The following is a 141606-nucleotide window of genomic DNA, read 5'->3' as shown; positions in this document are numbered from 1 at the left end:
TTATATCGCCGAAAAAAAATGATAGAATCAAAATAAAAAGAAAATTACAGAAAAAATATTGCCTATTTTCTGCCCTTTGCTCTCCTTTGTTGTTGTTTTGTGTTTGTTTTGTTTTGTCTGCTTGTGCAGGTACGGCCGTACGGGGCAGTGGACGTGGCGTGGAGCGCGTGGGAGGAGTGGACGTGTGTTGGCTTCGGCAGTTGAAGGGGGAGTTAGAAACCCTAGGGTTTCTGTTTTCTGAAATGTAATGGGCTACTGGGTGTTGGGCTTGTGCAACCGGGTTGGGTTTAGGTTGGTATTTCAGGTTAGGGTAGAGTTGGGTCATTTGGGTTTTAAATGGATTAATAGTTTTGTAAATGGACTGTACTATTTTTGGACTTTTAATTTTTTTATTTAGCTTAATTTTGTTTGTGATTTTGGGCCGGGCAGAATTAGGGTATTACAAGTAAGCCACACGGGCATGTGGGTGAGTGGGTCCATAACTCTGAAATTTTCCCTATGATTGTACGGGTCGTTCTGATCGACTGTGGGCCTATCGTAGGGTCAGTAAGGGTTAACCAAACCCTAAAATTATGTGATCTGATAGTCTGATATTCTGCTCTAAGTATGACACTGTTATGCATGTCTGATTAGTCTGATATATATATTTGATATCTGTATATGAGCATGTAAGCGTGATAATTTTGATTATATATATTTGATTAGGGTGGGATTTGTATATGTGGAGGAACTATTTTGAAGGGCGATCATCGCCTTTATTCTGGCAGCTTGGCTGCATATTACCTGATATGTGTCATAACGGCAGAATGTGGTGTATAGGGTTGGGTGAGTGTTTTTAACCCCACATGGTGTGATGGGATGATCGGAGTTGGTGTGTAGAGGATCGGGGTAGGATTCTATATATCTGTTCTGCATATCTGTTTCTGTTATCTAAATCTGTAAAGGACTTAAGCCCGAATCTGAATCTGAATTTGAATCTGACTGTGTATGTGAATTCTGTATGTATAACATGTCTATTTCTTATGGGTTACACACTGAGTTTACGAAAGCTGATGTGATCCGGCCCGGATTAATTGAGTCGTTTCACGTAATTGCCCGATCGTCGACGAGGAATAGTTGAGTTATCGAAAATAGGATGAAATAAGGCTAAAGATGCGGAAGCTTTCAAATGGTTTTAAAAGGTTGGCTAAGGTGATGGTAAATTTATAAGGGTATTAGGCTCGATTTAAGGATAAAAATAAGAAAAATGGAAGTTGATAAATGAAGGCTCGGTTTTGTAAAAAGATATTATAGTTGGGTAAAATCTAGGATAGTTGGTGGAATGGATAAATGAGCTTAAACACCAGAAACGATTCAACACTAAAAAGTGTCACCCCGATTTCTATTCGGTTCAAGGTGGGATTACGGAATTGTAGAAGGGTTGAACGCCACACCAAAGCAAGGTGATAAGTTCAAAAGAGAACGATAGACGCCACTAGCACGCTAGATAAGTCAAATCGAAACTCGTACGAATTTAGAGAGGAGAAAACTCACTCTTTGAACAAAGTTCGTTCAAATGATCAAAAGTCAAAAGTCCTTTACAAATGAAATCAACAAACTATTTATACTAGTTTCTTATGCTAACCGAATAGTCCATTCATGAACTTATGATTAAGTAATGAACCTAAATTAAGACATGAACCTTCTAGAAAAATGACCAATGGTGTCCTTGTCCATGTTCGACCGAATGGGAGATGAATGGGCAGCTTCATGTATGAGCAAACTTTGGAAGCCAATGGGATTGTCTAGGTTCGGCCATGGGATGCATGAAACTCCCAAAGGGTGTCTCTTGGCCGAATAGGTGCTTAGGAAATTCCAAGGGTCCTCCCACATGCATCGATTGTACATGGAACTTGGAAGGGGCCTTGAACCTAGCCATACATGCACTTGCATTGATTACCCCCCATTCATGCATGTGTGCCGTCCAAGGGAGATGCACCTTTCAATATGCATTAACCTTCCATGTACATGAATGTATGTCCTCCAAACATTGAACCGGTCCATGCATGTATCCTCCCGTTCAATTAACTTTCCCATGGACCTTGCATTAAATGCCATGAATGTATCTTCCAAATTCGGCTAACCTACAAAAGTAAATAACATAATTAAATAACACACAACTATTCATATAATTATAATTTAAAATAATAACTAAATAACTTAATATCACTAACTAAATTTGAACACAATAATTATAAGTCAACTTATAATAAATTCAGCTAGCTCAAAAATAGTCAAAACACTTAATGAGTTGAAATTGAGCTAGGGGTTTCGGCATGAGTTGTAGCAAACTTAATTATAAACTAAATTAAGACTTAGTTTATTGAAAGAAAGAAAGAAGGAGCTGAAAGTAAGCTCGGTTGAGCTCAAACGAGCTGAAACAAGCTCAAATGAGCTGAGTTGAGCTGGACGGTGCTCGAGGAGCTAGAAATGAGCTAGGATCAGCTTGCCAACAATGCACGGGTCCTTTGGATAGTTGCTTCAAGCTGATTTTGTGAGCTTTGGCCCTTGTTTCGAACCAAGGTTTTGCATTAGAAGCTAAAATAGCTTCTAGGAAATGTTTAGCATAAGCTTGAGTTATAGGTCCTTTAGGTAGGTCGTTTAAATCTTGGTTTGCACTCGAGGATTCCCCGGGTGTGCTCACATCATTCCCTCCCTCTTTAAAGCGATTTGTCCCCAAATCGGGCCATTTTCTCGAAAAAAATTTTACATCGTCACCAGCCCTTTTGTCGATGGAATTGGCATAGTTGCTCCCAAAAACCTGCAAATCAGACATGCCTTGAGTAGGACACAATTTATGTTTATACCCTCCCTCTTTAGGAGGGAACCACTTCAAAGTGTCACCTACACAAAAATTAAATAGATTAGTGACACCTTGGTTTATAAGTTCAAAAGGTCTTCTTAAGATCTTATGCAAAAATTGAACAAATGAACTAATGCCGGGATCAAAAGTGAAAGTTGATTTTACCTTTCCGCAATGAGTTAAGAATTTCTTCGTTGGAGATATACCAAAAACAAGAAGCATTCGGGAATTATAATTTTGGACAACAAAAATCCATGACTTAAAAACTTTGAACAATGATGTAGAGCCAAAGCTTCGATTTAGCGTTTGCAACTTGTCATAGTTCAACAACTTTGTTTTCAAATTTAAAGTCATAACATCAAGCAAGCACAAATGGTTCACACATCTATTCACACATAGCGATAAGATTCGGAAAAGATGAGAAGATTCAACATATTTATTCCAAACAAAATTAGAGTACTCACCTTTATTTATCAACAACTTAAGATAACTTGCTCCGGGCTTAAACACACGGTTTTGGTCATTCTTTGTTAAAAACAGCAAAGGCTTTTTCAAACATGCAAAATTTATACAACAAGGCAGATTTGAGACACCATCTTCAACTTTAAGTGCACTAACCATTTTACATGTCATCCTCGTATCAAACAAACAAATCAAAGACATGCATGTTTTCAAGCATTCATGCATCTCAAATCTCATACGTACATTCTTGTTTAGACAAAGTAGTTTCTCATAAAAGATCAATGAGTGCACATTTTTACTCAAATCAAGCAGATGGAAAGGCTTATATGTTTTCTTATCTTGCAAATGCCGAATATTTATTATTTCAATAACAAACTCATTAGCATCACAATTTCCAAAAACATTATTATTCTTGCCATCATTCCACGCAAATATGATATTATCAATCAAAGAATGGCAAGTAACCACATCAAAATTCAGATCATTTTTAAAGGACAAATCATCAACAAGGTTTCCATCAACAATCGAATAAGGCAGAGGTGCTTTAAAATTTTCAACATTCATACCTTGCTCATCTTTTGGCTTAGGCGAACTACGATCATTGAGAATGTTACCTTTTTCAACCAAGGTGAACCCTCTCTCTTTCGAAAGGTATTGAAGTCGAAACTTGTCAATCGATTCCTTGGAAACCTGGAAAGAAGAAAATTTACACGGCAAACTTGCAAATGGGTTAGTTAGAACATTCCTCACTTTTGCTCGATTACTTTCTCCTTTTTCACTCTTCTCTTTTTCAAACTCTTTTTCAAATTCTTTTTTCGCTTTTTCTTTTTCTTTTTCAATTTTCTTTTCTTCATTTTCTTTTTCTCTCACTTTTTTGATTTCTTTTTCTTTTGCAATTTCTTTTTCTTTTTCGTTTTCTTTTTGTTTTCTTTCAATTTCTCTTTCTCGCTTGCACTCTTGTTCAATCTCAATTTCTTTTTTGAATTCTTTCTCTTCATTTTCTTTTTCTCTCACTTTTTTGATTTCTTGTTCCTTTTCTTTCATTTCTTTTTTTCGTCTCTCGATTTCATTCCATATATGCTCATTTTCTCTCATCAACATTTCTTGTCTTTCTTTTCTTCTTATTTCTTTTTCTTTTTGCCTCGCTCTTTCATTATAGGATGGAGATGTTGCAAAAGAATCAGCACAAAATGACTCTCATTGGGTATAATTAGAATGACTTTCATACAAAAAATGATCACCTCTTCGAGATTGATTCTTGGCGGACGAATACCTTGGTGCATATGAAGGACTACTTGTGATTCCTCGTTTGTCACCTTGAAAAGCTTCAAACTCAAAACTTGCTTTGCTTCGTCTTGAGTTCCTCATTGAATAGAAATCCCGATAAGAATCTCTTAGCGAGTAGTCTTTGGACGCGTATTGCCGTGATGATCTCGACGCCGTTTCTCGACTTGGTGGATTTTGTTTCCGTTGGGACTTTTCCTCCACTCGGTTCAAACGTCTTTTTAATGGGCTTAGTTTTTCCTCCAAAATTCGGCCCATCTCGTTCACCAAGTATTGAAATTCATCAGTAGAGAATTCTTCTTGAGACATGATTTAATTACTAAAAAAAATGATTAAAACAAAACAAAAATTAAAGACCTCACCACAAAATCTCAGGTTTCACTCACAAAGAAAATTGGATAACACTCCACTCGTGTTTACACTTGTTTAATGGCTTTTGCTCGCTCTAATGTACTCACCACTCGTGCCTTTTTCCGCTCGTCTCACTCTCGTGAATTCGTATTTTGTTTCAAGAAGACTTATTGCGGCTTAGAGGGTCGGCTTCAAATGGGTTACAAGGGATAACGTCGGGTGTAGGGTAGGCTAAACAAAGAAAATAAAAATCAAAGTATGTGTGGCGTTTTGGGGGGGTAGAGGGAATGGTAGAATGAATGGATGCTTGGAAGCAACAAGAAACAAAATAAAACTCACAAGTCTTTTCACTTTTTTTTTATACTTCAAAATTTTTTTTTTGAATTTTTTTTTGAATTTTTTTTTCAAATTTCCTCTTCTCTTTTTTTTTGATTTTTTTTCAATTACAATATGCTGAAATACAAAGGAAGAAGAGAAAAAAAAATTACAACCTAAATTTTTTTTTTCACGTTACGAACCTACTCCGAGCTTGGTACGAACGTTGGCATTCCTCGTTTTAGTAGCTCTGATACCAAATGATGTGATCCGGCCCGGATTAATTGAGTCGTTTCACGTAATTGCCCGATCGTCGACGAGGAATAGTTGAATTATCGAAAATAGGATGAAATAAGGCTAAAGATGCGGAAGCTTTCAAATGGTTTTAAAAGGTTGGCTAAGGTGATGGTAAATTTATAAGGGTATTAGGCTCGATTTAAGGATAAAAATAAGAAAAATGGAAGTTGATAAATGAAGGCTCGGTTTTGTAAAAAGATATTATAGTTGGGTAAAATCTAGGATAGTCGGTGGAATGGATAAATGAGCTTAAACACCAGAAACGATTCAACACTAAAAAGTGTCACCCCGATTTCTATTCGGTTCAAGGTGGGATTACGGAATTGTAGAAGGGTTGAACGCCACACCAAAGCAAGGTGATAAGTTCAAAAGAGAACGATAGACGCCACTAGCACGCTAGATAAGTCAAATCGAAACTCGTACGAATTTAGAGAGGAGAAAACTCACTCTTTGAACAAAGTTCATTCAAATGATCAAAAGTCAAAAGTCCTTTACAAATGAAATCAACAAACTATTTATACTAGTTTCTTATGCTAACCGAATAGTCCATTCATGAACTTATGATTAAGTAATGAACCTAAATTAAGACATGAACCTTCTAGAAAAATGACCAATGGTGTCCTTGTCCATGTTCGGCCGAATGGGAGATGAATGGGCAGCTTCATGTATGAGCAAACTTTGGAAGCCAATGGGATTGTCTAGGTTCGGCCATGGGATGCATGAAACTCCCAAAGGGTGTCTCTTGGCCGAATAGGTGCTTAGGAAACTCCAAGGGTCCTCCCACATGCATCGATTGTACATGGAACTTGGAAGGGGCCTTGAACCTAGCCATACATGCACTTGCATTGATTACCCCCCATTCATGCATGTGTGCCGTCCAAGGGAGATACACCTTTCAATATGCATTAACCTTCCATGTACATGAATGTATGTCCTCCAAACATTGAACCGGTCCATGCATGTATCCTCCCGTTCAATTAACTTTCCCATGGACCTTGCATTAAATGCCATGAATGTATCTTCCAAATTCGGCTAACCTACAAAAGTAAATAACATAATTAAATAACACACAACTATTCATATAATTATAATTTAAAATAATAACTAAATAACTTAATATCACTAACTAAATTTGAACACAATAATTATAAGTCAACTTATAATAAATTCAGCTAGCTCAAAAATAGTCAAAACACTTAATGAGTTGAAATTGAGCTAGGGGTTTCGGCATGAGCTGTAGCAAACTTAATTATAAACTAAATTAAGACTTAGTTTATTGAAAGAAAGAAAGAAGGAGCTGAAAGTAAGCTCGGTTGAGCTCAAACGAGCTGAAACAAGCTCAAATGAGCTGAGTTGAGCTAGACGGTGCTCGAGGAGCTAGAAATGAGCTAGGATCAGCTTGCCAACAATGCACGGGTCCTTTGGATAGTTGCTTCAAGCTGATTTTGTGAGCTTTGGCCCTTGTTTCGAACCAAGGTTTTGCATTAGAAGCTAAAATAGCTTCTAGGAAATGTTTAGCATAAGCTTGAGTTATAGGTCCTTTAGGCAGCTCGTTTAGATCTTGGTTTGCACTCGAGGATGCCCCGGGCGTGCTCACATCAAAAGCTCACCTTTGTTTGTCTGATCTGTTCAGGTAATCCACAGATTTAGGCGGATCGGCGCAGCGGAGTCTTGCGGTGACCACTATTCTATGAACTAACTTAAAATAAAGGTTTTATTTATTTAAAGATTATTTCTGGGAGTTTTGTATTAATTGGACTTTCTAGACTGTTGGACTTTCTAGACTGTTGGTTTAATTTTTGGGATTTAGATTTTTTGTTTAAGACTTTATCAGTAAATAACGCTTACTGTAATTTCCGCTGTAAACTTACAAATGGGATTTTAAGAAAATAACGCTTACTATAATTTCCGCTTACATTTTGGCAAATAAACCAATTAATTAACGTTTTTGACAATGGATATAAACGAATATGAGTTATTAAGCTGAAATGATTTTAACGTAACGACTCCTTTTTCAAAACTCATTCTTTGTGGTATCTCCGGATTCGACCATAATGTCTAGGCCGGGTTTGAGATGTTACATATCCGATATATTAGTTATAGTGGTAGAAGTACTATAAAGGCTTTTGTATTAGGAATTAAATTATATTTTATTCTTTATATTTATAAAATAGATAAATTAGTTTTTATACATTAGATCAAATAATAAATTGATCATTTCTGTTAAAAATTTCATCTTTTGTATTGTTTAAAACTAGTGTGACTGACAGAAAAACTAGACAGTGACCTTATACTAATGTACATGGATCAATCTTTAACAATAATAATGAATAAAATTTTTAACAAAAAGATCAATTTACTTTTTAATCTAACGAGTAAAAATTAATTTGCTAAAATTTTTAAACAAATGAATCAAAAAGCAATCAAACTTTTAATAAAAAAACCTTTATAATATTTAAACAGTTACACTTAAATCAATTTAAGAGGTATAAACCAGACAGGTTAAAGAAAAACAATCATAATCTAGAACCCCAAGTGTATTATAAGTTCAACCATTTCTTGGTATTTATGGTCAAAGCAAAGAGAAAAAGAAAAGTTAGAACCAACAACTGTAGATTATGTATAATGTGTTGGTTCTTTAGTCAAATATAAACAGTGGCTCCATGTAAATAGCACAAGGCAGTGGTCACTCATAAATTGGTAAAAGATTATTAATAACCATTGTCTCCCAAACAGTACCTTTTTTTGCTCACCACGTCATTGCATACGCTTCAATAAACAACGACCAAAGTCTATTCCATCAATTTTATTGGTTTTCTTTTTTTAACATTTTCAATATATATATATAATGCTTTAACAGTTGTAAATGAAGATTGCAAGTAACCTAATTATATCTCTTTAATATCAAAAGTTATATTACTTAGTCATGAACAAAGAGTTTTCACTATTCATAGTGATAAGCTATGTCTCTTATAAATATCTATTGAGTAATTATGTTTATTGCTAAAAGATATGCCTATCAATTATGATAGTTAGCTCTCCGTGAAGGGACATGAATACCCCTCAAAATTCATTTATTTGGTACACTAGAAACATATCAAAAGTTTCTTTCTATTCTTCTCCATCTTCTAATATTCTTAGATTGTTCTTTGAGGAATTACTATAGAAGTTTTTTTTATAGAAATTGATATTCTTTCTATGCTCCGCTCAATACTCAGTGGACTATTCTTGTTAGTGTAAAACATAGACAATCATTGGGTTTCATTGTATCCCTGAGATTTATTTGCCAGTAACTCATTTGCACACCAAAATATAAATAGAGGCGAATAAAATCTTAAAAAAAGTAACATTAATGATACTTGCCTTAAAACCTTCATTATTTATCATAAATTCATTTTATCTCCACATTCCGTCATTTTTCTTTAAGAAACTTTAGCTTCACAATACATTATTACAAACTTTCACCAACAACACACAAATGGAGAAGGTGTAATTTGTTCCCCCATACAACAAATGCACGTATATTTTCTTTCGAGAAAACATAAAGAAAGAATATTTGTCACCATTGTCCTTAAATACTTGGATATTTCAAATTTCTTTTCGACTTTTAATTGAAAGAATGTTTTGATGTTACATTCGTGATAAAGGTTTTCTTCATAAACTCTTATATGTAACCCTCTCGCCAAGCTGATCACCCTTGATCATGGAATAAAAGGAGAAGCTCGCCCCACTCATGGCAAAGAAGCTATCTTATAACATATAGGAAGATCTTCTTGATATTGCACAACAAGCTCTAATCACATCCAAATACAAATGTAAGAAATTCACCATAAAACTATAACAGAGAACCTTATATTACTTTCATGGATCATTGAAATATCTAAAATAACTCTTTGTACTTGTATGAATTATATTAAACTTCTATCTCCAAATTTTATATCAACATAAACATAATCAAGATTTATGGTTGAAGGAAAAATGGTAAAAATCAAGAAGGAAGTTCATTTTTAAAATTGCACAAGTCTAGTTGCAATTGTACTTATATGAAATTACAATTGATATTTTAACAATATGTTATAACAGTTGAATAGAATCTTCAAAAATAATAAACAGTATAAAACAAAAAAAGAAGGCACCATATTGTTTACATAGTTTAGTTTAATAACTTACCTTCGCGAATCATATTTAGAAAATAAATTTACCATGCAAACAACCACGATACAATCTTTAATTCAATAATTACAGCTTTTAAAATTGCATAATTTCTATGAACTCATTCTCCACTCAATCAACTCTACCTAAGGATAAAACAATTATCCCACAAAAATAAACTCTTAATATGTTCCAAATGTCTTCAAGGAAGATGTCATCTTCTTTATATAGGCTAATCAGTAAAATCTTGATATATTCAAACTCTTCAAAATAATTTCCCAAATTAATTACTTTTCAAAATAATCAAATATTTTCCCACAAGTCATTGATAGAAGGAGGAAATTGCAGGGTAATTTCTCGAATTGAAACAAACAGCTGCCATTATTATCCCACAAAATGAAATTCTTACATGAGAATTTTAAACAAAGCTCTCAGAACGGAGAACGGAACCACCCCATGGTTTTGGATTTGGGCCTACCGTTGTATTGTTTAAGCCCCAACATTATCCACATCTCACTATTCTCAGCTAGGATTTTTTTTTGTTCAATGCACTATTCTCAGATAGGATTAGTGGTTATAGTCTTAGTTCGATTGGTATGGATATTGTTGTTAATGTAGGAGGACGTAAGTTTGAGTGCGTTGAAACACATTATCTTCCTATGTGTAGTTCTAGGAGCTATGAGTAGTTTTAGGTATCGTGTAAAAAAAACATATATAATCAGAACTTATAATAAAATTGATAAAAAAACAAAAAAAACAATAAAATAATTTAAATGTTTAGTAATTTTTTTCAAATTTATGAAAAATTTTAATATGCCAAAATTTTTATCAAATATAATATATATTGAAGATAACTATGATTATGAAAAAAAAAACTAAAAGATGCATGATACGAAAAAATGAGATATTGTAATAATGTAGATTTTGCTATGTTGTATTTATGTTATCTTTATGTTATTTTTCATACCATATTTATATTCAGATTAATTTTATGACCTAGAATATTATAAATATATTTTACATGTTAATAATTTATTTTATATAAATTTTAATTTTTTTAATGCATGTCATCTTCATGTTATTTTTGTGTCATATGGTGTTTTGCATAAACTTTTGTATAGCTACTCCTTTTGGAGAATATTTTGTACTTTTTTTATATTGTCTAAATTTATAAGCATATTTTGTATAATTTTTTAGAATGATTAAATTAATATATATATTCATATTGTGATTGTGCGTTTTTCATGTTAATAGTTGTTATATGTAAAATTTAATACGTTTATGTATTTGAACCGTTTTTATGTTATGTTGTGTTTTAATTTATTCCACATTGTTTTCATATAATTTATTAATCTTGTATTTCCATAATCTGTTATATTCATTTTATTTTAATTCCAAATTCATTTGTTTTGAGAATTTAATATACTTAGATATTAAAAATTATACATAAACTTTGATACATATTCTTTGATTTGATACAATTGTACGCATTAAACTTTGATTGTGATTCAAATATATACATGAAACTTTTATTTTGATTTAAGTACATGCATTTAAAGAAATAAATATATCAAATTATTATTATATTGGATAAATATAATTATTTATATATACAATACAAATATAAAATGATGTTATATCAATAATAGTGTTAATAATTTGTAAGAATCGGATCAAATCAAAATTTTCTATATAAAATTGAACAGAATCAAAATTTATGTAAAAAATTACACATTAAACTAAAGTTCATATATAGTTTTAAAATTTATGTCTAAAAATAACCCCTAAACTATAATAGCTTATTTGAATAAGTTCTCGTAGTTTTCTTTTGCCCAAATAAGCTGCACTCTTTATTACATAATCATAAAAGACCTTAGTTTTAATTACACAAAATTTAAATTGACAAAATTATATGAAAATTATTTGTTCACTCGAACAAATACCCAAGTGAAAGAATTTTTAATATGATACATTTGATGGTAGATATTCATGTTGAATTTCTTACAACCAATAAATTTGTGATAAAATAAAAGATAATTTTTTTTACTTATATCCGAATTGATCCCACAAGCCTAGACGTTTCATATTGGGTTCGAGTTTTAAGCTTAATTTTTATTATATATGAGCCTAATATTGTATTTACCAGCTCTTATTATTTTAATATTTTAAGTTATTTAAGAGTTTTATGTTAACAAGAAAATTTAGTTTAAAACTACTTCTTGTTCAGATTAAATTAGAGTTCTAGTATACTTAAGAGTTTTATTTAGATTTATTTAGCTAACCTATATATGAGCCTTTGCATTGTACACAATTCATTCAATTCATTATTATTCAACTTCTCTTTTGAGTTTATAAATTCTTTTGAGAATTTCTCTTGAGTTTCTTTTAGAAGAGTTTTAACAATTTTTTTAAATTGTAGGGATCGTTTTCAAATTTTTTCTTGCCAAGTTTTCTTTCTTGGAGGGGAAATTACAGCCGCTTAAAGGGGGTTGTGAATTTTTTGTGTTTCCAAGGTTTCTTAAAACTTTTACATACCACGTTTTACCTTTCCATCTATCTTATTTATTTTCTTCCTTATATTGTTCTAATTGTAGATTTATTATTATATTTTAATTATCTTATTTATTTATTTTAATTGTTTCATCTAACTTAGATTTGGTTGTGTTTCGGGTTGTGTCAAATATCCAAGTTTCTTTCCAAACGTCTAGAGCCTTAAGTTAAATTCGCGACTTTAACAAACTTTACGATCCGCTTCCGCATTTATTTGTCTCATTCTTTATCAAAAGCTTAGTGGGAGAGTGATCTAGTCTTTGTACAATGGTGAGATCGCTAAATTGGTGAAAGTTAAACCTACGTTAGGACTTAAATTATTGGTTGTACTATAAGAAAGCTAGTGGATTATTGCTCTGGGCAAGGCTTCGCAGATGTAGACTAAGGTCAAACTGCATAAATTATCTTGGTGTTCATGTTTACATTTTCGCACTTTTAATTTCGTGGTAGAAACTATGACCATAGTTTCAAGCACTATTTAGCCACAATTTTTGTTTGCAAAACAAGTAACCCTTTGTTTCTACATTTTATTTTTCAAAATTAAAATTTTAGTCTTGACCAAAATAGTAGCAGTTAAATCCGTTTGGTTAAGTTCTTACTAGTCATGTACTGTGCGCATAATTGCAAATTTTGTGCATATTCTATTGGATCATTCCAAATTCCTATAGTTTTCAAAATTTGAAATTTTAGTCTCGATGCAAATGGCAACCATTAATCTAGTAACTAGATTTTTTTTGGTTAAGTATGACTCCTATTTCAGTCAAATTTGAGAAATAATCTTCTAGTTAAACTCTGTTTATTTGTTTCAATCAAATTCTGATTAGTCTAGATTATTTTATTATTATTTGACCTAAGAATTTAGCTTATAAATAGACTATTTTACATCCTTAGAAAATACACCCATTAGAGATTAGAACTCATAACATATTTAGAGAATTTTGTGTTTACGTTTTAAGGGTTCTTTGTTTTTGAGGTTTAGTTTTTATCTCCATCTTTTGTACTCTTCGTTCTTTTTCCATTATAGTAAAATTATCTTTACCCGTGGTTTTTTTATTCTCTTTGGAGGGGTTTTTCCACGTTAAATTTGCGTGTTCAATTTCTCAATTTATTTCGCTATTTTTTTACTTGTTGCTTAATCGGGTCAATCCCCAACAAGTCGTATCAGAGTTAGTTCAATTTTCATAGATAAACCCGTTTAGAGATGGCAAAAATAAGGTTTGAAATTGAGAAGTTTGATAGCGAGACAAATTTCAATTTGTGGTAAGTTCGGATGATGGCAATTCTAGTTCAAACCGGCTAGAAAAAGGTTGTTGCTGGGAAAAAGCCTGAGAATCTAAATCAAACAGAATGAGAACAGCTTGATGAAAATGCCTTGTTTGCAATCTAGTTGTGCTTCGCGAATACGGTATTGTAGGAGGTATTGATGGAGAAGACCTCATCCACCTTATGGAAAAGGTTAGAAACTCTTTATGCGACTAAGTCCCTAGCTAACCGTTTAATGTTGAAACAACGTCTATTTAAGTTTCGTATGAACGAAGGTGAGCTTTTTAGAGATGACATTAGTCAATTCATTACTCTTTTAAATAATTTAAAGAACGTTGAGGTTCAGATTGACGATGAAGATCAGGCTATGCTATTATTTTGCTATTTATCCCCTTCATACAAGTCATTCAGGGAGACCCTAATTTACGGTAGAGATAAACTCTCGTTCAAAGATGTGAAGGGTCATTTGTTGAGTAGAAATAAACTTAACAATAAGTTTGGTTTGGATAGGAAGGTAGATAGGCAAACTTCCGTTTTGGTAGCATCAAAGAAACGAGACAAAATGTGCCACTATTGTAAAAAAGTTAGGTCACGTCAAAGCAGATTATTATAAACTGTGAAATAAAAGAGTTGCTGAGAGTCACGAGGAAGATGTAGCTAGTGCTACTTTAGCCGATGAAAGCGGTGATGATTTCTTGTTAGTGTCAACAAGCGATAACTTCAAGCTGACGTCCGAGTGGATCCTAGATTCGGGATGTTCTTTCCACATGTGTCCCAATAGATAATGATTCTCTACATATAGTTCAGTTGAAGGTGGAGTTGGGCGCCTGAGAAACGATTCATCTAGTAAGGTAATTGATATTGGTACTGTTAAAATTAGGATACACGATGGGACAATTAGGACACTCTCAGATGTCTGGTATGTACCTGATTTACAAAAGTATCTCATCTCATTGAATATTTTAGACTTAAAAGGATGCAAAATCAACATCGAGTCGAGCGGCATTAAAGTTTCTCGTGGAGATCTCGTTTTGTTAAAAGGTAAAAGAACTAGTAGTCTTTATATTTTGGAAGGTTCTACAGTGACTAGTGAAATCGGACGTCCCTTGTCTGTTACGGAGTCGAAGTCAACTCGTTTGGAGCGGAACTTGGTCATAGGAGGGAAAAATGTATGACTGTTTCGTTAAAGAGAGGTTCTCTTTTGGATGCAGGTTTTGAAAAGTTAGGGCACTGTATTCGTGAAAATTAAACCCGGGTTAGTTTTGATTTGGTAGCGTACAAGTCGAAGGCTAGAAGCCTTCCAGTTTCTAAGCACATATTCGACTCAGTTAATTCCCTGCATAGTTCAAGATAGGCCCGTGGCGGGCTTTGGCAAAGATGGCGTTGTGAAAATATGAGTCAAGGTGGAGATTTGTTAAATATGACTCTTATTTCAGTCATATTTGAGAAATAATCTTCTAGTTAAACTATGTTTATTTGTTTTAATCAAACTTTGATTAGTGTAGATATTTTATTATTATTTGACCTATGAATTTAACTTATAAATAGGCTCTTTTATATCCTTAGAAAATACATTCATTAGAGATTAGAACTCACAACACATTTAGAGAATTTTGTGTTTACGTTTTGAGGATTCTTTGTTTTCGGGGTTTAGTTTTTATCTCCATCTTTTGTATTTTTCGTTCTTTGGCCATTATAGTAAAATTATCTTTGCTTGTGATTTTTTATCCTCTTTGGAGGAGTTTTTTCACGTTAAATTTGTGTGTTCAATTTTTCAATTTATTTCGCTATTTTTTACTTGTTGCTTAATTAGGTCGATCCCCAAAATTTTTAGTGAGCAAAATATGCGAAAATAGCAAGCTAATATGGAGTTTGGCACATATACAATAAAAAGTTTGACACATAATATTTTGGAAATAATAGAATTTGACTTAATGAATTTAAGTTATAGTTTGGTGATGACTAAAATTTTAAAAATTTAAAAGTACCAGAATTAAAATTGACGAAATTAAAGTAGAGGAATAAAATCCATATATCTTGCAAAGTACAGTACCAATAATAGAATTTAACCTAAATATTACAGGATACAACAACTCTAATAATTTTATTACCGCAAAAGAAAATCCGAAAAGAATCAACATGCAAACATAGAAAATTGCCAAAAAGGAGACTTTGAAAGCTCGATTTTCCGATTCCATGATTGGATTCTCTGATTCATAACGACAGATTCTTGCAAACTTTGAAGCCCCACAGTTTCAAAATCTTACCAGCTTCTCCCATCGCCAACCACAAGTACTGTCAAGCATTAGCCGAGAAAGATTCATCTGTTAACGATTGATCCGCAGATAATTCATCCGAATCGTCTGAATCAACGGCTTTGATACTATCTATTTCCCTCACAATTTCCGTCATTTCCGGCCGTTTCTCCGGTATCTTATCGCAACAACGTATCGCAATCTGCAGCAGCTTCAGCATTCCGAGAGCCGCACTTCGTTGCACCGATATCTCAATATCGAATATTTCAGCTGTCCATTCTTCTCTAGCAGCTCGATGAACCCAACTGCAAAGATCCACCCCATTGATCCCTGGTGGTGCTGAGTGAGCTGATAGTCTTCCTGTTAGTAGTTCCAGAAGAAAGCAACCGTAACTCCACACGTCGGATTTCATTGAAATGTGTTTCGAGTGCTGGTATTCCGGTGACTTGAATGCCACCAGTCGTTGTGCTACGATGGGAACGGCTACGAGTGAAGCCAGACCGTAATCGGAGATGAGAACGTCGTCGTTTCCGTCGAGGAGAATGTTGGACGGTTTCAGGTTCCCGTGAGGAACAATACATTTGGAGTTGGGATTGAGGTGAAGATATTCCATTGCTCGAGCCACCCCTCGAGCAATGGCTAATCTCGAGTTCCATCTCAATGGAATCCGGTCTCTTGTTCCTCTCCCTCCTGCAATTTTTCATAAAAAAACTATAAAAAACAACAAAAATAAGTTGCAACTTACAACAGTATTTAATTATCTCACCATGAAGGCGGTTGAAGAGGTTTCCATTCATGGCATATCTGTAAAGGAACAGCTTCTCATCATTGGAATAAAAGTAAGCGAGCAAAGGAAGCAAATTGGGATGCTTTTGGTTTGTAATTATCCGTACCACCTCCGTGAACTCATCGTAGCTCAATGGTTTTAAATCCCTCAAGCGTTTCACCACAACAGACGGTCTGCCATCCAATGTGGCTTTATAACTATGCCCTTTACCCAATCCTTCAGCAGAAGCTCTCAACAGGTCGTTCAAATCAAAACCTGCTTGGTCTTCGTCCCCCATGAATATAAGTTTCCCCTTCTCTTCATTTGTAACAGATATATTATTCACTTCTGCAGAAATAATAACGCTTTCATCTTTGCTTTCATTGTAATGAAAATTACTCATCCTTTCCATCTCTAAATCATCTTCATCTTTTTCTTCAAGCTGGTATTTTTGAATCAGCTTCTTTAGCTGCCTGGACTTTTTACAGTAAAGAAATAGAAGCAAAATCCCAGCGAGTAAGCCAAGCACATCGAAAACTATAAATATAGTGGAAACAGGTTCCTTTTTGGAGTCTCCTCCTCCCGCTGTTTCGTTTTCACTAAAATAACAACCGCTACTGGAATTCGATGAATCATCACACATATAGGGGCCGTTGCTGGAGTACGAAGCAGAGCTGAACGATCTCAGTGTGTCAGTTCCCGGAATCGGACCGGTTATACTGTTGTTGGAGACATTGAATGATGTTAAACTGGTTTGGTCGAATCCTAGGATTGGACCTGTTAAATGATTATCTTGAAGCTGCAACGATTCCAACAAGTTAAGACTAAGAAGTGAACGTGAAATTGGCCCATCAAACATGTTTTTCGACAGGTCGATATCCTTCAACTTGGGATTGGATGAGAAATCCATTATGTTCCCTGACAAAGAATTGTTCTTGAAGCTAAGGGTAACCAATTCAGAAAGCAAAACAAATGCATCGGCATTTATTTTGCCCGATAATCCCTTACTTTCCAATAATATTGCAGTGACACGGCCATTTGTGCACTGAATACCATACCAAAAAGAGGTGTTTTCATAGCATTGAAGGCCATTCCAGTTATCATTTAAGAATGGATCATTGAAAGTGTGCTTGAGAGCATATAGAGTATCCCTTTCCTCTTCATATTGAGCGATGGAAGTATTGTAGAGTGAAAAAAGGATGACGAAAAGAAGATATTTGGGAAACTGCGGCGACTCCATGACTCAGTAACTGAGTCAAAATTGAGTTTGCTTCTCCTCTGTTGAGGTGGAAAAATTAATGTATGCGGTTGCATCATAAACATCAAAATATTCTAGGGAAAATTCCATTACAGCTATCGGTAATCTTTGTTGAAGAAGGCAAAAACGAGGACAATGTCTCAACTTGTCTCCTTTTTGGAATTTATTGCTGAGAACCCTACAAGGAGACGACGTTATCTCATATGATTATATATAGAGTTAATTGCACTAGAAGTTTTTAAATTATAACCCAAATTTTAAATTAATCTCTCAACCTCAAAATTTTTTATTGAATTTTCAAATTCTTAATTAGACATATTACTTAAATTGAGTGCAACATCCTTCTGCTCCCAAATGGGGTCCAATTGCCTTATTTCCAACACCAGCTTTGGGATTTTCCAAGACAATTAAGCACATTTTCTTGCGGATATTCTATTTATAATTTCTTACAAGCCTTTCTCAAGCTAAGTACAATGCTATATATGTCCTTGTTCTTCCAGCTCATTACCAGATATATTTAAAAAAACATCCTCCCTTGTAGATATCCAAAGATCGGACTATCCGTTCTTTTTTGGGAAAAGTAAAAGAAATCATTTTATTATTGAATCAAAAGCATAATAAAAATATAAAATATTAATATATAAAATTATAAAAATATATTTTATAATGGTTAAATAGATTGTTGTATTGGTTTGGTCGGGACTTAAATAAGATATATAAAACTCATAAACAGTTCTAATCACTTCTATAATGATGTATTATTATATTAAAAAAGATCACTGTTTTTTTTAAAAAAAAAACAAGGCTGAAAGCATTATGAAAAAGCCTATAAACATTGCTAATATCATTGTAAGAAAACAAATATGAAGGTTACACTTGGCTTCAACAATGGTGACGGACAAAATACAAAGAGAAACCCCAGCTTCCTAACAGGAAAACCAATCTTGCTTGTTGATGTTGGCTGTGGATGGAGGTGAGTCAATGAGAAAGGGTGTGAATGAAGGAGGAAGTGAAGAGGTAAATTGAAGGAAGAAGATGAAGCTTGCCGAGTGGTACGAGGTTCACACCGGGTAGTGCTGAGAGTCTAATAGTTTAAAGAGTTATTAGAGTTTTTTCTGATGTGTGGGAACTCATATATACATATTCCTGCTAAGGTATTTTTATAGCATCTATCAATTATGTGTCGCTATCAATTAGAGGTTAACTGACAAGTTTCGAACCGAATTAACTGACAAGTTTCGAATCGAATTAACCGTTAATCGAAAAATCAAAAAATAATTAACCGACCCTCAACCGAAAGAATTCGGTTAACCTATCGATTAACCGAATTCGGTCGGTTAACCGAATTTTTTCGGTTTTACCCGAATTTTGCACACCCCTAGTGCACGAGGCCCGGCCCATTTTCTAAACGGGCCTCATTTTTTTTCCAAACTCATATTTCGGGCCTATATTTTTAGCCGAACCCTCCCATATTTTGGGCGAGCCCCGGCCCGGCCCATGAACACCTCTACTATCAACACATTTACTGATGCGTGTCATGCTTACAAGTGGCAAATGAGATATAATTATCTTTACCATTAATAAATTAATGAATTTTTATAAGATGGACACTTAACGGGATTCCAACAAAATAAGGTGTAGGGGATACGGCGAATAGATTTCCTCTACCCCTTTTTCCTACTATATGTGCTCCTTAAATTTCATTACTCCACCTTTAACTTAATTTTATTTTTTTTTGAAATATATTTTGTTTATTTAATAGAACTTTTATTTATTTTACACCGTTTTTTCTCAAATAGATAAATAAAAAATGTTTTATTGAATCAAAACAATCAACACAATTTTTAAGGGTGAGTAAAACTCTATTCAAATAAAAAATTTAAATTTCGGGTTAATTGAATCGAATTATTTAATTTTTTTCGAGTCAACTTGAATAAGTAATTCGAGTTTCGAGTTTAAGTCGAGTTGAATTTTTCAATTCAAATAACTCGAATAATTTGAATAACAGAATAGTATAAATACCCATTTGGTCCTTGTCAATTTTAAAAATGAGCAAATTGGTCTCTCTCTACAAAAATTATAAAATAATTTTTAAAATTCAAAATATTTATAAAATTTTCAAATTATATATATATTTTTAAAAATTCTAAAGAATATATAAAGAAGTTTAAATTTTTTTTAAAATAAGTTAATTCGAGGACCTAAAAAATTATTAATTTAGAAAATTTTTAAAATTTTAACTTTCTCTTATATTATTTAGATTTTTTTAAAAATATAAATTTTGGAATTTTTATAAATATTTTGAATTTTTTTGTGATTTTTGTTGAGAGAGGCCAATTTTCTCATTTTCAAAATTTACAGTGACCAAAGAGATATTTACACCAATATGTTATTCAAAGTATTAAAAATTTATAGATATTTACACCAAAGAGATATTTTCAAAATTCAATTCGACTCGAACCCGAAATTCAAATTACTTATTCGAGTTAACTAGAATAACTCGATTTGATTAACTTGAAATTCGATTTTTTTCAAATCAAATCGAATTTTAATCACCCCTAATCATAATAAGAAAGTAGAGGAAATCTGTTCGGGAGTAAGGCATATATATCATTACAATATTACAAGGTAATTATCTTAAATAATTTGTTTTTTGGTAATAAAATATTTATTTTATTTTTCTTTATTCGTATTTAATATTAATCTAATTTAGATAAAGAGATGAAACCTTAGAATTAATCATATTCCTTATGTAAAATATAACATGTAAAATAAAGCAAGGAAATTCGAGTTTGTCAATTTTATTGTTTCCCTTTGCATGCAAGCATTATAGACAGCTTAGGCTAAAAGATCATAATATAAGAAATGATACAGTTGTATTCTCAACTCCAGTGAGAAAGGTTATACTTCATTTATTGCAGAACAAATTTTGCGTATTTCACCATTGGTCCCTTTTTTCACTTCAATGTTGCTCATCTTCACCATTGACTTACCAAATTGCACGTTGAATTTCAATGATGGCAAGCCTCTAACACCCAAGTAGCTTTCAACTATGGATCTCGTACAACCATCCGTCCATAACATTTGATCAGACGCTAGTATGCCTCGGCCTTTCCTCAAATTATGAAAGAAAGATGCATCGAATGAATCCACACTATCCGTGTCTAAAGCAACTCGTCTCGTGCCGTCCCCATTCGACGGACAAAGTGTTCGGAGTTGAGAGACAAAGTCAGGGTTGATCGATGGGTCTGCGCCGTTGCTGGTTGCACTGAAGTTGAATAATCTATAGCTGAAAAATTCGCAAGCCGTGGTTCCAATGGTGTGCGCATTTCAAATAGGTACAAAGACTTCTTTGGTTCTTCACAATTTGATATTGAGCAAATTGATTCCTTTAAAAAAATCAGAGCAATTTAATCCATGTTAATTTTGAAAGTAACTAAGGACAATTAATCACTTTGTTAATGTTTTTCGTCAATTGTACATATGTTTTATTGGTATAATAACAAATTTAGCCATTAAAGTTTACACATTCTATTCATTTGATCTTGATTTAACAAATTTATCCCGCAATATTTATATATTCCGTCAACATTTACCCAAAATGTATAAACATCAAGGGCTAAATTTGTTATTATAAATCACACTTATGTACAATTAATGGAAAACATTAATGCCATAATTATTTGTCCTTAGTTGCTAACTTTCAAATTTGACAAAGATTAAATTGTTTCATTTTTTTAATTTGTTCAATATCAAAATTGAGAAGAACTAGAGAAGTGTTTTTACCTTTTATATATTAGCTGCACCTTAATTAATATATATATGCATATATGCGTATATACCTAGGACGGAGCCAAGAAATTTATTTTAGGAGGGTGAAAATTAAATTATATATATTTAAGGGAATTAAATTATAATTTTATTATTGTATTAAAGAATTTTTAATGGGATTAAACTGAATATTTACCATCTGGAGAGGGCTAAAGTGTAATTTTATTATTGCATTAACATGATTTTAAATTTGAAGGGACTATAAAGAAAATTTACCATTTGAAGGGTAAAGTCCCTGCGGAGTGCGGACCCTTAGCGCAGCCCCTGGTCCCTGGTATATACGGAAATCGAAATAATGGTTACCACTTATCAACAAGGGTGACAAGATCACGAGCGTTTAGACCAAATGCAGAGAACTTTCGCTTGAGTTCTTCGATGGAATCCGTGAAGGCAGGCAAATTGTCAGCATCAGAAGCCAGGGAAACCTTTCCATCTCTTCGTCCCGTGGGCACATCCCACTTCTGTCCTTTTGCCTGCATGAATATATATATATGTGTGTCTGCAAAAATATTTAGAGGCTTATTGAATGATGGGTTAATTGGTTACCAGAAAAACAGCATCACGGGCAGCAAGGGCGAGGATATCAGCGCACGAGACAACTCCTGGACAAGTGGCTTCAACTTGTGCTTTGGCATCATCAATAACTTCATATCCTCTCACTCCAAGGTTCGGGGGAGCAGTTTTCTCTGTGTCGGGGCCATTGATGAGGATCGAAGCATCGCCAGCCATGGACGAACCAGTCATGGAAGTGCATCCTTAGTATGGCTGGACCAAGTGAAGGATCAGACTGTAAATGGGACTGAACCGTGGAACTAACAATGGATTCAACTAAAGGACATGAGGTTGAATAGAACCCAACACGGGTGCCTTGACCTTTTACCAATGTGGCAGCCATGTTCAACAAAGCAAGCACTAGAAAGAACTTGTTTTTGGAGTGATTTCCCTCCATCACTGTGAAGAAACAAAAGCAGAAAAGAGAAAGCACTTATATGTATAGATTTGTTTATAGCTTTCTAAAATTTTGTGTTCATGGCAAGTTAATATGGTAAAAGTGTAATGGAGTTTTTATATTAATATCCAGATTATATTTTGGTCTTTATTAAAAATGAATAAATTAAATTTTATAGGTTAGATTAAATAGTAAACTAGTTTTTTTATTAAGATTCATCCAATTATTCTATTAAAAATTAATTTATATATCAATATAAAATACACTTAGCACATCATATGTCCCTTATCTGATTATTTTATCAACTACATCAATTTTTAATAATATAAAGAGATAAAACTTAACAAAAAAGATTAATTTATTTTTATTTAATATACTTAAATTAATTTATCTATTATTTTAATAAAAAATAAAATACAATTTAACCCTTATTATATAAAATGTACAATACTTTTACACTAACTTGTGATATTAAGGTTGTATAATAAATAAGCACACGTCATCTCTGCATCTTTTATTGTTCTGACAGAGGTTGATTGAGATAAAAAGAAGTGGGATGGTTCATGATTGCAAATTTTAAATTGAATTAAATCGACACTTTTCCAAGTTTCCGTGGGAAGCTAATTTCTTCGGTGTTTTGCATATTAGCTAAATCTGAGCAAAAATTTGCTTTTAATTTTCACCTGGAATTTTATATATAAAGTATAGCGCAAGATTTATCATTACTGTAAGAGCCCATTTTTACTTGGCCCAAACCCAATTATTAAAGTCCAGATATAAAAAAATATCACATAAATAAAGATCCAATTAGTATAGTCCAGACTACAAAATTTGGTCTAAAATTTACCTGAAACCTAATGACAAATAGAAATAAAATACCCTAACCCGAATTACCCATTAAACCTTAGCCCAATTACCATGCAGCCCAAAACAAAAATCAGAGGCAAGGAACCCTAGAAGCCCCTAGCGCTGTTTCCCTACAAGCGCGCCTCTAGCCTTCCCACGTAGCCTCAGCATCGCAGCAGCTCCTCTCACCTGCATGTGCCAAGCCTCTGCACTCATGCGAGCCTCCGTTCGCGCGCGCCCGCGTCTCCGTACGGCCGTACACCTGCAACATACAAAGAGCACAAGCAAACAACCACGCACAAAAAACAGCAACAGAGACAATGAAAAAAAAGGGGGATTTTGTATTTTTTTTCATTTTTCATTTTTCTCGGCCTATAAAAAAAGGTCGAAACTTTTGTAAAAGGGGGGGGAGAACACACACACAATGCATACTGTATCAACAAAAATCAATACAAAAGAAAAAGTTTCCCTTTTTCCTTTTTTGTGGATTCGGTTCCATTTTCTTTTCCGATTGCTTTTTTTTGCTGCTTTGCCATTAGCCATATACATAGAAGCATATACAAAATAAGAAAAGAAAAAGGGGGGAAATCAGAGAGAAGAGGAGCGTACCTGGAAACAAGATTCCTGCTCTCTCCGCAGTTATCAGAGTGGAAGTGGGAATCGGAGGTTCCTGGAGAGGGGCGATTCGCCGAAGCGGCGCAGGACCCTTAGAGCTTTTTAGGTTTTTTTAAAAATTAGATTTAGGGTTTTGGCCTTTAAGTACGGAAATGAAATGCGACCGTTTGGAGTCAATGAGATGGCTCCGAAACGACGACGTTTTGGTGACCCGATTTGAGCGGTGACCCGACTTGGGGAGGATCCGTGCATTCTGACTTATTGGTCTATTTGCGCAATAGGCCCCTCTGTATTCGGTGCCGTTTCGATTCAATTTTCTTCTGTTTTTTTTAATTTATACTGTGCATTTAAGCCCTCTGTTGAACGACGTCGTTTCCATTGTTTGGACTTGAATGCTCGAACCTTTGCGTTTAATTGCTGTGTTGGTCCCTCAGTTTTGAATCAATTATCAATCTAGCTCGTTTTTTTATTTTACTAGAAATTTAGTTTTTTTAATTTAATTCTAATTCTATTTAATTCTTAGTTTTGACATATTTATTTCTAAAAACTTATATTATTTCAATGTTTAAATTTGATATTATTTTTTAATTTTATTATTAGTGTGTTTTTAAGATATGACATATTATTATTTTAAATCATTATTAGCATTATTTAAATTCATCATACACTAATGTTTTTAGCCTACTATACTTTTTTTTGTTTTTTTATAATACTATTATTTATAAATAGATATAACTCACGAAATTATTCTTTTCTTAAGTATATATTAATATTTTGATTTTATTATGATTATTAGCTTTAAATTTTTATTTATATATGTCTTTTAAATCGGTTTTATTTATATATAATTATGTTTTAAAAAAATGCAATTTCCCTATTCTATTTTTTTACTAGTATATATATATTTATCATTATTATTATATTATTATATGCATTATTTATATATCAAACTAATAAATGTATATTGTCTATTTTAAATTTATGTTCAATTTATTTCAAATACCAATTATCTAATGTTTTATTATATTTTGTGTCTATTTTGAAGATCATATATGTAATTTATTTGGAAGCTTTCGTACATAGGATATATTGTTTTTTTTTAATTATCTTAATGTATCTTTTGAATTTATGATAAATTTATTTAGTTTTTGAGCATTGACATCAATGTTTGTATAGTATAATTAAAATTATTATGGTTATTGGCATTTACCTACTATTTGTTTGCCACTTGTTAGTGTATATTTGGGTTGCTTAATTTTTAATGTGGATGTTTGTATAATATGATTAAAGTCAATGTTTGTATTTGCCTATTATTTGTTAAATTACTTTTAGTTTAAGTTTAAATTGTTATTTATCTTTTACATTATATGTATCGTTATTCAATCATGTTCCACTCGTAAGAGTTGAATTTTATTAAAACATAAAAATCATTTTATTTTGAGGATTTTCAAATTACTTGGTGTTTGCGATTCTCGAGAAAATTGTGCCTTAACATACCGGGCTTCGATTTTCTCATTGAATTCAAATAGCTAAGTATTTATTTTTAAAACCATACAATTTCTAAACAAAGCTCTTCGGGATTTCAAAATGTTGGACCCTAACTTACTGGATCTGACATTTTTCTACCTCGAATCAAGGAATTTTTAAAATAAAGGCAATATTGGATATTTAGGAATTTTGTGAAATCGAGCACTAACTTACTGGGTTTAGATTTTCTCATTTGACCTAAATAATCAGATATCCTTCTCAAAATGCATTAACTTTTAAAATTTTAAAAAGGACAAACCTAATTTCGAAGATGGAACTGTCGCACTCTAACTTACTGAGTGTGGCAATTTATCTCATCGAAATAAGTGAGTCTTATCATCCAATTCATTCTATTCGAATTTTCTTTTTAAATGATCGTATTTTAAAATCTTTTCAAAATTTCAACATTAAGACATTAAACAATCAATTCGGTACCAATTTTGGGTGTTACGAGGGTGCTAACCCTTCCTCGTGCGTAATCGACTCCCGAACCTATTTTCTCAAAATTCGTAGACCTAAAACCATTTTTAAGGTGATCCGATCACATCTCCTTAAAAGATCGGTGGCGACCCCCAATTTTCATTTTTTTTGTCGACAACAAACTTTTTTGTTTTTCAAAAAAGTGGTTTCGACAATCACAAATCACAAACGCCATGAAGAGAATTTGCATCTTGTTATACAATCATAATAAAACATATAATAATTCTATCCGAAATTTAATTTGGTTGTTGGATCCAAAATATTTATGATTTAGATAATTTCAAATCCTTCATTTATCATTTCTCTCTTCATCTTGACTTTGGTTGATGCTAGGTATCAACGAAGTAGGGGACAAATTTAAGTACAATCATAATAAAATATATACTAATCTAACTTGAAATTCGACCCAAAATTCGACCCGATTATCCAACCCAAAATACTCATGATTTAAGTAATCCCAAACACTCCATTTGGACGTTTTCGACTCTATTTTCTAAACCAAACACTATTTTCCTTTTCATCTTAACCTCCGTTAATACTAAGTATCAACACATCTCAATATGAATATTTGGTGGACAAAATTTTCTCTCTTTAAAGTTTCACTCTTCCTTAAAAAATTTACGCATCCTTTTAAAACTAATCCTAAAATTCATGCACAACAATAGAAATGTGGTAATTTAGGTAGTTATTCAGAAAATATATATACACATACATGAATACAACATATCAAAAGATAGTAAATATATAGTGGTCAATAACCATTTTATATGTAAATATGTTACGTTTCCTTTATAATAATAATAATAATAAGTTTACAAGTAAAAACTAATTAAATGATAAAAAAAAAATCTTTAGCCCTCCTTTTCTTCGTAGGAAAAAAAATTAACCTGCCGGCTTAACTTTTTCAAATCGAATATTTATTTTGTTGGTCGAGAGGCAATTTTCGGGTTAATTGACGGTAGTAGTTTCTTCAATCATATTATTTGATTTTTGTTTTATTTTTAATTTTAGTCTATATTATTATAGCTTTGTCCACACTTTCGTGAATTTTATTTGATCCACATTGTTTTTTTTTTTGAAAGCAATGGTTGTTTTAGTTTTCAAGTTTTAGTCAACTTTTGATATATATATATATATATATATGAGATTTATCAAGGTAAGAATGTTGTCAGATCTATTGTGGACCATTCTCGAAAAATTTTCTCATGATAGAGCAGTGATGATGTTTGTAAAATTAGAATCCGAGATAAGGAAGATGATAGGCCATTTGAGACTTGACCTTTTGTGTGTCATTAATACAATGGGTCTCTTTAATCTCTTAGCAATATTTTCTTGGTTGACTGGAGTTCATTGTCTAGTTGATCTAATGATGGCAGGGCTAAGATGTAATTTTCAGCGGTTTAATCAATGTGATGCATCTCTAGTTTATTTCTAAATTATCCTAGTGTTGTGATTACTGTTGATTTATCTTTCTCTTTTGAGATTATCCTATAGATATGATATTTGTGCGTCAATTTGTAATATCTTATTTATCGGTTCTATTATGTATAATGTATTTTAATTTTTATTATTCATAATTGCTATTAAATATAGTATTTAAAAAATTAAATGATTAATCAATTTTCATTGGTGAGATCTTGGTAGGAAGCGTTAGTGGCCTAAGGAATTATTGAGTCAACATTTGACGAATGGGTTACTGGGGTCACAAGGGAAGGCCATTAGTGATCATTAGAATTATACGTACACTTCACCCATGTATAGATTAGAGTAGAATAGTCAAATTTTGACGAGTCTGATCTATTAAACTTCATAGCTATATTCATTTTATCTATTTTTTGATATTTTCCTTAAAGCCTTCAATTTATATTTATGAACACTTTTTGTAAGATTTTTCATTTAAACAAACAATATTTATGAATTTCAAGTCTACAAGCTACACAAAAGTTCAACTTTTTATTGCTAGAAAAAGACTCATTACAATCTCTTAAAATATATGACAAAGCTTCAAGAGAAGAATGACCCATTTTTCGGTGCCATGTTATAAGGGAATCTTGTTAAGATGATAGGTAACAAAGATTTTCATTGTCTTGAGTCTTAATGAGTATACTAGTAAATATAGTTGATGAACCACACGAACTTAGATATTGATAACAAGTTGTTTGCAATGTTAGGGAAATGAAATGAATGCTTTAGAGATAAAAGTCTAGTTCTTATAAGTAAATATGATTGACCAACATTAGAAATAGGCAAACTACATCCATTCCCTAACAAAATTTTACTTGAACCATGATATAGAGAGGAGTTGGTCAAATAAAAATTATTGGTGAAATGATTTGTGGCTCTAGAATCGGGATACTAGGCGCTATCATGGATCATTTTTGGAGTTGCAACAATAGAGTGAATTTGAGGAGTAGGCTCGGGTTGTGAGTGTGAGACCATTGGAACTAGAGAACCCAAAGTTACAAAAGGAAATTCAGTTGTATGAAAGGGATCTGATGCAACTCTACTGTAGCTATAGTTGTGCGAGAACCCAGACTCAAAGGTACAATGATTGGCGGTTCTTGGAACTAAAGGAGTACTTGAAATTCCAACATTTGATTGGTCAAATCGATGATAACAATATGATCGCACATTTGACCTTTTTGTCTCCAACCCCCGGAAGGTGCTGGACCTCTGCCCTAGAAAATTTGATAAGGAGGCCTAAATGGTGGTTTTGAAGCATAGCCTAATTGTTGGTATGAAGAAGTTGCATTAGTTTGTTGTACAACAATGTTAGTAGTCATAGATAATTGAGAAAATAAGTCCTTTTGGCGTGCCTAAGGGTTAAGTAAAACACAGTGTTTACATAATCCATAAGGATGTTGACTTGAAATTATCATCGTATAACAAACTCATATTATGACACCCTTAACTCAAGTTTACGACAGTCTGATAGATGTCGTCACATTCGATGCCTAAAGGAACCTTTAGTGATACAGTTGATTATTGGTGTCTTTCTAGTGGTGACGCTATTATAGTGTCTCCATATGGATAATCTATGTTATTAAATGGTGACTCTGACCTATTATACGATCTAGCTATGCTTTAAGAAAGGTCTATGAAATATCGATACCTCTAAGTGAGGTACCGAGACTTGGCTGCTATAAGGTATCGATACTTGGCTGTTGGGTACCGATACCCATAATATAATTCTCTATCCTCTATGATTTAGTCCATAAGTCACTTCTATTATTCCTTTTACAGTTCAATTCTGATGCTTTCTTTAGTGTCACATTTAATTAAAAATTAAAAGATAATAAATACAATACTCATTCTTGGAAGTTCAACTAGTTGAGTCTTAGTACAACATGATTTATGACATAAAAAAATTTGGGTGTTATACATATTCATTTGAAGGCCAAACAATATAGTAGAAATAGGTATGATCTTTGATACGGTATGCCTGCAATTCACCAAATTATCACAAAATCAACTGCACCTTAACTAAGTATTCTCGCATTGATTGATCTCTCTTTTTCACAGCTTTCATTATACAATTGAGTTGTATGACTTGTGCAGGTTATTGGGACCTAAAGTTGTTAATGGCTTGAACTGCCTAAGTTGAATAAAAATGCTTGACGGTAATGGCTAGTATAATTTGGCACTGTGAAAATTGTATAAACAAAATAACAAAAAAAACACTAAAATTTGTTACGTAGTTCGATTTTCCTACATCTGTTGAGTCTAGCTCAATGAGTAATTCCACTATTTTTAGTTCAAAATACAACAAGTGAATCATACTCTATCACTCTCTAAGTATAGGGATTTCAACTTTGTACTTAAAAACTAGAACACTCATCTTTAAATCCTCTCCTGAGAATTTAGACTATAAACACTAAAGGTTTACACTTCAATTACACTCACACAACTAGTTCCTTAATGAACAAATAAAATGCTCTCAATATATTCTCATCCAACATCTATACAAGTCTCGTAATATATAGAAGTTTATATACTTAAAAAAATGAGATAACATAAATTTATTATAAGAAATAATATTTAATGCACCCTCATCGCATGAGGTTCATGTACCATAAATAAATAATAATTGACACATATAATTGGGTGAGACAAGTGTCACCTATATTTATATTTTAAATTTTTAAATTTTTTTACTAAACTCTGTAAGACACTTGCCACACCCTAAACCTACTTGTAGAATAAAAATATGTGTTTGGTTGTAGAGGCGAAGCTAGGGGGCTGGCAGGGGACCCAGCCCCTCTAAAATGTAAAATTACTATTAGGCACTTAAAATTTCTTAAATTTTAAATTAGTAAAGATAAAATTGCACTTTGGCCCTCTCTAAAATTATAAAAAATTGATTTAATCATTTACAAATTATAAAGATATACACTATAAAAAATTAAAATTTCATCCGGCCCCTTTAAAAAATTATTCTGGCTTCGCCCTTGTTTTGGTTGGGTGGAAAAGTGGAAGGATGGGTATTAATGCTTATATAATTGAGACAAAGACACAAAATATATAATAAATTTACTGGTATAATTTTGTGTTAATTTTTCCTAATAAACCAATGTTTATAGAAGTATGTTAAGAGGACCCTATTATAGTAAAGGAAGATTATAAGACAAAATCCAAATATTAATTCCATTGAAAAATATAATATACAATTATACAAAATATTAACATCACATAAACAGATATAAAAAATTATCATGTGTAATATTTTCTAATTTTTTTACATAAAGCAATTTTTAGATTTTTTCCATCAGCTTATGCTAATTAAGAAAAGAACTATCACCCTGATTAACTTCATAAAGTTGCAGTTAAATTAGTTAATGGCAGAGCAAATTCTTCTAATATCACTATTTGTGCTTGTCTTCACACCAATGTTACTCATCTTAACCATGTACTGATAAGTCATAAAAGTAACATATTTTTAATCTTATTGTTGATGCATTTTTAGATGATTTATTATCTAAATTAGTGAATTTGATGCTCCTAATCCTTTAAATTCATGTTTCTATACTTAGGTGAGCATTGGGGAGTGAAAGGAGCGAAAAATAAGCCAAAATCGAACAAAAATAGCTATTTTCAGGATCTACATGGTCTGGGATTTTCACATGGGCTAGGCACATGCCAGTGTGAGCCACACGAGCTGGCCACACGCCCATGTGCCAGCCTGTGTCGATTTTGCAACCTGCTTCCTAGATACGTGGAAAAACTCAATTTTTAGACTTTTTGAGCATTCTAAAGTCTATAAATACCAATTAGAAGAAGACCTAAGGGAACTATCAGAGAAGATTGAAGAAAACACTCAAAGAACGCCATCGGAATCAACTCGGAAGTGGATCTCCATCAAGATCAAAGATCTCTTTTTAATTTCTTTTAAAGTTTTATTGAGTTTCTTTATGTCTTGTGGTTATCCTAACTTTGAGATGTTTCTATTCCGAATTATGAACTAAATTCCCTAGATACCTAGGGAAGATGAAACCTATGATGAATCTTATTATTTGATTTCTGATTTACGCGATAAATACTTGATTCTTATTCTCAATTATTTATTTTAATATTTCTGGAATACTAATTCAAGTTTAATGTGCTTATTTCAATGGACCAAAAGTCTATGTTTAATAGTAGATCTAGCATAATTGATTGGAGTTGCATGCAATCCTAGAAATAGGATGATATAAATCTATCGAATTAGAGTCAAATCAAATAGAGGAATCCATAGATTGAGTTAATGCGACGATAGGGGTTTTAACTAGAAAGAGATTTCAATTAATCAACCTAAAGTCAATTGTTCTTACTCTCGAAAGAGATATTAGCATAATTTAGGGCTTTCTATGGATCAAGAAACAAGTGGATAAATTGTTTAATTTAGATTCAGAATAATTGGTGAAGTTTAGATGAATTCTTTCCTAGGTATTGTCTTTCTCATTGGTTATCTTCGATTATTATCCTATTTCATTCTCTGTTGCGTTCTTAGTTAAATTAGATTAGTAAATTTAGATTAAAAACAATAACTCCAATTTATCGGCTAAATAATAGAAAAACGGTAATTACTAGTACTTTTAGTTCTCGTGGATACGATATTCCCTACTCACCATAACTATACTATTGTTCGATAGGTGCGCTTGCTTTTATCTTAATTATAGTTAGTTTAGTAACCATCATGGACCTTGTGAATTTCACGTTACAATTCAATGACAGTGAGCCTCTATCACCCAAGAAACGCTGCATAAAGGTCCTGGTGGAGGAATTGGTCCATTGTAACAGCTCGATTTTGGGTCTAGTCAAAACAGTGGTTTCGGGACCACAAATCCGACGAGGAAAAAATTTATTTTAAAATTATGACATGGGTTGCATTATGATAGGAAGGTTGCATGAAAATACTGATATGAAAATTTTATCGATTTAGTGATTAATTAAGGAAAGAACCTATTTGTATAAAATGTAGAAATTGAATTCTAGAAGCTAGAAAGGTTAAATAGATATGAAATTCAAAACTAGAGGTCTTTATATGGTAAATAGACTATCAATCAAAAGATGGTAGATTTTTATGGATGAATCATCCATGGAATTTGAGAAAAAGAAAAGGACTAAATTGGAATTTGGGGAAATTAAAAGATGATAATTAATTACATGAACATATCATCTTTTTCTATCATCTTCTTCCCCAAAATTTACATGGAAACCCTAGGAGAGAGAAAAGAGACTTTCTTGGCATAAATTGGTAAGTAATCATGTCCTGTTTTTAATAATTTTTATATTTTTGAGATCGAGATAACATGTTCTCTTTAATTTGAGGATTTATTTGAAAAGTTATCAATGTATGGAAATTGTGCCATGGATGAACATGCTGAAAATTGAAAATTTTTGGTACAAAATGAAAGGTTTTTAGTAAATAAACAACCTTTACAAAGTGATTTTGGGTGAAATTGCGATTTAGGGACTAAATGGTAAACTTGTGAAATTCAAAGGAAAAATTCTGATTTTTGTGAAATCTATGAACTGTTATAGATACATATGAATTTCGTTTAGGCTTGAAAAGGGGATTGAATTGCATGAATTTCATTTTTCGAGCCTAGGGATGAAATAGGAATAAATGAAAAGTGTAGGGGCGAAAATGTAATTTTTCCAGAGAGTGATTTTTGAATTAAATTGAATAATGTGGGTGTTAAATAAGTTAAATGTGTTGTTATAAATCAAGAAAGATGAGAAATTGACCTTGATCGGTAAAAAGAAAAGTGAGAAAAAGTGAAAAATTATGAAAGAGTACATTCAGTAATAAAACGGTTTAGACAACAACAGTTGTGTGACTTTAAAAAATCACCAAAAATGGTGGAAATTGAATTAAAGGCTGAATGATAAATGAAATTAAATCTGAATGAGTCTATTTTCACATAAAAGAAATGGTGTACACAAAAAAATTTTATATTATGAGATATTTGAACTTGGGTGAGACAGGGTTAGAATGATTTTGGAATCCCCTATTCTGACTTGAAAAAATCATTAAAAATTGTACAAAAATAATTATGGGTTATAATTTATATGTTTAAAATCCTCAATGAGTCTATTTTCAATAGAAATAAACGAGGACATCATTAGAATTCTGTACAATGAGATAATTAATTTTTAGTGAAAAGAGGTCAGAACTGTCGAATAGTGAAACAAGGGAAACTTTAAAGAATAAACTATACTTATTGGCTAGACCAAAAATTATGAAAATTTTATTGTAAGAAGATATGTGAGTCTAGTTTTAGAGAAAATAAATTAGTGACTCTGACTCAGACAGACAGCTTGAATTTACATACAGGAAAATAGTGATAGTATGGATAATGTTGTTTAAATGTGTTATACACATTAAGGATGTGGAATGGAGAGGAGGAGGAAGAAAAATTGGGAAATATATGAATGATTTGTGTATAATTGGTCATATGCTTGATTATAATTGATAAACGATGAAATATAAATGATGCTTATATTTGTGTATTATTGGTCATGGTTTAAGCTCATGTGTGAAAAATAAAGTTTCATAGTATGTGTGTATGGTATATTCGGTATATGATTTGGCATGAAGTAATGTCATGAATGGTTTATGAATTAACACATGTTGGTAAGCATGATACGTGAATAAATGTTGTGCTCATCCATGCTTATAATGCTTATGCTATATGTGTATTTGGCTAACATATTTGGTGTACATGCTTAGGCTTTGGCCAAGTAGTGGCTGGATTATGTCACGTTAAATTTATAAGTTATGCATTGAAATGGTAAGTGTCTAATTGGAAATATGCTTGTGATCATAAAAAGGGTGGTAAGGTTTAAATTATGTAATATCTAGTGAAATGGTTTATCATGCGGTTAGTTCCAAAAATAGTTATGTTTAAATACACTAGCTTGCGACTATGGTTGAATGATATGTTTATATCTTGAGTGATGTGCATAGGAAACGAGTGTGGAAAGGTAATGAAATAGTAAGTTTATATGGCTGAAATTTAATGATTACATGTTAATTTCATGAATTATATAATGTATGATGAGATATATTTGTTGATGAATTGAGAATAAAATAACAATGCGAAAATCGAATAAATGATCAAATTGAGTGGAATATCGGATTTGAGTACTTCTTATCAGTGACAAGTGATAAGTGGTAGCTTAACTACACTTATCTGATCGGTGACAAGTGACAAGTGATAAGTGGTAGTTTTAGCTACACTTATCTGATCAGTGACATGTGCCAAGTGATAAATGTGATCCGTGAAAGACCATGGCAGGGCTATGGCTTCGGAAAGTGCTAAGTGATCATACACAATATCATAGTTATACTATGGCAAAGTGGAAGTGAAGTACTCAATTTTCCGTAACCATTCCCTAATTTGATTAAGGATGGTAAGTGACAAATGAGACCAAAAGAATTATAGTAAATGGATAAGTGGTAGTGAATTTATACCATGATGATGAGTTGAATTGATGTTGTTATTTAAGCTAAAGTGATATTTTCATTGCAAAATTGAGAATTTCATAAATGTGTTAATGAATGGTATAATCGATAAACGTTGTGTTAAATGGTAAATATGTGTTAGTATTGAACTTAATGATTTGAATTGTGAACATGAGAAATTTGTGTATTGAATGAAATGGAAATGAAGCATTGAATTATTAAGACTTGTGAATTGCATGAATATGTATCGGGTCTCGTAGGTCCTATTTATTATGAATATAATATTTTGAGAATATATTATAAAGAATTATAAAAGCATGTTAATAATTTGAAAGCTTTAATTTAGATGAAGTTTTATAATTCGGTTAAATACGTTTACAAGTTTATGTGTTCTAGTAATGCCTCGTACCCTATTCCGATGTTGAATACGGGTAACGGGTGTTACATCTATAATTTTTTATTGTACTCTATTTCCCTACCATTCCTCAAGTTAACGAAGAAGGAGGTGTCAAACCTGTTTCCACTACCGGTGTCCAAATCAATGCGCCTTGTGTCGTCACCGTTTTGTGGGCAAAGTGCTTGCAGTTGAGGCACGAATGCTGGGTTGATTGCGGGATCTGGACCACCGTTGGTGAAGTTGTATAATCTGTAGTTAGAAAGCAGGCGAGCTGAAGTCCTTATGGCGTGTCCCCCTGCAACAACAGCAAACATATGTTAAGCCAACCACAACCAGAAGCAATATTAATCAGATAAAAGATTTGGAACATTATTAAAGTAAAATTACTTACCAACGAGGGCAACAAGGTCTTGAGTGTTGAGACCAAAGGCGGCGAACTTTTGCTTTTGAGAATCAATTGACTCTTTAAATCCAGGCAAATTGGCCCAGTTTATTCCTCTCTTCTGCATTTCATATACGTATGAAAGACATAATTAGCCGTTGCATTAATTGACAGGGCTTTTAGTAGTATATGATTAAGAAAATACAGTAATATGTTTACCAGAAAGACGGAGCTGCAAGCGTTAGAATATCAGCGCATGAGACGACACCAGGACCTGCAGCTTCGAGCTGAGTTTTGGCATCGCAATAACTTCATGCCCTCTCAACATGATGTTGGGAGGGGGGTTTTCTCCGTATTAGGGCCGCCAATGAGGATGGAGGCGTCACATCCCTGAACAAAGTAGTCATGGAAGTGCATCCTCAGCAAGCCGGGTGCAATAATAGGATTAGAACGGAAATGGGACTAAATTGTTAACCTAACAATGGATACAGCTCGAGGGCATGTTTTTGCATAGAACCCAACTCGAGTTAAAAAGAACAAGAAAAATAGGAGAAGAATGAGAATGATGTATTTTATTAATTAATTAAGGATATTTATAATGTTTTTCAAAGTATATATTTATATAACATCATCATATATGAAAATGATAATTTTCCATCCTTATGTATGAAAAAGACAGGGGAGATGATTATTTTACAACATTTATATAATTATTCTTCTGAAATATCCACTTGTTGTATAAACGGGTCAATATTTCCTTTAGAAATGTAAGAGATTTAATCTCAACTTTTATTAGTAAGGTCTTGACAAGTTGTCTTCTTTTGCTAACCAATCCAATTATGTTCTAAAAACACTAATCATATCATCAAATCTTGAAAAAATCTAAGTTTAGAGAACAAAATAAATCTAATTGTCAAGTTCAAGTACCAAAGTGAATATAAAAAAGTACAAATACTAAAATGGACCTCATTCCCAAATTCAAGAACCACAATTTATATTATCCAATTTTTAATAATGATGTATCATATTATTATTTATTAATGGTACATAAAACTTACACTAACTATACATTAAATATTCTCGATGTAATATCCCTTTTATCTGTCGTCTTGGATTTTGTTTAATTTGATTGGATCATAGTACTCGTATAGTTGAGCTTTTCATCCTCTAAAAAAGAAGTTTGGTGGCGCATCAGGAGACAAATAGACAATAAAATAAAATAAAATAAAATTAGTGAAATGATATTATTACTTTGAAATGTTTTCTTCAACAACGTTTATGTTAAATAATTTGTGTTAATTTCTCCTAATAATCAACGTTTGTAGAAATATGTTAACAGGACCCTATCAATAAATAATGGAGAGAAACAATTATTGAGCAATTGTTGTGAAATAAGTCAAACTTCAAAATGGATATAATGGAGCAACTATTATAACTAAAAGCTGAAATCTTAAAGTGTAAGGAAGATATAAAACAAAATTCAAATATAATTCCATTGAAAAATATAATGATACAATTAAACAAAATTATTAACATAGGGAAAAAATCATGTGTAATATTTAAAAAAAAAACATTTTTTAGATTTTTTCATCAGCTTACGCTAATTTATAAAAGAACCATCACCCTCCCTGATTAATTGCATAAAACTGCAGTTAAATTAGTTAATGGCAGAGCAAATTCTTCGAATTTCGCCATTAGTGCTCGTCTTCACACCAATGTTGCTCATCTTCACCATGGACCTTGCAAATTCCACGTTAAAGTTCAAAGGCCGCGAGCCTCTCTCACCCAAGAAGCGCTGCACAAAAGTCCTGGTGGAGGGATCAGTCCACAATTTTTGATCGGACTCTAGTATTCCCCGACCATTCCTCAAGTTGGCGAAGAAGGAGGTGTCGAACCTGTTTCCACTACCGGTGTCCAAATCAATGCGCCTTGAACCGTCACCGTTTTGTGGGCAAAGTGCTTGCAGTTGAGGCACGAATGCTGGGTTCATTGTGGGGTCTGGACCACCGTTGGTGAAGTTGTATAATCTGTAGCTAAAAAGCTGGCAAGCTGAAGTCCCTATGGTGTGTCCTCCTGCAACAACAAGGAACAAATGTTAAGTCAACCAGACTCGATGTTAATCAGATAGAAACTTTAGAACGTTATAGAAGTAAAATTACTTACCAACGAGAGCAACAAGGTCTTGAGTGTTGAGACCAAAGGCGGCGAACTTTTGGTTTTGAGAATCAATGGACTCTCTAAATCCAGGCAAAATGGTGGTATCCGATGCCAATGAAACCCTCCCATCTCTGCGTCCAGTAGGCACCGCCCAGTTTATTCCTCTCGTCTGCATTTCATATATGCAAGAAAAACATAATCAGCCATTCATTGACAGAGCTTTTAGTAGTATATGATTAAGAAAACGTAGTAATGTTTACCAGAAAGACGGAGTCACGAGCTGCAAGAGTTAGAATATCAGCGCATGAGACGACACCAGGACATGCAGCTTCGAGCTGAGTTTTTGCATCGTCAATAACTTCATACCCTCTCAACAATCGGTTTGGAGGGGCGGTTTTCTCCGTATTAGGGCCATCAATGAGGATGGAGGCGTCACATCCCTGAACAAAGCAGTCATGGAAGTGCATCCTCAGCAAGCCAGGTGCAATGTTAGGATTAGAACGGAAATGGGACTGAACTGCTGACCTAATAATGGATTCAGCTCGAGGGCATGTTCTCGCATAGAACCCAACTCGAGTTCCCTGAGCTTGCACCAATGCAGCAGCCATGGCAAGCATGACAGTCATTGCAAGGAAGAAACGTGGGTTGGTGTAAGCACCCTTCATTATCGTAGTTAGTAGACTGGGATTATAATCAAGGATAAAGAGCAAAGAGAAAGATCTGTTGTGTGTGTACAGTGGATGTAATTGATTGTGAGTTTGTGGGATGGGAGAGCAGAGCAGAGGTGGGGGTTTATTTATAGGCCAAAAATTTAGTCAACATAGAGAAAAAGTAAAGAAAGCCGGCTATAAGGAACCGCCATTGAAAAGGGGAAAATGGGCTAATTCGAAATAACAATAATGGAGCAATGATGAGTTGGTAGACAATTAGCATGTAGCTGCTTGCCTGCTTCTGGTTAAGCATAGTGGAAGCGAAAAGCAAATTGCAATGGCGAGCTGTCTTTCAGCTTCACGTGAAGACCTAGTATTTTTTTCAAACATCATCTATTTATTTACACTGATATAAAAACATTTATTATCAATTTAACTTGGCCACCGGATAATTTGAAAGTAGCAGCTTACCGCTAGCAATGTATTAAGATTTTAGACCGAATTTAGTTTACTAAACTTAGTCAAATCTTCAAGGCTCTCATCTTCATTCTTTTCTGTATAATAATCATAATTTTGTATCATACATGATAACGTTATAATGAATGGGTGTATACTTTGTAAGATTTTAATTTCATTAATTAAGACTATCGTTAGCTTTATATAATTCAACTTTAAATTCAACCAATAACACAAAACATGATTTTTACCAACTAATTTATATTTGTTTTTCAAGAAATCTTATCAAATATTTAAAATCTCATTTATACCAAATTTGTGGACAAAGAAAACTATATCTCTATTAATTTAAGGGGAATATAATTGGGATGCATTATTTTTTTTAATTTAAACTTGATTTATGTTTGATGCATTGGTAACGCATAAATTATGTATCTATTATCATTGGTATAATAATTTTTTTGTCCATAAATTTTATAAATAAAATTTATTTTAGCACCTCATTTAATTTTTCTTCTTTTTATCGAATCACTTCCAAAATGGATAGAAAAGGTAGCATTTGTTAATTTTTTTAACGTGAGATACACGTGAACGACATGCCAGCCAGTATTTAATTAATTTTTTTTAAATTTTAAAATATTAAAATTACTTTTTATAATTTTATAATAATTTTAATGATTTTAAATTTTTATAATTTTTTTTTAAAATTTTTCATTCACATGACAGTCCATGTGTATTTCACATCAACAAAGTTAAAAGAACAATAACTTTTTCATCCATTTTGGAATTATTTGACAAAAAATACAAGTTTAAAAGCTAAAGAAAATAAAAAAATTTAATTAAAAGATTAAAATATTTTTTAAAATTGAAGGATTAAATAAATCATTATATCATTATCCCATCAAAAATTTTAAAATTAAATTCAAATGGTTTTATGTTTAATAATCTCTCATCATATTCCATTCTTACATCACTACATCAAATATAAATTATATATTTATGTCCATCTCATCTAATTATTGTTTGATTCAACAAAAGTGTAAGTAAAAAAATATTGAGGACCTTGAAAAGCCACTATATCCAAAAGTCTTTGTAATCTATGAAAAAGGGGTGCAAGTGTTTGTTTTAATGGGATAAATAAAGTTATAAGAAATTAGTTTTTGTAGTAAATAATGATTAAAACTGTTCGTGACAGTGTTTTCCGAAGCAAAGCCCTTTGTTAAAGACCTGAAAAAGCGTGGTTTACTTTTTCTATTTCCGAGTCAACAGAAATAAATGTCACTTTATTCTTAATTGTGACGGTGAATATTTTAATCATTCAAACCTAATTAGCATTGACATTAATCATCAAGGAAAAACAGATAATTTGTTAATTGTTCTTCTTTTCTTCAAGGAAAATAAAATATCGTTGAAATTTTGATAACTGTGACAAAGTCATCCGACGACAAAAGTCTCCTTTTGCATGCCTATCTTAATGACTTCATTTTTAATACAGTTGAATATTAATAAATCAAATCATACCATCTTATTAGATTATTGGTTTTATTTTTAAAATCTGATATCATTTTTTTAATATATTCAACCTTTTTTATTTATTTATTTTCTACTTTCCTTTATCCTTCCTGTGTTTTTTAAGGTTGGCTTAATTGTTTGTCTATGGTTTAATCAACTTGCATGAAGCGAGGTCAGCAGACTGAGGAGGTCGATCAAAAATGTAAAGACTAATCGGCTACAGCTTGGCATCCTTAGCCATCATATCCGCCGTCATATTATGATTAGTCCAAATATGCCATGGACGACTCAACTTTAGATTTCACCCAATTATGTATATGATGCGTTGGGTATTAAATATTAAACTTATTCTATTGTATTTAAGAAAAATAAGATAGGGGATTAAAATAGTTTTATTTTTCAATAAGTTTTTTTTTAATTTAACTGCTACAATTTTTTTTAACATGAATCGGGTAAATGTTGTGATAAACGATAAAAGTAACATATTCTAATCTCATTTTTAATGCGTTTTTGGATGATTATTCATGCAAATTGGTGAATTTTATGCTCCTAATCCTTTGAATTTACGTTTTTATACTTAGGTGAGCATATGGGAGCAAAAGAAGCGAGAAACAACCGAAAATCGGACAAAAAGAGCAGATTTTAGGAGCCACACAGGCTGGACACACGACCATGTGCCAAACTGTTTTGATTTCGCAACTTGCTTCCCAAACACCCGGGAAAACGTTTTTTTAGGCTTTCTGAGTATTCTAAAGTCTATAAATACCAAATAGAATAAGAGAGAAGGGAGTCATCAGAGAATATTGAAGAAAACAACTCGAAGAACACCATTAGAGCCAACTCTGAAGCAGATTTCCATCAAGATTGAAGACCTCCTTTTAATTTCTTTTGAAGTTTTTATGAGTTTTTTTATTTCTTGTGGTTATTCTAACTTTAAGATGTTTTTATTCAGAATTATGAACTAATTCCCTAGATACCTAGGGAAGATGAAACCTATGATGAATTCTATTAGTTAATTTTTGTTTTATGCGATAAATACTTGATTTTTGTTCTTAGTTATGTGTGCTTATTTCTTGTTTTAATATTTCCGGGATATTAACTCATGTTTAATGTGCTTAAATCAGAGGAGGAAAAGTCACTGTTTAAGAGTAGATCTAGCATAATTGAGTGGAGTTGCATGCAATCTTAGAAATAGGATACGTAAATCTACCGGATTAGAGTCAAATCTAATAGGGAAATCCATAGATCGAGTTAATGCAACAATAGGGGTTTTAATTAGAAAGATATTTCAATTAATTAACCTAGAGTCAGTTGCTCTTACTCTTGAAAGAGATATTAGCATAATTTAGGGATTTCTACGGATCAAAATACCAAGTGAATAAATTGTTTAATTCAGATTCATAATAGTAGGTGAAGTCTAGATGGGTTCTTTCCTAGGTATTGTCTCTCTCATTGGTTATTATTCGGTTATTTTCATAATTTATTTTCTATTGAGTTCTTAGTTAGATTAATTTAGTAAATTTAGTTTAAAACCAATAACTCCAATTTATCGGCTAAATAATAGGAAAACAGTAATTACAAATACTTTTAGTCCCCGTGGATACGATATCTCTACTCACTATAGCTATACTATTTATCGATAGGTGCACTCGCCTTCGTCGTATTTTTAGTTAGTTTCGTGGCACATCATGTTGTTGTAGCCACAAGGCACGCTTGGTGGTGAAAGGTACGGCTGGTGGTAGATAAGGGCACTTACGTAGCATTAATTTGAAACGTTCCCACGCTTTGTAAAGAGACTCTCCCTCGAACTGACAGAAATTTATGATATCCATTTGAAGCTTCATAGTCTTTCTCGGAGGGAAATATTTGGCGAGGAATCTGCTGGTCAGCTCATCCCATACATTGATCGATTCAACGGGCTACGAATCTAACCGTATAAAAGCATCATCAGTTAAAGAGAAAGGGAATAACTGAAGACATATGGCGTCACCGATTACCCCATTATATTTAAAAGTATCACAAAGGGTTAGAAACCACTTAAGGTGTTGATTCCGGTCTTCGTTCATTGAGCCTCAGCATTGAAGATTCCCTTGTATCCTCTGGATCATCGTCAATTCGATTTTGAAGTTTTTATCATTAATCGCGGGACGATTAATGCTTCCATGGATTGCCTGCAGATCGGGCATGGCATAGTCTCTCAACGTTCGTTCTACCATCGGTCTTTGGTGAAATAGGGGTGGATGTTCTTCGACTCTCTGATCGTCGATCGCCTGCCTGACAATCGGTGGGTCTATCAGTGGGGGTTGGGCTCCTCTCGGAAGTTGGTCTCTTCTAGTGTGTGTCAAGATTTGTTTCGGCTCCGGTTCGAATAGTACAACCCCGTTACTGGTTCGAGTCATACACTACCTCCTGTAAGCAAAGGAAATTCAAACAAATCAACAAATATTTTCCAAACAAAAATAAGAAATAAACACTAAGAAAAGTTGTATCTATCACCCTAGCTTTTGCCATTTATCTCCTTAAACAGTATGCAATAATGCTAAAAACCACTCAATCTAACATCGGCTCCCCGACAATAACACCAACAACTTGATTACATACATAAAAAAAATAATTTTAAAAGTGCAGTTTTGATTGTAAGCGAACAGTGTTAGTTGTAATACTTATAGTGTCCAACGGAACATCGGGGTATTCTAAGGGGTCGACCCAAAGGAGCCGGTGATTAAGTAATTATTAAACTATAAACATGAAATTAAAGGAGTCTAGCTAGCTACTCACTAGGTACTATATGACAACAGGCCATTCACAAGTTTAATTACTCTAATTAATTACCTAAAAACAACAAATGACTAAATTGTAAATGAAACAAAATATGAAACTAGCAAATTCAAACAAATACGATAATAGGCTGCGATTGGTTGATTTCCATGTAGTTGGTTAACCTTTGAATTAGGGATCTAAATCGCTAATTCTCCTAAATTGGTTTAATTTTACCTCTCTTCTCGGTCTCACTTATCTTAATTTTCCCTTAGGGGCATCAATTTTAATTTTTTAAGTCTATTTGATTTAGTCCCTTAACCCAAAAATCACCTTCCCCACATTTCCATCAACCAACCACCTATGATTTAGCTACTCATGTTCATATTCAAACCCAATAATAACAAGAAATTAAATGAAAGTATCATTAACTTAAACCCTAAGTAAATCAATAAAAACCTAAGCTTTCTTGCAAAAACTTGACTAGCACAATAATGAAGGCAAGAACAGTAAGCAAAAACACCAAAGAAATGGTTTTTAACCAAGGAAATTAAAGAAAACTGAATAAAATTAACATGCGATAAAAATGTAAACAAAAGAGGTTGAAGGTTTAACTAAGCAAATAAACTCTAGCTACAATGATAACTAACTTACCTACCAACTATGAAACTAAGAAAAGAAAAGAAAATGTGCAAGAAAAATAAAACCTAATTTATGGATAAGAGAAGATAAAACTAAAACCCTAAAAGATAAAAAGAAAACATAAGAAAACTAAACTAAACTGTAGCTAGCTTATATCTAATATGTGTGTCTCAGCCAATTTTGGCTTCTTTTAGCAGTGTTTTGACCCTACTTCTTATGCCCAAAATGTCACTCAATGTGCGTTTTTGATTGGTATTGGAGTTGGACAAGTTTACCCTTGCAATCATTTTTGTCTATTCTCGTCAGGGGTATTGCGATACCCATGGTCTGGTATCACGATAACCACATCAGTCTTCACTTGGGGGATTCTTTGGGAGTTCAATATCATGATACCCATAGCTAGTATCGCGATACCACTAGGAGTGGCCTCGATCCTCTTCAATTCAGTAGTGTTAGGGGTATCACGACTTTCAAGCTTCAATCTCGTGATACCCCCTTCTAGGTGATGTTTTCACTCACGTTCGGGCCTCCAATGACTACCTACAGCACTCAATCAATTATTAGGTGCTCTATGGCGTATTTGGCTATTTCGGGTCTCAAAAGTAATAAAAAAACATACTAATTCACTTATTAAAGCTAAGAACAAAAATTAAGTAAAAACATCACAAAAACATATAGATTACTCAAAAGCAAGCTCGTTAACTGTACTGGGAGCCTAATTTGACATATTAAATTACGACAAATCAGTGGTGAAAAGTTATTCACAACAACAAGGTTTAGATTATGATGACACATTTCCTCCCGTTGCTCGGTTTGAAACAATGAGAATTTCTAATTGCCTTACCCGCTCAATTAAATTGGCCCATTTACTAATTTCATGTGAAGTCAGCATTTTTAAATGGAGAACTCGAAAAGGAAGTGTATATTTCTCAATTGAAAGTTTTGTTGTTCGTGGGAAAAAAGAACAAGTAAGAACGAACCTACTCATACCTTCTTTTTATGGCCTAAAAAAAGCTCCGCGGGCATAGTACAACAAAATTAACTTATACTTTCTTTTTAATGGCTTCGAGAAAAGTAAGAATGAACCTACTCTTTACACAGGTTTCTCTCATTAATGAGTTTAAATTGTGTATGGAAAGAAAGTTTGAGATGTCAGACTTGGGTCTGTTGCATTATTTTCTTGGGTTAGAAGTGAAGCAAGTTAAAGATGAAACTTTTGTGTAACAAGGGAAATATACAACTGATTTGTTTAAAATATTCAACATGCTAAATTGCAATGACCTCAATGAACTTGAACAACAAGTTGTAGATAGATGATGGGACTAAAAAAGCTAATATAAGTGACTTTAGAACCATGGTTGAAGGCTTGATCTATTTGACTCAAACAAGGCCTTACATAACCTTTCTAGTTAGGGTAATTTCAAGATTTATACACGAGCCTTCAAAGCATCATCTTGGGGGCAGCAAAACGAGTTTTGCTCTATGGGGCTGAAACAATTGATTTTGGGTTATGGTATGAAAAAGTTCCAGATTTCAAGCTAGGTGGGTTCAGAACAGTGATTTGACTAGCTGTTTGGAAAATAGAAGAAACACTTCAGGTTACATATTCAATCTTAGATCGACTACTATTTTCTGGAGTTTAAACAAGCTACAATAGCCTTGTCTTCATTATAAGCTGAGTATGCAGCAGCAACAACATCAACATGTCAAGGAATATGGCTGAGAAGAATTTAGTTGATCTTGGTCAATAACAAAATGAAGCAATTGATATTTATTACGACAACAAAGCGTAAATTATTATGTCCAAAAATCTAGCATATCATGGAAGAACATAGCATATTGACATTCAAGTTCACTTTATTCGTGAACTTGTAGCAAATGGGTGATCAAGTTGCAATATTGTAATACAAATGAGCAAGTAGTTGACATTTTGTAACGACCTGATTTTTAGTGGTGTCGAAAATGACGATTTTGGAACTCTATTTCCGTAAACTGAGTTTGTAAATATTAAATAGAGATATTTATAAAATTACCAAATAGGTGAATTGAAATTTGGGTAGTCAATTTAGCCAAAATTGTGATTAATTATGGTTTAGGGACTAAATTGTAAATTCCAATCACTATAGATTTTTAATTAGAAAATTGCTTGGGGACTTAAATTGCAATTAACCAAAGATTCAAAACAACAATTAAACCATGTTTAAATATAAAGTCATGGACGGTAGTGTTAATAATTGATTAACTAAGTAAATTTGATTTAATTAACATAAAACACAATTTATTTTTTAATTACAACTTAACCTACGTATAAAAGAAAAAATTTGGTGGAAACAAAGCTAACTTCATCTCTTCCAACAGGCCACAAGAACAAAAGAAAGGGCTTTACGCCATTTTTGGGTTTTTTTTTTTACTCTTTTGGTCCTTTATTCAAGTAAGTCCCTAGCCATTTTTATAGATTTTTTTATCTTGAAAATTTGATTAAGACAACCCAATGATTAATTTGAGCAATTATTAAAGTTTTGATGAGATGCCGTTGTTGAAAATTGAAAGTTTTAAATTGATAGAAATTAAGCTTAGTTTTAAAAAGGACTAAATTGTAAAGCCTGGTTTTATGTGGACACTATGACGCAAAATATCATGATTGCATTCCCTTCTAAGTGTATTCATCAAAGATATAAGGAGTTTCCAACAACGATATGGAACTATTAATCAGCCTGCATGTCGAGTCCGGTGTTCCAATTTGCGAATCCATTAAAGGGCTCGCCTAGGAGCCTCAAATATCGACCCCCATATTCTTTTTCAATGTTGTCAAGCTCAACATACAACTCCACTCTTCCAATACCATTAGACTCATGAAGTGCAATATTTATTTCTAGATCATCATCATCTGCTACATGATTAATTGCAAAATATCTCACTAGATTGTCACAAGTAATAAATTTATACCTCAACAAGCCTATCGAAGCTCCAATTTTTTGACCAATTTTGCATCTCATATCCACTAACTTGATGTCCTTTCTAAACATTATGTTAATCGGGCTTTCACGCTCAAATATTACATCAATATTCATATCTCGAATTCGATCATTTTAGTTCACCACATCATAAAAAATGTTGCTCAATTTGTAGATTATAGAAGGTAGATAAATATTGCAAATTATTTAAAAGATAATACCAAGAAGAAGATAACAATGCTCAAGGAAAGAAGCTCAAAAAACTTACTTCTCCCCTTGAACTGCTATGACGGTGTTTATATATAATCTTCAGCCTCCACACCTTTGTCATTATTATTTCAATTAACTTTTTACTAAACTGCAAGCCTTGTTCCATCATCAAGTTTGCATCAACTCATCCAGAAACTTGTTGTATTGTCTCAATCTTCCATCTACTCAACCAAAAGCGTTCAGTACCTTATTCTATCATTAGGCTTCCATCAACTCATCTAGAGACTTGTTTTATCATCTCAGTCTTCCATCTGCTCAATCAGAAGCCTCTAGTTCCATCATGCTAGGCTCCCATCATCCCAACTATGCATGCATGTACAACAAAACTATATTACATGTAAGCCCTAACATTTGATAGTTTGCCATAGTCTAACCCTAACATTGATTGGTTGCCTTACCCTAATATATATGAATACTAAAGTCGGCCCCTCAGGGTGCTGACTTCAACTATATCCCTAAATAATTTCTATACCCAACTAATTTGCAAAATAGATTTTGAAACTAGTATATATGGTTAATAAAGCCTTGTTTTCTTCAGCAATGCTTATGTTAGAAATTGTGTTATTTTCTCGTAATAATCAACGTATGTAGAAATATGTTATCACGACTCTATCAATAATGAAGGGGGAAATGATTATTAAGCACTTATTGTGAAATAAGTCAAACCGCAAATGGATAACTAATGGAGCAACTATTATAACTAAAAGCTAAAATCTTAAAGTGTAAGTAAGATATTACAAAAAATTCAAATATTAAATCCATTGAAAAATATAATGATACAATTAACAAGAATACTAACATTGCATAAATACGTAGGGAAAAAATCATGTGTACTATTTTTTTTTAAAATTGCTTAAAACGTTTTTTAGCTTTTTTCATCAGCTTACGCTAATTGAGAAAATATCCATCACCCCCCCTGATTAACTGCATAAAACTGCAGTTAAATTAGTTAATGGCAGAGCAAATTCTTCGAATTTCGCCATTAGTGCCCGTCTTCACACCAATGTTGCTCATCTTCACCATGGACCTTGCAAATTCCACGTTAAAGTTCAAAGGCCGCGAGCCTTTCTCACCCAAGAAGCGCTGCACAAAAGTCCTGGTGGAGGGATCAGTCCACAATTTTTGATCGGACTCTAGTATTCCCCGACCATTCCTCAAGTTGGCGAAGAAGGAGGTGTCGAACCTATTTGCACTACCGGTGTCCAAATCAATGCGCCTTGAACCGTCACCGTTTTGTGGGCAAAGTGCTTGCAGTTGAGGCACGAATGCTGGGCTGATTGTGGGGTCTGGACCACCGTTGGTGAAGTTGTATAATCTGTAGCTAAAAAGCTGGCAAGCTGAAGTCCCTATGGTGTGTCCTCCTGCAACAACAAGGAACAAATGTTAAGTCAACCAGACTCGATGTAAATCAGATAGAAACTTTAGAACGTTATAGAAGTAAAATTACTTACCAACGAGAGCAACAAGGTCTTGAGTGTTGAGACCAAAGGCGGCGAACTTTTGCTTTTGAGAATCAATGGACTCTCTAAATCCAGGCAAAATGGTGGTATCCGATGCCAATGAAACCCTCCCATCTCTGCGTCCAGTAGGGACCGCCCAGTTTATTCCTCTCGTCTGCATTTCATATATGCAAGAAAAACATAATCAACCATTCATTGACAGAGCTTTTAGTAGTATATGATTAAGAAAACGTAGTAATGTTTACCAGAAAGACGGAGTCACGAGCTGCAAGAGTTAGAATATCAGCGCATGAGACGACACCAGGACATGCAGCTTCGAGCTGAGTTTTTGCATCGTCAATAACTTCATAACCTCTCAACAATCGGTTTGGAGGGCCGGTTTTCTCCGTATTAGGGCCATCAATGAGGATGGAGGCGTCACATCCCTGAACAAAGCAGTCATGGAAGTGCATCCTCAGCAAGCCAGGTGCAATGTTAGGATTAGAACGGAAATGGGACTGAACTGCTGACCTAACAATGGATTCAGCTCGAGGGCATGTTCTCGCATAGAACCCAACTCGAGTTCCCTGAGCTTGCACCAATGCAGCAGCCATGGCAAGCATGACAGTCATTGCAAGGAAGAAACGTGGGTTGGTGTAAGCACCCTTCATTATCGTAGTTAGTAGACTGGGATTATAATCAAGGATAAATAGCAAAGAGAAAGATATGTTGAGTGTGTACAGTGGATGTAATTGATTGTGAGTTTGTGGGATGGGAGAGCAGAGCAGAGGTGGGGGTTTATTTATAGGCCAAAAATTTAGTCAACATAGAGAAAAAGTAAAGAAAGCCGGCTATAAGGAACCGCCATTGAAAAGGGGAAAATGGGCTAATTCGAAATAACAATAATGGAGCAATGATGAGTTGGTAGACAATTAGCATGTAGCTGCTTGCCTGCTTCAGGTTAAGCATAGTGGAAACGAAAAGCAAATTGCCTAGTATTTTTTTCAAACATCATCTATTTATTTACACTGATATAAAATTATTATTTTTATTTTATGTATATTAAAAAATGTATATATAATTAGATATGTACGACTCAATTGAACTTGCCAACTGGCAAATTTGAAGGTGACAGCTAACTGCAGGCTTGCAATGTATTAAGATTTTAGACAGAACTTAGTCAAATCTCCAAAGAGTCTCTCATTTTCATTCTTTTTTGTTATAATCATGATCTTGTATCATACATGTTGAGACTCGTCGTAAGGTTTTTCACTTGATTAGGACTCGTTAGTTTTATATAATTCTTAAATCCAACTAATAAAACAAGACATTATCTTACCAACTAATTTTTATATATTTTCAAGAAATCTTATCAAATAATTAACAACTCATCTACTCCAAGCAAACTATAACTCTATTAATTTAAAGGGAAATATATTGGGATGCCTTAATTTTTTTTTCTTTTACCCTAAATTTGTTTGTTGCGTTGATCAGCATAAATTCTACATCTCATCAGATGTTTTTAAAATTAAATCTAAATGACTTTATGAATAATATAAAAATTTTATACATTATCACTATATCAAATAACATCAAATATTAATTATATATATTCATGTAGATCTCATCTATTTATTGTATGATTCAATAAAAAAAAATGAGGACCCTAAAAAGCCACTATATCTAAAAGTCTTGGTAATCTATGAAAAAGGAATGATTGTAATATTATTAAATTGCAAGTGTTTGTTCTAATGGGATAAATAAAGTAAGTAATTTTTGTAGTAAATAATGATTAAAACTGTTCGTGATTCTCTGTTTAATATATACAGTGTTTTCCGAATTTAGAACATAGTCAAATTTCGTTAACGCGTGCATTGGATTCCATGCAAATCTCTTTGTTGAAAGACATGAAAAAACCTGCTTTACTTTTCTACTCCTTAGCTTCATTTCCTTGTAGCATCAACAGATGTAAATACCACTTTATTCTTATAAAAATATAAATATAAATTCAAAGAATGATTTTAGGTAAAAATATTAAAGCTCATTTAAAAAATAGACCGGATCTCAATTAAAGTTTTTTAGTCTAGATTTGGTTTGATTCGAAGTTGCAAAAAAAAGAAAGAAAAAATATATGTTGTTTAGTTATTGTTTTTGCCCATGTTTTGTCACTGTTTTATTATTTTCTTACTATTTTATTATTATTTGAATATTATATAACTCTTGTTTTATTCTTTTAGTGCTTTTGATGTATTATTATTTTTTTATAAAAAAAATTAATATGAGTGGGCCAAAAAAAATTCACCGAATTATATATGCTGTCTTCGCTGTTAAAAATTAAATTATAGTATTGTATTTTAAAAGATTGAAGAAAGGTTATGAGTAATTTTTTATAATGTATAAAAAAATTAGAATGATTTTATTTTTTTAGCTATATTGTTTCAGTTTTAACAATCGTAATTTTGGTATGTTATGATAGAAGAGGATAAGGATAAGCTCGCCCTACTTATAGTCAAGAGGTTACCTTGTACAAATGAATCACTTCACCATACATTTCGATTAAATTTTGAGTTAATCGAATCGAGTTATTCGAATTATTCGAGTCAACTCGAATAAGAAATTTCGGATTTCGAGTTCGAGTCGAGTTGAATTTTTACAATTCGAATAACTCGAATAATAGATTAGTATAAATACCGTTTTGGTCCTTACCAATTTTGAAAATGAGCAAATTGGTCTCTCTTAATAAAAATTACAAAAATTAAAATAATTTTCAAAAATTAAAATATTTATAAAAATTTAAAAATTTGTATTTTTAAAAAAAATTATATTTTTTTAAAATCTAAAAAATATATAAAAAAGTTGAATTTTTAAAATTTTAAAATTTTAAAAATTTTATAAAATAATAATTTTGGAATCTAAATAAGTGATTAATGATTTAAGTTTATCATACTAAAATATCTTATTATATATTATGCTTTAAAAAAGTTTTCAAATATATATGGTTTCAAATTTATGAATTCTAACATGAAAATAGTTATATTGTAACAAGATTTTAATTTGATATTATTAATTTTTCTAATTTAACTCGAACAATTTCACTCAATTCGACCAAACGCTCACACTTAGTTCGAGTTATTCGAAAATCCAAAAAAGAAAAGACAAAACTACGTCGTTTTGATAAATGTTTACCTTATTTAAAGTTAAAAGTCAAAACTATCAAGTTAAAAGATAAAACTACGTTGTTTTGATAAATGTTTACTCGGTAGTCTTACTTACCTTCCCGAATCGCCCCACTTTCCCTTTCTCTTTACTCAAAATTAATCTAAAAGCTTGTACTTCGTCTATTAATTAAATAATCGGTTCATGTAAATGCAACATTAAGTATCAATAATAAGATTTATTAACTCGACTCGACTCGAAATTTTTTGACTCGATTCGGCTCAATTAAAAAAATTCAAATTGAATTCGGTTGCTAAAATAGAATTCGACTCGACTCGATCGAATACTCACTCCTAGTCTAAGCCACGCTGTTCATCAACACATGTTCCCTGTAAGCTTAGCATGTGTGTACTCACCCAATCATATCATTTTCATTTGATGACCTTTATATAGGAACGAATCTCCCTATCACATCTAAATATATGTTTGGAAGACCACCATGAATAAAGTACCTATTCTTACACCTCCAAATTTACCTTAGACAACTCTCGACACATTGCATGAATTTTCACCGATCCATTATTAAATTTTATATTAGATTTTATGCCTGCAGTTAATAATAAATTAATTAAAAGTGGTCACTAACTCGAGTTAAAATTTCTTGATAGCATTGTTAATATAGATTACATTAGCCTAACTTGTAAAAAAAATCATTTTTTTTCAATGAACCACTTTTTCTCAAGAAACTCACATTTTCAGGTCAAAAGGAAAACACTATATAGAAAAGCATACGTGTTATTTCTTTTGTAAACTTTTTTTTCATATAAAAAAGCTTTTTTTAAATTTTTTATAAAATAGTAAAGATTAATTACAAATATAATTATATTATTTGATAAAAGTAAAATATGATAATTTGAATATTTCATTTAAAAAAAAGATAATTTCTAAAAATAAAATTAATTTAACAATTTCAATATTATAAGTTATATGTATTTAATTAATATGATTGTCCAAGCCTAACTTAACTTAAAATATGGATCTTAGATTTTGATTAAAGTCATCCATATTAATAAATAATTAATCTAAGTCTGTTTTAGGTCTGATATATAAAAATAATTTATATTATTTTTAATTTAATATGTAATATTTTTATATGTTTTTCTTTATTAAAATTTTTATAATCAATAACTTAACATATTTTTTATTCTTACATTATAGTATTTTATGATATTATAGATTTAATTTTATGTGATATATATTACATAATATATAAAAATAAAACAACATATGACAATATTAAAAACGGGTTGGGAAAAGCTCGAGCTATGGATGTTAGAGTCCAAACCCGATCTATATTTGCAACATGCCTAGTTTTCTTGTCGAAGCTCATTTTGTGGGCCAAATATTTTTATCCAAACTTTTTCAAATATTGAACCAAACTCTTTGAGTTTGGACGAGTAAGCAACCCTTAAACAAGTCTATTATGGTAGGACTTATCAAATAGTTTAACCCGCCCCCAATATCTATAACCAGTGGTAGTGCTAGGGGCTGGTAGGGCCCCCTAAAATGATTTTTTTTTCATTTAGGCTTATTTATAATTTATAAAATTTTAAATTAATAATGATAAAATTGCAGTTTGGCCTTGTAAAATGATAAAATTTTGACTCAATCCTTTAAAAATTATAAAGATATAGGCTATTAAAATGGTTAAATTGATTTTTTACTATCGTAAGAATATAAAGTTTAATTCCGGCCCCTCCAAAAATAATTTTCTGGCTTCGACCTAGACTTGATCATGGACTAGACGGGGCCAAGTCGATGCAAAAATTTAGGTTTGTTTTTGGGTTCAAGCCCGACCCAGATAAAAATGTTAAACCCGACTCAGTCGTTTTAAATTTTTTTATATTATTTTTTATATAAAAAATTTAATTAATATAATATATCAAATATACAAAAAAAATATTAAAATAAATGTTTCCCAATAAATTGTAAATACATTAAAAAAGTCTTTATACTTAAATAATAGTTGTAAGTTAGCAAAGCAAATGCCTCTAAAATAATAATAAAATTAATAATAAAATAAGAGTTATACAATATCCAAATAATAACAAAATAGTAGTAACATAATAGCAAAACAGCAACAAAATAATATCAAATAATAGCAAGAAAAAAACTTTAGCCAGATTCAGGTGGGGTAGGACAAAAAAAATCTTACTCGAGACCCGACCAATTTAGAAAATGAGCATTATTTTTAGTCCAAACCTTCCCACTTTCCAGACGAACCTTTGGGCATGAGTGAATGGCCCGACTCATAATCAAGTCTACTTCATCTATATCTATAACGGGTGAATACGCCTCTATCTATAAGTTTAAGTCTCATTTATTTTAAATTTAAAATATTTTTCTATAAATTTTATATAAAGAATGAAAATCACCTCATAATAATATTTATTTATCTCAAACGATTTTAATTATTTTTTAATTAAATTAATATTTGATTCACGTAAATATATTTTAGGTTGAAATCCACCTTCATAGTTTCTTTGATAATAATTAAAAGGGAAAAAAAACACTTAATAGTATGAACATGTTGATTCCATGTAGTGCATGAAACGCGTTCGAGCGAGAGAAACCATTTCAAGATATAAAAAAATAGAAAATAGTCTAAGGAAAAAAGGAAAAAGGTAGCTTTGAGGCAGCCGAAAAGAGGAACGTCAACGTCAACGCCACCCTAATTAGTCAGTAAATCAGAAGGCCAAGACAAATTAAACTTCGTCATCATCATTCGGTCACGCGTTTTGCCGCTTGGATTTTATCATATCTCACCAACTCTACTTAATCCCACTCTAACATATAATTAGCTAAAAGCCGAAGACAACTAAAATTATATATAATTTATTTATATACAAAAAAAAAGTTGGACTATTTTAATTACATTATTGAACGCTATATCTTATAAAACAATTGTATACAAACAAGTGAATTACGTCTGAAGTGTTTCAATGGCATATTTGACAAAATAAAATGTTGATAATGATAATGTATCATAAAAAATAGAATATACAGATTTTATATGAAAATTCTTTTAGAAAAAAATTACGAGCAGAGAAAAATAAAATTTACTATGTTGAATTCGAATAATTAGAAGGAGTATGGAGTACGTCTATTTATAGGTTTAAAAAATCTTATTTTAATCAACATATAATAAAAATAATACAGTAATGTTAAAATACTTTATTCAAATCAATATCAAATAGAGAAAGTAAACTTCTATACGGATTCTTCTTGTACAGCCTGTACCGTACCACATTGACACGAATTCTCAACGAACAAGTTCTCCACCCATCTTGCGCCCTCGTGAATCCTCCATCTTACCACATATATTTTATTTTAATAAGAATTTGGGTCACAACTCTAACCATACTTTTAACTTAATAAGCTAAAATCATAAAAAGAAAAAAAAAGATAAAAAAGATGGAACCCTAATTGATAAAAGGTGCAAGAGAGTAGTTTGTCATTTCATCTCTCTTTCGAGTAGCTCATTTTGGTCCATTATGGCCCTATTCCTTTCTTGGACGAAGAAACTATTCATAAATCAACACCTAAGCACCATATAGTGGAATCCACTTTAAAGTTTTTAAATGATATCATTTAACCATTTAATTAATATAACTTTGGTCACTTACTCTTGCAAAGTATTGTGTTTATTAATTAACCATTTAAATGATTCCTTGCCTATCTGCGAAGCAGTCCAAGTCAGAGGGAAATAAATTAGATAAACACTACTCAAATAATCCCATTCGTGATCGACGACTTTGTCACTATGTAGGAAAAATAATGACATGGGACTCACATGCATGCAAGTTGATAATGCGAGAGAAAGTAAGCTTCTTTTGGCTTTACATTTGGCATGTACCCCAAAACCCAAAGTCTTAGCTGATCCATTTTGAATCTCTCTCTCGTATACACAGTAGCTGTAAAAGTATAGCTGACTTTCTTTTGCCTATATAAGTTTTCAATTGTCAATCCTGAATCAAAAGCCTCATCTCTCAAAACACTATTTTAATCAAGGTTTTTTATAAGCTCTTAGACAAGTATATCGTGTCTTACAACAATGGAGGTCAGTTGTTTCAGCCAAAATGTCCTTTTAGTTACCCTATTGCTTGCCATAGCTGTCAGCTTGGTGGAAAGCCAGGGCACCAGGGTTGGGTTCTACTCAACTTCATGTCCTCGAGTTGAGTCCATCGTGAGGTCGACGGTTCAATCCCATTTCGGGTCTGATCCCACTATTGCTCCTGGTTTGCTCCGTATGCATTTCCATGACTGCTTTGTCCATGGATGCGATGCTTCCATCCTTATTGATGGACCTGGCACTGAGAAAACCGCCCCGCCGAACCTCTTGTTGAGAGGTTACGAAGTCATTGATGATGCCAAGACTCAGCTTGAAGCTGCATGCCCTGGAGTTGTTTCGTGTGCTGATATTCTAGCCCTCGCTGCTCGTGATTCTGTAGTTCTGGTAACTATATGTTCCTTTGATCTTGTTAGAAATCAAACCCACTCCAAGCATAATCTAGAAGCATGAGACGTGGAGCAATTTTGTGCCATGCAAAGTGCTGAAATTTTAGCCATACAAAGTGCTCCATTATTGAGATGTTTTGTGGCTGGAAATTAAGTGGATTAATAGCCACATTTGTTGTCACTTTATCAGCCTATAAATAGAGGCTTGAACTTGTGTTGTAATGAAGAAAAATGAGAAGAAAAAAGAAATAAGAGAAGCAACGTGAGTGAGAGTGAGAAGGTTAGCAAACCTTGAGTGAGTTAAAATCTAGCAGCAGCTAAACTATCTAGTCATTGAGAAAATATTTGTAATCTTCGTATTGTAATATATTGAGTGTGTAATAAAAAGTAAATTTTCGGCCCATCACGTTTCCAACAAGTGGCATCAGAGCTACGGTTCGGAGCTTGGTTCGGAGTTCGGTTCGTGTCCGGTTCGTGTCCAGTTCGGAGTACCTTTGGTGTTCATCTAACAAGTCGATATGGGCGACGTAATTCAGCTACAAGTTCCACAATTGACGAAGACAAATTATGGAAATTGGAGCATTCGAATGAAGGCTTTGCTCGGTTCGCAAGATTGTTGGGAGATCGTTGAAAAAGGATACATCGAGCCCGGAGATGCCGCTACAGAAGCAGCTTTATCAAATGACGCTAAGAAGGCGTTACGAGAAGCACGAAAGAAGGATCAAAAGGCCTTGAATAGTATCTTTCAAGGTATGGATGAATCAACCTTCGAGAAAATATCAGATGTGAAGAACGCGAAGAATGCATGGGAGATTTTGCAAAAATCATTTCAAGGTGTAGAAAAAGCTAAAAAGGTACGCCTTCAGTCACTTAGAGCTGAATTTGAAATGTTAAAAATGAAGAGCTCCGAGAATATCGATGACTATGCCAATCGTGTAAAATCGGTGGTAAATGAAATGAAACGAAATGGAGAAACTCTTGACGAGGTAAGAGTGATGGAGAAAATTCTACGGTCACTCACACGCAAATTCGAGTACGTAGTCGTTGCCATCGAAGAATCAAAAGATTTGTCAAAGATGTCGCTCGAAGAACTTGTGGGTTCTCTGCAAGCCCATGAGCAAAAGATGAAGCTAAATGAAGATAGTGAAAATCTTGATCAAGCCTTGCATAGCAAGTTGTCCGTCGACGACGGAGAAACAAGTAATAACTTTAACCAAGGAAGAGGAAACCGCAGAGGATACCGTGGAGGCTACCGTGGTGGAAACAGAGGAGGAAGAGGATCACGAGGACGTGGAAATCAATCATATGGGAGATATCAAGAAAATAAATATTATCAAACATCCAACCGTGGACGTGGATCTAGAGGTCGTGGCCGAGGCACATTTCAAGAAAATAAATCTCAGGTACAATGCTACAACTGTAACAAGTATGGACATTTCAGTTACGAGTGCAGATCAACACACAAAGTGGATGAAAGAAACCATGTAGCAGTCGCAGCAGAAGGCAACGAAAAAGTGGAATCAAGTGTCTTTCTCACTTACGGAGAAAATGAAGATCGCAAGAGAAGTGTGTGGTATCTCGACAACTGTGCAAGCAACCACATGTGTGGAAGAAAGGAGCTGTTCACAGAATTAGATGAAACAGTTCATGGACAAATAATTTTTGGAGACAACTCACATGCAGAAATCAAAGGAAAGGGCAAGGTTGTTATAACACAAAGGAATGGAGAGAAGAAGTACATCTCAGACGTTTACTACGTACCAGCTTTGAAGAGCAACCTGATCAGTCTTGGTCAACTCCTAGAAAAAGGATATGAAGTTCATATGAAAGACCGCTCACTCGCCATCAGGAACAAAAGTGGAGAATTAGTTGTTCGAGTTGATATGACGCGAAATCGTCTTTTCACCCTCGACATCGAGTCTGGAAAAGTAAAATGCATGAAGACGGATCTGAAGAATGAATCATGGTTGTGGCACTTAAGGTACGGACATCTCGGATTTTCTGGCTTGAAGCTGTTGTCGAAGACAAATATGGTGAATGGATTACCAAGTATTAATCATCCAGATCAACTGTGTGAAGCCTGTGTCAAAGGAAAGCAGCAGGCAGAAATTTGAAGTAGGAAAATCTCGAAGAGCTAGAAGACCATTGGAAATTGTACACACCGACATATCTGGTCCGTACGACATTGAATCACTCGGTGGAAACAGGTACTACCTAACTTTTATTGATGATTATAGCAGAAAATGTTGGGTTTATTTTCTCAAAGCAAAATCGGAAGCCCTAGAAAAATTCAAGGAGTTCAAAGCAATGGTGGAAAAACAGAGTGGTCGATATTTGAAGATACTCAGATCCGATAGAGGAGGCGAGTATACTGCAAAGCTTTATGAAAGTTTCTGCAAGGATCATGGAATCATTCATCAGTTAACAGCCAGACGCACTCCACAACAAAACGGAGTTGCAGAAAGGAAGAATCGGACAATTCTGGATATGGCAAGAAGCATGATAAAAGGTAAACACCTTCCGAGAACTTTCTGGGCTGAAGCCGTTGAATGCGCAGTTTATCTGTTGAATCAATGTCCAACAAAAAGTGTAAGACACAAGACACCAGAAGAAGCATGGAGCGATCACAAACCAAGAGTTGGGCACCTCAAAATTTTTGGATGCATTGCATATGCACACGTTCCTGAGCAACAGAGGAAAAAGCTTGACGATAGAGGAGAGAAGTGTATCTTTATAGGCTATGACAAAAGAAGTAAGGCCTACAGACTTTATAATCCTCTTACTAAGAAATTGATTATCTCAAGAGATGTCGAGTTCGATGAAGCGGATTACTGGAGATGGAGTGAAGAAGAAAAGAAAGTGGAAGGATTATTTTCAACGAAGACGACAATGATGTCATCAACCAAGAAGAACAAGGCGATGATCAAAGTCCTGGTACAACAGCCCCTTCGTCACCAACCAGCAGCAGCGGAAGCAGCAGCTCAGATGAAGCACCTACAAGAACACGGAGTCTCAACGACATCTACAATTCTACGGAACCTGTAGAGACGCAGTTCGATTATTCACTATTCTGTCTAATGATAGAATGTGATCCAGTGACATACGAAGAAGCAATTGAAGACAATAAATGGAAGAAGGCCATGGACGAGGAGATTGCTGCAATAAGAAGGAATGACACGTGGGAGCTAACAAGTCTGCCAGAAGGACATAGCCCGATTGGTGTCAAGTGGGTGTACAAGACGAAGACCAACAAAGAAGGAAAAGTAGAGAAATACAAGGCAAGACTAGTCGCCAAAGGCTACAAGCAAAGACAAGGAGTGGACTATGATGAAATATTTGCTCCAGTCGCAAGAATAGACACAATTAGGCTTCTCATAGCGGTCGCAGCACAATACAAATGGAAAATCTATCAGATGGACGTCAAGTCTACATTCCTGAATGGCTACTTGGAGGAGGAAGTCTACATAGAACAACCACCTGGATATAGCATACAAGGAAAGGAGGACAAAGTCTACCGATTGAAGAAAGCTTTGTATGGATTGAAGCAAGCCCCAAGAGCATGGAACACAAGGATCGACGAGTACTTCCGAAGAAATGGATTCATCAAAAGCCCGCACGAGCACACCCTGTACACAAAGAAGAATGGATATGGAGATATCATGATCGTATGCCTATATGTGGATGACATGATCTTCACCGGAAACAATCCAGGTATGTCTGATGATTTCAAGAAAGCTATGACTAAAGAATTTGAAATGACAGATATCGGTGAGATGTCATACTTTCTTGGAGTCGAGGTGAAACAAATGCAAGATGGAATTTTTGTCTCTCAAAAGAAGTATGCGGAGCAGATTTTGAACAAGTTCAAAATGAAGGATTGCAAGCCAGTAGTCACGCCAGCTGATCCAGGGATGAAGCTAAGTGTTGATTCGACAAGGGAGTCGATAAATCCGACGTTGTTTAAAAGTCTCGTTGGAAGTTTAAGGTATTTGACAATCACACGACCAGATATTACATATGCAGTAGGATTGGTGAGCAGATTCATGGAGAAGCCGAAGCAAGACCACTTAATTGCCGCAAAAAAGAATTTTGAGATATATCAAAGGTACGATGAACCATGGTTTATTCTATACCCACTCACAAGATTCAAAATTAGTTGGCTACTCAGATAGCGATTATGGGGGAGACTTGGATGATCGGAAAAACACTTCCGGATATGCATTCCACATCAGTTCCGCAGTTTTTTCATGGTCGTCAAAGAAGCAACAAACAATTGCTCTCTCAACATGTGAAGCAGAGTATATGGCCGCAGCAACTTGTACATGCCAAGCAATGTGGTTGAAGAATATTTTGGGAGAAATAGGTGTTTCAAATGAAGGTCCAATTACCATCTACGTTGACAACAAATCCGCTATATCACTTGCCAAGAATCCGGTGTCGCACAGCCGAAGCAAGCACATCGATACGAAGTATCATTTTATCCGAGAGCAAGTGAAAAAAAAAACGTGGAGTTGGTCCATTGCAGGACAGAAGATCAACTGGCAGATATTTTCACAAAGCCGTTGAAAGTGGAGACATTCAACAAATTCAAAGAAAAGCTCGGTATGAAAGTTGGGTTTGAGGGGGAGTGTTAGAAATCAAACCCACTCCAAGCATAATCTAGAAGCATGAGACGTGGAGCAATTTTGTGCCATGCAAAGTGCTGAAATTTTAGCCATACAAAGTGCTCCATTATTGAGATGTTTTGTGGCTGGAAATTAAGTGGATTAATAGCCACATTTGTTGTCACTTTATCAGCCTATAAATAGAGGCTTGAACTTGTGTTGTAATGAAGAAAAATGAGAAGAAAAAAGAAATAAGAGAAGCAACGTGAGTGAGAGTGAGAAGGTTAGCAAACCTTGAGTGAGTTAAAATCTAGCAGCAGCTAAACTATCTAGTCATTGAGAAAATATTTGTAATCTTCGTATTGTAATATATTGAGTGTGTAATAAAAAGTAAATTTTCGGCCCATCACGTTTCCAACAGATCTTCGTTCCGGATGAAAGAATTAATAAGGATTATACGTAGTTTAATTATTGGTTAATAATGTATGATGCAGACCCGTGGAGCCAGCTGGGCAGTGCCGACAGGCCGCCGAGATGGAACGGTTTCACAGGCATCTGATGCGGCCAATTTGCCAGGCTTCCGTGACTCAGTCGATGTGCAGAAGCAAAAATTTGCAGCAAAGGGTCTCAATACTCAAGATCTTGTCACCCTTGTTGGTAAGCATTTAGATTTCTATTTCATTCGAATTTAACCCTTAATTAAAAATTTCACACTGTAACTGATGAAATTCAATGCACTTTATGTACTCCAGGAGGCCACACGATCGGTACTACAGCCTGCCAATTCTTCAGATACAGGCTTTACAACTTCACCACGACCGGAAACGGAGCCGACCCTTCTATCACCGCCGCATTCGTTTCCCAGCTTCAAGCGCTGTGTCCGCAGAACGGTGATGGGTCAAGGAGGATTGGATTGGACACAGGCAGCGTTAACAGATTTGATAACTCTTTCTTTGCCAACTTGAGAGATGGGAAGGGAATACTGGAATCTGATCAAAGGTTATGGACTGATGCTTCCACCAAGACCTTTGTCCAACGATTCTTGGGCATTAGAGGCTTACTTGGATTGACCTTTAACATTGAATTTGGAAGGTCCATGGTGAAGATGAGTAACATTGAAGTGAAGACAGGCACTGTGGGTGAAATTCGCAAAGTTTGTTCTAAAGTTAATTAAACCGAACATAATTTGATGTTTTTATCAGCGTAAGCTGATAAAAAGTAAAAGCTCTTCATTCAAAATAATACAATCAGATATGTGTTTATGGATAGCTACGCAAGTGACTGATCGAAGGGAAGCACTTGATTTATACAATCAGATATGTGTGTGTCTATATCAATTTATTAAGTGACATTGCTTAAAAGCAGCCTAATTTGTTTATAGCTGGAATTGCTGACCTTTTGTTTTGAAAAGCTATGGATTTTGTCTATGTTAATTAATTCGATGGGTATCCATAAAACATGCAACGCATGTAATTGTCGAGAAAATTCTCAACATGGCTCCCTGCCTGGTTGCTATCTTCTCCATATTTCTACTCCACCGTAAAGAAACTAATTCTATAAGCACTTTTAACCAATGCAAAATATTTCAGGTTATTTTATTAATCATTAATAATTTCTTGATAAAGCAAAAAAATTTTCTATAAAAAAATACATTATTCTCTTAAAAAAAGACTTTAAGTTCAAATTTTAAAGATAAAAAATGTAATATGAATTTCTAAAAATTTAATTATCCTACATATAAAAAACGAATATGAAAAATATCTCAGGTTAACTAAAATAAAAATTTATGCCGTGAATGTAAGTATGATCGACGATGAAAGACTCACTAACTTCAACAAAAATCTGCTACCCCTTCATTGATTTAATGATTTTTAGCACATAAGTTGTTGTTGATGCCTAGATGCGATAGGTGGGGGTTCTTTATAGTGTAGGAATTCATACTTTAAGTAGATTTTCAATGCTTAAGTTCATATTTTAACAAGGCAATGTGAGATTGTGAAAGTAAGGTTGAAAACAATAATGACGTAAATTAATATAAGTGAAAGATTATATCTGAAATGGGGTTGAGAATTAATATTTTTTTAGGCTGAGTAAAAAAATTGAGAAATTAAAAACCAATTTAAATTTAAAAATACTTAAATCGAATGGAATTCTATTGTTTATTTAATTTATAATTAATTTTAATTTTTTATAATGTAAAAAATATTTTATATTTTAAATAGTGAAAAAAAAACATAAAAGCTTTATATAAAAATTTATTTTTCAAAAAATACTTTAAAGTGAATCCTCCTAGTTTCATAGCATAATATATTTTTACAAATTGGATTGATATTTATAGTCATCTATATTTATATTAAGCCTTGTTGAATTAAAAAAAAATGGCTACAAGTGGAGTTGGTGGTCTCTCTTGGCCAACCAATTAACTAATTAGGCAAATTTGTCCAAAAAGAAAAATCATAACTAAAAATAATGGGGCAAAATGCATGTTGAAGATTGATTTGGATTAAATCAAGTAAACCAACTTCTCTATTTTGAAGAGATTGAGCTGGGTAACTTGGTAACATATTCTAAAGATTTAAAGACTTATTCTAGTCATATTGAAGATATTACTTATGCTGATTATCTTGTTATTTTGACAAGAATTTGATTGTAATTAATCTTTATCTTAACAAGCCTTAAAACCTCATACATTGAAAGGCTTGTGGAGAATTTTAGCACTTACTTTGTTATTTAGAATTTGTTTTTTAAAGTGTAATGTGTAAGTAATCAAGTGAGCCAATTGGTTGATATCCTAAAGTTTCCAGAGAGAAACTTAGAATATTTAGATATTAGGCACAAAAGTGAAGTTGCTAATCTAACGAGTGTTAGTACTTATAATAACTCGTTGTACAAGATATTAAGAAGACTAACACATATGTAAGAAAGCTTAAACAAATCTAGTGTTGATTTTTTTTCTGCTTTATTCTTCATTCGAGCTTGAAGCAGTTGGTCATTACCAAGTTTCCACTTGCAGTTATCAATTTTGGATCTAACAATCAGAAGAACCATTTTATAATTAGACGGATGGCATGTTGGCACACATTTTTATTTTTAAGTTTTTTTTTTTTTGCCAAAATTTTAAGATTTTTATGTTAAATCAATTGGAACTCATAAATTAGTAATTTCCATGAGAAACTAACAAATATGCTTCTTCTTTTTTGCCATGAATATTGTTACCAGATGGTTCCTGAATTGTTCTCTTCAATTTTTAGCAAATTCACCTTTCATTATGTCTGAGAAATTCCATGGAAATGATAGTATACTACATCAGTAGACAGAATCTGTATTTAATCAATGAACATTAGACATTTTACTTTAGAATTTTGAACTATTGAGGGAACTCATCAGCTCAACAAACATCATTTCCAGTTTTTTTTCTGGCTCAACTCTCCTTACGTCCAAGACATAACTCAGTTATCTACATCCAAACAGACCCTTAAAGTTTTCTTTTACAATCCAAGAGCACCAAGGGGTGTCTTTCCTTGGCCAGCCTCAAAGTAGAAAATCAACATGGCTAACATCGCAATTCTAGCATGCTTAATCTCAGCAAGCTTAAGTCTCTCAAGCTTGTCAATATCAGGGACGTAGACCCCATTCTGGATGGTTCCTGCTAGCCCCAATGGGTCAAAGAACTTGCCTCCTGGGTACCCTTGCTCACCTGTAGCGTTGGCGAAGTTCTCAGCGGTCTTAGACCATGGAGTTGCCCATTCCACTGATTGTGATTGGGGGTTGAAGAAATCAACCCACCGCTTGCTTTCAACCCAACCCATAAGGATGAGCTGAGTACCAAGGAGTGAGCCGAAAGAGAATGGAGCTATCGCACCTGGGTCAGCTCCTGCCTCGAACCATGGAATGCCACTCCAAGCTTGGCCGACGAAGATGCCGACGACAGCAGCCATGGCCCAACGTCCATGGATCAGCTCAGCTTCTCGGTACCATTTGAGGAATGCTGGGTCTTTTCCAAGACCTAGTGGGTCAAATCCGTAGTCTCCAGGGAGCCTGAAAAAGAAAACTTTATACTAAGAACTGCAAACCACAAAGACTAAAACAAGGGGAAGGGGAGATTTAAAGGGAAAAAGAACACATACGATCCATCGAGCCACTCTGGGTCAATGAAGTTGCCACCACCTTTAACAGCAGGGATCCAAGACTTTTTAGGTGCGGCGGCTGCCACAACGATCAACTTTCTAGTTCCAGCAGCAGGGGAGGGCGAGCCTTTGGCCCCAATGCTAGCACCCAAAAGGGCTTGGCTCCTCTTTCCCCCACAAAGAAATGAAGAGCCTAATCCATTTAGTACAGCCCCAGATGTAGCAGCCATTGTTGTTTGTTCTCTCTAAAATCTCTGAACCTTCTGGACACGCTTGTGGTGGAAAATGGTGGGAATCAAAGGATTTGTAGAAAGACAAGTAGGATGATGAAATCTAAAGAGGAAATCTAAGGGAGTAAGGAGGATAGATTTCGGACCAATGGGGAGTTAAGGTCAATCTACATCTCTATGTTGCTCCCAACCACGTGGAACTTGTATTGGCCTCTTCTTGTTTTTGATCCTTTGATTCCTGGATATGATTCACCTTGTGGGTCCTGTTTTCCTCCATATGATAATAACCTTCCCCCTACAATAATAGTAATTATAAAAATATATGTTTGTATGTATTTAATATATTGTAATTTATAATTATAATGACTATATTGTAATTTATATATTATATGTTATGAAATATGGTAATAAAGTAATGATAATTTTAAATTTATTAAAAATACATATAATTATTTTTTAATAGGGGACTTTCTTATCATTTATTAATAATTATTTTTACCAGCATATTTAATGCAGTCACAAAAATATCATCATTAAATAAAATTAAATAAAATTGTAAAAAAATTATAAATAAATATTAATAATTTTATTTAAATATAATTTAATATTCATTAATTATAATTATAATAATAATTCTCAAATTTAAGATTTAAGATCTAAGCTATCATGTTTGTACATTATTTTTTATCAAATTTATATAAAAATATAACACGTAAGAGTATCATAAATCAACTTGCCATTGGGTGTCGACTGTTTTCATAATTATTGAATATAAACATAATTTTTTTTTGAGCAAATAATTATTTTTTAATATGTGATATTCATTTTCTATATATTAAATATCGCATATATGGATCATTTTGATTTTTTTTCTTTTATTGGATGCTTCGAATTTATGAAGTCTTTGGTCATTGTCGTCATAAATAAAACTTGCAAGTCAGTTATTTTCAAAAAAAAAAATTGCATGTCAGTTTAATCCCTATTTCTCTAAAATATCTTTCTCAATGACTGGTTTTTTCATGGTAAAACCCCAAAATATAAAAATATAAAATGGGAAATTTCAAATTAATTCTGTGTTTAAAATATGCCGCAAGTTTTTACATTTTTTATAAATTAGGGATTTAGTTTTTATATTTTTACTTTTAAAATTTTAATTTTTATATTTTTTATATTTCAAAATTAAGGTGAAATTGTTAATTCTTCTAAAATTATTTAGTTAAGTCATTTGTTTAATTACATGAGTATCAAGTAAGTATTTTTCTTATTCTAAAATGTTACATCAATAAATTTAACAAAAAAATGACATTATTAACAGTTAAACCTAGATTTTGAGCTCTAAAAAGTAAAGTTTTCTTGAAATAAAAGTACAAAGACTAAATTTCAAATTTGTGAAAAGTACAAGGACCTATGGCATATTTTAACATAGAGTGTGTCTAATAAACTATTAAAATTTTCGCCAATAATTTTTTTTAATTGTGTTTGATAACCATATTAAATTTTTAAGAATATTACTTTTAATTGCGTTTGATAACTACTTATGACTTAATGTGGACAATATTAAGAATATTATTTTTGAAATAAATTAAATCCTCATTTTACTAAAAAATAAAATATTCATTTTTTGTCTTTTTAACTTTATCCAAAAGGATTCAAAATAAAATAAATAATATCATATTAATAAGATTAAAATAATGAAAAAAATGAATTTTCAAAAATCCAAGATTTACTATTATCAAACAAAATAATTATATTCATGCTTAATTTTTACTAAATATATATCGAACAGTTTTATAATATAAATTCATACACTACTTTTAGCAAGGGATAATATAATTTTTGGCCTCTTAACTTGGCAACTAGGTACACTTTGGTACCTATATTTATTAAATTTTCAAATGATGATATAATACAATCTCATAGTGTCACATTCAATTAATAAAGACAGGTTGTTGAACAAATTAAACAACATGTTCCCAATTCAGCTAGTTCAATCGGTTTGACCGCCAGACTAAGAATAATTAAATAAATAATAAAAATTCATAAAAATCTAAAAACATTATTAAATCGAGTCAACTTGTTCAATTGTTTATATTTATTCTGGTTTTCGATTTTAGCAATGTCAAGCAGTTTTCCAATCAATTGGTTCAACATCTTTGTTCAAACCTTATATCAATCAATTTTTAGTTCATCCAATCCAATCTTGTTCTAGTAACACTGGTCACATAATTTGATCTTGACAAACTTCAAATTTAAAGATCAAAATAGATCTAATTATCAAGTTCAAAGACCAAAGTATACAAAAAAATCTACAACAATGTAATACCCCTTACCCGAGACCGTTTCCGGAGTCGAGCACGAGGCATTACTTAGCTTATCTTATTAATTCGGAGTATAAAAACTTGTTTTAAAAATTTATTTCACTATTTACAGCAAATCTGTCCAATCGTGCAGTAGTTACTAAATTAATTATAACTCTAGCTACGGGACTCGGAATTTAATTCTGTAAATTTTCCTTGAAACTAGACTCATATATATTCCTACCATAAAAGTTTTAGAATTTTATGTTCAGCCAATTAGTATATTTTATTAGTTAAAATCTCCCCTATTTCACCACTTGACTGTCCTGACCTCTTGCCACTAAAAATAAATTTTCTCATTATAGGATTTTCATATGATGTTCTCACTTGTTTCTACAGAAAATAGACTCATTAAAGAATCTAAGCATGTAAAATACAGCTCAAAAATATTTTTGTAAAATTTTTAATGATTTTCTAAACTCAGAACAAGGGACTCCAAAAACAGATCTGACCCTGTCTCATTAAAATTCACATATCTCAAAATATAAAATTTCTTTTGTTAAACTATTATTTTTCCATGAAAATAGACTCAATAAGATTTCAATCTACATATCATTCACCTTCTAACTAATTATATACTATCCTATGTGATTTTTCAAAGTCACGTCACTGTAGCTACTTGAAATCTGTTTCTTTGCAAATTTTTACTCTTTCATGATTTCCATGCATGATTTATCACCTAAACATACATAGTACCAAACATATTCATACTTAACCATTTTAAAAGCCAAACTTTATCACATACTCACACATATTCCTTTAGCAATATCATAAATACAAACATTCAAAATGACTAATCTCTATACATCACTTAGGTATATACATTACTTAGGTATATACATTACTTAGGTACATGCCACGTTATCAAAAGAAAAGTACATCACTAAAATTTTTCTGAGATCGGGATTACTCTGGATGCTGGACCGAACACTGGTTTTCTACTAACCTGCGCACGGAAACAACCGTACGCTGAGCATGGGAATACTCAGTGGTATTACCATAATTCAAATTTATAACATTAATTGATAAATTATATACATTTAATTTATGTCTACAATTATTCATTAATTGTCTCATACTTTAAAACAACTTGATCACTAATAACAATAAGCAATATTTCAATTTTATATTTAATTGTATTCATACCTTATTTCACTATCTAAATTTTATTGGATTTTTCAACATCTCATTTTAATAACTCATTCCAAATTCATACAAATTCAATCAATTTATCAACTCATTCATTATCATTTCTATTTATGTCCAATTTATACTTTAAATCTTTTAATAGTCAAATTAAAACATTTAGACCAATATGTTTCAATAATAATAATAATAATCTTTTAATTCGATTCGTTCTTTTATAATCAATTTACACTTATAATCTTTTAACACTCAATTTATTCATTAGATCTATAAATAAATTTCAATAACTTGTATTCAATTAAATTCACATATTATTTCACTATTTCAAATCATTTTATTTTCACTTCTCATTTCTCAACAATAGCTATTTCAATTTGTTTTTCTTTACTTATATGTTTACATCATCTCATACTACCAAAATCAATTCATGAACTATATCGTTATCTATTTCTTGAACCCATGGTTGATACATCTCATTTCCATATCTCGATTTAATATCTTATTTCAATTCATATTTAAGATCATTCAATAAAATTTATATTATCAAAATTATTCATTTACCCCTATTAACTTGACTCGGACTTTGGCGGATACACGGATCCAACCAAACACACCAGAATGGCACCCAGTGTCTCATCGGATAGTTTGAAGCAATAAAGTGACACCCAGTGTCTCATCAGCCAAGCTAAAGTAAGTTGGTACCCAGTACCTCATCGAATCTATCCGAAGTAACAGTATGACACCCAGTGCCTCATCGACTCAAGGTCGAAGTATCCCTGAACATTTCCAATCCTATGGCATGCCAACTATATCCGACTCAGCCCGACTAGTTAATAGGGTATTCAAATCATTTTTCTATTTCAAATTCACTTTCGATTCAATCACAATTCAATCCAAATTTACTTTCCACTTTCTAATCAATATACAATTCAGTACCAATCTAATCAATATACAATTCAGTACCAATACATATTTCAGATATTCACATATAATCATACTTCCACTACACCAAAACAGGTCTTTAGCGGCGTATTTTGTGGCGTTTGGACAACAAACGCCGCTAAAAATTGAACATTAGCGGCGCATTAACGAAAACGCCGCTAATAATAAGCAATAGCGGCGATTCACAAAAAGCGCCGCAAAAAAATAAGGCCAACGACGTCGTTTATTGAGTTTTTGGGCCATTAGCGGCGTTTTTACAAAAGCGCCCTAATGCTCCTGTCTTTAGCGGCGTTTTCTGAGAAGCGCCGCAAAAAACCTAAGGGCAACGACGCCGTTTTCTTTGTTTTTGGGCCTTTAACGGCGTTTTCTTAAAAGCGCCGCTAATGATTTGTTTTTTAGCGGCGTTTTTCTGTAAGCGCCGCTAATAGTAATAAAAAACCATTCCAATTATCTCATGATTTGATATATTTTTTATTATAAGATGAATATTTCGTTGTATTTATTATATATTGGTCAAATTTACATTTAAATGATAACAAATAATATTAATGTTTAATACAAAATGTTTTTATTAATTAAAGAGAAGTCCTAATTAAGTCCTAACTATTTATTATTATTTTTCAATCACAGTTTATTTAAATTACTTTAGTAGAAATATATATATATAAAATTATGAGTAAAATAAAATATAATACAACTTAAATTGTTGTGTTGTAAAGAATAAAAAATAGAAAAAAATTTGATATATAGTTCGACTAAATTAATATATAAATCAAACAAAGTAATATAAAACACCAAATTAATATCGTGATTAATAATATTATATATTATTTAATTAGTCGGGTTAGTACGGATAATGATGAATAATTATGATAATATGCATGGGACATGGCATATAGCTTCCTAAAACGATGTGGAGTGGGCACCAAACTCTAATTAATAATATTTTTGTAGTCCATGCCCCAGTAGAATGGGTTGAAACATCGATCTTTTTCTCTGGATAATGATATGCAAATTAAGTGAGATGCTTAGGGGTTAGGGGTGTAGAGGTTAGACGTTAGGCTTTAAGACTTAGGGTTTAGGGGTTTAGGGTTATAGGGGTCGTGTTAGGGTTTAGGGTCTAGATTATTTTTTTTAATTTATATTTTAAATATATGTTCTTTATGTACGTAATTGTAAATGAGATAATAATAAATTTAATAAACTGAAATTATGAGTATATATATAGTTGAAATTATGGCTTAAGAGATATATATTAATATATGTTATATTTAATTACTGAGATTCATACCATTTGATATTATAAGTATCTAAAATATTTATTTTGTACTACAATAATATTACGATTTGGGATTCTTGGTTTTTGAGTTTGGGGTTTAAGATTCGGATGTAAGGGTTTGTGGTTTGGGGTTTGGGGTTTGGGATTTGGGTTTTTGAGTTTAGAGTTTAATGTTTGGGGTTTGGGGTTTGGAAATTTAAGGGCCAGTTTGGGGTTTAGGGTTTAAAGATAAGTTATGATATAATATTTGATTTTAGGGTTTGTTTATGGTTGTTTCTAGTTTTTGGGTTCAGGTACGGTGTTCCGGCTAACGGGTCACGGGTCATGAGTTTTATGGTTTAAATGTGGATATTTTACAATATAATTCGAATTAAATTAAATTTAAATTATCAATTTAATAAATATATATATGAAAAAGGATTAAATCCCAGAAGCTTACAAAAATTAGATGGTTTTAGGGTTTAAATTGTATTCATTGAAAACGATGCCGTTTCTAGTGGATTTGTATTAGAATTAGCGGCGCTAAACATGAAACGCCGCAATAGATGAAATAATACCGGCGTTTATTATAAAAGCGCCGTAAAATCTTGTAAGTTGTGAAGAAAACGGCGCCGTTTTCTTATTACATTTAGTGGCGTTTTATACAAAACGCCGCAACTATGTTTTCTTTGTTACGGGAACGACGTCGTTTTCCATTGTTATTAGTGGCGTTACACCCAAAACGCCGCAAATATATTTTAAAGATTACACGAGTTTGCGTTAAACGACTGCGTTTGACCTTATATTTAGTGGCATTTATATATAAACGTCGCAAACTCGAAATGGTGTTACGAAAAATGACGCCGTTTTCTTATTACATTTAGTGGCGTTTTAGATAAAACGCCGCAAGTATGTTTTCTTTGTTACAGAAACGGCATCGTTTTCAAGGATATTTGTGGCGTTACACCCAAAACGCCGCAAATATATTTTAAAGATTACAGGAGTTTGCTTTAAACGACTGCGTTTGACCTTATATTTAGTGGCGCTTATATATAAACGCCGCAAAATCGAAATGGTGTTACGGAAAACAACGCCGTTTACTTAGTTGGTTTTAGTGGCGCTTTTATTAAACGCCGCAAATTTGCATTATAACTTAAGGAAACTGCGTCGTTTTCCATTGTTAGTAGTGGCACTTTGCTTAAAACGCCGCAATGTTGTTTTAATTTTAATAGAAACGATGCCGTTTTCTATATATTATTCGTGGCATTTTTTCTAAAACGCCAAGAGGTTTAGTTACTTGATGGGGAAACGACTGCGTTTGGCGATATAGTTAGTGGCATTTGTTTATAAACGCCGCAAAGGGGTTAAATATGTTGACGTAAACGACGTCGTTTGTTTTCCACCATTTTCACCAAAACAAAACTAACATAAGGTCCCCGATTCTCCACCCCCCCAAAACAGACATCTCCCCCAAATCCCTAAAATTTCCCCTAATCCCTAACAGTTCCCCAACGTAGTCCAGAACGGCGCCGATTTCTTTGCTGCATCACAGCCTCCGTGCGTATCCGGTACCGCAACCATCGGTAAGTTCGTCAACTTCCTTTTTCTTTTTCATGCGTGAACATTTTCATGAGTTTCAAGGCATGATTTGTTTTCTGTGTTTTTGTCAATTTGTCAAGGCTAAATGAACTTGATATTTCTTTCAATCACTTGGAAGTTGAAGCAGAGATGATGTTACCAAGTTGTCAAAAACAATGATTTGTTGTCATTTTGATTTTTGATATGCTTGATGTGGGGTTATTTAATTGTTAACTTGTTAGCTTGTTCAGTACTGCTAATTTATTTATTCGTTATTACTTTTTCAATGTTAAAAGTTGACAGCACACATATATGCAGTAAAGGTTTAGTGTTTTAATATTTTCTAAGTCTTTGAATTTTTTTAAAATCGTTTGTGCATAGATGGCATTCTTTTTTTTAACATATTTGGTTCTCATATTGATAAAGTTTTACAAACTGAAAAAATATTTGCTGCTAACTGATCATGGTTCATCTACTGTAGGCAGAATTAATATTTGGTGCAATTATTTTCATATCTGACCATTGACATCTGGTTTGCTGCCTGTGTTTTGGCCAAACTATTGTTTGGGCAGGTACAGGATAATTCATATACATTTTCCCTTATTTATATGCATTTTCCCAAATTACTTAACCAAATTCATGTTTCTGACTGCAGTCTGTCTTTGTTGGTGTGAGTGAAGTAGACAAAGTTGAGTGAAATATTAAGGTATGTTTTAGTTCATAACTTAAATCAGATCTAGTTTTATCATGATGATTTTTGAAAAATGTTTCTTTTGCGGCACTGGTTTTGTATACATGCAATTGGTTTTGGTTGTTTTCCTTTAGCTTATGTTTCATTTTACTTATTTTACAACTGCCATGTACTTTTCTGACTTATGTTTTCTTGTATTATCCATCAACGATTGTTATATATGTTGAGCAAAATAGAAGCAATTGTTTAAATTGTACCGGAATTACATTAAAATATTTTATTTTAAAATTATTCGAAATTTCGGAACTATACGTTACATTCAATAACAAATTAGTCCACTTTCTTTTCACATTTCAGTTTCATTGATATCAAATATGCTTAATTGTTGTATACATATTATTCTATATCGCAAGTAAATTATTTCGAAAATGAAGGTTATTTATTTCTAAATAATATAAACATTTGGTTAAAAGCTTGTATAGTTTTAAAATAATTATATGTTTTCGTCCAATTTTTTTGTTTTTCCTTTAGTTGCTATTTTAATCACGGAAATTTAGTTTGTTTTGTTTTCTTTTATTTAATTTGAATCTTGGAAAAAAAATTTCAAACTTTGACCGATTTTTAAGTTTAATTTTAGATAACTTACAAAAATTTTGTTAAAACTAACATAACATACATAATTTAATTCAAAGTTACTGACTATTTATTTTAAAGTTAAATTTCACATAACATACATAAATTAAAGTTACAATTTCTTAACTTATATAATATTAAGATAACTTATATAATATTACATAACTTATATTATGTTAAGATAAAAAATCGAATTACATAACTTATATAATACATTTGACTGACATAATACATTTAACTTACAACTTACACAATACATAATAACTTACAACTTACACAATACATAATAACTTACAACTTACACAATACATAATAACTTACAACTTACATAATACATAATAACTTACAACTTACATAATACATTTAACTTGCAACTTACACAATACATAATAACTTACAACTTACATAATACATAATAACTTACAACTTACATAATACATTTAACTTACAACTTACACAATACAACTTACTAAATGATAAAAAGGCGGAGTACGAAGCAATTGCTTCTAGTGATAGTTCGGTTCATCTTGAAGATATTGATAATCGGATTATTACTGAAGTTTTGGGTCCTGAAAGGTATGGTCGGGTTCGATTTCAAGGATCTTTTGTTAGCCCAACCCAATATTTTGGATCCAGCTCCCACCAATACATGGCTTCGGGGAGTCAGGCTCAAGCTGAAGTTCAGAGGTTAAAAGACCAAATGGCTCAGATGCAAGCGACTACAATTGAGGTTCAAAGGAAATATGAAGAACTCCAGCTACAACTTAAAGCAGAGGCGGAAGCGAGGGAAGCAGCGACTGCAGCGAGGGAAGCGGAGGCTGCAGCAAGAGAAGCAGAGCAGAGCAAAAAGTACGACGAACTTCAGCAGCAGCTTCAGATTATGATGAAGATGTTTAAGTCGCAACTTCCACCTTCATAGTGTATGACATAAATATTTTTATCATTTTAACATTTAACATTTAACATTTTTTGCAAAAACAATATGAATTCACTTTTATTTATTGATATTAATATTATTTTATTCCCTTATGTTAAAATATTATATAAATTTATTGCTATTGGTTGCTTTTGAAATGTTGCTTTTGAAATTTTGCTACAGGAGGGCAGAAAAAATGAAAAATTTAATAAAAAAAAATCCCAAAAATAGTGGCGTTTTTGTATAAAAGCGCCACTAAAGAACATGTTCTTTTGCGGCGTTTGTAAAAATGCCACTAAAGAACATGTTCTTTAGCGGCGATTAGAAAAAAAACGCCGCTAAAGAACATGATCTTTAGCGGCGTTTTCCCTTAAGCGCCGCTAAAGAACATGTTCTTTAGCGGCGTTTTTTTCTAAGCGCCGCTAAAGAACATGGTCTTTAGTGGCATTTTTTTACAAACGCCGCTAAAGAACATGTTCTTTAGCGGCGTTTTTTTCTAAGCGCCGCTAAAGAACATGATCTTTAGCGGCGTTTTTTTCTAAGCGCCGCTAAAGAACATGATCTTTAGCGGCGTTTTTTTCTAAGCGCCGCTAAAGAACATGATCTTTAGCGGCGTTTTTTTCTAAGCGCCGCTAAAGAACATGGTCTTTAACGGCGTTTTTGTTTGTAAACGCTGCAAACATTTGCGACGTTTTCATTTGCGGCATTTTTTCCGGCGCTTTAAGAAGCGCCGCAAATATCTTTAGTGGCGTTAAAAAGCGCCGCTAAAGGCCTAAAAAAACGCCGCTAAAAACCTGTTTTGGTGTAGTGTTCAATTCAATTCAAACCACTTTTCAATCTATACTCAATTCACATATTCACACATAATCATAATTTAATTCACTTTTATTCAATTCATATTTTTAATTCATTTAATTCAATATCGATATTCACCTTATTTTTATTTACTAAACATATTATTCAAAATTCTACAATTACTATCAATAAATTCAATACCAATACGTATATATATATTTCATTCAATTCAATCGTGATACTCACCTCAATTTGCTTATCATGTATATTAATTTAAATTTCAACAATGAATAAATAAATTCGAATTATGGTAATACTAACCGAAATTTCTCTCAAGTCACTTCTTGTCCACCTTTTTCCTTTTCCTTTCTCAGACAATGACTCTTGCACGACATTAGCTACGTAATTAAATAATTAAAAATCATTAATACACAATTTCATCTAAATATTTCCATTTATACCTAAACTTTACCCAAATTCTAATTTAATCCCTTATCAATACTAATTTTATTTTCCCATTCTAACTCCGTATTCTCTCTTAATTCTTACTATAAACTCAATTTAGCTCTTCAATTTCACCATAAATCCCTAATTTCGGGATTCTTTCAATTTAGTCCCTACTATTCAAAACTTACACTTTATTTTAATCTATAATTAAACTTTCACTTCTATTATAATTTAATCCTTTTTACTAATTACTATTAATTAAGCTAAATTCACCTATCTAAAACCTAATTAAACACACAACTAGTCTAATAAATATTTCTAATAATTATTTTCGAACTCAATTTACTAAGACGGAGGCCCGATAATGTACTTTTTTTTATACTTGTGAATTTTGGGTTATTACAAACAATGCTGTAGTGAAGCTACAAAGGGCTCCAAGTATTTACGATAGTTATAAAAAAAGGACTAGATTGATCAATAAAATCAAAGTTAAATTATGCTTTTTTAAAAAAAATTGATATTTTTATACTAACTAAATGATAAATATTAAATTTCGTTAAGTTTTTTTTTTCAAAATATGATTCGATAAATATATTATCATATGAAATAAAATGTATTTTTCTTATTTCTACATATTACTAAAAAGAAACTTAGTTAATGAAGCTAAAATTCAAAAAAATATATAAACTAAAAATGATGCAATAAAAAAACATGAACTTATTGAACAACTTTATGCTTAGTACATAATTGATAACATAATTTAACCAAACAAATTTAACTACTACTATTTGGGTCAGGATTGAAATTTTTAAATTCTGAAAAGGACACAAACAAAATTTGACCAATTCAAAAAGTACATGAACTAAAATTTACAAAATTAAAGTAAAAGAACTAAATCTATAACTTACGCATTATTTGGTACCTGAGTTTTTTTTTAATTTGATACTTGAATTTAGTTTAATACCTTGGTTTTTTCAATTTGACACTTAAATTATTTTTTGTCTCAATTAAGTACTTAAGTTTGGCTTCAACGTTTAATTTGGTACTTGATTTTTTTGTCCTAATACTTATGTCTTTTTATTAGAGCACGCGTGTCAAATATTCTTTAATCACATTATTCTGTTTGGTTTGGGTACCAGATTGAATGTTGAAGCCAAATTCAAATTTGATTAAAAAAACTCAAGTAAATTCAAGTATCAAAGGGTCCATTAATCAATCCAACGAGTATGCATGGCAGCCGCCGCCAAAGCGTGGAAAAGGATCTTTGTTTTTCAGTTTCTTTAATAGGAAGGGGAAAAAGAGCCCTAGCGTTTTTAGGAGACAGTTAACTACCTTAACCCATCTTTCCTATTTTATCTCAACCTACCACTCTCTTTCTCTCACATTCAGTTTTTTTTTTTCATTTTTTCTTGTGATTTTATCAAGTATCTGTCTTCTAAAAAATAAAAAATCTCTTTGTGTCTCCAGTCTAGACAGGTCAAGAACCTCTGAAACTTTTGACAATTTTCCATCCTTGAAATCCCTTTTCTAAGTTTCCTTGTAATTGTTTTGCCATTTGCATTTCTGGTTTTGCTTGTTTTCCTTTTCAACAACTACCATGGTTTTAAGTTCATATTACTCCAACTGCGAAACCGATGTTCAGAATCTTAACTCGGAGCCAACTCATCAAATTACAAAAGCAGTTCAAGCTGATGATCATCATGAACAACAACAACAGCATCTTCAATATTACTGTGATCCACCATTTGAGCTCCCTTTAACTTTTCTCGATCCTTGCATTGACCTAAACAACAATTTCCTTCACCCTGAAAACTACTACAGTGCCCCTCTACTCCCTTACGACCCTTTAATCACCCCATACGATAACTTCAGCTCTTATCCATGCCCTAAACGCCACAAACTCATCGAAGATCATTGTTTGATGCCTGGTTTCTTTGATGGGGTTGCTCTAAATTCATGCCCTCAAAGCATGAATGGTGTTTATAGCTTGGAAGGAACACACACAGTGGGAAACTGTAAGAAAATTAGCGATGAAAAGTGTGTGTCGGTACAAAGCATTGCGGCGAGAGAGCGGAGGAGGAAGATAACTAAGAAGACTCAAGAACTTGGGAAGCTTGTACCTGGTGGGACTAAAATGAACACTGCTGAAATGCTTCAAGCTGCTTTTAAATATGTCAAGTATTTACAAGCTCAACTTGGAATCCTTCAACTTATGAACTCCTTTCCAGTAATTTTCTCGGCTATTTCTTACATTTTTTTGCTTTTATTTTATTTTATTTTATTTTTTAATTAGATTACTGTCATCTTTTATTAAAAAAAAGGGAAAAAGGAAAAATTCAGTTTCCTCTACCCCAGGTATATAGAAACCTAGATTTTCTTCTTAAGAAACCTTTCCCATATCTATCAATTTCGATCTAAATTAGTTTCTTTAACAAAATTAGAGTAATTTAATTTTTATTAATTTCAAAAGTGAGTAACTAAAAAACATTAATCCAGACATTAATGTTTTCCATCAATTGTACGCAATTTTAATTGCTATAATAATAAATTTAGCTCTCAAAATTTAGACATCTTGTCAATGTAATCCCCACTTGACAAATTTAGCTTACAACATTTGTATATATGTACAAATGTTGAGCCTAAATTTATTGAATCTTTTAGAACCAAGATCAAATTGACAAAACATGTAAACATCAAGGGCTAAATGTACTGTTATACCAATCAGAATTATGTATGATTGACGAAAATTGTCTTTAGTTGTTCATGTTTAAAATTGACAAAGATTAAATTGCTCTATTTTTTTTAAAAGGGACCAATTGAGAGGGATTGGAGAGGTATTTTGCCCATTATATGATTGGTAAAACAAGCAAATTAAGGGGTTTAATTACAAATGCAGGAAAATAAGGAAGGGAATCGCAAGGACAAGGAAAGCATGCAAATTGTAACATCTTCAAAGGTACAAGAAAAGCTTTACATAGAAGAAAAGTGTTTGGTTCCAAAGGATTTTGTTCTGTCTTTGACAACACTTTCAAGGCCTCCACTCTCTGATGAACTCACTCGCCTTTTGTCTTCTTCACCTTAGCTAGTTAGCTCGCCATTGCTGAAATTACTCTCTCATGGTTCTTCTACATTTAACCAATTATGTTCTTTTTTTTTTATTTGATTAACGATCTCTGTACTTAGTGCTTTTTTTTCTAACATATGTAAGTATCATTGATTTCATATGAATTGCCTAGCAAATAGAATTTGAGATTCTATGTTAGAAGTTTCTAAATAACTAGACCTCCATTTATTAGCTCAAATGAGCATAACAGACCAACTGCAGCTAAATTTTTGCCATTGGATAAAGCATTCTATTAAATTATGTTTATGTTCAGGAAAATGCGGATTTAAGTATACTAAAACGTATTAATTTTTATTTAAAGCATCTAAACATTGTTTACTTTTATTTTTTGTATTTTAAACAATAATAGTAAATTTTCAATTTTGGCACCCTTTTACTTTTTAATTATGTAAAAAAAAGTCAAATATCAATTTTGGTCTTCATACTACGTTAAAATTTGAGATCTGATCTTTATTCAAGTCCATTATAACGCCATTTTTTGCAACATGATTATCTAGTAAGTACTTTAACAATTGAATTTAAATTTGAAAAATAGATAGATAATATTCTTAAAAATAAAAAATGGGGATTAAATGTCAAATATAGAGAGAGTACAAAAACTTAGAATATATCGTAACATTTGAATTTTAACTATTTAGCCCAAAAATAATGAACTCAACGTGAAGCGTGGGTTGAAAAACTAGTTTAATAAATTAAACTTTTAACGAATGTTACATTTCATTAATTAAATGTGCAATGATAAATTTATCCCTCAATATTTACGTCTTTTGTCAATTTAGCATTTATTCCTTTTTTTAGCTAAATTTGACTATTAACTTCTAAAAAAAACTCAAATCCCTTTTTTATGGAAACACTGACTAAAAAATTATTTTTTTAACGATGTTAACGTGGCAACCCGTGTGCTAGTCTATGTGTATTTCATGTTGACATGATACTATTTATCTTATATGTCACGTTGACAAATAATTTAAAAATGATAAAAATATCCAACAAAATTCAATATGTATATAAAGTTCATAAAATTTTAAAAAAATATATGAAGTACAAGTGAATTACCATGTGAGCTGTCATGGTTTAAAAATTTAAGGTTTTAGTAAAAAAAAGTAATTCCAACTCTTTTTAAAATATTGATAGTCAAATTTGACTCTTTTTAAAAGATTAATGCCAAATTTTGCTAAAAAATAAAGGCTAAATTGAGAAAAAAAATATAAATATTAGTGCTGCATAGGTTATTGGTGCAACAACACGAGGAAAAAGTTTATTTGACACATATGTTCTAAAATAATTAGACAAGAATATTTAGTAAAAATTTTAACTTAAAATTAAAAGGTTAGTAAAAACTCTTAAAAAATTAAAACCTCTTCAAAATAAACAAAAATATATTTTTTTACCATAAACAAATAGTATAAGTGACTAAAAATTATGATAGTTTATAACTAATTCATGATTAAAGCATATGAACACGAGTAATCTTAAAAATTTTAACCGCCGGTAATTTATTATCTAACTTACTCTTACTGTTATACTCGAAAGGAAATTTTGATCTGCACTGTTGCCATTTCTACTGAGAGAATAAGGGACCTCATCACCAAAATCGCGACAACATCCCCCAACTAGGCACTACTATTTGTGGCGTCAGAAAGAAAATGTGGGGAAAAAAAATATGTGCTCTAATTTTTTTTTCTTTTGTTAATTTTTTTCTACTAATATTTTCTTCTTCTGACACGTGTAAAACTGTAGATTTGAACCCCTGGTCATCAACAGCCGATCCCCGCCTTCAATCATTCTCCTTATCCATAATATCACGCTAAGAACAGTAGAATAAGCTATGAATTCCCCAGCTTTAAAGCTTAAACTCATTCTAAAATAAGCTTTCACCGTTGCGTTTAGTCTTTTGTAAATTGGTAGTATAAATTATGCAATGGCTGCCGATCCTTTCTTCTTCGCCTCTCTTGAAGCTCGCGCCATGAGTTTTCCCAGCTGCAACAACTCACTCTTCTGGCGCTTCCGCTTCCCTCCATTGCATTTTCACACACTTCGCTTCTCTCCTCCCAAACATAAATTCAATCACCAGTTCGTCGTTTCCAAGTGCTCAAGTTCCGATTCCGTTTCTGCTGATGTAGAAATCCTTTCAGCAACCGGTACGCCGTTTAAAATGATCACTTTAATTCCTTTTTTTTTGTTTACTTTCGAATGATCGAATTCGAATCTACTGTTTGTTGAATCAACTATTGTTAAGAACAGCATAATGTTATGATGTTTGAAAGTGTGTTGCATTTTTAATAACTGGTGAATTTCAAGTAAAAGAAGCTTAGATTAAATTTTGTTCGTTAGGATAATTGTGAGCGTTGGTGAAATGTGCAGAGCATTCTGATGGCAGCGTTATCTTCCGGTTTGGAAATGCGAGTGAAACAGCAATAATTGAAGATCAAACGCAAACAACCGATGAAAGTGCTAAGGTTGTTGCCAAAGTTGGTGGCAAAGATTTGGACAAGGTAGATAAGAGCAGTATTAAAGCGGTTGGTGTTTCTGATGGAGATGCTGCAGCTGTAGAACCTATGAAGAAGAAAGTTGGCCGTAATTTTCAGGTTAAATCTCAACCTAAGAGAAAACTAAGACGAAATGCAACCAAAGTAACTGAAGTTGTTAAAGAGAAACCTGCCTCTGTTGTCAGTGATGACAGAATGGTTGAGAAAAAATCAGTTGATTCTTCTAAGAATATAAATATTAAAGATCAACCCGATGAGCTTGGGGATGTTGTAAAAGTAGAAAATAATGTTGTCCCCAAGGAAAATGATGAGTGCATTAGTAAAACTGAGGGTTCTAGTAAATTGAATGTGGCATTAGATCAGGAATTAGTTCATCATGTAGAAATGGTTTCTACTCCATTGACAGCTTCTGTTGTTGAAAGTGAAACTACTACTCTATTAGGTTCTCCAGAGTTGGGTTCCGAAGTTGAAGTGCCCCATGGTGTTAAGTTACAGGAGACAAATAAGGGTGGTTCTGAAGGAAGTGGTGAGAATGATGGTAAAACTGAGGATACTGCTCTGAATATGGTATCAAAGATGGATTTAGCTCCTGATATAGAAAAGGTTTCTCCCCCACTGGGAGCTTCTGATATTGGAAGTGAAATTACAACTGAATTGACTCCTTCAGAGTCTGGTTTGGAAAGTGAAGTTCCCCACAGTGTTAAGTTGGAAGAAGAAGAAAACGCTGGTGCTGAGGAAAATGGTGAGGGATTTGGTAAATTTGAGTGTACTATTTTGAATACAGAGTCTAAGATGGCTTTAGTTCTTGATACAGAAAAGGCTTCGCTTCCACTTGAAGTTTCTGCTATTGAAAGTGAAATTACAACTGAATTAGCTCCTTCAGAGTCCAGTTCCAAAAGTGAAGTTCCCCACAGTGTTAAGTTGGAAGAAGAAGAAAACGCTGGTGCTGAGGAAAATGGTGAGGGATTTGGTAAAATTGAGTGTACTATTTTGAATACAGAGTCTAAGATGGCTTTAGTTCTTGATACAGAAAAGGCTTCGCTTCCACTTGAAGTTTCTGCTATTGAAAGTGAAATTACAACTGAATTAGCTCCTTCAGAGTCCAGTTCCAAAAGTGAAGTTCCCCACGGTGTTAAGTTGGAAGAGGATGAAAATGCGGGTGCTGAGGAAAGAGGTGAGGGAATTGGTAAAATTGAGTGTACTATTTTGAATACAGAGTCTAAGATGGCTTTAGTTCCTGATACAGAAAAGGCTTCTCCTCCACTGGAAGCTTTTGCTATTGAAAGTGAAATTACAACTGAATTAGCTCCTTCAGGGTCCAGTTCCAAAAGTAAAGTTCCCCAGAGTGTTAAGTTGGAAAAGGAAGAAAATACTGGCGCTGAGGAAGAAGGTGAGGGAATTGGTAAAATTGAGTGTACTATTTTCAATACGGAGTCTAAGATAGCTTTAGTTGCTGATACAGAAAAGGCTTCTCCTCCACTGGAAGCTTCTGCCATTGAAAGTGAAATTACAGCTGAATTAGCTCCTTTAGAGTCCGGTTCTAAAAGTGAAGATCCCCAGAGTGTTAAGTTGGAAGAGGAAGAAGACACTAGTGCTGAGGAAAAAGGTGAAAGGATTGGTAAATTTGAGTGTACTACTTCGAATATGGAGTCTAAGATGGCTTTAGTTCCTGATTTAGAAAAGGCTTCTCCTCCATTGGAAGCTCCTGCTAGTGGAAGTGAAACTAGAACTGAATTAGCTTCTTTAGAGCTTAGTTCCAAAAGCGAAGTTCCTCACAGTGTGAAGCTGGAGGAGGAAGAAAATAGTGGTGCCGGGGAAAATGATGAGAGAATTGGTAAAATTGAAGGTATTACTTTGAATATGGAACCTAAGATGGACTTAGCAGTGGAAGAGGTTTGTCCTCAAGTAGCAGATTCTGAAAATAGCATTGAAAGTGAAATTGAAATTCAATCTACTTCTTTAGGAGCCTGCTCCAATATTGAAATGCCTAATAATCTTGAGTTCCAGGAAAGCGGAAAGGATGATGCTGGTGAAGAAGTTGCTCAAAAATCTGTGTCTTCCAAAGAACATAGCAATGAACAAAGAATAAATGCATCAAAAATGTTAGTGATGATAGAGGATGCGACTGAAGGTGAAGTTGGTGAAATTAAGTTGAACTCCACTTTATCTGAGGTTGAGTCAATTCTCAATGAGGCTACAGTCCATACAACAATGAATCAATCTGTTGATAGTGACATAGTCAAGAGCTCAAAAATGGTTAGTTCTCTATTTTTGTTTATATTAGCAGCTACAACTTGTCCCTTCTTGGTGTTTATATTCAATTTGGATATCCCAGTCAAATTATATAAATGCAATACTATAAATAATAACAAAATTGATGATGGGATATTGAATGGTTTTCCCGATTCTCCTAGGTCAAATAATTTTACATAGAAAGTAATCATCAGTAATCCTTATTGCTTTTTTATGCCATCAAAGCTGTTAAGACTAAGGCCTAAAGAATATCACAGTGAGGATCCTGTTTTTGTGTGACTAACCCAAGATTCAAATATAAAATATGTGCTTTATCTAAATATTCTGGCTGTCTAGTTGCTAGAGAAGTTCTGTTATTATCAGCAAAGCAATACAAATGGATTTAGGATTTAACTGTCTAATATAGAGTTACAATACAAGACTTAGGCATGTTTTGGGTTTAATTTTCTGAAAAACGTCTTTAAAATTGTGGAATTCTCATGAGTATGACTAGTAGTTGGTAACATATTTTTATTTTCTTCAGAGTTTTATGCTTTATTAAGTTCCAGAAACCCATAACTACCTTTAAAAAATATTGATTGGGCTTCATAGGGTTTCTCCGCCCTAATTGTCAAAATGCTGCCTGCTTGTGCATGTCACCGGTTTTTGTCTATATAATACTTTATTTTGAAACCTATTGCATTATCATCGCAAGCAAAGAACTCACTCATTGAGGATCTGAATTTATTTGTGCTCTCAAATCAAATTGCCTGGAGTAATATGTATATTTGTTGTTTGTAGTTGGATGAGGGTGTGGCTTTCTCAATTTCCCAAGCAGAGATAACTGAGGCTGATGCACAAAGTGATAACAAAGTCAGACAGCTGACAATGCTTAAAGGTGTAGAGTTACAGTCTGGTGGAACTTTGGAAAGGTAAACTACTCTATTGTCAAACGAATACACAAAGAGTTTCCTGTCTATCTTATAGATCACTGCATCAATTATTTCTTATAGATCATTGCATCGAGTTCAGGTTGAAATTTTTCTACTTATGCTTGCCTTTTGGCCAGATTGTTGCTGTTCTCTATGATTTACTCTTTTAAATAATTGGTTGATCTTTCTCCCTTCTACATTTTGACAAGTTCTCTTACATCCTCAACTTTTTTTCTTCTAAATGTGTTCAAACAGGGAGGAAATCTCAACAGCAGGATTTTTCTTATATTCTGGTGCTGCTCTGTTGCCAAATCCGACTAAGGTACTTGGGATAGTCATAATCAGTTTTATCTCTTCAACTAATTGTTTTAATTTGCCAGAATCATGAAAACTTTGGAATTATGGTCAAAGTGGATAAAAATAAATCAAAACTCTTTGTTAAATTTACCGTTAGGTTTTGTCTAGCTTGACTTTTTAACATTTTCAGATCAATATAATGCCAAAAAAATGCATCTCTCGTTATTGAGAGTAGCTTAATGAACTTTGGATGTAAAAGTAACAATTAATACCTTAGAAATTTTTAATTTTGAAAGATATCAGTTGCTTGGGCACTTTGATGTATATTTGACTTGAGTTTGAGAATTCTGTTTGAGTAATTCAAATAGTAATAATTCCAGGCCTTCGCAGGTGGAGAGGATGCTTATTTTATTGCCTGCCAGAATTGGCTAGGTGTTGCTGATGGAGTTGGTCAGTGGTCATTTGAAGGTATTATTCTTTGTGATTATCCTCATTTTTGTTTTCACCAGGACCAATTCTTTGTATGGAATGAGTTTATGTTTCATTTTTATCCTTGCACTGCAAACCAGGAAAGAGTTGCTAGGAAATATATCAAATTTACATTAAATATATGTTGAATCCCTGGCAGCATACTGGAACGCATAATAAATGTCATCGTATGTTGCAATGTCTGGACTGAATTATTTGTTTCCTATCTTATCCTTCAGGGATTAGTGTTGGAGTATATGCAAAAGAACTTATGGAAAACTGTGAAAGAATTGTGTCTGATAGAAATGGAGTTCCAATAACTGACCCAGTTGAGATCCTTAATAGAGCTGCAGCAAATACTCAATCTTGTGGTTCGTCTACGGTTTTGGTTGCTTACTTTGATGATCAGGTATGTTGTCCTTCAACTTGACACGCTTTTCTCCTATGCAAACTTCAATTAGTCGTTATATCATAGAATTAACTTACAACCTAATCCTAACCAAACTAAGACTCACAGTTTGCAAACAAGTCTAGGATTTTACTAACAAACCTTGAGTCGAGAAATATAAGCAAACCTAATTAACTTCACTAGAGGAATGGTAACTTGATATACAAATAGACTTGTCATTTGATGAAAACTTAATTGCTCAACTTTTCTGAATGTTTTTTTCTCTGAACTTTTTGTCTGCGCAAAGTACAAGGTTAATGAGTTAACAAAACATTTTCAAATTTTTATTGAGAGTCTTATTTGCATGAATGGTGATTTTTCCTAAAGATTGCTTTCTTGACGTAGGAATATTACTAATCATATACAAAAAAGATCCTTCATATTCCACTAGTCTGATTGAAACAGAGTAGTTTATATTGCTATTGGATCTAAAGACAACATATTTCCAAAAGTTCATAATGTTCATGCTTACACTGAAATTTATCTTCTGTGTATTATGATTAGTAAAACTACTGTTGTCAAAATATGCATGAACTGACGACTGATGCTAATTATTAGCTAGTCAATCTACTTTGTGGGAATGAATATATTTCTTTTCTCAATGATATAATGGCTTGATTTAATTATAATTCAAAAAAGAAGAGGCTGATAATGAACTTGGTGTTCCTTTTTACAACTCATACTTGGAAGGCTATGCCTCTATAAATCTGCAGGCTCTCCATGTGGCAAATATTGGTGATTCAGGCTTCATGATCATAAGAAACGGTGCTGTGTTTAAGAGGTCTTCTCCGATGGTTTATGAGTTGGCTTTTCCTGTACAGATTGCAAGAGGAGATCAACCCTCTGACTTTGTAGAGGTATACTGTTTGAATTCCATTTCTAATAAGATAAAAAATCTTATTATTGCATACAAAAGATAAAAATATATTTGTAATTGCCTCCTGCAATTTGAAAAGCTGATATGATCCTATATCTTCTTTTTCAAACATATATTGAGTTTCCTTTATGTTAGAAGGTGAAGGTAAAAGGTTCTTTTCTCCCCCTTTCCCATTTCCTCCTCGTATAGAGGTAAAATAATATGGGTCAATCTTTTTACACATGGCTGCTGGTTCAGGTTTACAAAGTTGACTTGTATGAAAAAGATGTGATTATCACTGCAACTGATGGACTTTTTGATAATCTTTACGAGCGAGATATAGTTTCAATTGTCTCCAAATCATTGCAAGAGAGTTTAAGGCCCCAGGTGCTTATCACTGGTATTTTCCATTTCCATCTCCTTTCCCAAATATAGTAGTAAAATGCATAAGGTGCATGTGTGACATGATAAGATAGTCTTATGTGCATGGTAACCCCAACATTTATTTAATGGGCAGGAAATAGCAGAACTCTTGGCAACTAGAGCGCAAGAGGTTGGTCAGTTATCATTGGTGAGGAGTCCATTGTCAGATGAAGTGCAGGCAGCTGGGTATGTGGGATATAGGGGCGGCAAGCTTGATGATGTTACTGTTATTGTGTCATTGGTGAAAAGGCGATTCAGTAATCATGCACGGTAAGTTTGTTATCTTTGCCCTAGTTTAAAATTGATTAATATCATGTGGAAATTCATCATAAGATCATCATAGAAAAATATGGCTGACTGTTGCAGGCTTAAGATTTTCAAAGGTGAACCCTTATTTGTCCATTTAGAATGCTATCGTATTCCTGTTCATTAAATAAATTATCAACAGGAGTGAAAATTATTCATTGACCTGATTCTTAGGCAAAGTGTCTTCATATTGGACCAGTGCTAATCCGGTTTATCGGTTCCTCTTTATAGCAAATGTCGTTGTGACAAGGTGGTAGAAGTTTTTCTGTTAAAGCGAGTTCAGTTGACCAGCTGTCTTAATTTCTATCAACCCGTTGGGATTGTTTATTCCATATTAGATTACTTCGATATTGATGTAGTCGTCATAGCAGTTTGGCATCTAAAACTGTTTGGTGATTAATGCTTGAATTTGCGAACCTGAGCTCGACTGAAAAACAAAATTTGCTGCGTATTTGCTGCAGCTTATTGGGTCATGGCCTGAAGTAAAAGTTTCAGGCCGACAGATATACACCATGTCTTCTTTTGCTTAAGTGACCCAGAAGGTTTTCTTTCATAGAATACTTCAAGTTATTTTCATGATGAGATACAGTTTATGCTGACGGAATTGAATTAAAAAATGGCATATGTAGATGTCTTCGGTATTAATTATCCCCTTTTGGATGAATTTCTAATAAACTACCGTCACCTCTGGTCTCTTCATATCTTCATATATCATCTGTGGATGTGGAGGACCATACAGGATCCACTAGCTCAACTTGACTAACAACTAGAGAACTAATTAGATAATAAAACAACCTTCTGTTCACATGCATTGCCTCTGACCAAATGTATTTTGTTACACAAGACATCCATGCATGTTTGTTACACTAACTCGGGAGTGTAATACAAATGTGTCAATGCATGAATATGTTACTTCAGGACAAAAGGGGGGAAAAAGGGAAGTGTGGGTAAACATAACATGTAGGCGTGCCAAGCATGCGGGTGGTTGAAGTGATTGGTTTTCATATATTTGCATATTACCAGATTTAGTTTATTAATAAACTGTTAGCAATAAGTTTCCTAACTTTCATTCCCTCTAATTGCTTTCTTGTCAAAGAAGCTAAGACAGCCATTCCTTGGGGGCCATGGGCTGCCATGGATATATGTCGTCTAGCCTTCTGCTGATAACACGATAATTGAACTTGAGTTGGCACTGCACCTAGGAAGGTCAGCACAACTTCCCTAACACCCTGGCACCTTCAATTTTTGAATGATACATGAAATGCAGGCATATGGGGGATTAATTGCATCTGTAAATGCAGATATTTTGACTTGGATTATCGACATAGAGCTTGTTGGCCTGCGAATAACATGGAGATCTTTGAGAAATAATACAAGGGATGGATGGGAGGCTATATAAAATTTAGATTTAAGTTGATTTATACCTTCGTACCTACCGTTTATCCTGAATCCTTTGATAACCTTATTTAATGATCATTCGATCATATCATATATTTCAGCTTGAAATTGGTGTAGTATAACGAGTTGAAAATAGCAAATAATACTCGGACAAAGCTGGGTCGAATGTAGTATTTTAAGAACCTGTATTTTCCCTCATAACACAATAGAATTTGATTATGTTATACCTAATTGTTTGGACCAAGCAGTAAGCCTATAAATGGTGCGAATAATCTCCTCGAAAGAACCGCTCAAACAAACCCCTCAGGGGAGACTCCTCGAGCCAACAATTGCGTGAGCCCTACTTGATAATCGCCACATTAAATTCTTGTCACAACATCCTATTTGAGATGACACAGGGTAAATCAATTTTACTTAGACATGTACAATCTTACCACTTGGTCACTTGACACGCGAATGGTAATTAATCATGTGGTGTCTAGGGATAAGGGACTACAGGTATATAAGAACTGTAAAAATTGGATAGCAAGGAATTCCTTCTTAAGTCAGCTCACCCCATTCTTTCTGATTCCTTTCTTCTTTCTTACTCTCAACTCTGACCACATTATTTGACGGTTTTTCGTTTTGTATCAAACGAGATGAATTGTACATCTTTACCACCTTCTCCATCTTACCCAAATAACCTTCAATAGATTAAAAATTCAATTAACTCATTTCAACTTATATAAAATAGAAATAGATTAAAATTTCAATTAGTTCATTATGAACTTATTGTTTGTTACTTCTTTGAAAAAACTATTATCTATTAATAGTTTGCATGATTAGTAATTTCCTATTGTTAAGAAATACATGGTATAAGAAATTTTAACAACAAAAATTTGTATAACCTAAATAATTGACTTAGATACTTAACCCACTAAGTAAATGAGTTTACCTATTGGTTTTATATAATTCCAACATGACTTTTCTAAAATGTTTCACTTTACCTTGTGTCATAAAATATGTACAAATATATTGGAATAACACAACACACCTTTTGCCATGAAGTTTGTGTAAGAAACATAACTTGTGCCATAAAATATGTATAAATATACTGAAAAAGTGTTATGACAACACACTTTGTGACATACAATATATATTAGAAACATAATTTGTACCAGGAGACACATATTTTAATGTATTATTTTTACTACTCTGCTCTGTTTTTTTTTATGATTTATTGTATTTTAGAGGTAAAATTAAAAGCTTAAGAAAAATGATTGATTCCTCAAAAATATGTTTCCTTAATTTTCTTTCTTCCACACATATTTGATTGAGTTTTACATATTTGATTGATTTCACAAAACCTTTTGTAGTTTTATCAAGTTTTTTTTATATATTTATAATGAAATTTTTGATCGAGTTAATATTACTTTTTAATTAGATTTCAATTTAATTATAAAATAATAAAAGTCAACTTTTACAAAATGATATCTTGTTAAAACTTAAAAAATATATACAATTAATGGGACTTGAAGATTAAAACCCAACTACCATTAATTTTACTTTACCATTTTAATTAAAATCATATAAAAATTTATATCAATTATTTTATGAATATATTACATATCTTTCTCACTCACACGGTGAGTGGGATATAATCTAGTGAGTTTTTCTTCTTCCTTTTTCTTAAATTATATTATTGAATTTTGGCATTGAGCCATTAACTCAAGTCTTCTAGTTCAATCTAGAATCGATTCATTGATTTCTTAAATTATATTATTGAATTTTGGAATAATTATTAATAGAAGTGTGGAATAAGCAATTTTGGAAACATAAATTAATGCATTATGAACTAACGCCCTATGCCTGAACTAAAAGTCTTACCCATTGCTCACCACTACCCAATAAAAGTCTTCCAACCAAAATTATAACAATAAATTAGGAGTATTGAATTTTATTCCTTTTTATTAAAAAATAAAAGAATTAATTTTTTACATCAAATTAAAAAATTAGCGTGACTGATAGAATAATTAGGCATTAACATTTGACGTGTTATATGTACCTCATTCTAATATATATAGATTAAATTTTAATAATAAATATGGATGAAATTTTTTAAAAAAATAATTTACTATTTAATCTAAGATATAATTTATTCATTTTTAAATAAAACGAATAAAATATAATTTAAATTTTTTATGATAGTTTTACCAAAAAAAAGCATTTACAAAATTTCAAAATTGAAGGCTATTACAACCCCACCACTTTCGCCACTTTCATTTTTTTTTTAAAAAAAAAGAAACCCCACCATTTTGGTATTTTTATGGGAAGTGGATTTTTATTTTACATTTAGAGGTGGCGTACCCCAAGTGAAAAAAAGTAAATAAAAAATGCACAAATGGAATAAGGTAAATTGAATCCAAAATTAAATTCAAATGGAAGGTGATAAAAGAAAGAGGAAGGGAAGGGCATTTCTTTGACGACATTTGACTGGGATGCGGTCCCCCTTTAAACCTGGGTTGTAACTTGTAAGCATCTGGAATCCTTTCATTTCACCGGTTGGCATGCATCCTACAAACACTAACACAATCCTCTACTTCCAAGTTCCAACCATACTTTAAATGAATATTTTGCTTTAGATGTTTATTTTTTTGAATAATTTATATTTAAATATTAAGGTTTTTAGATATCAATAAAATTTTATCATATCATCAAATTTTAAAGACATAAAATTATTATTATACACTCATCCATAAAAAAATTATTTTATAAACCTTTCACCATTACATTATTCATGATCCATTTCGAATTATATAATAACATTTCAACAATATTTTTCATGTGATCAACACATAATTTTGGTAATTTTTTTACCCTGAACCCCAAACCCAAAATTATGAACCCTAAATCTAGAATTCCAACCCAAAACCTTAAACTTGAACACCAAACACGTAACTCTAAATCGTTAAACCTTAAACCTAAATCCAAACTCGTAACTCGTAACTCGTAACCTTAAACCATTAAACCTAAATCTCAAACCTCAAATTCGTAACCTTGAACCCAAACCCGAATCTTGAACCTTAAATCCCGAACCCAAACCTTAAATCTCAATGTTCAATGTCTAAGGTTTAGGGTTTGAGTTTAAGGCTCGACATTCTAGGTTTGGGGTTCATGGTAAAATAATTACCAAAATTATGTATCAATAACATGAAAAAATTGCACAAAAATGACTAATTTTTTTTAAATTAGTTGCAAAAAAATAAAAAAAGATTAACTTATGAAAAAAAAGATAAAATGATTAAAATTTGTAAAAGAAGAAAAGATGTTTGTTTATAACTTAAAAAATTAATTATTTTAAGCAATTTAATTAAAGTTAAATTAAGTTGGAAAAGATATTAGATATAGATGAATATATAATAATAATTTGTTATCTTTAAAATTTAATGACGTGTCACTATTTTGTTGTTGCCTAAAAACAATACTTTTTACGATTATCCTAATATAATTTATTTCCTTTTTTAGTTAAAGTTGATCTTCAACTTTTTAAAATTATCGAATTTAATCATTAATTTTTTTTAAAAATCAAATCATTTTTAATAAAAATATTAAATTTTTAAATATGATAATTTGCATGACAATTCATATTTATTTTATTTTATTATTTTTTAAGATTTCGAATTTTTTATTTTTAAATATTTTTATAAAATTTAAATTATTTGTTGACATGACATATAAGATTAATAGATGTAGAGTGTCACGCTAATAGACTTGATCATGGGCTAGATCACCCGCCTAGCCTCGAAGGTCTACTCAAAAAGTAAGAGAATTTTGAGAAAAATATAGACAAAAAAATGGGTAAGGACAAAAAATAAGGCCCGTTTCCTTGGGTAAGAATTTTTTGACTTGGGCTTGACCCGAATTTGACTAAAAATAATTTCCCTCCTATTTTGATGTTGTTTACTATTGTTTTAATGTCATTTTGCTATTATATTGTTACTATTTTTTGTTATTTTTTAGATATTGTATAATTTTTATTTTCTTGTTAATTTTGTTACTATTTTAGAGACATTTGTTTGTTAAGTTGCATCTATCTTAGTATTATTTTTTAATGTATTTTCAATTTGTTGGGAAACATTTATTTTAATGTTTTTAGTGTATTTAATGTATTATATTTTTTAAAAAAAAATTCTATATAAAAAATTAATAAGGGCGGGCCGGATCGAACTTGAAAAAAATTTTAGATCCATTTTTTGAGTCAGGTTAATCCTAGAAAATTTGCTTAAAATTTTACATCGTCTACATGGGAGTTGTCACATCAACATCGTTAAAAATTCACTATTTTAATTAGCATTTCCATTAAAAGAATGTGATTTGAATATTTTTGAAAGGATAATGACTCAATTTAGCTAAAAAAATAAAAAAATGTAATTTATTATATAACTAATATATATGAATGAACATGGCTAGTTATTGTGAATTATAACAAGGCACAGCTCATTGGGCAGGCCTACATCAAACTTTTGGAATTTGGGGCAACCATGCTTAACATATTAAGCAACATATCTATTCAAAGGATAATTAAACGTTGGTAAGGTTATTCCCTTGTTGCCTCATTCCTTTTCAATATCAATTTTATTTTATATTTTTTTTGAAAATATTTCTCTTCAATTAAATAGAAAAAAAAATTCTTACAAATAGCATGACAGGTGAATATGTTTAAATTAATTGATCGAAAATTCATTCTGTTTATTTATGTTAATTTTTATGAAGTATAGATATATTTATACGAACACCTCTAAAGAATTGTATGAAACTGTAATTTCACGTCATTTCTACCCCTTCTTAATAGGAGAATGATATATTTATTTTCCTTTTTCATTGATTTTTAACATTTTTAGTTGGATAGTAAAAGATGAATGATGAAATAGTTTAAATAAATGAAAAGGGAAAATAAAACGAAAATCATGGGTGAAAAAAGGATTTTATATATATATATATATATATAATATCACGATATTTATGGTGAAATTTGCATATAAATAAATTCCAGAATTTCAGTTCTTAATATTTAAGGAAAAAATTGTTTACTTTATTAAAAAATATTTGAAAAATAAAAAAGTCAAATTAATGTTGTTTCTTTTTTTTTTCTTTTACTCCAAAATTGTACGAATCTTGTTTAGGTGAAGGAAAGTAAGAAACCACATTGGCCAAAGTTGTCTAAAATTGTAGTACCAAAAAGTAAATGTAAACGAAAATTGTTGAAAAAGAAAAATGATTTTTGGCTGTGCAAAGGAGTGGTCCAACCATTGCCTTTTTTCCCACTCCTCACTCTCATGGAAATTATAGAATTACAACCATAAAATTTTCAGTTAAAAATCTTTTTAAAAATTATCATAATTTCAATAAAATCAATTTAATTTTAAAATCTAAAATTATACGTATTAAGTTGGATGTAAATAATTTATTTTTAATTAATTATTTTATATAAAAAAAATTTCAATCATTAAATATATATTAATATGGACAATATTTTAAATCAATATAATAGAGATAGAGATATCTGATCGATTCAAAACCTTAATGGTATAATGAATAAAATTAACGATTGAATTGTTAAAAAATCAATAATAAAAAATTAAAAATTATATTAAATTTACACCAACGTAGATGAATTACAATTCATGATATATAAATTTTTATTACATTAAATAGATAAATTATGTAAAATAACAAATAAATGTAATGTTTATTATTTTTTATAAAGGAAAAACAAGTAAAGCATTCTTCAAATGGATAAATCTCAAAATTATAGATGAATTTTGATTTAATGTGCAATTGTATACATGAACTTTAATTTGATACAATTATACACGTGAAACTCTGATTGTGGTTTAAATTTATACTTGAAACTTTAATTTTGATTTAATCATGCATATTAAAGAAATAAATACATAACTTTATTCTTATATTGGATAAATATGATTTTTTATGTATACAATATATAAACATAAAATTATAAATAATTGTGTTAATAATTTACAAGAATTGGATCAAATCGAAATTTCATGTAAAATTGCACAAAATTAAAATTTATTTATATAATTACACATTAAACTATAATTCATGTATAATTTTGATATTTATCCTAAAAATAAAAAATATTATAAAAGTTAAAATATAAACCGATTATTTTTATTAAATTTATCAAATTATTAGATAAATTTAAATCTTTTATTCATAAAATAAAATTTAAATTTTTATTTGCAATCAAAATTCAAAATTCAAAAGTGTTTTTTTTTTTTAATTTTGGGTTTCGATATGGTAAGAAATTTGGATGAAGGGAACCTTGACACCTACACCCTTCTCCTTTTCATTGTACCGATGAGTGTGCCCACATGCCTCTCCTCTAATAAATTCCCCCCACTTCCACCATCCACTTCCCCTCGCCTTTTCTTTTCATTTCTTCCACAAATCCCCCATTTTTCTTCTTCTCCCTAAGACGCTTCGCCCCATAACCCATCTAACAATGGTAGCCTCAAAATTCTGTTTTGCTTTGTCTCTTGCTATTCTTTCAATCTGGGCCGTTGATGCTGCCCAACACCATGCTCTGGCGCCCTCTCCTTCTTCCCCCGTGGACTGCTCCTCTCTGATTCTCAACATGGCGGATTGTTTGTCCTTTGTGTCGAGCGGGAGCAAGACGTCGAAGCCTGAAGGAACCTGTTGTTCTGGCTTGAAAACTGTGTTGAAAGCTGGACCGCAATGCTTGTGTGAGGCTTTTAAGAGCAGTGCTTCTCTGGGTGTCACTTTGAATGTCACCAAGGCCATGACTTTGCCCGCTGCTTGCAAAGTCTCTGCTCCTTCTGCCACTCGGTGTGCATGTGAGTTAAATCGCCTTTTGTTTCCGTAACTTTTTTTTTTGGCTTTACCAACCTGTATTGTGGTTGAAAATGTAATCAATGTTTGTTCAGTATGTTGTTGGGGAAGGGATTCTTCAATTGCATGGGCGTTTTAAAATAGTGAAAAAAAATGTAAAATATTCACCGAAGTTGTCATCTTTTTGGAGAAAATCCCCTGCAAAGATTTTGCTTTTGCTTTTGCTTTTGCATGTGTAAAAAATGGTGAATTTCATACATTAATTCATTAACATGGAAAAACAGTAAAAGAAAAAAGAATAGAAAAGAACAGGATTTTGAGTCTTAGCAGCACTGATGATTCTTTTTTTTTGGTTTTTGCAGTGTCTCTCAGTCCTACTGGTGCACCAGGTATTATTTTCTGATAAATCTGATCCTTGTTCATACCAGAAATATAACTCGGAACCTTTCTGGTGATGACCCTTTTTACTGAACAATTTAACTTGTAGGTATGGCACCGTCAGCAATAGCAGGTGCGCCGGCAGCATTCTCAGGAGGAGCAAATGAGGCAGCACCGGCACCATCTCCCGGCAGCTCAGGCTCTCAAGTTGTTTCTGCTTCAATGGGATCTCTTATCTTAGGCTTCATAATTATGTTAACCTCTATGTACTAAGCTATCCTCTCGTGTTGATTTACTTCCCCTTTTGTATTGATGATGAGGGTGGAGTAGGTGGCATTGATTTTGTGAGCTTTGGACCATCCTTGTGAGCATATTAGATTATATATTAGTCTGATATTTGGAACTCGTATTCTATACTAATATCCCATAATGCATGTCAAATTTTTCTATGCTTAAATTGATGTATGGGAGTTTGTTGATCAAGGGATCAGTCCCCACCATGGAACTGGCCTTTGCTTGCCTGTGCATGTTTTAACATTCGTCAACAAAGGGTATTCTTCCATTACTTAAAAGACTCGCTTTTATAAACTTTTAGGCCAAAAACTAAAGGTAATTGGCATCTCATTTTATTGTCTTAGGTCTGAGTCCTTTATAAAGGGTTTATTGGGCTTAAATAAAAGTTTCTATTAAGCTTTCATGTAAACCCTTTAATATATCCCTCCAAATATTGAATGATAAGAGACATGAACATGAATACATTCATTTAGGGTTCTAATTCCATTTTTGAATAACATGTCCGTACAGCATCTGCCACAGTGAGGAAGATCCTTCCCTCACCTATCAACTCTTGAAACTTTGAAGCATGGAGCTTATCAACCACTACTGGCGCTGGATTTGCTAATACCAGCTGCAATTTTTACAATTCCAGAAAATAAGACCTCAGATTTATTTACCCCACAAACTTTGAGCTTTTTCTTTTAACTGTTGATTTACCTTAATATCCCTCTTTTGAAGAGCTCTGAACAACTCTTCAAGGGCATGAATCCCACTAGTGTCAATGTCAGTTACAGCTGTAACAATGCAATTTCGTAAGAAAAGAAATCTCCCATTGGGCTAACTTGAAAAAGGAAAAAAAATGGAAGACTGCTTACGGCCCATTTCAATAATCAAATACTGAAATCTGGGTTGGGAATTTTCTTTCACATGTTCTTCTTCATCAGCCAGCCATCTCAAAATCCTGCAAGGATTTATACTTAACACATTTAAAATGGAGATCCCAATGTGGAAACGCTGACTGTTACCTTTCTTTTACATAGTTGGAGTTGGAAAAATAAATTGCAGAATCAACTCTAACAATGAGAATCCCTGGCACTTTTGTTGCATCTGGATATTGCTGGATGTTCCTATAAACAGTAGCAGTCCTTGGTACCTTTCCAAGAATTGCTGTCCGAGGTCTTGTAACTTGTAATAGGATCTTTGCAAATGATATCGAAACCTATAGCAACATCCATGTTATTTGGATTCAAGTGTGAGTGTTGAATATAGATATGTGATTGATTCGAATCACTCACTGCAATTACAAGGCCGACCTCAACGGAAGAGAAAACAACACCAAAGAAGGCTCCCATACAAGCAATGAAATCGAATTTATCGATCTTCCATATTAGAGTCACTGCCTCAATGTCTACTAATCCAACCACTGCTGATATGATAATGGAAGCAAGTATTGCATTTGGGGTGTACTTGAACAGCGGTGTGATGAGCGCTAATGTCAACAGCACAACGCAGGCCATCACTATGTTAGAAACAGCTGTTTCACAACCAGACATGTAATTTACTGCTGACCGAGAGAAGGACCCTGCAATGTGCATGCATACATGAAAAAAGAACATTACAATGATTTATATGTATATATATGTGTCGAAAAGTTTGTGTTTTTGTCACCTGTGGCGACATAGCAAGATGTCATTGAACCAACAATGTTCATGGTTCCTAATGCTATCATTTCTTTGTTACCATCCAACTGGTAGTCTTTCATGGAAGCAAATGTTCTTCCAATTGCAACAGCTTCCTAATGAAAGTAAATATAAAAAAATTAAGGCGACTTGAATCGTCTTAATTGAAGCAATGAAATCCGGGGCTGCGTTTTTTCGTACCGTCAATGCTATCATACCCGACACGACACCGATCTTGAAACCTTTGCCAGCATATTGTCCGGAGAAAAATATTTCTTTCACAGATGGTGGATTGATCCCCTTGTTGGGTATGGGTCCCACTATGTGGGAAACCCATATTTTCTGCCATAATGTTTTGTCTTTCTTTGATTTTGTCAAAAGCTAATTTTTTTTATGTGTGGGATGTGGGCAGCCTTTCTATTATTATTGAGTGTCAAATTCTTAATTTAAAAAGAGAGAAAAACAGAGAGTGAGATTGAAGCTCGTTGGAGAAAAAGAGTGAATAGAAAAAAAATCAGTTTTTCAAGCTTGGTGCAGCAGTGATCAACTCCTCGATCGAAGGTTCATCCGTGGTTCGATTGAGCTGATTTTTGGACAGCAGCTAGGTGATAAGGTGTTCTTGACTTTGTACGGTCGGATTTTTCATCCGAGACTTGTAGCGTCGGAAATACCCATTTTTCAGCAGCTACGTTTTTGGTGATGTTCTCTCATTTTTCTCTCTTTTGCTAAAGATTACATATTGTTAGCCTTGTCGGAGTTGAATGCTTGTTGTAGGCTTGATATTGTGATCTTGTAGCCGAACATTTGATGATAGTGGAGCTCTTTATCGGACTCTAAAGTCCCGTGGTTTTTACCCTTAATTTAGAGGGGTTTTCCACGTAAAAATATCGGTGTCTCTATTTATTTTTGTTGTGGTTGCATTAGTTGATTTGTGGTTGATTAAGGTTGCTAGAGAACATATCTTATGCTATTGTGCTTGCCATAATTTTTGACAGGAGTTATAGGGAGAGAAAGAACACCGGTTGTGCTTTCGCTTTGTTTCGGTTGTTCGGTTTCTTCCCAACAAACTGGTATCAGAGCTTGGTTATTGTGTCAGATAATTATGGAAATTAATACGAGCAAGATGATTATGTTGAATGGCACAAATTATCAACTTTGGCGGAATAAAATGAAGGACTTGTTGTTTGTGAAGGCTTTGCATCTTCCGGTCTTTACTACTCAAAAACCCGATTCGAAAAGTGATGAAGAATGAGAATTTGAGCATCAACAAGTGTGTGGCTTTATTCAGCAATTTGTTGAAGAAAATGTTTACAACCACATTGATTAGGAGACACATGTTCGAACATTGTGGGAGAAGCTTGAAAGCTTGTATGCTTCGAGGTCGAGCAATAACAAGTTATTTTTGCTGAAGAAAATGATGGCGCTGAAATATAAAAAAGGAATGTCTATAGCTGACCATGTTAGTGAATTTCAGAGTGTGATGAATCAGTTGCTTGGTATGGGTGTCAAATTTGATGACGAGATTTTAGGACTTTGGTTGCTTGCTACTCTACCAGACTCTTGGGAGACCTTTCGAGTCTCACTCATTAATTCTGCCCCACAGGGTATTATTACTTTGGATTTGGCTAAGAGTGGTGTGTTGAATGAAGAGGTTAGAAGAAGATCTCAGGGTTCTACATCACAGTCCGAGGTGTTGGTTATCGAGAACAGGGGGAGAAACAGAGACAAAGATGGAAAGGGTAGAGATAAAAGCCGAAGCAAGTCAAGATCGAGATACAAGAATCTTGAGTGTCATCATTTTGGTAAGAAAGGTCATATCAAGAAATATTGCTTCAAGTGGAAGAAAGAGAACAAAGGTGGTGGTGATAAACATGATCGGAATGACGATAGAAAATCCGAGCGTGTTGCTACTGTTACTCGTGAAGATCTGTTAGTTATTTGTGATGAGAATTTGGTCAACCTAGCATGCGACGAGACTAGTTGGGTGATTGATACTGGTACATCACTTCATGTCACGTCGAGGAAGGAATTCTTCACATCTTATACTCCTGGTGATTTTGGGGTATTGAAGATGGGTAATGATGCTTTGGTTTCGGTTATTGGTATGGGAGATGTTAGCTTGGTAAGTAACAATGGAACAAAGTTAACTCTCAAGGATGTCAGACATGCACCGGATGTCCGTTTGAATTTGATTTCTGCAGGAAAGCTTGATGATGAGGGATTCTGTAACACCTTCAGTGAAAGGCAGTGGAAGCTGACTAAAGGCTCCTTGGTTGTGGCTCGAGGAAAGAAGAGCTCAAATTTGTACTTGATGCAAGCTTTGACTTCTCGAGAGACGGTGAATGTGACACTGAATGACAGCTCAATTGAGTTGTGGCATAAACGACTCAGTCACATGAGTGAGAAGGGGCTTAGCTGTTTAGCGAAGAAGAATCAACTTTCGGGTTTAAAGAATGCTACACTGAAGAATTGTGCTCATTGTCTAGCAGGAAAGCAGAGAAGAGTTTCATTTAGAAGCCATCCTCCTCATAGGAAATCAGAGTTGCTAGAGTTGGTCCATTCAGATGTTTGTGGTCCGATAAAAGTAAGATCACATGGTGGTGCACTTTACTTTGTGACTTTCATTGATGATTGTTCAAGAAAGCTATGGGTTTACACTTGAAAGTTTAAAAATCAAGTCTTTGAGGTGTTTAAACAGTTTCAAGCATCAGTTGAAAGGGAAACTGGGAAGAAGTTGAAGTGCATTCGTACTGATAATGGTGCGAGTACACAGGGTCGTTTCATGAGTATTGTCTGCGACAGGGAATCAGACATCAGAGAACACCACCAAAGACTCCACAGTTAAATGGGTTAGCTGAAAGAATGAACCGAACATTGATTGAGAGAGTTAGATGTTTGTTGTCAGATGCAAAGTTACCAAGATCATTTTGGGCTGAAGCTTTGAATACAGTGACACATGTGATAAATCTGTCTCCTAGTGTTCATTTGAAAGGTGATGTGCCAGATAGAGTTTGGTTTGGTAAAGACGTGTCATATGATCACCGACGTGTGTTCGGTTGTAAAACATTTGTTCATGTTCCAAAGGATGAAAGATCCAAGTTGGATGCCAAGGCTCGACAATGCATTTTTATTGGTTATGGTCTAGATGGTGAGTTTGGTTATAGACTCTATGATCCAGTTCAGAAGAAACTCGTGAGAAGCAGAGATGTTGTCTTCATTGAGGATCAGACCATTGATGACATTGATAAGACGGAGAAAGTGGATTCACAAGGTAGTGGTGACTTGATCGATGTGAATCCGGTTCCCCTAGACTCTTCACCAGATCCTATCCAGGATGATGTGCATGGTGATGTTAGTGGTGACCATCAGACTATAGGTGACTTTGATACTCCCATGGATGATGTTGTGAATGATCAACAACAAGCACCTATAGCTCCACCAGCAGTTCCACTTCGAAGGTCTTCCAGAGATCGACGATCTTCTGTCAGGTATTCTCCTGATGAATATGTTCTTTTGACTGACGGGAGAGAACCTGAATGTTATGAAGAGGCTATGGAGAGTGAATGCAAAGATCAGTGGGTTGAAGCGATGAAAGACGAACTTCAATCCTTGCATGAGAACCATACTTTTGAATTGGTGAAACTGCCTAAGGGCAAAAGAGCTTTGAATAATCGGTGGGTTTACAGGTTGAAGCAAGAAGAGAAGTCTTCATCTCCACGATACAAAGCTAGATTGGTCGTCAAGGGTTATACTCAGAAAAAAGGGGTTGATTTTGAAGAAATATTTTCTCCGGTTGTGAAGATGTCCTCTATCAGAACTATACTGAGTTTGGTAGCTTGTTATGACCTAGAGGTTGAACAAATGGATGTGAAAACTGCTTTTCTTCATGGTGACGTGGAAGAAGAGCTTTACATGGAGCAGCCAGAGGGTTTTGTTGCACAAGGGAAAGATGACTATGTGTGCAGATTGAAGAAGAGCTTGTATGGTTTGAAGCAAGCTCCAAGGCAATGGTACAAGAAGTTTGAGTCTGTTATGAGGGAGCAAGGCTACAAGAAGACTACTTCTGATCATTGCGTGTTTGTTAAGAGATTCTCTGGTGATGATTTTATTATTCTTTTGCTCTATGTTGATGATATGCTTATTGTTGGTCAGAATGCTTCTAGAATTGAGAAGTTGAAACAAGAGTTGAGTAAATCCTTTGCAATGAAGGATTTGGGGCCAGCAAAGCAAATTCTTGGCATAAGACTGACACGTGATAGAAAGGCCAAGAAATTATGGTTATCACAAGAGAGGTACATTGAGAAAGTACTTCAAAGGTTTAGTATGGACAAAGCTAAAGCGGTGAATACTCCCTTTGCTATGCACTTTAGATTGAGTGTTAAGCATAGTCCTTCCACAGAAAAGGAGAAGGAAGAGATGCAGAAAATTCGTTACTCTTCAGCCGTGGGTAGTTTGATGTACGCAATGGTTTGCACGAGACCAGACTTGGCTTATGTCGTTGGTACAGTTAGTCGGTTTCTTTCTAATCCAGGCAGAGAGCATTGGAATGCAGTGAAGTGGATTATGAGATATCTTCGTGGCACTTCCAACATGAAACTTTGTTTCGGCAATGAGAAACCTGTTCTTGTTGGGTATACAGATTCAGACATGGCCGGAGACATTGACTCGAGGAGATCTACTTCAGGTTACTTAATCACTTATGCAGGGGGAGCTGTGGCATGGCAATCGAGACTGCAAAAGTGTGTTGCATTGTCCACCACCGAATCAGAGTTCATTGCAGCAACCGAAGCGTGTAAGGAGATGCTTTGGATGAAGAAGTTTGTGCATGAGCTTGGTTTTACTCAGGAGAAGTATGTCCTGTACTGTGATAGCCAGAGTGCTATTCATCTTGGTAAGAACTCAACTTTTCATGCTAGATCTAAGCATATTGATGTGAGGTACCATTGGATACGAGATGTTCTTGAAGCTAAGCTGTTAGAGCTTGAGAAGATACACACTAATGATAATGGTGCTGATATGTTGACGAAGGCCTTACCAAGAGGAAAGTTTGAAGCATGTTGTTTGACCTCCGGCATGGAGGCATTCCCCACATAGTTGGAGGGGGAGATTTGTTGGGTATGGGTCCCACTATGTGGGAGACCCATATTTTCTGCCATAATGTTTTGTCTTTCTTTGATTTTGTCAAAAGCCAATTTTTTTTATGTGTGGGATGTGGGCAGCCTTTCTATTATTATTGAGTGTCAAATTCTCAATTTAAAAAGAGAGAAAAACAGAGAGTGAGATTGAAGCTCGTTGGAGAAAAAGAGAGAATAGAAAAAAAATCAGTTTTTCAAGCTTGGTGCAGCAGTGATCAACTCCTCGATCGAAGGTCCATCCGTGGTTCGATTGAGCTGATTTTTGGACAGCAGCTAGGTGATAAGGTGTTCTTGACTTTGTACGGTCGGATTTTTCATCCGAGACTTGTAGCGTCGGAAATACCCATTTTTCAGCAGCTACGTTTTTGGTGATGTTCTCTCATTTTTCTCTCTTTTGCTAAAGATTACATATTGTTAGCCTTGTCGGAGTTGAATGCTTGTTGTAGGCTTGATATTGTGATCTTGTAGCCGAACATTTGATGATAGTGGAGCTCTTTATCGACTCTAAAGTCCCGTGGTTTTTACCCTTAATTTAGAGGGGTTTTCCACGTAAAAATATCGGTGTCTCTATTTATTTTTGTTGTGGTTGCATTAGTTGATTTGTGGTTGATTAAGGTTGCTAGAGAACATATCTTGTGCTATTGTGCTTGCCATAATTTTTGACAGGAGTTATAGGGAGAGAAAGAACACCGGTTGTGCTTTCGCTTTGTTTCGGTTGTTCGGTTTCTTCCCGACACCCCTTTCTGATATTTTTCACCTATAGAAACCACAAAAAAACCATAGGAATCTTCATTGCTTTGTAAAAAAGATAACGGTATACGTACGATCTCAACCCCATGCTTGTCGGCTCGTGTGGCATACACTGAAACGGTGGAGATGATAACAAAGGTCAATGGAGCAATGGCTGGCACCCAAAAGAATTTCTTTTGTTTTTTCCCCTGTTTCCATTGTTATATGATCATTATATTAGATGAATAATTAATAATGTTCTTCATAGATGATGAAGAAAAGGATTTGATCTTACAATGTATTTTGTAACCGAGAGGAAGATCAAAAAGGAGATTCCTATTAGAATAGTGTTCCAATTCCACTATAGAATCAGAGTTAAACATTAGGATTATTAGCAAAATAAAAACATGACTAACCACAGAAATAGTAAATTACTTACACCATGACGTGCTGAACTAAATACTGAACTCATGACAGAGACAATATCAGTGTCCTTTGTAAATTTTTTTATTCCAAGTAGACCTTTAAGTTGTTGAAGTGCAATGGTGACTGCAGCACCCCCCATAAACCCAACTATGGCGGCATGAGATAGGAAGTCTATCAAGAATCCCAACCTATAACCAATCATACCAACCATTAAGCATGATATACGTAACCCAAAAAATATGTGCTCATATATATATATATACCTCAAAAATCTGAGTATGAACTGAGTGAGGCCAGCAAAGAAAGTAGCCGTGAATGCAAGGTGCCGGTAACCGACCGGATTAGTAGACGAGTCGATTTCATCCTGCAGGAGACTACCAAGCAAAAGAGACACCACTGCCACGGGTCCGATAGCGATATCCCGTGAGCTTCCCATGAATGCATATATCAGAGGTGGAACAAAGCTACTATCTGTCATGGAATTGAAATCAAGTTCCTTGATCAGTAACTAAATGATTAATTGATTGGTTCCTAGCTTAGTAACTTGTAAGAAACATACATAGTCCATATTGGGGTTCCAAATTGGCAAGCTTAGCATATCCAATGTCCTGTTTTGAATAAAAAAAGTTGTATAAAAGAGAAAATTTTCTACTACATTAGTTTATGGGTAAACTACATTATTAGTCACTAAAATATGGGCAACTTTTCGTTTTGATCACTTAACTAAAAATGTTACAATTTTGTCACTGAACTATTTAAAAGTTTTTATTTAAGTCATTGAATTATTCAAAAAAGTTTTTATTTAAGTCGTTAGACTGTTAAGTCTTTTTTTAAAAAGAAGTTCCGCTAGCAAGTGTCAATTTGAGGGTCAGTACGGTGGATCAGTACCCTTCGATGAGTAGAAGAACATACCTTAAATCCAAATCGATCTAACAGTCAATGTCAAAGATTGGAGAAAAAAATTGTTTGAATTCTGGTTCATAGATTTATAATATCTAAAGTTGTTTCATGAAAAAAAAACTTAATTGTAGAAGAGAAAAAAGAAGAGCTTTCGATTGGAGCAAGCAGTAGAAAGTCATATAACATCGATTTTAACAACCCAATAATTTAAATGAAAACTTTTGAATAGTTTAGTGGCCAAATTATAACTTTTTTAGTTAAGTAACCAAAACGAAAATTTACACATAATTTAGTGACTAATAGTATAGTTTACCCTTAATTTATTTCACAGATTGGGGGATACCTGTGGAATGCAAAGACTTGCAATAGTAAGTCCAGCAATCAAGTCGCCTTTGAATTTAGAAAGATTATAGTGTTTTCCCCATTCTAATATAGGAAATATTGCTTGAAGGCCCAGAATAAACTTTTTGAGCTCGGTTGATCCTTGAAATGTCGCAAAGGATCATCTGCAAATAAAGTTTCCTTCACAGCTGCTGCAATTTCTTTTAACAGGTTTTGCTTCGGAGGCACTCCCACTTCGTGAACATACGGCGAACTCCGAGGCGACGACGAACTCTGACACGACGACGAACTACTAATCGTTTCCACACCCTTGGAGCCATGCTCATCACTCACATTCTTAGCCATGCTCATGTATATTTTTCTAGATTTAGTAATTGAACAGTTCTTATAAAAAGATGTCTAGATTCATCACACTTGCATAGTTTTTATGTGGAATCTAAGCCACTGGAAACAAAAGGGGGAAAAAACCAAAATATTTTCTATTTAAGAAAGACAACAGTTGAGATGTGAACATAGCATGAAATGTTGGGTAAATTCATTACCAAGTCAAAAGAAAATGTAGAAAAATATTGCGTTTTCTTCGTATATTCGAGATTTAATGCCTTCTTAATTTAGTCATTATATATACCATATATATCCTAGGTTGAATACATTGATCTCGAAATTAATTTATAACAACAAAATGGGAAGTTGACTACGAAATTGGGCTAGTATGCTTTTTTTTCCCCTTCCATTTATCACCTCTTTAATGTGTGTCGCTTTTTCTTGGTTAAATGCTGCTATTAGTCCCTATACTTTGCAAAAGCTATGGATTTAATCCCTGTACTTTTCAAATTTTAGAATTTCAGTCATCATTAAGTTTTGTTTTTTTTTCCAAAATCTGATGCGCAAAGCATATTAATGGCATGTCAATTTTTTATTTCCATAAATTACTAACTAAAAATTCAGTTAATGGATTAACGACTATTATTTGCGTCAAGACTGAAATTTGAATATTTGTGACTTAGAATGATTCAATTGAAAAATATAGACTAAATATATAATTGTATGTATAGTAAAAGATTAGTAATTGAATTTAAACAAACAAATTTGACAACTACTATTTGGGTTAGGATTAAAATTTCAAAATTCGAAAAATATAAGAACTAAAATTGATCAATTCAAAAAAGTACAGGAACTAAAATTGGTCAAATTAAAATCCAATCATACTACAAATACTGATAGTAAAATTTAACCTTTTATTATTATAATTTATAATCACTCAATTTAGTTAAATGACCCTGATTTAGATTTTAGGAAAAATAGTTAATTTAGCTTAATTTTTTATCATTTTTCACTTTGGTGTCTAAATATAGCATTTTAACTAAAATTTAAAAGTTAAGGGTAAAATAAATTTTAAAAAAATTAAAATTAAAATTAAAATCAAAATCAAAAATAAATTTATTATTATTACTAAATTTTATATTTGCATTTAAGTAAATACGATGTGTAGCGCATGATATGGATATATTGTTGCTTTAAAAACCACGATAACAAGAGCTTCTATATTTGTATTTAATACACTAAAATAAATAATCATATTAAAATATATCATCAATAAATTAATTAAAAATTAAAAATTATTAAAAATAAATATAATTATTATTTTAACATGTTACATCAAAAATATAAATCTAATTTTTTATTTGATAGGCTAGATAGTGAAGAATTAGATTAGGTAACTTCAATTATTATTTAAAATAAATAAATACAGATAATTTTCATGATATCAAGTTGAATAATATAATACTTCGCCCATAATAATAAAATTCAGTGTCAAGCCATGCATGGGAACGTCGACATCCCTATACCTATCATCACTTCACAATTTTCACATATTCCAAAGCCCACACCTACTTACCCCTCGTTTTTATTACCACACACTAATATTAAAATGAATTTTGCTTTGTTTTCCATTTTCGTCCCAAAGAGGCATTTTAACAAGGCCAGAACTCAGCCTTTTTCACCTTTGAAATGCTCTCCAATACACCCACCGGCGATACGTGCCCCATCACCGTCACCCTTTTGGTTTCAATGTCTATACTGAATGATGTAACCCCTGCTTTTCCAATCCACAAAAGAAAAAAGAAACAAATCACGAAACGAAATTTCCTCGTATTTATTGTTTTAGCAAAGGTAGCTGAATCGATGCTTGTTGACCAATATCATGGGAGCTTTATGTACTGTTGGTTTAATCCATGTGAAAACAATTGCTAGTTAACTATATGTTTTTTTTTTTTTTTTACAACTGGTTGGCTGGCTCAGCTTTTGAGCTTGAAGGTAACATTCAATGCCCTCTTGGTGGTTGGTGCTACATGCAACTTGTAAAACAAGTTGAAAATGATATGACGAAAAGATAATAAGGTCTGTCCTTGACTCTTTTATACGAAATAAGTGGTGGGCCAATGCAGATTCATTTCTTCATAAATAACCTCACCTCCAAATTGGGTGAAGAAAATAAAGAAAAAAAGCATCACAAGGTATGTTATGGTTAACTTTTAAGCTATCTTATACTTAAATGAAACGCTATGGTTTAACTGAAAATAGGTCATATATATTAGGTGGAGATACCAATGCTTCATGTTATGATCTTAACGTTGTGTGATAAAAAAAAGGTTTAACTGAAATTACATGATGAATTTTTAAGTAGAGCATGCATCGATTCGCCTATATATGTGTATATACCTTCCATTTTGGATAAATGTTTCTTCACTTTACCAGCACAACCTTGACAATGAATGGCGACCCGCATGACAACCACCTGCCATAAAAAAGGGTTATACAGCCATTTACAGGATCTGTTTGTTAAACATCGGTTCTTTTGAAGATGATGTATACGTATGTGTCTATGTTTTATTGAAGTAAATATTATTGGCATAATCGAATACATGATGATGACCACCTGGAAAACATGCTCCGATGAAGCTAGTTGAACTGGTTTCTCAAGGGTCTTCTTCGGCTTCTGTTGTTGATTTTGTTCCCTTCTTACAAAAGTGGTGACAATTGGCCTCTTGTCAGCTCCAACAAGCCTAGAATACCTAGCATTGTTGATTACTCTTTTATCATCATCATCATCACCTACACGGAGTCTGTCGGCCCTTCTCGGTATCACAACGGAGCGAGGATCGGCCGCCATGCACGCAGTGTTTACTACCGTGGATTGGCACATGAAGCCTCTCATCATCTTCCCATTCTTCATCTTTGAAACAATGAGAGGAGTAGGGAGGAAAGGAAAGAATTTTCAACATAAACAGCTAAGGGGAGAGAGCTATTTTACATATGGAAATCAAAAGTAGGCTCTGATTTAATGAGTAAAAAAATGTGAGGAAGTGTAGATAAAAATAGAAAAGGAAATATGCATGCATATACGCACATTTATGACTTTAGCTAACGGGTTCTTGGGGCAGTGATAGTATTATTCTTATCCGCTCTTCATATTTACGATGAATACACATTTAAATATAAAAGTATATATATCGTAGGATCAATTATTGTGCGGTGGAGTTTGAGAATGTTGAATTATACCCACTCTATTATTAATTATATCCTTTCTTTTGTTGAAAATTTTATAAAAAAACACAGAAAAAAAGTGTTTTAAATGATGGAGATACAACACTTTAAAAAAGCTTTTAAAAGAAATGGTAACATACTTATGTTGAGAGATCGATGGACTGTACTCAAAAACATCTCTAAAAGTTGTCCGTGGATGACTGTATGTATATTAATGAAATCAAAATTTATGTTTGTAAAAGATTTTGGAGTTGAAACCTTCAATATTAAGAATTGTAGCAGGTGGTAAAGTACATTGGTTGCAATGCAGGGTTAAATCTTAAATGGGTTAAGTCAAAAGGGCAAAATGTTGAGCAATAAATGAAGAATGATATAGCGAATTATGGTGGAGAAGGAGAGAGGAATAAAGAAGGAAATATTCAGTTAAAAGAGGCAGAACAATAAATGAAGGGCAAAATACTAATAAAAGCCTATATTTTTAAAAAATTATTGAAATGGGCCTAATAAAAAATTAATTATCGGAATGGCTCAATTCCTCGAAAGCGTGTCCACGTCAGCGCGATGTCAGGGGACGTGGTAGGAAAACGCTTCCTCAAGGAAGCGCTTTGCCTACGTGGCAACAAAGCGCGCCCTCAAGGACGCGTTTTCCTGCCACGTAAGCGCTCCCCTGGGGACGCGTTTTGGCCACGCGTGAACAGTAGCAACGACTAATTTTTTGACCGTTGAAACGGTAAAAAAAACTATAAAACCCCCCACCCTTTCATTTTTTTTCACAAATAAATCCTTTCTCTAATTTGCTCTCAATTTCCTCTCAATTTGCTCTCAATTTCCTCTCAAATTTCTCTCAAATCCCTATTTAAAAGAGTTTTAATTTTTTAATTATTTCAAAAAAAATTATTTTTTTTTGAATTTTTTTTAAATCATAAAAATTTGTACGAAATTAGCAATAGCCGGAGAATTGATTCGTCTTGATGACAAGCACATATCCGTCGAACAAATGAAAATGGTAATGTTAAATTTAATTTTTAAATATTATTTAAGATTTTTTTATTTATGAAATTTTAAATAATTATTAATTTATTATTTGTTATAAAAGTCTATAGATCGGATATTGCAATGCTATATCCGTAATATGAATGGTCCTCCATCACCGTTGGTAGAGAATTACCTGCGAGAAGCGGGTTTTTGGCACGTGGCGATGGTAGGCCGAGGATGCAAGTTAGACCCGAAACTTATCAATGCGTTGATTGAGAGGTGAAGACCCGAGACACACACATTCCATCTTCCATGTGGAGAGTGCACTATCACTTTTGAAAATGTGAATCTGCAATTGGGATTGCCGGTGGACGAGTACCCAGTCACCGGGTCTGTTCAATCTGGTGATTGGGTAACCATATGCTACGAGCTTTTGGGCGCTATTCCGGAGAATATTAACGGAGGTCGGATCGAGATAGGCTGGTTACGAGACATATTCCCGGATCCGGATGATGATTCAACCGAACTAGAAAGAATTCGATATGCTCGGGCATACATTCTTCAGATAATTGGAGGTTATCCGATGCCGGACTTGTCACGGAACCTCGTACATCTAATATGACTACTGAAACTCGTTGATTTTAGAGTAACCGGTGAATTGAGTTGGGGGTCGACCGTGTTGGCAACACTGTACCGGGAGATGTGCGGGGCGACGTGACCCAATAAAGCGAAAATTGAAGGTTGTCTGTCACTACTACAGTCATGGGCACGATTTCACTTTCTATTTTTACGTCCTCGAGTGGACCACCCATATACATTCCCACTCATAACGAGGTAAATTTTATCTACCGATTTTACAATTATTACGTAGATTTAAAATATAATAGTATGCTAAAAATTTAATTAATTAGGTGGAACCATCTTGCAAGTTATGCTGGATTACGTAGCTGTCTTGAAGATATACGGCTTCAATTAGACCAAAAGTCGGAAGCACAAGTAAGTATTAAATAAAATTGATGTTTCAATCATGAGCTAGTCGATTGGTATTCAGTATTTAGTATTATGTATTATGTATATAACTAATATTTCCATTATGTTCATATAGTTTGAATGGACACCATACGAGGATCCGGCAATTCGGGCAGTAATTCCAAATGAGTACTTGCAAAATCCAAACGCTTGGCACGTGAAAGTCGCGTTGGTCAACTATGCGACCGTAGAGATACACCCGTCAGATAGAGTATTACGGTAATTTGAATTCTGACAACCGATCCCTGTGGCACCTAAGGTGTTGGATAATCATCACAAAATTGACCTTCGGTAATTGCATACGGATTGGCCGAGATTCTGGTCACACTACATCCAAATGTGGGAAAATCGGTATGATTATATACCTACTCGAGAATCGATCATCGTTCCTGAGTTAGCGTGCGTGCCGAAATATATGCCATGGTTTAGGATCCATGGCAAGTCGTATTAACTGTTGGCAGAGGAGAGGCAACGACAATTACGTGTCCAAAGGGAACGATGTGGCCCTTTAAATCCAAGACGAAGGGACGACGACGCAAGCCCATCAATGAGGCCTAGACAATCGCCCGACCCATCATCAGCGGTCATTTAATCACCAGGCCCAGCGAGAGCACCGACACAGTCACCCGACCCAGCAGTTCAATCGATGATACCCACGGCACAGCCTTTTCAGATGATGCCAGGTGCGTATCCTAGCTCTTTTATGTATCCTAACCCTTATATGTTTCCTTTGTCTAGTCCTATAGCAGGTTAGAGTCAATGGCCCGGTTCATCTCCATTTTCCATTACGCCGAGTGGACCGCCGATGTATATGCCAGCGTCGCACGAGGGATCGCAAAAGGGTCCGTCGGGGAGCTCTTTTTTTTACCAATCGCCATCACCATCACCGTATGGGTTTCAAACAGCTTCGCCGTTGGTCATGCAAACACTTCTACAGTCACTATTCTATCAAGGTGGCTCATCGTCCCAACACCAACAACAAGATACCCTACTGGAAGAACTAGGATCCTCGCCGGAGCAACCATAACCCCCGCCGAAAGTTGGACGAATAAGGAATCCAGCGCGTAACCGTCGACGACCGCCATCTGGCACTGAATCCGGCGGGCACGGAGATTGATTTTTATTTTAATATATTTGTACAAATATTTTGAATAATTTGATATTATTTGATGTAATAAAATAGAAATTCTTCTATATTATTTCATGTAATAAAATAGAAATGTACTTTTTACATTTTTAATATAATAGAAATTCTTTTAAATAAGGTAATATGTAGAATAAAGTAATTTTAATTTACTTTAATATTTTTAATATAATCAAAATTCTTTACAATAACGTTCAACTATTGCGATTTGGGCATGATCGGCTTGTATGGCTTGAGTTCCTACACCATCCGCACAACTTATGTTGACTGGCTGTTTCTCGGATATCCATATTGTTACGTATTTTAGTCGAGCAAGGCCGACCCTTTGGCTTGCAACGTAAATCTCTATCCAGTAACAACTTAAAGGGAGCAAACGATATAGACGACCACTTACGTTCATCTGGGACTGGTGAGAATATGTGTTTCTAGACGTTGTACATGTTTTCTAATTTGTAGACTTCATCGACATAGCTCATCGGATCCAAACTGAGATTCTGATAAGCTGCAATTACATGAGCGCATGGATAACGAAGTGTGTCAAACATCCTACAGTCGCAAGTCCTATTTCGCAAGTGTACTCGATATTGCCCGCCAATAACACCTTGGTGTAGTCTGTCAAACTCTGTCACGCGAAACCATAAGTTGTCTCGGTCGTGACAGACTGTGTGCATGGGGTTCATCCGCGCCTTTGCCTTGTTAGTTTCTTACACTACCTTACTGCACCATACATAGCCTCCTTGCATCTGGCCAACATAACTCCCTGCTCGCTTTGGAAATAGCGTCGCTAAACAAAAATATGTCTTTCGCACAACCGATGTTATCGGTAGATGACGCGTTCCTTTTAGAACAGAATTTATGCATTCAGCCAGGTTTGAGGTCATATGACCATATCGTAGGCCGCCGTCATATGCTTGTGTCCAATGTTCAAAAGGTATGTTGCAAAGGTAGTCCGTGCCTTCGACGTTAATTGAACGCAAAACTGCCAACATCTCATGAAAATGATTTTTATTTATTTCATACCTTGTCAATATAAGTTCATAACGAATATTACATACCATTCTTTCAATTAGAATAAATTAAAAATGACAAACGAAATTATATTAATTGAGACTAAATACTCATGTTGGTCACTTGTCGTCGTTCACTCTTAGATGGATATTGCCTATAGTAGTTGGAAGCAACGTACCTTAGGCAATACCGATGGTGTGTGCGCTGCCATAAGCTTCCCTATCAATTACAGCTAGTATGCTGGTGCCCCGATCCGAAATAACACAGATGTCAGGTTGGGGGCACACATGCCTCCTTAACCTAGATAGAAAGAAATCCCAATCATCAGCTGACTCCCCCGGTGTTATTGCAAACGCAAGTGGAAAAATTCTCCCACTGTCATCCTGTGCCACTGCTACCAATAGTCGATGGGTATATCTACCGAACATAAAAGTACTGTCAATTTGTACCAATGGTTTGCAGTATAGAAATTTGTCTCGGCATTACTTAAAGGTCCAAAACAGGCATTTGAACACTTGACATCCACGTAGTAATCGGTCGTTGTAGTACGCATGTTCGGTTTGAAGGTCCGTTACGCAACCTGGGACGTATCTCTCTAGCACTTGACACCACTGCCATATTTCATTATATGAAGCGTCCCACCTACTATGCATCTTCTCCAATGCCTTCTGCTTAGCTATCCAAGCCTTACGGTAAGAGGGCGTGTACTCCATTTGGCTATGAATATTGGTAATTAACACCGGCACTGAAGTCCTGGGATCTGCTTTCATCGTGGGCAGTATCAAGCTAGCTAACATAGCTGAATCCATCTTGGGATGATCTTGTGAAATACCTATAAACAGAGTACATTAAATAATACAACATTACATAATAATAGTATTATTCAGAAACCCTAAATACTATACCTGCAGCACATGTATGTGGACCTTTATACTTTTTAATCTCCCACAACCCTATCCTTTTTCTTAACGAGACGTAGATTTTCCATGAACATGTATCATCTTGCACTGCACACTTCGCCTCAAACTTATCAATTTTGGACTTAACGACGTGGTAGTTAACGCCGTTATTGATGCTATGTTGTTTCAAAGCACTAATAAAACTATCCTTGTTGGAAAACTGATTACCAACTTGAAATTCACCCGAATCCAATACCGAACTTATACGATAACGCAACCGGAATGGTAGGTCTGGAAACTCCAACTCATCATCTGCAGACAGATCGACATTATGCATGTGGGCTGGATGTGAATATGCCCTGAATCGTGGATCTTCTTCTTCATCTGAACCCCCTTCAACATCTTTAGGTTCGGTTGGAATAGGCTCCGTTTCAGAAAATAATCCAACTTCTGCACCATTGGGCCCGGGCTCTCGAGGTGGATCCACATCAAAGTCATCTTCTAACCCACCATCATTTACAACATACGAGGTCCCCTCACCGGTGGACGTCGTAGGGAGCACATTATTTTTTCTTCTGGGCGTTTCATAATGTCCCTAATTGGATTTAGATTGCCAACCAGTAGAAGTTGATGTCGTTCCCCAGTACGTATTTTCAGCATCAAACATTGACCCACCGAGGTGCATGTCCCATCCACCGATAGAGTGTTGTGCAGGGGTTGTGTATTCCACACTACTACCAAACATGGGTTGCTCCGTGTTTTGTAACCCACTAACCAAGTGTCGGGCTAGGGTCGCGTATATCTCTCGAACACCACTCGCAAGTGCATCATTTGGCGATGTAAATTGTACATATAACTCAATATACGATGCTCCATTAGCGAGATGAGTCTGCACCATTGCCTCCAAGCTACGAGCACCTTTTATGTCGAACGAGTCATATTTCACCGGATCAACAAAAGAACAAAATCGATACGTAATAGATAGAACTTTCATTGGCGTCGTTTCGAATATTTTACGCCTAATTCTTTTACGAAGTTTTGTCAAATCTATGTTCTGGTTAAAAACCATTCGCACTATATTCTCCGACAAAAAAACACCGTTCTCGGTGTGGCAAACCTCACCATCATAGTAAATAACAACACTAATACATTCACTCATCTTCAATTTCTATCCTTCTTAGCCTCTCTAAATTTTTTGCTGTAAATAACTTATGCAATCTGATGGAAAATTTTGCCTTATTTATAGCCTCAGGTCATGCGCCATTGTAACAAAAGCGTGTCCACGTGGGAGCTTTTTTCAGGAGCTACCGTAGCAAAAGCGCATCCACGTGGGAGCTTCTTTCAGTATTTCTGCTGACAAAGCATCCTGCTTAAAGCATTTTTGACATTGTTTGCTCAGAAACGTCTACTCGAAATTATTTTTTCAGGAGCTACTGTAGCAAAAGCGCGTCTATGTGGAAGCTTTTTTCAGTACTTCTGTTGACAAAGCATCCTGTTTAAAGCATTTTTAACACTGTTTGCTCAGAAACGTCTACTTAAAATTATTTTCTCAAGAGCCACTGTAGCAAAAGCGCATCCACGTGGAAGCTTCTTTAAATTAACAAATAATTTAATTATGTAACCGTAAACCCCCAACCCTAATTTATTTGTGTTTTTACTTAAAAACCCTAAACACTAAACCCTAAACTAGTTTATTATAAATTTATAATTAATTTACTCAAGTAACCGGGCAAAACACTAAAAAAAGCTTAATTTTTTAAAAATTTATCGAAATGAGCCCGGTAATAAAAAAACCTAAACCCTAATTTATTTAATTTTTCCTTAAAAACCCTTAACTATAAATCCTAATCTAATTTTTAAATTTTTTTAATTATATTACTCAAGTAACCCTAAACCCTAATTTAATTGATTTTTTCTTAAAAAATAATATATACAAAAACTAATCCAATTTTAAAAATTTTTTAATTAATTTAATTGATAGACCCTAAACCTTAATCCCTTATTTATTTAATTTTTTCTTTAAAACCCTAAACTTAAAAATACCAAAACCCTAACCTTAACCCTAACCCTAAACCAATAACCCAAAACTCTACCAGGAGACACGAGCAAAACACGTCCTTGAGGAAGTGTGGGAGCAATTTTTGTCCACGTAGGCAAAACGCTTCCTCAGGGACGCGTTTTACTGCCACGTCCCCTGACATCGCGCTGACGTGAACGCGCTTTCGGGAAAATAGTGTCATTCCGGTAAATAATTATTTATCGGGCCCATTTCGATAAATATTTTAAAAATTAAGCTTTTATATATAATTTGCCGGGAGATAAAAAGAGTGAAGGACTGCAAAAACACAAAGCTGGGAACCAACTAACATGTCAGAATCAGACCAATCTCTCACTGTCCATCTCTGTTGTGCGTGTTCCATATGAGAGCATGGTTTTAAATGAAGAAAAATAAATGAAACCAACAATTTTAAAAAAAAACTAAAAATACGTTAGTAGGAAATTGAAAAATTATAGCCACCACTAGACCTGTCCATGGGTCGGGTGTCCCGGCCCGACGGCCTGTCCGAAATATGGGAGGGTTCGGGTAAAAATATAGGCCCGAAATATGGGCTTGGGCAAAAAAACGAGACCCGTTTAAAAAATGGGCCGGGCTCGGGTCAACTTTTTTGGCCCGAGCCCGGCCCGGGCCCGACCCGGCCTGAATATAATAAATATTTTTATTTTTATTTTTTAATTTTAAAATACTTTAAAAATATTTTTTTATTTTTAAAATATTTCTTTTGTGTTTATTAAAAATCAGGCCGGGCCGGGCCGGGCTCAGGCATATTATTTTTTTTCCTAGCCGAGCCTGGGTAAAATTTTAGGCCCATATTTTGAGCTGGGCCGGGCCCGGGCCTAAGAGGCGGGCCAAATTTTTTTCCGGGCCCGGCCCGGCCCATGGACAGGTCTAGCCACCACTAATTGAATTATCAAACTATGTTATTTGAGTTAAAAGTTAAAAAAGTGAAATAGAAAATAATTTAAAATGAAAAAAATCAACTGCTTAGAAATTAATTTTTTTAAAAGATCGGTTGCACAAAAATAAAAAAATATTAATATTTGGAAAAGAAATTAAAATTGATTAAAAAATTGTAAAATGAAGAAAAGAGGTTTGTTTATTATTTTAAAAAATAATTATTTTAAATAATTTAATTAAAGGTTAAATTAAGTTGAAGAAAGTATTACATATAGATGGGTATAATAATATTTTGTATAATAATATTTTTTAGTATGATCATAACATAAGTTATTCCTTTTATGTTTTAGGTGGCTTCCATTTTACTTGACGCGACACCGCAATTTATTATAACAAACCTATCATTTTTTAAATTATTTGTATTTTTAGTATTATTTTGATAAATTTTCTTGGGAATCGATATATATTTTAAATTACTATGACAAGTTTTACCAACGGCGGGGTGGTGGCGCAGTTGGCTAGCGCGTAGGTCTCATAGCTTACTGAGTGATCCTGAGGTCGAGAGTTCGAGCCTCTCTCACCCCAAAAAATCTCTTTTTTAGTTTTGACTCCCATGCTAATGATTTAATAACCCAATTAAGAGCAAAGGGGTGGCAAACGTGGAAGCCTACGCGCCGTCCATTCTTTCATATATAGACGTCCGAAAAGGAGGGTAGAGAACCGAAACAACTCGACTTATTAAATAGAGAAGTGAAGGAAGCGAAGATGCTCCGTTAAAAATTAAATCAAAATAACAAAATTCATAAATATAGTTGAAACTAAAAGAAATGGTCAGAGAATGATGGTTTAATAACGTACAACATGCAGTATACAATAATTGCGAAGCAAACAAAATGGACCCAAAAGTGATGGGAAATGGGAATGCCATGTGAAACTGTTACTATTTGCCATTCTTAAATTCCAACACCAAAAGAGTTCCTTCCATTTCAATCAACCCTACAAAAATGTCAGAAACAAACAAGGACCACCCCCCACCTTAACTCCCACTAGTTTTGGATTACATCAATATAGGTTTTATTATTCCAAGTTCTGTGGAGTTGATTTTTTACTGGTTTTACATTTTTTATTTTAATTATTTTAAGTTCGTATCATTTTAATTTATTTATGCAGATCATCAAATAGTTTGAATAATTTAAATTTTGATTCAACTCATTTTTTTATGGGTTACTAAAGTAAAATAAGATTACTAACTGCTTAGAGTTGCAAGTCGTCGTTGTGCGGATGCTTAAAATTTGGAGGAGCATAAACATGGACCCCCGATTTTGCATGTTTGCTTAATCTCTCAAGTTAAGATTTTTAAACATGGTGGAAAAAATCTAATGAAGTTTGTAATTTTCAGGCAGCCAATCAAAATCTTTTTTTATCTCCTTCCACCAATCAAACTCGTCACCCTCCATAATTTATTATTATTTCCCTTCTTTCGTCTTCTTCACTGCCCTCTTCCAACCCTGCTATTAACTGCTCAACAACTCTCAGCAGCTCTACTGTGCAACACCATCGCACCATCCTAACGCCTAAACCAGCGCACTTCCCAAACTTGTTCCAGCTCCTTCACCACCAAGGCTCGCCATAACAGCACCGAGCGTCCCCACCGGCAACATCCTTCAACCACGACATATTTCTCTTTTTCTCACGTTAAAACTCTCTGATAAAGTTGTGCTAAATCACATTTGATATGGACTGGTTTCAACTATTCTTCAAGAGTGGACTGAACAAATGAGAGATATGTTGGAGGTAAGAAAGCGTTCCGTCATGAGGATTTTAATACCTCTATAGTGTGTTATTTCTCTAGAAGAGAAAAGATTTTAAAATCACAATTATGGTGATTGTTGTAACCAAACATGTGAGTTTCATGTATGGTAGAAAGTTTTGAATTGTGCTTTTTTTCCAAGTATGTAATGTTATATTCAGCCAGGAAGGGAATTGTTTTCGCACTGGCACTCCTATTTGGCTCTGTCATCACTCATCACATCTTTCTTTTCTTTTGTTGCATCTTAATGAAAACAAGCATCATTCCATTTTGATTCATGGTCAGTACTGTTGTTAATATGAACTGCCATCGTCCTTACATTTCCTTTTTTTTATCAAGTCTTTGAATTTCTTATTGATCCTTAAATTGCATAATAAATAAAATGTCAGAATATAGTGATTCCAACTGTTGCGTGTAACTCTTGCAACCAGCCTCGTGGCTTTTGTTAATTACAGAAACAAAAAAATATGAGTTGAATTTATTCTTGTACAATAACAAGATCTCAATGGAGACTTAAGCCAAAGACAGTGCAATCTTGAACTAAGAAACATATAGCTTAGGCTCAGCTTTTCTATCAATGAAGAGGCTCATAAGCTTTTCTTCAACAGTTGAGCAAGCGTGTCAATGTGAGTTGTACACAGTGAAGAAAATGAAAGAAGAGAAAAATAATAAATTATGGAGGGGGAGGAGTTTGATGGGTAGAAGGAGATGAAAGAAAACATGGAGAGGAGTGAGTTTTCAACCTTATTTATTTTATTATTTTTATTTCAGTCAAAATGGTGATGGAATGTCACATGTAATATTTTTATTGGCAAAATTTTTTATTAAAATTTTTATCGAAATAATACTTTATTTACTAAATTGAGATAAAAGAAAATTTAGATACTAAAGTGAAAAATGAATATACTTTAAGAGCCAAATCGTGAATTAAATTATTAAATTATTAAATAAATTAGATAAATTAAATTAAAAAATAATATATTACGATAATAATAATTAATAATGTTAAAATCAATATTTTATAATTAATAAAAATTAAATGTGTGAGATTAACATTATATATATAAAGATAATATTAATCTAATTTATAATGTATAAATTTATTTATTTATTAATAATACTTTCATTATCAATGTAATACTTATTATTTAATTAACCTTTTGGTTCGGATTGCCAACCACCTAAAAAAGCTAGTGGTTGTGTTTTTAAAAATACATAAATTTTAGGAAAGTCTGCCGTCTTGGCATGTTTTTCGTCTACTTATTGGCACGTTTTTTTCTTTTGTGGCGAGGGGTTTTCGTTTCTAGGGTTGGTTTTGCTGTGAGACTGTTTATGTTTTTTTGATTTGTGGGGTCATGGAGAATGATTTGGCAAATCTGGCGTTGACTGATGAGGAAGAAGAGGCTTTTGAAGAAGATGCGGCGGTTGTTGATCAGAATCTGGACCTTTGTTTGGTTGGGCGCTGCTTGACAGATAGTATAGTTCACTTTCCCTCGCTTCGAAATACTATGGCTGATTTGTGGCATCCGCTAAGAGGCATCTGTATTTCAGATCTGGGTGATAGACGATTTCTTTTTCAATTTTATCATGAGGTGGATATTCAAAGGGTTCTTGCGGGCACGCCATGGTTTTTCAATAACCATTTGATTGTATTTCATAGGTTGAAGTCTGGTGAGAATCCTTCATTAGTCCCTTTATTCTTTACTGAATTTTGGGTTTAAGTTCACGATCTTCCTATTGGACTGGTGTCGGAAACAATGGCTAAACAGTTTGGGGATTTTTTGGGCAAATTTCTAGAATATGATTTGTCGTCTAGGTCCGTAAGTTCTCCTTCGGTCATGCGAATTCGAGTCCAGTTAAATGTGAATAATCTGTTAAAACGTCGAAAGAAAGTTATAATTGGCTCTGACAGGATTTTTTATGCACGATTTCAGTATGAAAAACTAAGCCTGTTTTGTTTCATTTGTGGGAAACTAGGGCATGGGGAGAGTTTTTGCCCGATTCGAACTAGAATGGATCCGGAGAATATTGTTTTTGGTTGGGATATATCTGTAAGGGCGGTAGCAAGGAGGCGCACTAATTATTCTAGCCGTTGGCTCAGGGAGGCAGGTAGGGATGATAGTAATTGGACAGGATTATGGGGAAATGGTCAAGGAGATGGTGCCTCAGGGGAAAATAATTGTGGGGCGGGTCAAGTGCTTATGGATATGACACTATTTGATGAAAATGTTCCAGTTCATGTTTCGGAAGGGAAAAAACGACAGCGAAGACTATATGACACTGTAGTAAATGATTATTCGGCTGGCTCTATTGGGCAGAGCAGCCGAGAGCTATAGAGATACTAAGCTGGAACGTCCGTGGTTTGGGGAGACCTCAGACGGTTAATAGGCTTCGGAATAAACTCCAAGCTATGAATCCCCGTGTTTTGTTTCTTATTGAAACAAAGCTTAGTTCGAAAAGAATGGAAAGGGTGCGATTGAAGTGTGGATTCTCTAATGGGATTGACGTAGGGGCTGTGGGTTCTAAGGGTGGACTGTCTCTAGGATGGAACGGCAATGATATTGTTTCAATTAAAAGCTATTCTTCCTCTTACATAGATGCAATGATCATTGATCTTGATAATGGAATGGAATGGAGGTTTACGGGCTTCTATGGGTGTCCTGATGTACGGTTTAGGTCAGATTCGTAGAATCTTTTACGTCGGCTGGGCCATGGCTAAGATGTGCCTTGGTTGATTATTGGTGATTTCAATGAAATATTGAGCTCGTTTGAGAAGAGAGGTGGACGTCTAAGATCGGCACGTCAAATAGGGGAGTTCCGATCAGTCTTGGAGGATTGCTCTCTTTATGATGTTGGGTATTATGGGAGATGGTTTACGTGGGAACGGGGGCGGTTTTTATCTTCAAATTTATGCGAACGGATTGATAGAAGGGTCGCTAATCCTGCTTGGTTATCTCTTTTCCCGAATTTTTCATTGGATCATTTGAATCATTCTTTCTCTGATCACTGCCCGCTTATGTTGAATACTATGGGCAGGGTGCTTCATAAGACTAGTCGTTCGTCTTCTCCTTTCCGATTTGAAGCTAAATGGTGCTTGGACAAAGCCTTTGAGAAAGTTGCCAAGCGGGGCTGGAATGACCTTCATGATAGACTGCCGAACAAGCTTATGCAGTTGGGACACTTCCTGCAAAACTGGAGTCGCTCGCGCTTCCATAAGCAAAACGATCATAAATTGGCATTGGAGAAACGACTATCTGTACTATTGGATAAAGACCCTACAGACAAATTATTGGGTGAAATTTTGGAAGTGCAACTTGGGTTGAATTTCGAGGCCGATAAATAAGAGGTGTAGTGGGCTCAGCGTGCTCGTATTAATTGGCTTCAGTATGGCGATAGGAATTCGTCTTTTTTTCATAGGGTGGCAGTGGCCCGTCATAATCGTAACCGAATACACGGATTAGAGGACGAATCGGGCCAGTGGACCACGGGAGCAGAGGAAATATTATGTGTTGCGGTGAAATATTTTGAGAAGCTATTTACAGCTTCGGCTTCAAGAAGCGATGCTCGAATTCTTGATCTTGTGGAAGAACGGATAACTAGAAATATGAATGAAGTTCTTCTTCAACCTTTTACAAAAGACGATATCTGGCTAGCAGTCAAATCCATGGCGCCTTTGAAAGCCCCAGGACCTGATGGGTTTCCTGCTCTGTTTTTTCAACAGTATTGGCACATTGTTGGGGATGAGGTTGCTAGTTTCTGTATCGAAGTTTTAAATGGTAGCAGGGAGATGGGTGAGCTTAATAAAATGCACATTGTTTTGATTCCTAAAGTTGATAAGCCAAGGGACCTTACTCATTTCCGTCCTATTAGTTTGTGTAATGTCCTTTATAAAATCATTGCTACAGCCATTGTTGCACGTATGAGACCTTTTCTTGATTCTTGTATTTATGAAGCCCAATGTGCTTTTATTCTTGGAAGGCAGATTTCAGATAATACTCTCATTGCCTACGAGGTTCTCCATTCTCTGAAATTGAAGAAAAAAGGTAAACAGGGGAATTTTGCTCTCAAGCTTGATCTTAGCAAAGCGTATGATAGGGTGGAATGGGATTTTTTGGCTGGGATGTTGTCTAGGCTGGGTTTTATTCAGGATTGGCTGGTTCTTATTATGAGGTGCGTTTGTTCAGTTACTTATACGATAGGCATCAATGGTGATGTTAGTGAGACCTTTAGACCATCTAGGGGATTAAGACAAGGGGATCCTCTTAGTCTCTATCTTTTTCTTCTATGTGCTGAAGGGCTCTCTTGTTTATTAAGAGAATCTATTTCTAAAAATGAGTTAAGAGGTGCCCCAATCGGTAGGAGGAACCTTACGATTTCCCACTTGTTGTTTGCTGATGATTGTATCATCTTTGGAGATGCCTCTGCTGAGGGCGCACGTGTGGTTCGACACATTCTTCAGGAGTATGAGATAGCGTCAGGGCAGAAAATCAATCTAGGAAAGTCATTGATCTTTTTTGGTTCAAATGTGGGAGAGGTTATTCGCACTGAGATTATCGGCATTTTGGGTGTTAGGTGGGCCTCAAATCCGGAAAAAATATTTGGGCCTTCCAATGATGGTGGGGAGGAAGAAGAAATGGGCTTTCTCTAGTTTTCAAGATCGGTTTCGGAAGCGCATTGCAAGTTGGAGCTGTAGATATTTATCGATGGGAGGGAAAGAAGTTTTTATTAAGTCCGTTCTTCAAACTCTTCCGGTTTATGTTATGCAGTGTTTTGAATTACCTAAATCTTTCTGTCTGATGGAATCTTAAACAAGTTTTGGTGGACAAACAACAAGTCTTCCAAAGGCATCCATTGGAGTACGTGGAGTGCGCTTTGTTTACCAAATGCGCTTGGTGGGATGGGCTTTCGTGATTTATATATGTTTAATAAAGCCCTTTTAGCGAAGCAAGTATGGCGAATTTTTTCTAAACCTGACTGTCTTCTTGCGAGAATTCTTAAAGCACGTTATTTTCCTTTTTTGGATATTTTTCAGCTAAAGTGGGATCTTACCCTTCTTTTACCTGGAGGAGCATTTGTGGTGCCAGGGGCGTTTTTGATGATGGATTGCTGTGGCGGATAGGCAGCGGTACGAAGGTGAACATCTGGAATGATCCATGGATACCGGGTCCTGAAAACGGTCGATTGTTAGTAAATTCTATGAATCCACAGTGGACGACAGTGGATCAACTTTTGAATAAAGAGTCCCATACCTGGAAGAAGGAAGTCATCTACCAACTTTTTGACGCTGATCAGGCTCGATGTATCATCAACATTCCAGTTGCTGGGAGAGGGTCCTCAGATTTATTAGTTTGGAAACATGATGCAACTTGAGAACATTCAGTGAAGAGCGGGTACATAATTTTGGTTACAAATATGAATCAGCTCATAGCTACAGAGAACTACAGTAAACTATTTACATCAATATGGGACATTTCGATCCCTACAAAAATAAAGATTCATCTATGGTGCCTTCTTAAGGACTATGTGCCTCACTATGGGAATCTGGTGAAACGAAGGTTGCGAGTTAAATCGATGTGCCCTCTGTGTATGTCAGAGCCGGAAGACTCCCATCATATTTTATGGTATTGTAGCATCTTGCGGCAGCTTTGGGTTCAGCTGAAAATTGCAGTAAATTTTGATGCATTCACCTCGGACGAAAAAACAAATTTTGTTACTGCGTTTCTTGCAATGGACAATAACTTTAAGAAGCTTAGTGCTATTTCTTTATGGGCTCTGTGGTACAAGAGAAACAAGATGGTTAATGAAGGTTTAAAGTTTGAGCTTCATGAACTAGTGGGTTTTGTTCAGAGCTATGACCAAGATTTAAGATTCACTATAGCAAAAGATCTGACCACTGGTATGCGACAAAATAGTTCATGGCAACCTCCTCAAACTGGGTTTATAAAGTTAAATTTTGATGCCTCTTTTGAGAATAAATCTAATTGTTCTATTTCAGCGGTGCTTGCTAGGGATTTTGAGGGTCTGGTTATGGGTGCATGTACGGTCCCGAATGACGATATTACTGATGCTTTTGTGGCCGAGGCAAGAGCCTGTGAAAGGGCTCTCTATTTTGCTCGGGATATGGGTTTTTGTAAGGTGGTCTTGGAAGGAGATTCGATTACTGTTATCAAGAAGCTCAAAACAAATGCTATAGATCGTTCTATTCTCAGCCCTATTTCTCAACATATTTGAGTCTTGGCGGAAGGTTTTGAAGAAGTTACTTACAATTTTGTTCCCAGGGAGGTGAACAGAGCAGCGCATGCACTGGCGATGGTGGGTCGGATCCAGAAGCATTCCTGTTTTTGGGTTGAAGAGGCTCCCCCTTCGGTTATTGAGGTTGTGGAGATGGATCGTCAAGGGTGGTCTAGCCGGGGTTGATCTGGAAGCACGAGCACAGGAAAGAGTGTTACGCCTTGTAAGTATGAGGGGTGTTCAACGACTAACTGTGGAAGTGTATGTTCTGGGGATGGAGGATAGGAGCAGAAGGGTAAAGGGGATCTGGGTGACTGGTCTATTGGTGACAGTGCAGTCAGTGGTAATAAAAGACTGGCTATGGTGGATTCAGAGAAGTAAAGTTCTTCATTTTGCATTGCAATTGGAGAAGGTTCACAGAACTCCAATGGCGTGAGCAATGCTTTGATGGCTCCAGATTTGGATCAATTTTTTGAGGAGTTGGAGCATTTTTCTGACTGATATTGAGAGTTGTTTTTACGCTGCATGCTCATTCATTTTCTTTTTCTGTCTTAATTACTTCAGTTTTTTAGGCTTTCTTTTCCTTTATGGTTGACAGCTGTAGTCATTTTCTTTGTTTTGTCGTTTTGCTTTACTGTTGGTGACATTTCAGTTTGGTTTTGAGACGGGTGATATTAATATCAGTCTTTTTCGACAAAAAAAATTAACCTTTTGGTTCATATTAAATTTTAGATTAATTTTCACTTAATTAGTATTATGATTATATATCAATTAAAACTAATATTTACCACTATAAATATATGCATTAGTAACACATTTTTATTCAAAATAACATCTAAAAATTACTAGAAAAATGATATTTTAGCATTATTTAATAGGCATTGTTTTCATCACCAAAAAAGATTGTAGGTGAAATTTTGACTCATATTCAAATAAAAATTTATTTATTTTTAATTACTTAACATTTTACTATCAGTTGTTGTCCAACTCTTTTTTCATTATTTTTAAAATATTATTTTATCCTCTCAATTATTTAAATTAAATAGATTATTTTTTAATTAGCAAATATTTTTTAATTTTATAAAATATATTATTTAATAAATTTAAAATAAACACATAAAATTACATGTGTAACACAACTGTTTAAATAAAATGAAAAAGTCAAAAAAAAGTTAATCATTGAATACATTATTTAGCAAAACAACACTGTTACCTTTAAATTTGTATTGTGTGATATTGTTGTTCATGGGTGAGTATCTGATTGAGTCGAGTCGAGTCAAATCGAGTAAAAAAGTTTCGAGTTAGTCGAATTGACGAATCCTATTTTAGCAGTCGAACTCAATTTGAAATTTTTTCGAATCGAATCAAAAAATTTCAAGTCAAGTTAACAAATCCTATACTTTATACTTAATGTTGCATTTACATAGACCGATTATTGAACTAATAGATGAAGTACAAGATTATACAACTACATAAACAATATAATAGTTTTGCCTTGAAACTTAATAGGTAAACATTTATCAAAATGACATGGTTTTACCTTTTAACTTAATAGTTTTAACTTTAATTTTAGAAAAGGTAAATATTTATTAAAACGATGTAATTTTATCTTTCGTTATTCAAATTTTTGGATAACTCGGACTGTGTAATTCATTCCAGTTAAATCAAAAAATTTAATTTTTTATTCGAGTTGATCTGAATAACTCAAATAACTCAAACTATTTTTAATTAAAATTTTAAATATTTATCAAAATTTTCGAATTGAATCAAATTTTGTTCGTCCTAATTATTATTTGTTTATTTTTCCTTAATTTTTTCCTTTTTAAGTGTGCGTAACTTATGTGCCTAACTTTCGTAAGTTAAGCAAAAAAATATAATCATATTATTTTTTTCCTCTTTTTTTTTTTAGATTCAATGTAATTTTCTTTAGTTTTTGGCTAAAATGTTTGTGTAATTATAAACTTCCCGTGTAAATAATAGAATTTCTATGATAATTATCAAATTTTTAATTATATTTACATGTCAATTTTTTATTGGTGAAACATGGTATGCTCTAAAGTTTTTATACATGTGCTAAAACATTGTTTATATATATATATATATGATTAACTAACGATGATAAAGGAATAGAGCAGGGCGAATATTGTTAAATCTATCACCACTCCATAATTGGCATTCTCTGTTCCATTATCTGCATTGCTTCATTATGAATGTATAATATTAAAAATCATTATTATCTCCATGGGTATTGGGTACATTCATCTTCACTCTGCTTCAATTTAAAATTTACTACTTATCTTTAATTTTTTTAAGTCAAGTAAATATTTAAACATAATTCTTCAAAAAAAATTAAACATAAAATATATGGATTTTTATATTATATTTTTACCATTTTTAAAGTTTATATATATAAGGATATAAGGATAAAATGATAACTTCATATAGTGGGGCGAGTTGGGGTAGGTAAGCAATTACCATAAGTGCTCCAAATTCATTGTCCAAAAATAAAAATCTACCTCACCCTGTCTTACATCCACTTTTCAAAAGAAAAAATCTGCTCCATTCAAAGCGGATTAACTTGGAATCCTTAAGACAGGTTGAAAGTACTAAGTGGGCATACAAAATGAACTATGAAATATAAGATTTTGAGCTCCAAGTGTTTAAATACATTGAAGTGATCTCAACAATAATGATGTTGAGATGATGGTGTTTAATCACACACAAAAAAAAAAAAAGCAAGGATGTTGCAATGGAGGTGTTAGTAGAGATCAATTATATTCCCAATATTAGGAATGGGATTTCGAATTATGAAAGTGCTTTGACTATCCCAATACCTTTCTATAGTCCACAGATTCTACTAACTCTAGATAGTTTGGTCATTTTCTCGATTACTATTTCATCCATAAATTAGCACAACTTTGTTTTTCATAAAAAAAATTATAATTATGAAAATCACAAATTTGTTCCTATATTTATACTTAGAGTTCTCCTCAAATAATAATTTTATTGTAAAATTAGAACAACTCTTTCATACATCCTAATTTTTTTAAATGTCTAATTACCGCAACTTCTTTAAATTATAATTTTTAAGGGTATTTTATCAATAAAAGCCTTTTTTTTTAAATTTACCGAAATGGGCAAACTATTTAATTATTTACCGGAATGGTCCATTTTTCGCGAAATCGCGTCCACGTCAGCGCGATGTTAGGGTACGCGCCAGGAAATCGCGTCCACATCAGCGCGACTTGCTGACGTGGATGGAAATCGCGCCCTAGAGGACGCGATTTGCTGACGTGGCATGAACAGTTTATGTTTTTTAGCTTGAAAAACTTTGAAAGGCCATAACTTTTGGCTCGGTTGTCCGATTGAGATGATTTTTTTTATTTCGAATAACTTTTCGAGATCTACGCGCTGACAAACTGCTTAGAGATGAATAGGGACTAATTTGTAAAGTATAATTTGTTAGTTACGAGTATAGGGACTAAAGTGTAATTATTTCAAAATTAGCATGAAATTTTTGTATTTAAGAATATTTGAATGTTATGGAAGGATGAAATTGAATTTGAATTGAAAAACGAAGCTTAGATTTGAAAATATGACTATTTAGGTTTTAGGGACTAAATTGAATAAAATAGAAAATTTTAGGGAACTTCTCAAAAATGGAATGAGCTGACTTATACCTATAACAGGATGATATAAGACAATTCTGTAAAAAAAAGATCCGATGTTTACTTCAAATAAATAAGGAAAATAATGATTTGAATGTTTCAAAATTCAATTTTAAACCGAAAAAATCAAAATTTAGGGGCAAAAAAGGATCTTTTTCGATGAAAACTGCGGCAAACCGCCTTCGGCTATTTGTCAGCGCGTAGATCTCGAAAAGCTATTCGAAATAAAAAAAATCGTCTCAATCGGACAACCGAGCGAAAAGTTATGGCCTTTCAAAGTTTTCCAAGTTTAAAAATATAAACTGTTCATTCACGTCAGCAAATCGCGTCCTCGTAGGCGCGATTTGTGTCCACGTAAGCAAATCGCGCTGATGTGGACGCAATGTTCTGACACGTACCCTAACATCGCGCTAACGTGGACGCGATTTCGCGGAAAATGGCCCATTCCGGTAAATAATCAAAAAATCGGCCCATTTCGGTAAATTTTGAAAAAAAACGGCTTTTTTGGTAAATTTCCCATTTTTTAAATGTATAATTATCATAATTTTTATTTTATTTCAACTTGTTAAACAAATAATTCTAAATTAAATCTTATAATTAATTTCTTTCTATATTTGTCTAATTTACAAATTGAAATCCAATGATAATACGTAACATTTTAATTTTATTATTATCAATTGAAACTAATTATTTTAAAGAACAATCAAGTGACAAATAGAAGGTCCAAGAATTAAAAAGAGAGATAAATTTCAAATTTTCAAGAGTACAGGGACTGGAGGCATAGTTAGACAGAAAAAAAAAAGAAGAAAACTAAAGGAAGAATATAAGGTTGTTCACGCAGAAGAGACGAAAACTCTCTATCCCTGTACCAAAGGTGAACTACGAATGGATCGCTTGGAAACCTCGAATGATTCGTCTTCTGGGTCTCTTCGTCTTGCCGTAAAGATTAAGGTTCTTTTTTCCTCCAATTTTCTATGTTTCAATTCTTTTCTTTTCTTTTAAGAAATAAACTTTGCTCTTTAGCTTAGTTTTCTGGGATTCTACTGCTTAGGATTTTTTTGTAGCTGTTTTATTGGAAATTTTATCCCTTGGAATAGAACATAGAAGGTGGGTTCTTTCATTTCTTTTTCTTCAATTTGTTTCATCAGTGTTACTATTAGATCGATTGTAGATACATGTACTTAATTTAGCTGTTTCCCCCCCCCCCTCTTCTTTTAGATTAATGCAGTTTTTTTGTTTAATTAATTGATGACTTAAGTGAGGAGCCCTTTTTGAATCGTTGTAATTGGGAATTTGGGGATTTTAGTGTTGTTGTTGTTCTTGCTGGATGGGAAGTGATCAAAACATTGACCTTTTTATTTGACTTTATCTGGTCACTGCGAAAAATTAAGGATACGCGAGGAAAAGTAACTTCTAAATCTTTTCTTTATCATTGTCCTGATCTTGATGACCTTATTGGAAGAAAGATATTATAATCTATTGAATAATAAGGAAAAACTTACAAAAAATTAACCTCCCAATTTCTTGATGAGTATTTGTTCTGAAACTGATTTATTTGATCAAATTAAGAAAGGGATACCATTTTTTGACGGTCGCTCGTAACTCTTAAGTTACCCTCGTGCTTTATGCTCTTTCCTGTTGAACATATACTGGATATTTTTTAGAGAGGGTCTTTGATATTTCTTACACTTCCCATATTTTCTTATCAGGAGGATGTGAGGTTTTGATTGGTGAGATATATTTATTAAGCTGAGAACTTCTTGCCGCCATTGAGAACAAACTAATTTAACTAGGAGCAGTTCAATTCCATTTCTCAGCTTTATGGTAAAGTGCGGTGTCTCTTTGTTTTGCGTTTCTTTTCTTATCAAGCTTTCCAATTGTACACAAGGCATTCCAATTCCTTTGCTCCTGATACAATTGGCCGAGGGGATGGTATCTCCCCCCATTGGTACTGATTGTTAAATGCTTCTTCTTCTTTTTTTCAATTTGGTGGATTATATTATTTTTTGATGGTCTTCTTTCATGTAAATGGTTGTACTGAAATAAATTGAAGGTTTTGGCCTTTTAATTTGACTCTGACACCTTCCATTTTACTCTGCTTTTTTCTGTTCTTATCTCAGATACTAGATAGAGTCTTGGTGGTTTTGAGCAGATTCATCTAGGACAACCTTTTCTTCTGATTAAGATATTTAGCCATCAAAGGTTGTCCTGGAATTGATTTACTAATATATTGCAACCAATAAGATATTGATGGGGGCATTCTTAAGTCTAAACAATTCCAGGGCTGGAATGAGTGAGCCCTTAGATGTTTCACAAAATGGAACATGCAAAAGGCAGAAGTTGTCATCATGTCTTTCTGAAGAGAATCCAAGATTGATTCCTAGCCTTCCTGATGAGATATCTTATCAGATTCTTGCCAGAATTCCGAGGATTAATTACTTGAATGTGAGGTTAGTATCTCGAGACTGGAAAGCTGCCATCATGAGTACTGAACTTTTTAATACAAGGAAAGAACTAGGAACAACAGAAGAATGGCTCTATATATTGACTAAGGTTGAAGGTGACAAGCTTTTGTGGTATGCTTTGGATCCATTGTCAAGAAGGTGGCAGAGGTTGCCTCAAATGCCCAATGTTGCTTTTGAAGCTGAATCCAGGAAACGTTTAGCTAGCCTTCGGATGTGGAATGTGGTTGACTCTGGCATAAAAATTGCAGATGCCATTAGGGGTTGGCTTGGGAGGAAGGATGCATTGGACAGAATGCCTTTTTGTGGGTGTGCTATTAGTGCTGTTGATGGCTGCCTCTACGTGTTAGGAGGATTCTCTAGAGCGTCAGCCCTGAGCTGTGTTTGGCAGTATAATCCAGTTCTAAATTCGTGGAATGAAGTAAGTTCAATGTCAACTGGTAGAGCCTACTGTAAGACTGGCATCTTAAATAATAAGCTATATGTTGTTGGAGGGGTTACCAGGGGCCATGGTGGATTAACTCCACTTAAGTCTGCTGAAGTGTTTGATCCTCATACTGGTATATGGTCCCAACTACCAAGCATGCCCTTTTCAAAAGCTCAGATTCTACCCACGGCCTTTCTGGCTGATCTACTCAAACCGATTGCCACAGGAATGACATCATATAGGGGAAGGTTATTTGTGCCTCAAAGTTTATATTGCTGGCCATTTTTTGTTGATGTTGGAGGGGAGGTATATGATCCCGATGTAAATTCTTGGGTTGAAATGCCAGCTGGCATGGGTGATGGTTGGCCTGCAAGACAGGCAGGAACAAAATTGAGTGTTACTGTGGATGGTGAGCTGTATGCACTCGATCCATCTAATTCTCCTGAAAGTGTGAGGATTAAGGTATATGATTACCAAGATGATGCATGGAAAGTTGTAGTGGGAGAGGTCCCCATTCCTGACTTTACTGATTCAGATTTTCCCTATTTACTTTCTGGTTTACTGGGAAAGCTTCATGTGATCACTAAAGATGCCAACAACAATATTTCAGTCTTGCAGGCTGATGTGCAAAACCATTTTACTTCCCTATCATCAGCTTCATTGGATAGCTCACCTGGTGCACATCCTGAGTCTGCAGAACCTGCAACAGCATTTGAAACGGATCTTTGGAGGGTTATTGCCACAAGGACGACTGGATCTTCCGAACTAGTAAGTTGTCAGGCACTCAATATCTAGTGCCACTGTTGGACTACTTAGGGATCTAAGTTTCAACTTTTCCGAAAATTATTTGGTTGCCCTTATTTGTTTCACTAGATCTGTTGATTTTACAAGCGGCACACTGAAATTGGGATTTATGTAAGTTATAACCTTTACTCTTGTATCCTTGTATAATATAAAGCAAAGGAATTCTCTTGAACTGGAAAACAATTGCCTGTTGTTTATCTTACGTTGATTTCACGGCTCCTTTAAGTGACGGTACAATATTCAGTATTCTTGTGACTTGGCAATTGATCTTTTTAGTGGCCCACGTATTTAGCCACATTTGTAGTTCGAAATTATGCATACGCCTGTATTAAGCCCAGTTTATGCAACACATTGAAAAGAACCACCAGATAATGGATATTGTAGTTCCTGTAGAATAGCTTAAGTTACAAATAGGATTCCTGCAAATAACATGAAGGATTATAAGAAAGATTTATAGCCAACCAATATTTAACACTTGAATATCATCAGTCCAAGGGATCCAACTTACATGGCACCGGTTATTTTATTCTTTTACACAGTGATTATACCATGAGATGGCATGGCCGGTGAAACACACCATTTTTTTTTAATTTTATTTTAGACAGTTAAAAAGGGGTTTTCCCTTGGAGAAAAGTTTTTCCAGCCTCCATGATGCTTCTATGATGTGCTTTCTTTTCCCAAAAGCACTGATTCTGATATACTCTGCACCACCAGGGCCAAAACCAGATCCTGGTACCGTTATTATATGAGTCTTTTCAAGAATTTCTGCAAATATATTCCATGATTTTGAACCAGGAAAATGCACCCAAACATACGGGGCGTTGACACCGCCATAAACTTCTAAGCCAAGAGAGGCAAACGTATCTACCAATATCTTTGCATTCTCCTTGTAGTAGTCGATCACTGCACAGATAGCCTGAGAATCATAAAAAATACAAATTCAGCAGTCCTTTAGAATACTCAATCATAGAGCAGTTAAAAGAGTATAGATTGAATTTTGTTAGAGTTGCATGCCAAAATAATGTTCTTTCACCAACTATTGTTTCTTCCTCAAAGGTTTGGCTCAAATCAGAGTCGACTGCAGCCATTTCAACAGAACTAATTTGGCCACTACGATTCATTACTATCATCAAACATACCTATGCCCGCAAGCAGAATACCAGCACACCGTCATACTCCTTATACACATTTGACTGAAAAGCTGAACATTTATGTGCAAGGCTTTCTTGGACTTACCTGGAAACCTTCTGGAGAAAGGCATGCTAGTCCACCAGCCTGAGCTATATTGGATGCTCCATTGAAGCAGGTGCATACAATGCGGTTGAAATCATGTATGACAGGAAACCCACCTGAAAACAAGAGTTCTTCAGGCACTACCGTCCAACCAAGACGAACTCCAGTGAACCCAGCAAATTTGGAGAATGATGAAATTTCAATTGCAACCTGAGGAAATTTTCTTTTCTTTTTCAGTCTCAAGACAAAAGGGTAGGTTCAAAACTACATAAATTGATATACTATGTTTCAAGGACCCTGAGAGATTGATTTAAAATTCACTTTTCCATCCAGGTATTTCATTAATCTATAAACGTAAAATTTATGTTCTCATGAACCCTCTAGAAACAATTATACTTTTGAAAATGCAAATCCTTGTTAAAATGGTGAGAATCAGTTTTTACAAGCTGCCATAAGCAGATTTATCAAGTCTATTTAACAATCCCAAAATGAAGAGATTCTTCTTCAAATGCTTTCTATATACCATTCGTAAATAACTAATCATTAGCCAAAGCCTTGCAAGTAACTGTACTCGAACAAATGTTGACTGGTGTCTAGGATTTAGTTCTACTTCATTAGAGCTTAATCTAATATTGAAAGGCAAAAGGGTCAAATATCGTTGGTTAGCTCTCAATTATAGAAACATTACACCCTGACATTCAGAAGACTGAAGCAGGACTTTTTTTCTTAGCTAGATGACATGTCAGCAACGTACCTCTTTGGCACCAGGAATTTCAAAGATTGATTTAGGACTGTCATCAGAGATATAGGCTGCATAAGCGGAGTCAAAAATAATAATTGATCCATTATCCCTTGCAAACTCTACAAGCTGCTGTAATTGCTTCCTTGTGGCTGCATGACCTGTAGGATTATTTGGTGATCAAAAGAAGATGATATCCGTTCTTGGAGTGACCGTTAAATCAGGGAAGAAATTATTCTGAGGGCCAAGCTGCATGTACTCAATGTTTTGATACTTCCCAGTTTTGTCTTGAAAATCACCAGCCTGGCCGATTATGACACTTGAATCTATATAACCCTGTTACAAAGTACATCTTCCATATTAAATATTACAGCTCTAATTCAAGGATCCATCGTAAATTGTTGCAAAAGGAAAATATGATCAGATGTCCTTTTTATGTTTTTTCCCTTTGATCATATTAAAAGATTAGTTCAATTTTGGGAAACTAAATTAAGAAAATGGTACAGACAGAACAAAAAGTATGATGACGATAGGCACAACCAAATTGTGAAAAGTACACTACTTTGGTTCCTGTAACACCTAATCTTTGGGCAGAATTCTAATTTCTTTCTATGAAAAAATTAGTTTCACGTTTTGTGATATTTTTGTATTTTCAAATGCAAGTGCCCCACATTAGTATAGAACATCTTCAAAGTTACAAGCAAGACATTGATTAATTATGGTAGTTTATTACTAAAATTATATCCATATTTAGCTTGCTTGAGGATATTTTCCGCTATTAAAAAAGCAACATGCAGTGGAACATAAGGTTAAACAAATAGAAGCATGATAACATCACCGGAAAAGATGGATCCTGCACGGCTATTGTCACTTTTGAACCTAAAAGCAGCTGCAAATATCGACAGAGAAAAGCGTTTAGTACTTTTAACACAGGAAATCTGCAGGTTAGCTCAGTTGTAACATTACTTGCATAAGATGCAGGCAGCTGGCTGAAGGAACAAAGAGGGGCATAAAAAAAAACAATCTTATATGAAGAGTCACCTGAAGGCGGGAAATATCACACTGAGAACCATCTGATACAAAAACTTCTGTGTCCTTTATGGCGACATCCTTGTAAAATGTTTCGGCAATTGCTTTCCTCAATGCCTGTTATTCATACAACGTTAATATTTGAAAAGTTTACCTGATAAATAATTGTTTAAACAATCATTCCTACTAGACATGTCCATGGGCCGGGCCGGCCTCGGAAAAATTTTGGCCTGACTCTTAGGCCCGGGCCCGGCCTAGCCCGAAATATGGGCCTAAAATTTTGCCCAGGCCCGGCCCGGGGAAAAATAATAAGCCCAAGCCCGGCCCGGCCCGATTTTTAATAAACACAAAAATATTTTAAAAATAAAAAAAATATTTTTAAAGTATTTTAAAATTAAAAATTAAAAATTAAAAATTAAAATTAAAATTAAAAAATAAAAATGAAATATATATTTATTAAATTCGAGCCAGGCCGAGCCAGGCTCGGGCCAAAAAAGTTGAGCCCAAGCCCGGCCCGTTTTTTAAACAGGCCTCGTTTTTTTGCCCAAGCCCATATTTCGGGCCTATATTTTTACCCGAACCCTCCCATATTTCGGGCGGACCATCGGGCCGGGCCGGGCCGTCCTGCCCATGGACAGGTCTAATTCCTACTAAAGCACAATAAGCGCAAAGTTACAACTTAGGCATCGGAAGGGAATCCAGTATATTAGAGCAGTGTTAAACTTCCACAAAGCATCATTATGTTTCAAAACTGTATAATGCCGTCTACTGGAAGCAGGATAAGTAAATGATTTATCCACTGATTTTCCAACTAGGCTTAGAAAACAAATCTAATACGGGAGAAAGTCATACTACTGTCAAATACTTGGCATGAGTCGGCTACAAAGAGACAAAAAGGTCTAGGAATCATAACTAATGGCAGTAACAGATGTGATGAACCTCAAGAAATGAATCCGATAGAGTAATCAGCTAACAAACAAGTCTTCTTTACAATAAACCAGAACAGGTGAAACAAAGACCTATACCTGATTCCCTTGCTCAGCTCCATAGCCCCTATAACCGTCGGCAGTTGAAAGGGCACGTGCATACTGCAAAATAACAAAGAAGTGAAATATTTATCTCTCAATAAACGAAGCAACCTTCCTTTGCTCCCGTCACAAAGACAGACATTGGATTATTTAAGATAGCCGTAGAAGGCGTAGGCGCTTTTGTTTATGTGTGCAGCACCTAGGCGTGCACCTTGACAACGCTGGCCTTAGGTACAAAACACTTTCTTCAAGCGGGACAAGAGGTGGTTTATCCCATGGACTCGTTATCAGGAGCAGCCCTCTTAAGTATTAAAGCTTAAACTCAGAACAGACTGATGACTGCCAAAACATATGGATAGGTTCAAAAAGAACATTTCGTACGTAGGGTTGCAATTTTATGGGTTTGGTTGCACTGGGACGAACCCTGAATTTGACAGCAATCAACTTGCCAACCATCAAGTTTAACAGCCATACGTTTGAAAATTTTGGAAGTTAATGATAACATAAGCCAGTTGCATAGAGACCGTAGCAACACAAATTACAACAGACTGGAATTGACCAAGACTTACATTAGCCATGCTAAGGCTGATTTGCTCGGGAATTGGCTCTGTGGTATCACCAATTCCAAGGCTAATCACTTTTGCATTTGGGTACTTTTCCAGGTGCTGCAGCTCCCGCTTTGAAATCTGGTTAGAATCCAATTAGAATCAATAGAATCATCAAATGGTAAAATGTTGGGTCACCTTGGGACACCCAAGAGAAAATCCAAGTAGTGGTAGTTTTAAAATCAGTAAAGAGCTTGGTAGAATGAATGTAACCAAGAAACAAGCTGAAAAGGCAACAATATTTTGTCCTTAAAGAATCAATTTGATCATTTAAAAAGACCTACGGTATGAGAATAAATAAAATGTCCGTCACCAGTGAAAAAAGAAGGGCTACAAGTATTCTCCCCTCCTATTATATTGAAGTGCTACTATGCAGAAGCTAAAATTTTAAAATGGTAAAAATAGCGGACTTAAAAGCGGAGCAAAAAATGATGTAATATGAGATTTTAACAACCACCTCAGGAAACAAATAGTTATTTTGCAGCTTTTCCAAGTTTACATTACGGGGTACATTTGTGCAACGACCTGCGATCAGACAAGTTAAACAGTTCAAACCAGTTTGTAGCTAAAGAAACCTTAATAAGAAAATGAAAAAGAAAAACAACAAGTTAAGAGGGATATAGACAAATGCAATACATGGCACGTACCGTTTCCCTGCTTACGTACTCTCAAACTGTATGCCAATCAACAAACAATGGCACAATTTTAGAGAGTGAAATGCATAAAATAATAGCAGGGATGTAAGAAAATTTTATCCATGTTTCAAGAACATATACCTGGCCAGGACCATCTTAGGCTGCAAAGAAATTCCACAGGCCATAGAACTGCAAGCTGATAGCTTGTTCATTTTGGTTTCGGATATTTTGCAAAAAACACAAGCTCCTTTAACCTTCTTGCTTTTATGCGGGATGAGTAGTAATTAAGAATGCAACCCATCCGCTTTGACAAATATATAGATCCATGCCACAGTCAAACAACACTCTAAAAGTTCATATAATAAGCCATACGTCACCCTCAACCTGGATATATTAAAAACATCAAGGAAGTGACCCATGCAGAAGCCAGTGCCAGGAAGAAGACGCGTGTGAAATCGATCATTTCACACCAGATGTCAATTTTCATAGCTTTTAATTTGTTGGTAGTAGTGGTTGGACATAGAGAGAGAGGTCTATCTTCCACACCTTCACCTAATGTCCTTTATTTCTTTTTCCCCATTTGCGTGATGCTCTTTACTTATACAAGGTGCCCAAATGTATAGTTTAGTCTAAAATTTTTTTTCTATATAGAGAAAGGTCAATCAACCTCTAATAGCAAGCTATTTTTATACATTTTTGTTATAGACATAGTCAGTCAACTAAAAGTTAACATTGAAGGATATATTTCATCCTCAGCCTAGATGTATTATGGATATCGAGGAGGTGACCTATTCAAAAGTCATTATTTAGAGATTTTCATTTTGATAGTAGTTATTGCACTACAGCATGCATTGATCTTTCAATATTAATTCAGCAAAGAGTGACATGTCTATTTCCACAGCTTCACCTAATATCTTCCTTTTTTTCCTTTTTCCTCATCTCCATGATGCACTTGCCTTTTATCATACGAGGATCCAAAATTTTCCGAGGTGTTTGATTTGAAACAACTGAAGTGCCACCATCTCTTTTGAAAGGAAAAGCACAATATACCAGTCCAAATTAAATGTTCTAAAAAGGAACATAGGGATTCCTTTTTGTCAATAAGATCTTTCTTTTCACCGACCATCACTTAAAACTTAGAATCTACAGAGTTTTATGCATGATGGCCTCTCAGTTAGTCTAGTCTTCGAATATATTATTACCTATAGAGTGAATGATAAGTCACCCCTAAACTTTATTCTAACTCCCATTAGAGTTTAGAAAAGTACTGCTTCCACTTATTTCATCAGAGCTGCCAATTGAATCAACCTTTAAATATTTACATGCAACCATTGTCTAATTGATTACTTTGTTACTTGTTGGAAAAACCATATTGCCACTTGAATGTTAAAAGTAGCAATGTAGCACAATCTAGAAGCCTACTACAGGGATTGACTCCATAATTGATAAGAGTCCTTTATCCTCTTTGATAAGTCAAGTGAGCACTCCCTCCGTCATGTCTCGCGTCATGTAAATGCATGCACCGTAGGAAAATCTTGACTCAAAAGTTTCTTGTCATTCAAATAAAAAAACACATATCTACTCCTACTATTAACTTTTGGATTTGGTGTACTAAATATAATATATTCGTTTGCATATTAGTAATTTTTTCAACTAAATTTGTCAATAAAATTATTCGTTAATTATATTAATACCCTTTATATATTATTTTTACGTAATTTTTGTATGTAAAGTAAAATAGAAACAAATATTAGCTCATTAGTTGTCTAATGTTTAATTAATACTATGCAATATTATGCGGTTGGACCGTAATATGGAAAGATAACTTATATTAGTAAACGAATCTAAACATGTCCTTAGTCTAATCGGAAATGAGCTAACCGATTGAAAGACTAATATGTTATCTATCAAGTCCAATTGGGGAGATACTTTTTCTTGCGTATCGAAGCGGATAACTCCCAGAAGATAGAGACATAAATGTGACTGACTGGATTAACAATATATCGGATAAGACCTAAGTAGAATAGATCCTGAATCCATTTATGGGTTTATTCACTTGTGATGTTCATAGTGTGGCATACCTTAATCCTAAGTGGATGATGGACTATGCATGTGTGAATTGTATATTTTGATGTAAATAGAAGTTTGAGTTCAAATAAATAATTAATCGAAAGCTGGTGCGTCAGACATATGACTTTTGCAGTATGTAGCATCATTCACAATAGTGGAATTCATAATCCAAGACATGAGTAAATGATATCCTCTCATTGACATTACATAACAAATGAAAAGTAAGTGTGTCAACATGTCATTTGTCTTTATGATAAATGACTTAATTACTATATAATAGTAATAGACATGGGTAAATGATATCCCCTTTTTCCCGATCAAACAGGTGCCTGCCCAAGTCAGTCATTAGCATGACCAGCCGAACGGGGTGCAACATCCCTCAACTAGGTGTTCGCATGCCTGGCCCGGTGTTGTTGATGGGGTTGGTCAAGACCCCTAACAGGCTGTTCGAACAGCTTGCTGTCATGGTCAAGGCATCATCGGCTAGGCATTTGCATGTCTGGCTGGCTGGTGGGATAGTCGATTCAGCTCTTGCCAGTTCAATCTAGGCCAGTGATGGCCTGAACAATTCGGTCCAGCCACCGGTTGGACCGTCGACCCAGTTTCATACGCTAGACCCGGTTCAATCAGTTTAAGGTCTCAATCTTGATTTTTGATTTTTGAGTCCAATTTTTAAATCCAATTACCCATTGAGCCAATTGTTTGATTTGAAAATAATTTTCAAAAATATCATATTTATTTTAGTTAATTTTATTAATTTAATTTTACTTGATAAAAATTAATTTTTCTAAAATCATTAAGATTTTCCAAATTACTTTTTCAAGAAAATTTTTTAATGAAATCTCTAGTTTAAAAAATTCTCATGATCGTCTAAATTAATTCCCCATCGAATAAATTAATTCAATTAAATTATTTTCAAAGTCGTAGAATTTTCTTCTAATTCAAATGCAGTCCGATCGAGCTTTTGTTGAGCTAGCGGAGGGACCAATCAGACATATACAATTAATTAAGCTTGAGTAATTGCAACTATGTCTAGAAGTATCGCTCCGATAATTAGGAATTTACTTAATCGTGGAGTCAGTCCACAAGAAGTACCATGATTGAAAACTTCTTATTGTATATTTTTACGAAAACAATTCATGAGGAGGGCTTTAATATATATATAAAGGGAGAAATTGCAAAAATCTTAAACCTTTGGGGGCCTATTTATATTTTTGGGAAGACCATAATATATTTACAAAGGACTAAATTAAAAAAATAAACTTTGGGGGGTGGCATGGCCCCCCTGGGCTTCTACATGGCTCTGCCCTTGAATTCATCCAATTGCTTTGTCCGATAACCTCGTCATGTGTGTGTCACCCTCATATGATATCCTTTATTCCTTTTTAAGTTAAATATGTTCACTAAATGCAATCTTATTTTATCTCATTGTCATCATTGTGTCTTCTTAATGATTAATATGATCACTGTTAACTAATAACTTTGATAAATTGTTCGTTCCAAAATAACCAACACGTTGCTACATTTCATATTTATCAATCCACATAATGTCGATGAGAGTATATCGTTAACTCTTTAATCGATCTATGAATTCTATTGTTGCTAGTA

At 33.8% G+C, this 141606-nt stretch overlaps 12 protein-coding genes, 1 long non-coding RNA gene, 1 other non-coding gene and 3 pseudogenes across 21 annotated transcripts; 7 read left to right on the top strand and 10 right to left on the bottom strand.

Annotated features, from left to right (window-relative positions):
* Positions 1-15558: 15558 nt before the first annotated feature.
* LOC107907732 (probable inactive receptor kinase RLK902) lies at positions 15559-17786 on the bottom strand. The gene is made up of 2 exons (XM_041089101.1): positions 16538-17786; positions 15559-16461 (listed from the first exon to the last, which is right to left on the bottom strand). Exons 1-2 carry the CDS (start codon positions 17775-17777, stop codon positions 15815-15817), a joined length of 1887 nt encoding a protein of 628 aa, XP_040945035.1. The 5' UTR covers positions 17778-17786; the 3' UTR covers positions 15559-15814.
* Positions 17787-20564: 2778 nt separating this feature from the next.
* Positions 20565-22575, bottom strand: LOC107908192 (cationic peroxidase 2-like; annotated as a pseudogene).
* Positions 22576-23352: 777 nt separating this feature from the next.
* Positions 23353-24227, bottom strand: LOC107908966 (uncharacterized). Its single transcript, XR_001687136.2, has 2 exons — positions 24031-24227; positions 23353-23683 (listed from the first exon to the last, which is right to left on the bottom strand). It is a non-coding gene; the product is annotated as an uncharacterized lncRNA (long non-coding RNA).
* Positions 24228-30871: 6644 nt separating this feature from the next.
* LOC107907733 (peroxidase N1-like) lies at positions 30872-36294 on the bottom strand (annotated as a pseudogene).
* A 952-nt stretch (positions 36295-37246) lies between these two features.
* LOC107908967 (peroxidase N1) lies at positions 37247-38706 on the bottom strand. The gene is made up of 3 exons (XM_016836290.2): positions 38187-38706; positions 37933-38095; positions 37247-37842 (listed from the first exon to the last, which is right to left on the bottom strand). Exons 1-3 carry the CDS (start codon positions 38589-38591, stop codon positions 37427-37429), a joined length of 984 nt encoding a protein of 327 aa, XP_016691779.2. The 5' UTR covers positions 38592-38706; the 3' UTR covers positions 37247-37426.
* Positions 38707-47861: 9155 nt separating this feature from the next.
* On the bottom strand, positions 47862-49389 carry LOC107907735 (peroxidase N1). The gene is made up of 3 exons (XM_041089099.1): positions 48873-49389; positions 48619-48781; positions 47862-48528 (listed from the first exon to the last, which is right to left on the bottom strand). Exons 1-3 carry the CDS (start codon positions 49275-49277, stop codon positions 48113-48115), a joined length of 984 nt encoding a protein of 327 aa, XP_040945033.1. The 5' UTR covers positions 49278-49389; the 3' UTR covers positions 47862-48112.
* Positions 49390-55815: 6426 nt separating this feature from the next.
* LOC121202803 (peroxidase N1) lies at positions 55816-62262 on the top strand. The gene is made up of 3 exons (XM_016836291.2): positions 55816-56278; positions 61379-61541; positions 61637-62262. Exons 1-3 carry the CDS (start codon positions 55877-55879, stop codon positions 62056-62058), a joined length of 987 nt encoding a protein of 328 aa, XP_016691780.1. The 5' UTR covers positions 55816-55876; the 3' UTR covers positions 62059-62262.
* A 1947-nt stretch (positions 62263-64209) lies between these two features.
* On the bottom strand, positions 64210-65454 carry LOC121214817 (chlorophyll a-b binding protein CP24 10A, chloroplastic). Its single transcript, XM_041089098.1, has 2 exons — positions 65012-65454; positions 64210-64922 (listed from the first exon to the last, which is right to left on the bottom strand). Exons 1-2 carry the CDS (start codon positions 65239-65241, stop codon positions 64373-64375), a joined length of 780 nt encoding a protein of 259 aa, XP_040945032.1. The 5' UTR covers positions 65242-65454; the 3' UTR covers positions 64210-64372.
* Positions 65455-77316: 11862 nt separating this feature from the next.
* On the top strand, positions 77317-79258 carry LOC107907736 (transcription factor bHLH52). The gene is made up of 2 exons (XM_016835060.2): positions 77317-78231; positions 78901-79258. Exons 1-2 carry the CDS (start codon positions 77602-77604, stop codon positions 79084-79086), a joined length of 816 nt encoding a protein of 271 aa, XP_016690549.1. The 5' UTR covers positions 77317-77601; the 3' UTR covers positions 79087-79258.
* A 1645-nt stretch (positions 79259-80903) lies between these two features.
* Positions 80904-89201, top strand: LOC121214816 (probable protein phosphatase 2C 62). 5 transcript variants are annotated; one of them, XR_005910552.1, is made up of 11 exons: positions 80904-81269; positions 81493-83873; positions 84651-84781; positions 85037-85103; positions 85459-85546; positions 85786-85955; positions 86708-86851; positions 87109-87237; positions 87368-87543; positions 88676-88785; positions 88881-88935. XR_005910552.1 is itself a non-coding variant. In XM_041089095.1 (10 exons), exons 1-10 carry the CDS (start codon positions 81050-81052, stop codon positions 88948-88950), a joined length of 3576 nt encoding a protein of 1191 aa, XP_040945029.1. In that variant the 5' UTR covers positions 80904-81049; the 3' UTR covers positions 88951-89201. The 5 variants fall into 5 exon arrangements, 4 of the variants coding, with proteins under 4 accessions (XP_040945029.1, XP_040945030.1, XP_040945028.1 ...); XM_041089095.1 differs by lacking the exon at positions 88676-88785 and having other exon boundaries at positions 88881-89201; XM_041089096.1 differs by lacking the exon at positions 88881-88935 and having other exon boundaries at positions 88679-88791.
* Positions 89202-95287: 6086 nt separating this feature from the next.
* Positions 95288-96613, top strand: LOC107940752 (non-specific lipid transfer protein GPI-anchored 31). The gene is made up of 3 exons (XM_016874200.2): positions 95288-95837; positions 96195-96221; positions 96320-96613. Exons 1-3 carry the CDS (start codon positions 95486-95488, stop codon positions 96481-96483), a joined length of 543 nt encoding a protein of 180 aa, XP_016729689.1. The 5' UTR covers positions 95288-95485; the 3' UTR covers positions 96484-96613.
* A 43-nt stretch (positions 96614-96656) lies between these two features.
* On the bottom strand, positions 96657-104920 carry LOC121203505 (sulfate transporter 1.3). 2 transcript variants are annotated; one of them, XM_041089092.1, is made up of 11 exons: positions 104719-104920; positions 104469-104643; positions 104325-104390; positions 104125-104238; positions 98367-98507; positions 98155-98281; positions 97782-98068; positions 97512-97705; positions 97362-97447; positions 97204-97280; positions 96657-97117 (listed from the first exon to the last, which is right to left on the bottom strand). In XM_041089092.1, exons 1-11 carry the CDS (start codon positions 104889-104891, stop codon positions 96974-96976), a joined length of 1584 nt encoding a protein of 527 aa, XP_040945026.1. In that variant the 5' UTR covers positions 104892-104920; the 3' UTR covers positions 96657-96973. The 2 variants fall into 2 exon arrangements, with proteins under 2 accessions (XP_040945026.1, XP_040945027.1); XM_041089093.1 differs by lacking the exon at positions 96657-97117 and adding an exon at positions 103116-103124 and having other exon boundaries at positions 97156-97447; positions 98367-98470; positions 104121-104238.
* A 2490-nt stretch (positions 104921-107410) lies between these two features.
* LOC107940736 (protein SODIUM POTASSIUM ROOT DEFECTIVE 3) lies at positions 107411-109181 on the bottom strand. Its single transcript, XM_016874183.2, has 3 exons — positions 108639-109181; positions 108422-108497; positions 107411-107795 (listed from the first exon to the last, which is right to left on the bottom strand). The coding sequence occupies exons 1-3, from the start codon at positions 108933-108935 to the stop codon at positions 107674-107676; spliced, it is 495 nt and encodes a 164-aa protein (XP_016729672.1). The 5' UTR covers positions 108936-109181; the 3' UTR covers positions 107411-107673.
* An 8575-nt stretch (positions 109182-117756) lies between these two features.
* TRNAM-CAU (transfer RNA methionine (anticodon CAU)) lies at positions 117757-117842 on the top strand. Its single transcript is given in 2 exon segments — positions 117757-117794; positions 117807-117842. It is a non-coding gene; the product is annotated as a tRNA-Met (tRNA).
* A 6637-nt stretch (positions 117843-124479) lies between these two features.
* On the top strand, positions 124480-125298 carry LOC107940741 (uncharacterized). Its single transcript, XM_016874187.1, has one exon. It carries the CDS (start codon positions 124480-124482, stop codon positions 125296-125298), a length of 819 nt encoding a protein of 272 aa, XP_016729676.1.
* Positions 125299-129715: 4417 nt separating this feature from the next.
* On the top strand, positions 129716-132905 carry LOC107940749 (F-box/kelch-repeat protein At1g22040). 3 transcript variants are annotated; one of them, XM_016874194.2, is made up of 3 exons: positions 129732-129917; positions 130676-130790; positions 131087-132905. In XM_016874194.2, exon 3 carries the CDS (start codon positions 131217-131219, stop codon positions 132648-132650), a length of 1434 nt encoding a protein of 477 aa, XP_016729683.1. In that variant the 5' UTR covers positions 129732-129917; positions 130676-130790; positions 131087-131216; the 3' UTR covers positions 132651-132905. The 3 variants fall into 3 exon arrangements, with proteins under 3 accessions (XP_016729686.1, XP_016729683.1, XP_016729684.1); XM_016874195.2 differs by having other exon boundaries at positions 129759-129917; positions 130676-130914; XM_016874197.2 differs by lacking the exon at positions 130676-130790 and having other exon boundaries at positions 129716-129917.
* Positions 132906-133095: 190 nt separating this feature from the next.
* On the bottom strand, positions 133096-138218 carry LOC107940750 (aminotransferase ALD1, chloroplastic-like; annotated as a pseudogene).
* Positions 138219-141606: the final 3388 nt, after the last annotated feature.

The sequence above is a fragment of the Gossypium hirsutum genome, chromosome D02, assembly GCF_007990345.1.
Source record: "Gossypium hirsutum isolate 1008001.06 chromosome D02, Gossypium_hirsutum_v2.1, whole genome shotgun sequence".
In the NCBI taxonomy this organism is placed as follows: Eukaryota; Viridiplantae; Streptophyta; class Magnoliopsida; order Malvales; family Malvaceae; genus Gossypium; species Gossypium hirsutum.
The sequence above is the reverse complement of the archived record's forward strand: the minus strand, read 5'-3'. Positions and strand labels throughout refer to the sequence as shown.

Coding starts and splice junctions, on each gene's coding strand:
- LOC107907732 (XM_041089101.1), bottom strand. CDS start 17,777: ATGGAGTCGCCGCAGTTTCCCAAATATCTTCTTTTCGTCATCCTTTTT. Junction 16,462..16,537: donor CCTCTTCAACCGCCTTCATG/GTGAGATAATTA, acceptor GAAAAATTGCAG/GAGGGAGAGGAACAAGAGAC.
- LOC107908967 (XM_016836290.2), bottom strand. CDS start 38,591: ATGAAGGGTGCTTACACCAACCCACGTTTCTTCCTTGCAATGACTGTC. Junction 38,096..38,186: donor CTCGTGACTCCGTCTTTCTG/GTAAACATTACT, acceptor TATGAAATGCAG/ACGAGAGGAATAAACTGGGC. Junction 37,843..37,932: donor AGACCTTGTTGCTCTCGTTG/GTAAGTAATTTT, acceptor TTGTTGTTGCAG/GAGGACACACCATAGGGACT.
- LOC107907735 (XM_041089099.1), bottom strand. CDS start 49,277: ATGAAGGGTGCTTACACCAACCCACGTTTCTTCCTTGCAATGACTGTC. Junction 48,782..48,872: donor CTCGTGACTCCGTCTTTCTG/GTAAACATTACT, acceptor TATGAAATGCAG/ACGAGAGGAATAAACTGGGC. Junction 48,529..48,618: donor AGACCTTGTTGCTCTCGTTG/GTAAGTAATTTT, acceptor TTGTTGTTGCAG/GAGGACACACCATAGGGACT.
- LOC121202803 (XM_016836291.2), top strand. CDS start 55,877: ATGGAGGTCAGTTGTTTCAGCCAAAATGTCCTTTTAGTTACCCTATTG. Junction 56,279..61,378: donor CTCGTGATTCTGTAGTTCTG/GTAACTATATGT, acceptor TGTATGATGCAG/ACCCGTGGAGCCAGCTGGGC. Junction 61,542..61,636: donor AGATCTTGTCACCCTTGTTG/GTAAGCATTTAG, acceptor TATGTACTCCAG/GAGGCCACACGATCGGTACT.
- LOC121214817 (XM_041089098.1), bottom strand. CDS start 65,241: ATGGCTGCTACATCTGGGGCTGTACTAAATGGATTAGGCTCTTCATTT. Junction 64,923..65,011: donor CCAGAGTGGCTCGATGGATC/GTATGTGTTCTT, acceptor TTTCTTTTTCAG/GCTCCCTGGAGACTACGGAT.
- LOC107907736 (XM_016835060.2), top strand. CDS start 77,602: ATGGTTTTAAGTTCATATTACTCCAACTGCGAAACCGATGTTCAGAAT. Junction 78,232..78,900: donor AACTTATGAACTCCTTTCCA/GTAATTTTCTCG, acceptor TTACAAATGCAG/GAAAATAAGGAAGGGAATCG.
- LOC121214816 (XM_041089094.1), top strand. CDS start 81,050: ATGGCTGCCGATCCTTTCTTCTTCGCCTCTCTTGAAGCTCGCGCCATG. Junction 81,270..81,492: donor AGAAATCCTTTCAGCAACCG/GTACGCCGTTTA, acceptor TGAAATGTGCAG/AGCATTCTGATGGCAGCGTT. Junction 87,544..87,810: donor CGATTCAGTAATCATGCACG/GTAAGTTTGTTA, acceptor TCCTCTTTATAG/CAAATGTCGTTGTGACAAGG.
- LOC107940752 (XM_016874200.2), top strand. CDS start 95,486: ATGGTAGCCTCAAAATTCTGTTTTGCTTTGTCTCTTGCTATTCTTTCA. Junction 95,838..96,194: donor TTCTGCCACTCGGTGTGCAT/GTGAGTTAAATC, acceptor TGGTTTTTGCAG/TGTCTCTCAGTCCTACTGGT. Junction 96,222..96,319: donor CAGTCCTACTGGTGCACCAG/GTATTATTTTCT, acceptor TTTAACTTGTAG/GTATGGCACCGTCAGCAATA.
- LOC121203505 (XM_041089092.1), bottom strand. CDS start 104,891: ATGGGAAGCTCACGGGATATCGCTATCGGACCCGTGGCAGTGGTGTCT. Junction 104,644..104,718: donor TTCATACTCAGATTTTTGAG/GTATATATATAT, acceptor GATTGGTTATAG/GTTGGGATTCTTGATAGACT. Junction 97,281..97,361: donor TTTGATTATTGAAATGGGCC/GTAAGCAGTCTT, acceptor GCATTGTTACAG/CTGTAACTGACATTGACACT.
- LOC107940736 (XM_016874183.2), bottom strand. CDS start 108,935: ATGAAGAATGGGAAGATGATGAGAGGCTTCATGTGCCAATCCACGGTA. Junction 108,498..108,638: donor CATCGGAGCATGTTTTCCAG/GTGGTCATCATC, acceptor TTTTTATGGCAG/GTGGTTGTCATGCGGGTCGC. Junction 107,796..108,421: donor ACATTTATCCAAAATGGAAG/GTATATACACAT, acceptor TTGGAAAAGCAG/GGGTTACATCATTCAGTATA.
- LOC107940741 (XM_016874187.1), top strand. CDS start 124,480: ATGAATCAGCTCATAGCTACAGAGAACTACAGTAAACTATTTACATCA.
- LOC107940749 (XM_016874197.2), top strand. CDS start 131,217: ATGGGGGCATTCTTAAGTCTAAACAATTCCAGGGCTGGAATGAGTGAG.